Genomic DNA, 143964 nt, shown 5'->3' with positions numbered 1-143964 from the left:
CGTGAATTTCACGCGGGTCGCATGGACCTATACAAGTCTATGGGGCAGTGCAGACAGTCCGTGAGTTTTGCGCAGCATGAGTCCGCTGCGTAAAACTCACAACATGTTCTATATTTTGCCGTTTTTCGCGCATCACGCACCCATTGAAGTCAATGGGTGCGTGAAACCACGCATGCCGCACGGAAGCACTTCCTTGTGAACTGCGTGATTCGCGCAACAGCTGTCAAACTCTGAATGTAAACAGAAAAGCACCACGTGCTTTTCTGTTTACAAACATCCAAATGGAGTGTCATAATGATGGCGGCTGCGCGAAAATCACGCAGCCGCGCATCATAAACTGATGACACACGCAGCTGTTAAGTGCCTTTTGCGCACGCAAAACGCACACGCTCGTGTAAATCACGCCTTATCTAGGTGAAACAAGTTCTTTCAACTTGTTTCACCTGGTAGAAGCCATGCAACCAAAATCCGTATTGCAAAATCGCAGCAAACTGCAAAGCGAGAGTTAGCCGCATTGCAAAAAGATGGTGGCATTCGGCACATGTGAAGTTACCCTAAATACTATCCCAATTAATATGTAGTTATGACATTTGCGCTCTAATTTTGTTAACTACACAATCGGCACCAGTGGTAGCAGGGGAAACTAAAAGTTAACACTGGGAAGCCCCTGCCATCAGCTACACAATGTCAAGCAATGGCATATTGAAAGGTAAGGTCCAAAATGAACAGCAGCAAAAATGTGTAAAATAATCAAATACAAATAGTTTTCACAAAAATGTTCTGAATCATTTGTTGCACTTTATTTCCAGCAGGTGGCAGTCTGGTAACACTGAAGTGGAATGTAATTGGTGGATCAGAGTGATAGCAGGTCCGTCAGATAAATCAATCACCATCCTGCATCTAGGCCACTGACATCAGTAAGGACTCAGGTCACCTCTATGGAGCTAATTAATCAGGGACAATATATACACTCTAGTTAAAAGGTAACCGGAACTAGGAACACATCTAATTACCAAGGGGTTAACATTCAACTATCACACGATAAGTCAGTGGTCACATTGTGCATATATTTTGCTCTTTCAAATGCAGTTAAAATGAAACGCATCTAAATGTTTCAGCTGTAATCTGGTTTTGAATTGAATGGTCATAGATTTACAGCTGCGGCACTTTGCAGAAACGCCTGGGTATTTAAAAAATTCATGCATGCGTTTTTTAGATGCATTTTTTTGGCAGCGCTTTAAAATGCATTAAAGGGGAACATAAAAGAGATGAACATTCGGTAACACTTGTTACTAATATTTAAAGGAGCACTCCCACAAATGTTTTATTCTCTGGCCCGTTATTCCTGTCCACACATGAGACGCTGTGGCACTTGGAGGGTCCTATTACTGATCACATGACACAGTGGAGGACCAGAAGGGAGGGGATAACTCACAAATACAGGCACCTGTAAGAAGATTACCCTCAACGCAATTTACATAATGTGCCTTTCTAATGGGCCAGAGAATAAGAACATTTTGTGGGGGTGCTCCTTTAATAAATTAAATAAAATGGAAATTCAGAGAGCTTCCACAAGGCTGATCTAAGGGCGACAACATTAAAGAGGTTGTATTAGATCAGAAAAACGTGGCTGCTTTCTTCCAGAAACAGTGCCACTCTTGTCTATGGGTTTTGCCTGGTATTGCAGCTCATCCCCATTCACTTATGAAACAGCTTCCTCAGGTGAGATATTGAAGAATTTAACTTACCAAATTACTGAATACAATAAACCACATCCTATACTTCCAGCAGATTATGTAATGCAGAATACTCTTAGGCCTCGTGCACACGACAGTATTTTTGCGGCCGCTATTTATCCGAATTTTTGCGGACCCATTCTTTAGTATGGCCCTATGCACATGTCCGTGATTTACATGGATAGGTGCGTGGGCTGCAAATCCGGACCGCCAAAACTCATGACAAGTCATTTTTTTGATTTGCGGATTCACCAATATTAGTGAATTGTTGTGGGTCCGTGAGCCCTGATGGCACACGGATGCACAAGGGTTTTTTGCGGTCCGACAGACAACAAAACCAATACAGTCACGTGCATGAGGCCTTAGTGATCTAATTATTCACAAACAGCAATGTGTATACAATAAATGGGGGGGGGGGGGCATTTATTAAGACTGCGGTTTCATATGCCAGTCTTAATCTAAAGTACACTCTAAAATCTTAAATTTAAAGTGCACCTCCTGATAAATTAGCACACAAGGGCTTTGAAGAAAATATAGGTAGACGGCGCTCCTCCGAAATCTTTGTTGTTCCGTGTGAAAGCCGCCTGCCACCCACTGCGTTCCCTGGGAAGACGAATCTTCCTTGAGGGAGTCAAGTAGTATAGGAAGATAAAAGAATATGTGCAGTTATTTACAGTATCGGCGCAATACATTAGGCGCATCTTTGCTGTCCGTGCGCCAGAATGTCAAATATATGGCAACTATGAGCTGGCGTAGATTTTCTCTATAATTTACACCACTTTCTGGTATAAATGATAGTAAATTTATCGGCTCGCGGAAGTACAGCGAAGCGGAAAAACAAATTTTAGCACAAATAAGATGTGCACCACAATTGTAGACATTTTTTCACAATTCTGGTGCACAGCCCTTAATAAATTTACCACATTGTTTAAGAATTAAGAGAAATATTTTTTGCAGGGAATAAGATAACGGGACCCGGTCCCTTTCTTCTTAAAGAGGCTCTGTCACCAGATTTTGCAACCCCTATCTGCTATTGCAGCAGATAGGCGCTGCAATGTAGATTACAGTAACGTTTTTATTTTTAAAAAACGAGCATTTTTGGCCAAGTTATGACCATTTTTGTAATTATGCAAATGAGGCTTGCAAAAGTCCAAGTGGGTGTGTTTAAAAGTAAAAGTCCAAGTGGGCGTGTATTAGGTGCGTACATCGGGGCGTTTTTAATACTTTTACTAGCTGGGCGCTGTGAAGAGAAGTAACATCCTCTTCTCTTCAGAACGCCCAGCTTCTGACAGTGCAGATCTGTGACGTCACTCACAGGTCCTGCATCGTGACGGCCACATCGGCAGCAGAGGCTACAGTTGATTCTGCAGCAGCATCAGCGTTTGCAGGTAAGATCGACTTACCTGCAAACGCTGATGCTGCTGCAGAATCAACTGTAGCCTCTGCTGCCGATGTGGCCGTCACGATGCAGGACCTGTGAGTGACGTCACAGATCTGCACTGTCACAAGCTGGGCGTTCTGAAGAGAAGAGGATGTTACTTCTCATCAGAGCGCCCAGCTAGTGAAAGTATTAAAAACGCCCCGATGTACGCACCTAATACACGCCCACTTGGACTTTTACTTTTAAACACACCCACTTGGACTTTTGCAAGCCTCATTTGCATAACTACAAAAATGGTCATAACTTGGCCAAAAATGCTCGTTTTTTAAAAATAAAAACGTTACTGTAATCTACATTGCAGCGCCTATCTGCTGCAATAGCAGATAGGGGTTGCAAAATCTGGTGACAGAGCCTCTTTAAGTTTTGGCATATCCTAATGTTATTTATTCATTTCCCGCAGAGCCAACATATTCTGCAGTGATGTACAGAGATTGTCACCAAATCAGTCCCTAGGGCTCACAGTCTGAATCCCCTATCTCAGAGACGTACACTAGGGTCTTTTTCATAGGTAAAGCTGGGACAAATAGACACAATCTCAGGAGGCCGGAAAGTGAGATGATGTAGTTTTGCCCCATGTGACCGGTGCATCTAATCACAGGCTGCAGAAGTCACATGGGACAAAACAACGTCATCTCAGGAGACAGGGAGCGATGCGGCGCTACGGAAGACCATGGGGGATTGAGTATGGTAATTTTTCATTTTTGGGGTGGAATCGCAAGTGCCCCGATTGCCCTGTCTGATGTCTTCTAGGACTGTAACCAACTTGGAAACAGTCCTAGAAGACATCAGAAAGTCAGACAGGGCAATCGGGGCACTTGCGATTTGTGAAACAAATTCACTCATCTTTATTTAGGACACAATTGAGGCAACAAACATTATCATGTACTTCTCAGTTCTTGGGAAATTAATAGATTCTGAGGTCTGCCAGTAAGGCCTGGTTTACACGAGCGTGTGCGTTTTGCGCACGCAAAAAACACTGCGTTTTGCATGCGCAAAAGGCACTTAACAGCTTCGTGTGTCATCAGCGTATGATGCGCGGCTGCGAGATTTTCGCGCAGCCGCCATCATTATGACACTCCGTTTGGATGTTTGTAAACAGAAAAGCACGTGGTGCTTTTCTGTTTACATTCATAGTTTGACAGCTGTTGCGCGAATCACGCAGTTCGCACGGAATTCAATGGGCGCGAACAACGCACAAATATAGGACATGTCGTGAGTTTTTTCAGCGGACTCACGCTGAGAAAAACTCACGGACTGTCTGCATGCCCCCATAGACTTACATAGGTCCGTACGACACGCGTGAAAAGCACGCGCGTCGCACGGACGTATATCACGCTCGTGTAAACGAGGCCTAATAATAGCTAAAGATAGCGATACTCATGTATGGTGATATGTTCAGTATTAGGCTGGGTTCACACGACCTATTTTCAGACGTAAAGGAGGCGTTTTACGCCTCGAATTACGTCTGAAAAAACGGCTCCAATACTTCGGCAAACATCTGCCCATTACTTTCAATGGGCTTTACGATTTACTGTGCCGATGACCTGTCATTTTACGCATCGCTGTCAAAAGACGGCGCGTAAAATTCCAGCCTCGTCAAAACAAGTGCAGGACACTTCTTGGGACGTAATTGGAGCCGTTTTTCATTGTCTCCAATGAAGAACAGCTCCAAATTACGGCCGTAAAAGATGCCCCGCAAAACGCGAGTACATGCAATTACGTCTGAAATTCAGGAGCTGTTTTCTCCTGAAAACAGCTCCGTAATTTCAGACATTATTGCAGTTATCGTGTGCACATACCCTTAGGGTATGTTCACACGGCCTATTTTCAGCCGTTTTTCGGGCCGACGTGCCGTTTTTTTTACACGGCTGTTATGAAAAACGGCCGCGTAAAAAAACGGCCGCGAAAATTCATAGACTTTATTGAAAACAGCTCCAAAAACGGCCGTAAAATACGCAGTGAAAATGGCTTAAAAAACTTCTGAAAATCAGGGGCTGTTTTCCCTTGAAAACAGCTCTGTATTTTCAGAAGTTTTTGAGTTTGTGTGTGAACATACCCTTAGAGTCGACTGCATTAATTTCACGTTTAACCACATCACTGCCGTATGGTTCATAAGCATTGGCATAATTTGATGCTTCTGGATCTTGACACAACATCTGTACCGGGGTCACCCCAACCATTGAGCACCATTAAAGAAAATCTGGCAGCAGTCTTTGGGCCCCAAAACTGCCGACAGCGCTATACAGGGGAAGGGGAGGGCATTTTAAAAATACCTGTTGCCTCAGTCTTGCAATTTACGTGACCGAGAAATGGACGTTTTATTCCCCCGATGCCGCCAAAAACGCCCCTCGGCTCTAGTGGTCTAATTGGACGCAAGCCAAACGCCATCACTCAGAGCAAAGAGTGGCAAATGCGACTACGGCGCCAGGGGAATTATATGTCGGTTCCTTTGTCCTGTAACTTGCATGACAGAGACAATAAATATCACTCCAATACCCTCCCTCTCCCCTCAAAACTGCTGACTGGATTCCTTTGGTAACATCGTTGTCTTCTAATGTGGCAGAGGGGCAATTGACAATCACCAGGGCCTGGGTGCAACTTCAACCTTTGCCCCCTTACCCCATAGACTTCCATATAATTATTGACCAGGCTGCTGCATTTGGAATCTATAATGTGATTTATAAATAATCTGCTTTTTAATAGAAGGATAAGTCATATAACAGAGTAATTTATTAGTAAGACTGCAGTCGGCGTTGTCTAGTGTCATTCCTTACTGTAAATGTTTGGATGAGTCAGGTTCTTTTGCTGATGTAGCAGCTCCGGGATGTAAAGGTTTCTAGTCTGCAGAGTGTTTATTTGGCATGAGAAAAATTTCCATATATTCGGATCTAAAAGTGAAATCCTTATTTAAAATCTCTATTTATGCCCCCATGGTGGTCCCAATTAATATGTTTTTTGTTGTTCACCAAACAGTTGGGATTCTTTGGTCAGTAATTTAATTGGTGGTTTATTGGTTAGTGCATTCAAATGAGGGGACAGTGTCGCATATTTTGACACTGGGTTCTCTGGTGTCAGGTAGCGATGTTTAAAAAAAATAAAATATGAAAATGAATTGCACAACTGATCGCCGCCACCCCTTCATTCTAGACGAGGCAGACAACCTCTGACCATAAGAAAAAAGAAGAAGGATGATCCAGCGCTGTGTCAGGTTTAAAAAGGAAGTATAATTCCCAATTTTATTGAAGGTAAAATTAAAAAGCAGAATGGAGACGCAGTCTCAAGGTGGGTGTAGTAGCGGGCTGATAGCCTGAGCCTACGCGTTTCAAGCACAGACGGTGCTCTTAGTCATGGCAAAAGAATGCTCCGTATTTTCAGACGTATTTTGTTAATCGTGTGAACATACCCTTACTGTATGGAGACCTGCAGGTCCTAGAACAGCAGCAAGAGAGAAGAATGAGCTGCTATGTGAGTATAAGGGGAAGGATTGGTTTAAGGGGGTCTGTATTCAGGGGGCTTGCATTTAGTGGGTCATCACTTGTGAGTCACTGGATCTGTCCCCTCTCCTGACATGTCTGTTGTAGGAAAGCCTTGTATTCCACATAAAGTCTTTGCATAGTCGAGGACTAGTAGACAGATGCGTGTTACCATTCTCATTGTCAAGAGGATGTGTCCCTATATGTAGGGACACAGCCCTTTGACAAGGGGAATCGTAACACCCATTTGTCAATGCTCAAACAGAAAGGTGGTGGTTACTATAGGCACGGAAGAGAGACGGTGGGAAAGCGGGACCTAAGTTTGGTGAGCTTCCCAGTGCCTATGGTCTACTTAACCCGCCACTGACTGTATGTATCACTAAAGATGCTAGAAATGTGTTACCGGTTGACGAAACATCAAACTACCCATTTCAGAGTTGATTATAGTCCAATAATTGGACAGGTGTTAACTCTGAAGCTGCTGGTGGAGCTGTTATGACCTACATTACTTAACAAAAAAAAAATGAACAAGTTCACACTGTGATTCAGCTGTAAATTAATTTCCATGGATGCTTTTATGCCAACTCATGTGTTTTTATAACAGCTTACTCTAATGTGCTATATATCAAGTGCACAAAGTTTTACCATTTTAAAGAATTTACAATCATGGGAAACAAGCAGAGGTGTGAGGTTAATAGAACAGGTTCGCAAATATTTCACAGCTACTGTTTATTTACAGCCAAAGTGTTAATCACTAAATAATCACCACTAATTAGTACAGTTGAGATTTATAGCAAACAATGGGTTATTTTCTCGACATTCTCATGGACACCAGTGACAAGGTCATCATATGGCGAATTGCAAAATCTCCTGCTTGTGCCCTTTTATTATATGTTAACAGTAGCTAATCAATCTTCACAATATATATTTACTTGAGAGGCAGGGCATGCCACTGCAATAAGGCCTGGGAACTTTGTGGGAGGGGAGAACCTGTGGTTGACGCCCCCGCTTACTCTGTTGAAGATCTGGAGTGCTGTAAATCCTAGGTGACAGACAAAAAAATGTACAGCACTACAGATTTGTTAGGGAGAATGTATTCCCTTGGGGCCACTGTAGGTATACAACAGGATGAGGGCCCAATTTTATCTTTGTTAGGGTATGTTCACACCTAGCTTAAACACTGCGGATTTTCCGCAACTGATTTCATTGCAGAAATCCGCCGTTTAATACAGCAGCAGCAGAGTGGATGAGATTTGTGTAAGAAAAAACTTTTATAAATTGATCGGCGGTGCGGTCTGCAGCATGTCAATATATGTTTCGGAATCGCTGCTTTTCTTTTGCCGGTTTTCTCCATTGAATTTAATGGGGAGGTAAAACCTGCAACAAATCACAAATGTTGCGAGTTTTGCGGTGGAAAAGCTGTGATTCTGCCGCAAAGATCGCAACGCAGAAAATATATTTTTTTTGTGTAAAGTGAATAAAAAAGTTTATACTCACAGCCCAGTTGTTGTCATAGTGACAATTTCTCCTATTTTCTGTGCAGCCCGGCCTCCTAGGATGACGTTTCATCCCTTGGGACTTAGGCAGCCAATCACAGGCAGCAGCGGTCACCTGGGCTGCAGCGTCATCCCAGGAAGCCGGTTAGGGCATGCCCCCACGTGGCGGTTTTCCTCCGCAACTGTCCGCATCAATGCCGCACAGAATCTGCGTTGCAGATTCTGTGGCGGATCTGCCCAAAATGTGCAGTAAATTGTGCGGACTAGCTGCTGCGTATTGCGGTGAAAGTACTTCCCTTCTCTCTATCAGTGCAGGATAGAGAGAAGGGACAGCACTTTCCCTAGTGAAAGTAAACTAATTTCATACTTACCGGCCGTTGTCTTGTGACGCGTCCCTCTTTCGGCATCCAGCCCGACCTCCCTGGATGACGCGGCAGTCCATGTGACCGCTGCAGCCTGTGATTGGCTGCAGCCGTCACTTAGACTGAAACGTCATCCTGTGAAGCCGTACTGGAGAAAGAAGCAGGGAGTTCTCGGTAAGTATGAACTTCTATTGTTTTTACAGGTTGCTGTATATTGGGATCGGTAGTCACTGTCCAGGGTGCTGAAACAGTTACTGCCGATCGCTTAACTCTTTCTGCACCCTGGACAGTGACTATTTACTGACATCGCCTAGCAACGCTCCCGTAATTACGGGTGCACACACACGTAGTCACCCATGATTACGGGTGCACACACACATAGTCACCCGTAATTACGGGAGCCCCATTGACTTCCTCAGTCTGGCTGTAGACCTAGAAATACATAGGTCCAGCCAGAATGAAGAAATGTCATGTTAAAAAAGCAATACGCATCCGCAGCACACATAACATGTGCATGACAGCTGCGGACTTCATTGCGGAATTTAGAATCTCCATTGAAGTCAATGGAGAACTTCCGCAATGAGTCCGCAACCAGTCCGCCACTGGTCCGCAACATCTATTGTATGCTGCGGACACCAAATTCCGCACCGCAGCCTATGCTCCGCAGCGGAATTTTCAGCCTCGTCTAAACGAAGCCTACTAAAAAGAAGTGGAAGGCAATGGAGAAACGGGTCCGCTGCGGATTAACGCTGCGGAGTGTCCGCAGCGGAATTCAAGAGCAATTCCGCCACGTGGGGCTTTGCCCTTAGGATGAAAACAGAAGAAAGTGTCACTACAACAACGGAGACCCAGGTAAGTATAAATGTTTATTTTTATTTAGGCACTGTTTTCCACAGTGGAGACTCCGCCCGAAAAACTGTACCACAATTTGGTGTGTTTTTTTTTACGGAATTCCCTGCAGGTTCCAGGATAAGTACATTTTACATCGTGTATCCACCCTGTGTGAACACGGCCTTATGGTGCCATCCATCTTTAGTACATATCCCTGCAGAAACAGAATAGGAGGGACAGATAACAGCATAGAGCAATTTGGACACGTCAAATATGACTATAATGCAGAATTTTCCAGTGTGCACTCCACAAAGAAAGACAAAAAATATTACAAAATTATATATAAGAAAGTATTTCAGAAAACCACACACCTACATATGATACTGCATTTAATATATTTTACAATATATTCATATTACAGATATTCTCAGATAGGGTGAAAGAGAATTTGCAGTACACAGTTACTGCCAACGTTTGAAGTCATTTTCAAAGTAATGCTTGCTGTAAGGCGAAAAACATGAAAGGTTTAGAAAACACTCAGGGTAGAATAACCTATAGAAAAAAAAAGATCAAATAGCAAACATATTAGAGCAGGGTAAATAATGAAAAGTAAATTTGGTTGTGGGAAAATATGAAGTTACATTAGGCTGGATTTAGATGGTAGGAATACAGGGTCATTTTAGTGTCTGTATTAGGAACTTAGATCATCATAGGGTTCTATAGTGATGTAAATTTGGGGTGTCTGGGTCTTGTGACTGTAATATAGACATTAAATTGCATCCCTGGTACTACCCTTTAAAACCAGCCATCCTATTCACATAAGCATAGAACCATAGGAGGACCATACCTGAATTACGTATAGCTAAACACCGGTCCAATACGTCCGCCTGAATGACGCCTTACGCTCGCCATATATAGGAAGATCAGGCCCTCCACCCTGCTGGCAAAAAGTAGACAGAGGTGGTCAATCCACTACCGGTTTTGCATAGATATATCATATAGATAGATTTCAGAGAGCATATAGACATGTATACATAGGCATGCGACAACACAGCCGTGCCGTACTTGTATATGTGTACACGATTAGATAAAAGTTTAAAAAAAGGGACGCCCACCGCTGCCTGGTCACCAGGACATCAATCTTGTCGTTACAGTTGGAGGATTTGACCACATAACCCCCTCACTTCTGTATGCCGCTGGAAAGTACCAATCTCTATAGACTATTGAGGACAAATCATTTCAGTAAATGTGCTGTATGTTTGTTTTGTTTCCCATAGGAATGATTACATTTCAGATTACATACCAGTTCAGCGACTAGACATATACATTAGAAGAATATGTTTGGAACGCAATAGATTGACCTGAATATATTGTTACTATTTGCTGTTTTAGTGCCGTCCTATTACGAATATCTTGATATACTTCTCCACGTCCACTGTATGTTGTCGGTGCTGTATATATTATAGAGAATGTATAGACAGCATGTCAAATCATTACAGTTATTTACATAGATCTGATTACTGCTATGTGAGAGGTTAATATCATACAGGCTGGATTGTTTTTTTTAGCCCAACCTGGTGCAAAAAATTATTATTTCAGCTGGGTTATGGAAGGTATTTGATAGGTTATAGCTCTTCATGATAGATCCGTGCCAGAAGGCTTGCTGAACCTAAGCCAATCTAGATTTAATGCCTATGAATGCAGCAGTTAGTGAGGGGTTTACGCCACATAAAAACCAAGAGAGCCTTCCAGAAGAAGATAAATCATCCTGCGGTCAGCACTTTATCTCCTTTCCATGTCTTATGCATGCCAATAACCCTGGCTAGTTTGTGATTTGTTCATCACCATTGCAGATCTACAATACTGGTGACATATGCAATTTAAAGTGGCTGCCGCCGAGAGATCGATAAACTGCACCGGAGCTCCGTAATAAGCCCCATGGAAAGGTCATAGAATAAGGATTGGAGTTAAAAGCGTTGAGTAGGATTAGAAAAATGGCTGTTTTCTTCCAAAAACAGTGCCACACCTGTCTACAGATTGTGAGTGGCATTGTATCTAATTCTTCTTCATTTAAAGTGGCCTGAGATGCAGTACCAAGTACAACCAATGGACAGGTGTGGTGCTGTTTCTGGAAGAAAGTAGTCATGTTTTTCTAATCCTGTATGATCCCTTTTAAACATGTGAATGAAAGGAAATAGTAAAAGAGCCTTTGTAAATAAAAATATTCTTTCCGCTAGTTTATTGGCTATAAATGATAGTGGTCATTTAAGATATTGTCTTGAACAGCTTCCTATTTCCTGATGGAGGCAAAACTGAAATACATGTGGGATCTCTATATATTGACTATTAACTCTATTAAATATGAATATGTGGAGCTTCAGATTATAACGCACCTGCTATGTTTAGTATAATTGATAGGGAGAAACATCTGCACGGAGCTCTGTTACCACCAATGAAATGGTAAGTGTGAACCATGGGAGCATAGCATGCTAGGGGTATAGCACTACAGGGGATACTATATCCCATGTTTCATTCACCAATAATAATTATTTTAATTTATATATCAGCCATATTAAAGTTATGGAACTCACCAAGATAATAAAACCTCTACAACACAACCGACTTGGCACTGACTAACCGGGTCGTGGAGTTTAAGGAGCCCTCCAATATTTCCCCCTAATCCCTTCGTGGAAGTATGGACTTTCCCAGTTGGATCCGAAGGTTGCAGCCCCCGAAGTAGTCACTGATTGGCGGTAGGTGTGCTGCACTGTATGTCAAGTTGGATTAGCCAATGGTCAAAAAACAAGATGACAGTCAAAATCAGGTGGAACACCAGGGGAGATTAAGTCTCCAGAACTGGAGCGGATGTCAATAAGGAGTACAATAGTAAGGTACCATGTGTGATTTCGGAAGGGCAAGGCTGTAGCAAGTTTCGCAACAGAAACCCTGATCTAAGGTTCAGATAAGATCTGGATAGCTTTGTCTGAACCTCAGACAAGACTTGAGGTAACATCATCGGCCTTCCCCAATTGCCATGGTTTCTTGATGCAGCTAGAATGCAGATCCGGGGGGCGCCGATGGAAAGAAGCATAGCAGTGCCAGTGTACAGGAGCAGCAGGAAGCTGCCATTAACCCCTTCCCGCCGCAGCCATTTTTCAGATTTTAATTTTATTTTTTTCCTCCCCACCTTTCAAAAGCCATAACTTTTTAATTTTTCGGTCGATATAGTCCTATAAGGGCTTGATTTTTGCGGGACGAGTTGTAGTTTTCACCATTTATTGTGCCATATAATGAACTAGGAAACGGGAAAATAATTATTTGTGGGGTAAAAAATGAAAAAAACAGCGATTCCTCCATTGTTTTTTTCTCTTCGTTTTTACGGAATTCACTGTGCAATTAAAACAACATGTTAACTTTATTCTGTGGGCAAATACGATTACGGCGATACCAAATATATATAGTTTTTTCTATATTTTACTACTTTTACAAGTAAAAAAAAGTGTAAAAACTAACATTTATTTTCGTTGCCAAATTCTGAGAGCCATAACTTTTTTATTTTTTCGTTGATTAAGTGGTATGAGAGCTTATGTTTTGCGGGATAAGCTGTCGTTTTTAATGATAAAATTTTGGGGTAAATGCGATGTTTTGATCACCTTTTATTTCATTTTTTGTGGGAGATTAGGTGACCGAAAAATAGGCGATTCTAGCGTTTACATTATTATTTTTTTACGGCGTACACCGTGCGGGTTAAATAATTACATATTGTAATAGTTCAGACTTTTACGGATGCAGCAACATCAATTATGTTTGTTTATTTATTTTTTTACTATTCTCTAGGGGGGAAATGGGAAAAGGTTTTTTTTTTTAACTTTTAATTTTCATTATTATTTAAAAAAAAAAAAAAAAAAGACTTTATTTTACAAATTGTAACTTTTTTTTATTAGTCTCCTTAGCGGACTTCAACCAGCGATCGTTAGATCACTTGGACTATATACTGCAATACCAATGTATTGCAGTATATCGTGATTCTGACAGGCCTCTATTAAGCCCTGATGGAGGCAGCGCTTGATGGGAGTACAAAGATGGCGGACCTGGGGGCCTTCATTAGGCCCCCAGGCAGCCATAGCAACCATCGCCATCCCACGATTGCATTGCGGGGGGTGCGATGAGCTGTTAGAGGGGGTCGCCTTCCTCTTCCTAACGATTTAAATGTCGCAGTCGCTATTGACCGCGGCATTTAACGAGTTAAATAAGCGGGAACGCGCTCGAGCGCGACTCTGTAGTGTCGGCTGTAACATACAGCCTTGTATGAAGCAGGTTCACTCCGTGAGCCCGTTCAATACTTCCCCTACCCGACTTTGGCGTATGGATACGTCAAATGTCGGGAAGGGGTTTAAGAGTATCTCTCACCACTACTGACATGTCTATTTTAGTAAATACTTGTGTTCCCCATAAAATAACAATTCTGGAACATATTTTCTTAGAACTCTGTGTTGTGCCCTTTTATCTGTTATTCTATAAATGTATGAATAAAATGACTACTGGATATTAACATTCCTCTTATCAAAGGGGCGTGTTCCTACACAGTGTCACGATGGGTGTGTGGACCCACTGGGCCGTACAGCCATAGCGGGATAGTAGCTGGCCAAACAGGATACCAAGGCAATGTCAATAGTTCGCATAATGGTACCTGTGGCAATACAGACAGTAGCGATGGCAGGCTCAGATGGGACCTTGGCAGCAGGCAGGAAGCAGGCAGACATCAGGCGTGGTAAAATACCGCAGGCGTAGTATACGACACAACACGACTCCAACTCTCTACGGCACAGGAACAAGGTAGCACGGGATACAGGATACAGGTAGCAGGAACGGAAACACTGGGAACTGTAAAACAAAGGGACCATTTGCAAAGACTAACACGGGTAAACCCAACAACGCTCAGGCAATGAAGGAAGGAGCAGGGCCTTTCTTATAGTCCAGGGTGATCATGGGAGCATTCAGTCAATCTAAAACATGTGTGTGCTCTGGCCCATTAAGGCCGGGAATGAGCTAGAGCGCGCACCCTAGTGGTCACTGCAAGACAGGGCGGCCGCATGTGCTGGCATCTCTGGGGAGGAAGACGTCTGCAGGATGATAGGAGTCTGCAGTCTGCGACTGCGGACGTTACACACAGTCTCACTCTGTCAGCACTGATTGGACAGTTTCAGTCTGTCAATTTATTCATACATTTCTAGGAGGAATAACAGAGGAACAGCACAATGCAGAGGTCTATGAATTGTTATGTTATTTCATGGGGAATACAAGCATTTACTAAAACTGACATGTCAGAAGAGGTCCTTTTAAAGGAGCATGGGGCTACGTCGATGGGAGGTGAGTAACAATTAAGCAAATTATCTTAATTTTTCTACCCAGCTTTAGGACCATGTCTGTATGTTAAGCAGGTTATTTCAGAATTTGATGATCAGAGTAATCCCAGTCATCAGTATAATGATTATATACAGGGACCATCTCTTTTAACATAAAACTTGCAAACCATTCATAACTTCAGGGAGAACTTTTTCTTTAAACATCCGCCGTACCTTCTTGTAATGAATATTATTTTTAACGTCAACTCTGCATTGGCCAGGAATAGCTGTGTTTTCTCTGGCAGCGGCAGAAAGAGGGAATTGAAAAGTGATAACAGGAATGCTTCAGAATTATGCTGATATAATTAAAAAAACAAGAACAGAGCAACTTCATATGGCAATCCACCCACAATCATATCCTGCAAAGTAAGAAGATTTTAGCTGAGGTCTCTAAAAGTTAAAAATAATTCCTAAAATTGAAACAATTACAGCCTTATAAGGGAAGAGAAAACCAAACTTCTAACCATAAGTCCAAAACTATGGCACTAGCCTAAAATATAAATCTGCTGTTTCACCACTGTCATCACAATCCATGTTAACTCTTGAGGTCCATTGGTATTCTATGTATTTACCCCATCTAGCCCCATGACGTAACAGTACATCGCGGTGAAGGTCATTCCCACAAATTTCCATACTATTACGTTATGGTGATGGTACAGGCACAGGATGGCACAGGCACACACAGTACTGCCAACAACCTGCAGTAACGGATGGGATTGGAGATAACCAGAGCTTAATGGGTTGCCTGTCAATATTATAGTAACGGGCAATAATATACTGCAATAAAGAAGTATTGCAGTGTATTAAGTGCTCAAAGGATCGCAGAGTCAAGTTCCTTAGCGGGACTAAAAAAAAAAAAAAAAAAAAAAAAAGGTTAAAGTTTCTATGAAAAAAAAAAACAAAAACATTATTTACATTAAAAATACATGTAGTGCAAAACAAATAAAACGTAAAAAAAATATAAATATTTGGTAAAAAGAACTATACATATCTGGTATCGGCATAAACTTTTTTTTTTCTGCAGGACACATGGGACTTTCTTATTTTTCCAAATTTGAGCGCATATGTAATGTTTGAGCTTTCTGTTGGAGCTATATGTTTGGAGCATTTCCTGACATATTCCGCCTTTGGAAGGCTGTGATGTATGCCACTGTGTTGCCTGCCATTGTTAAAAAAAATTATAAATACAGCGCAGTATACATTTTTTTTATTGTAACCCACTATATAGAATAGCCAATGCATACCTAATGAATGCCAATGTATACCCGGCTCGGTGTATGCTAAAAGCACACACTTTTGACATCCACCAGGTAACTGAGGCTCTATGTATACGTTCAGCGTACTGCCGTAGTTCAGAAATGTGATGTGAACAGAGGGGAAAATTACATCTTTTTCATTCCTGTTCCACGTTCATTCTTTTCAATGGATATTTTTACCACCAAAACATATCCTCTAATTCTTCTGTGAGCATCGATGCCAAATATGTGAACAACGTGTCATGTATGACGTCTGTCACGATCTGTGGGTATGTGGACCCACTGGGCCGTACCGCCGTAGCGGGATAGCAGCTGGCCACACAGTGTACCAAGTAAAGTCTTTAGTCCGAGTAATGGTAACTGTGGTAGTTCAGACAGTAGCGATGGTTAGGCTCGGATGGGATCTGGGCCGCAGACATCAGGCGTGGTGTAACACAGCAGACGTGATCAGTGGCACAACACGACTCCAACACTCTAAGGTACAGGAACAAGTTAGCACAGAATACAGGTAGCAGGAACGGAAACACTGGGAACTGGAAAACACTAAGGGACCATTTGCAAGACTAACACGGGTAAACACAACAATGAGTGAAGGGGCAGGGCCCTTCTTATAGTCCAGGGTGATTAGACAATTCTATACATGTGTGCGCACTGGCCCTTTAAGGCCCAGCATGAGCTTGCGTGCGCATGTGCTGGCATCTCCGGGAAGGAAGGTGTCGGCAGGATGAGAGGAGTCTGCGGTCTCTGGTTTCCGTTCCTGTCAGTTTGTTTCTGTTCTGGGTCCCGTTCTGATGGAAAACTCGGACGGAACGTCAGAACGGGACCCCAACGCAGATGTGAATGAAGCCTAATACGGATACAAGCACATTGACTCTGACAATAGAGATACCTGACTCATTGCTGGGATTGTAGATCAGTTACTGTAATCCTCATATAGATATAATTGTTCCTCCGTGATCATGGCCAGAAAAGAAACGGTTTATGGAGCCATTCAGCGACTATTTCCTCATTTTATTCCTAGTTAATCATTGTTGTCAGTGGTCACATCTTGTTTTTATTATGAATCACACATGTAATTTGCATTAACCCTTTTTAAAACTTCAGCAGCGGAGCAGAATTGATTGATGGTTAAGGAATAAATGGAAGGGAAGGGGAGGTTGCATTTAAAGTCTAATCATTGTTGATTCGGGGAAGTAAAACCATGTACATTGTGTTGTGCAGATAGCAGAAAAGCCAGACTCGCTTTCAAGGTTTGTTTTGAGAAGTGAAAGTTGTTGGTCTTGGCAGGCTAGCCTGTTACACTTTCATACCCTTTATATGGAATCGTAAGGATGGCAAGATCTGCAAATCACGCTTTATAGACCAATCAAAATAAATTAGATAAGGTTTCACTGAATGATTGATTAGGATTTAAAGGGACATTAAACCAAGAAATGAAAGAGTGAAAAAAAACAAAACGAAAAAACACTTGTCAATCTACAAGATTCTCTATAAACTCCTGAAGCAAACAGTCTTGCAGAAATTTTGTTTTAGAGTATGTTATTTGCCCCCTGGTTTTATCCATCTTTGTACAATGAAAGATCCTTCCACTGTGTTGTCCATATGCCCTAATAGAGCATGTGGAAAGGGGTGATCTAGATGGGACAACCTCTTTAGCTATAGAGGTAGGCTTTACCCTGCCTGTTCCCCATTGTAGACAGAGCAGTAGAGCAACGTAATGCTTCAACGTGGACTAGTACCGGAGTACAATAAGGTGGAGAAGACAAAATTGAAAAGTGTTACATCTATTTTTTTTTAGAATATTATTTTTCCTCATATTCCTGTAACACTTGTATTGGGATAGAAAGGGCCAGTACTTGCTCAGCCCACTGTCAAGTACCCATCCCTTCTGATACACAAGGGCACTTTGACCATCAGACCAGTTCTCTCCTCCATTTTTGGTTGATGTGTTATTTCTAGAGGGGGGACCTCTGGATGGGTTCAGAGTGAACATGTGGAAGGTGGATGGGACCGACCTGAGCTAGGGTCTCCTCCAGGGGTCCTATAGCAGCTGTGTGGGCCGCCTCTATGGTGCAGAATTCCTTGGTATTGCCCCTCTAATATTGATTAATCAGATACTGGAAGGTCTCACCACAAAGCTGTACCTTCATCGACACTGGTAAAAGTGTTTTTGTTTGTTGAACTCTTAAGGAAAAGTTAAAACTCAGGCTGATGCTAATATTTAGGATATGAAGTAGCCAGAAATAAATCTAATCTTGGCCTTTCAAGCATTTGTCAGTTTATACCACTTAAGGAAATAACGGCATGGGAATGTACTAAACACATAATGAAAGTAATGTAGTGTAAATATTCACTATTGACCTGCCCAAACTTTTGGCCGAGTCTCCAGTAAGGAAGCCAAAAGCATTAAATGCAAATTTAGACACATGTGTGCCTTTTGCTCTATATCCAGTTACATATTACAGGAGGATAGGGACAGAATGACTAATAGTCTTGATAGTCCATGATCACAAGAAAACGCCCCTTTTATACAACACTTCACATTTACATAAAAAGTTGATACTTCCCTGTACTTCTCTTGTACTTATTTGAGCCTCATAAGATTTTCTTCTCCATTAACAACCATGACACTAGTGTGAACAGAGTTTTATCTGCACTGTTTTGCTGTATTATTATTATTATTATTATTTTTTTCTATGTAAATGCAAAAACGGATTTTGTCTCGGTTTTTGCTGTGACTTTCCCCCTATTTATTGCAAAAGGTCAAAGCCAAAGTGAAAATCCACTTCATTTCTACGTCAACATCACTGGTTTCTTCAGGCACGCCGTACAAAAAGGTTGCCTACCTCTGCACTAGGTGTTTAAAACGTTTTTTTTTAGGAATATTGGCCGATGTGGACAGGGTGGCTTCTCGATCAGTTGTTGCTACAGTGTCCTTCTGCCATAGGGTAAACAGCTGCCATGAATGGATGTACCTCGTCGGCCACAATGCTTAGGTGACATCTACGGTTCAATTGTCCATTGTCCATCCATCAGAGGACGCAGGGTGTGCCAAGGAAAAAATCCTTACACTATTACTCCACCTCCAGCAGCCTGAATTGTTGACACAGGACAGGCAGGGTTCATTGAATCATTCTGCTTGTGACAAATTCTGATCCTCCAATCAGCATGGTGCACAAGAAATATAAATTCAATTGATCAGGCGATGGTTTTCCACTGCTTAGTAATTCAATTTTTGTTTTCTTTTGCCCACTGGAGGGTTGCCTTTCTGTTTAACTTAGACAGCAATGGCACTTAAACTTGTCATCTGCTGTTATAGTCCATCCGTGCTAAGAAACGACGTGTTCTGTGATCGGACGCGTTAGTTGGAGCACCAGCGTTGTATTCAACTGCAATTTGCTTGACTGTGCACTGCGTGTTCATCAGAATGATTCTTGACATCTTCCTCGGACCCCTTTCATCGATGAGTTGTTGACATCCACATGATCCCTTTTCGCTGGATTTTTTTCCTCGATCACAATATTCTCGTTATACTCTCGACACAATTGCATGAGAGAACCCCACAAGGTTTGCAATTTTTGAAATACTCGCACTGGCTAGTCTACCACCGATGACCATGCCTTGTTTGAAGTCATTCAGCTTGCTCAATTTTCAAATTCTTATATGGATTCACACTGACACTGGTCTACAGAAAACTTGCTCACTAGGTTTTCTGCTGCAATCCGGGGTCACGTGTCTAATTTCCATACAGGGAAACTGTAAGGGCAGGTGTCTCTAATGCCATTCAGTGTATATACCCAGTTGAGTCACATTATGATGACCACCTCCTACTTTCAACGTCAGCAGCGCGTAGCACATGAAGGAAGTGATGTGACGTGGGCTGGCTTGGTGGGTATATAAGGTGTGGGATAGGCTGTCTGAACACATATCACTCGTTGTTTCTATGGGTAAAAGCGGCGATTTATCAGAGTTGCAAAAAGGGCTGATTATTGACTTTTGGGCCGAGGGTGGCAGTATTTCTCAAACAGCGCAATTTGTGAACTGTTCGCGTGCTGCCGTGGTGACAGTGTATGGTGAGCGGACAAATGGCACCATTGGGAATAACTGATGTGGAAACTGCGGAGCACCATGTGCCATTTATGTAAGATGTGAACGTCGGCTACTAAGGTGCCGAGGGTCAAACAACATGCTACAGTGGAGCAGCTCACCGTGAAAATCAACCTTGGGGCTACGAGACATGTGTGTCTAAAACAACAGCTCAGCGAACCCTACTGGGGCTCCGAAGCAGACGGATGGTCACTGCTCCTATGCTAACACAGATGCATCAGGAAAAAAAGGCTACAATTTGCACGGCAGTATCGGAATTGGACCACCGATCATTGCGAAAGGGTGAGTCACGTTTTCTGCTTCATCAAACAGATGGACGTTGGAGTGTCAGACGAGAAACATCAGAGAACAAACAACCTGCAACCATTGCTGGAAGTACACAAGCTGGTGGTGGCAGAATTATCATCTGGGGAATTTTTTCATGGCATTCTCTGGGCCCACTCATTCATGTGTAAGGCATTCTGAACTGATTTGGGTATGAATCCATCGTTGCAGATCACGTCCACCCATACATGCTGTTTGTCTTCCCTGGGGAAGATGGAATCTTCCAGCAAGACAATGCGGCATGTCACATGACTCGAAATGTCCGACAGTGGTTGGAAGAGAATGACCAAGACTTCCAAGTACTACCCTGGACCCTAATTCGCCAGACTTGAACCCAACTGAGCATCTGTGGGACCACCTCGATCGCCTTGTTCGCTCTATGGATCCTCCCCCATATGGGATGCACTTCAGTAAGCATGGCTCCAGATACCTGAGACAACCCACCAGCACCTTATTGAGTCACTCCCAGCCCGTCTAGCTGCTCTCCATGCTGCACATGGTGGTTACTCTGGACATTAGCTGGTGGTCATAATAATGTGACTTGACTGCGTATGTAGTGTACTATAGATGATAATATAAATTTTGCTATTCTTTCTCCATTGCTAGTTTTTTAACTAGCAATGTTGTTTTTACTCTACACAAGTCTAAAATTCATAAAAATATTCTTATAGGGGTCAGAGCTTGGATTTTTGTTCCAAATCCCTTGGATCCCTTCACACAGACATAGAGTTAAAGCATATCTGTCATCAGACAGGTCCACTCTCCTATTATCCAAAACGGCACAAAAAAAATATTGTGCCGTTGACTAATAGGAGCATACAAAGAATATACTGGACTGCTAGCTATGAGTCCGAGGTCTTTCGTGCGCCACAGTATCAAATTTATTTCAGCTGTGAGCTGCTCATGTAAAGCGCAGCATAATCTAATGACTGATCTGCTTTAAATAATCTTAGGAGCTTACTGCATATGGATTTATTATTGAGTTTAATGCCAGCTGTATAAAAATGTCTTCAGAATGTTCCCCCTAGTGGCAAGTGAAGGCAAACAGAATTTTATCATTTATCATATGACTGTATGAAAAGATGCAGGGTATTTGGAGCTCTGTAACAGAAAATCGGAGCTCCAATTTCTAAAACAATATATTACATAATTATTCAGTGCAGACTTTTTGGCTTTTTTAGGTAGACTTTAAATGTCATACACAGGAGGTATCTTATTATAGAACTTAATATGTGACTTATGCTCTAAATATATCTCCGGTAAAGGGCTGGTTCAGTGAATGGCTGTTTACTTTTGATAAGTTTAGTATATAATTGAATGTCAGGAACACTCCTACAGGTATACGCACAGATAGTTTGCTTGTCGTCACCTATTTCTTTAAATAGAGCATAGGTAACATTTCCTGAATTCCACAAAAGCAGATTATACAGAATTCAATGCCTGTCCAAGCCCTGCTTAAGAAAGTGACCGATTGGACATTGTGAAGAAGTCAGTAACTGTTTTATTATGTGTGTGAAACACAGATGAAGCACAAAAGATGGCACAGACTGGTAACTGGCATATCGTGCCAGCATTGCATAAGCAAACAATAGCAATATCACTGGATAATCTTCATATCACTAAGAGATAATGGAATAAGTTACCTCACATAGCTGCACGGCTACTACCGGACGGTAACTCTTCAGAAGACTTATCCTGACTCTGTTGGGTTGTATTTACAGGTGGCACCATACGCTATAAATGAATAGTACTGCTCTTTAATGCCCTCTAGTGGTGGCGCAGGTCGTCAGCATGTTATCATTTAAATCTTTAAGGGAATTTATTAACCTTTCTACGCCAGTTTTCTGTTGTAGAATAGTTGCAAAAAAGCCCAATAGTCACAATTTGCATTGAAAGTTGAGACTTTTGACACTTTTTTTTAAAAGGGGGCGTGGTTTACAAAAGGAGCAAGGCCACCATAGTCTATCAAATTGATTATAATGTATGCCAGAAAAATTGCGTTAATTATAGTGGGAATTTACGCCAGTTCCTTGCTGACTTAGATTTCACTCTGTAGTCGTAGCAAGGTAGAGGCCCTGTACCTTGCCTTCCCAGGTAGGACTAACCCCCCCCTGACGGATATATAAAGATATATTAAGAAATTAATCAGCACAGAATGTTGGACCTAAAAATAACATGATGTTAGATAAAGGTGGAAATTTATATGAAGACAAACCCTGTCCATATGCCCTTTATGAGCCAGAATGGAGAGCGGTTCTCTAAAAGCGGCTTCGGCTCTTTCGGACTCGGCCTAACCATGCATTGTTTGGACAGCCATTCATTTGATGTCTACTGTGTGACATCACCAACCGCAGTCATCAAAAATCATCATACAAAAAATGCATAAATGACCATATGAAGAGGTTACATTGTATATTAAGTCAAACATTTATGACCATAAAATGCAAAGTTCAGTATCGAGCTTCTCATACATTAAGATGTGAACATTTGACAATCGTAACCTGAACTTTAATGCCTTCTTCCAATTCGGTGATACGCATTTGATTAAAACGGACAGACGCTGCTGTTTTAGCTGAAAACTACACACGCGGTTTACATTTATGACCAGTTTATGCCTTGCGGTACGATCTCCAAGCAGTCATGATGACTTTTCTGTGATTTGAAGGAGGCAGCAATAAGAAAGTTGACATAGAAGGAGTGGAATCAATGAGGACAGGTCATCACACAGCAAAAGGAACAAAACCAGAAGGCAAAACAGACGTCAATCTGTTTTATTTACCTTTCTAAATGTAAAATGTATCCTTGTTATTATGGATCTATGTCTTTTGTTTGTCAAGTTGCCTTTTGGTCGGAAACTTGTGCAGTTGTAATAAATTTGCAGATGTTTATTAACCCGGTCCTGCCACAGCCGTTTTTCGGGTTTTCATTTTCACTTTTTCCTCCCCACCTTCCAAAAGCCATTACATTTTTCTATTGATAAAGCTGCATGAAGGCTTATTTTCTGCGTGGCAAGTTGTCGTTTTTCCTGGCACCATTTATTGTACCATATAATGTACTGGGAAACTGCACCTCAATCCCAACCGAGGGAAGTGGGGGGAGGCGGTAATGTTATATTGTGATAGCTAGATTTACAGATGCAGCGATACCATTTATCTTTATAATCTTGTATTGCTTTAGAGGGAAATCATATATATATATTTATTTTTTTATTTATTTTTTATTTTATTTTTTTAACTTTTAATTTTTTAAATACATTTTTTATTTAAATTTGTTTTCTATTCAACAGTTTTTTTTCTTTTATTTTTATTAGTCCCCCTAGGGAACTTGAGGCAGCTATCGATGGATCGCTTGAACGATATACTGCAATACTAATGTATTGCAGTATCTTGTGTCTCTCACTGACTCCTATGAAGCACTGCCAGAGGCACCCCGCAATTGCGTCTAACAGCTAAGGGGTTAAGCGAGCAGGATCCCGCTCTTTACAGTGAAGTGTCGGCTGTATCATACAGCTGACACCCACATAGTATGGAGCGGGCTCAGCCCATGAGCCTGCTCCATACTCCTACTTCCCAGCTATGACCTAAGTATATATCAAATGTCGGGAAGGGGTTAAAAATAAAGAAGTGTCTAGCAGTGAAAGAATAGTCAGTGTTTAGAAAGGGTCAGCATGATGGTTCTGTGGTTAGCGTTGTTGCCTTGCAGTAATGAGGGCTTGGGTTTGAATCAAACCAAGAACAACATCTGCTTGGAGTTTGTATGTTCTCCCTGCATCGGTTTTCTCCCGCATTCCAAAAGACTTGCTGATAGGTCAATAGGCTTCCTATGATAATGGCCCAAGTGTATGTGTGATATAGGGAAACTAGATTGTGAGTCCCACTGGGGATAGGGACTGATATGAGTGATGACAATCAGCGCTGCAGAATATGTTGGATCTATATAAGCAACAGGAAATAAATGAATCAAGGCAGACGTTCATTGTTTGCATGTGCTCGTTTAAGGCTGGGTTCTCATGACGAGGTCAAAATGCATTTTTTTTGTCAGGAATCGTCGTGGCAAAACCACACCATATGGCCACGATTTTACGAAAATCCCCGCAAAATGGTGCAGTTTTGCAGCAAAAATTACATTTTGACCGCGGCCTGAGAACCAGGCCGAGGACTGATTGTCCTATCCACACAGGGTAGACTGAGAACCTCTTTAAAGAGACTCTGTCACCACATTATAAGTGCCGTATCACCTACATAAGGAGATCGGCGCTGTAATGTAGGTGACAGCAGTGCTTTTTATTTAATAAAACTATCTATTTTCACCACTTTATTAGCGATTTTAGATTTATCCTAATGAGTTACTTAATGCCCAAGTGGGCGCATTTTTACTTTAGACCAAGTGGGCGTTGTACAGGGGAGTGTATGACGCTGACCAATCAGTGTCATGCACTCCTCTCCATTCATTTAGGCAGCGCATGGGGATCCTTTTAGATCACTATGTGCTGTCTTATACTAACACATTAACAATACTGAAGTGTTTAGACAGTGAATAGACATTCCACGGGATGTCTATTCACAATCTCTGCACTTCGTTACTCTGTCTTTGGTAGTTATAGCAGAGGAAGCGTAATCTCGCGAGATTACGCGGTTAATGACAGGTTACAACGAGATTACTCGTCCTCTGCTGTAACTACCACAGACAGAGTAACGAAGTGCAGAGATTGTGAATAGACATCCCGTGGAATGTCTATTCACTGTCTAAACACTTCAGTATTGTTAATGTGTTAGTATAAGGCTTTATTCAGACGAACGGGAAAACGGTCCGTGCAACGCGCGTGATTTACACGTGCGTTGCACAGAGCTATATTAGTCTATGGGGCCATGCCGACATGTCCGTGATTTTTACTCAGCATAAGTCCGCTGAAAAAAAATCACGACATGTCCGTTCTTTGGGCGTTTTGCGCGAATCACGCACCCATTGAAGTCAATGGGTGTGTGAAAACCACGCATGCCGCACGGAAGAAATTCCGTGCAAACTGCGTGAATCGCGCAACAGCTGTGAAAAGGATGAATGTAAACAGAAAAGCACCACGTGCTTTTCTGTTTACAAACATCCAAATGGAGCGTCATAATGATGGCGGCTGCGCGAGAAGCACACAGCCGCCATCATATGCTGCTGCCCCATGGAGCTGTTAAGTGGCTTTTGCGCACGCAAAACGAAGAGTTTTTGTGTGCGCAAAAACGCCACACTCGTGTGAATCCAGCCTTAGACAGCACATAAGGATCTAGCAGGATCCCTATGCGCTGAGTAAATGATTGGAGAGGAGTGAATGATGCTGATTGGTCAACGGACTTGGTCTAAAGTAAAAACACGCCCACTTGTGCATTAAGCAACTCATTAGCATAAATCTAAAATCGCTAATAAAGTGGTGAAAACAGATTGTTTTATTAAATAAAAAGCACTGCTGTCACCTACATTATAGCGCCGATCTCCTTATGTAGGAGATAGGGAACTTATAATGTGGTGACAGAGTCTCTTTAAGTTAGTAGTGCCGTTGGGAAGTCAATGCGTTTCTAAATAATATTTTAAAAGATAAATAACAAAACGTTTACAGGCAGTGTTTAATTGAATGCAACGTTCTTTGTTCAAGCCATTTGTGTATCCGATATGTTCTGTAGCTGAAATGATCTTCTTGCATCAATGACTTTGTTGCTGCAATGGGGACCCCACGTTTCTATAAAAGTAATAGCGTACGGTTTTTATCATCTCTTGGGCTGGGTTCACACAGAGTATTTTGCCGAGTTTTTTGACGCGGAAACCGTGTCGCAAAACTCGGCAAAAACGGGCCGAAAATGCCTCCCATTGATTTCAATGGGAGGCGTCAGCGTCTTTTTCCCGCGAGCAGTAAAACTGCCTCGCGGGAAAAAGAAGCGACATGCCCTATCTTCGGGCGTTTCCGCCTCTGACCTCCCATTGACTTCAATGGGAGGCAGAGAAAGCATATTTGACTGTGTTTTATGCCCGCGGCGCTCAACGGCCGCGGGAGAAAAACGCAGCGAAAAACTCTGCGAAAATCAGCGTGCAGGGAGAGGAATATCTGCCTCAAACTTCTAAACTGAATTTTGAGGCAGATATTCCTCCTGCAAAATACTCCGTGTGAACATAGCCTTATACTTCTGCTCTCTTCTTTCTGCAGTGAGTCACCAGGGTGTTGTCCTTTGAACAGCTCTGGATGCTGTTGGCAAGATCTTTTCTCTGATTCCGTGGACTGAAATGCCAGTACGTCTGTCTGTGTAGGGCGATAGATTAGCCTTCCGGAGGGGAAGTTAAGTTCTATGTACATATACTGTACTCCAGGCAATCACACCTCAGTATGTACAGGGAGACAATAATCCAGTGTCTGGGGCTCTCCGGAGCACACGTGTGAGCTTATTGTTTAGGTCCGATGCAGCTGTTAGGCAAAAAATGTCTCATCACATGCAAATATTAATTCTTATTCCAGATGGTCTCTTTGAAAATAAGGACCTGTGCCAAAAAGTGAGCGCTTCTCTTTGAACGTATATGTAACTACTTAAAAATTTGAATAATCTTCTTTGGCTTGAATGGGGATGGTGTGAAATAAAACTTCCTTTCTCCACACTGAATGTATTGCTTAGTATCTCTTTGAAGCTCACCGCTATGTCTACAAAACATAAAAAGAAAAATCAGCAGTGTAAGGGTGCATGTCCTTAATGAGTCTCTGTCACCAGTTTATAACTTGCCTATCTCCTACCTAATCTAATAGACACTTTGTTGTAGATAACTACTCTTTAAAAAAATAAATGTTTTTTATTGAGCAAGTTATGAAAACTTATGCTAATTTTTTGTAAATGCCCAACTGGACGCTTTTTTTCTATTCACCAAGTGGGCATTGTATAGAAAAGTGTATGACCCTGACCAATCGGCATCATACACTTCTCTTTATTCCAGCCCAGCTTGATTCACAGCACAGTGTGATCTCGCGAGATCACGCTGTGATGTGACTTCCTCCCGCATGTTCTTCACCGGAGTGACGGAAGACTAAACAGACATCGTCTCCAGCTGTGCCAGGATGCTTATCCGAATCTGCAATTTTTTATATAATATTGTTTTTATTTTTCAATTAAAAAATCACAGATTATTAATCAATATGACAACAATACCTGACAATATACAGCATACAAAAAATACCCCAACCCCCTTACTGATCCACTTCAGCAGCCAGGCAAAAAAAACAAAAAACGAAACCTTAAATTTCACTATTTAACTATTTATATATTTTAATAATGGTGTTGTCCAAATCTTCCATTGATTGTTGAAGAGCTCAGGTTCACGGAGCTTAACAACAATAACAAACTTATTCATAATATATTTCCAGGAAGAAACCAACGGTTTTTAGCCAGAAGACCCAATAAGATGATTTTCTTCTGCTCGACCTGCCCGCTCAAACTTACATCTGATCCTAGAATACAGAGAATCGGATCTGCAGCAACATTAATACAGTCAATGTAATCAAACTGCTGGGAAGCCTTGTCTGAGGCCATCATTGCTTATATCATTTTTGTGATGCTTTCCATATACACCTTTAAACTCATGTTAGATTCCAGCGTGCCTAAGCTCTACAGTTATTTCCAAAAATCATTGTCTGTCCCCTTTAAGCATGAATTTGAAATAGAGAACGTTACGCAATATCTGGCCGGTGTAAACAATCCAGCTGCATGATCACACATGTTCATTGCATAATGCAGAATAAAAACATTGGATCAAGACACAACATCCACTGAACTGAGAACTACCACTGAATTCCTTAAAGGGGTTTTCCAACCGATAAAATTGCTGGCCTATCCTCAGGATAGGCCATCAATAGCTGATGGATCGAGGTCTAACTCCCGGAACCCACGCCGATTAGCTGTTTTGAAGGGGCCGCAGTGCTCATATGAGCGCTGCTTCTCCTTAATTTCTTCTTGCTCACTGTAAATTGTCGACACGCCTTTTCTCCCATTGAAGTGAATGGGATAAGAAGGCTGCAATACCTGTGAATCGCAGCTAAACGCGTGTCGGCAATTTACAGTGAGCAAGTAGAAAAGAAGAGGAAGCAGCGCTCATATGAGCACTGTAGTCCCTTCAAAACAGCTGACCCATCAGCTATTGATGGCCTTTCCTGAGGATTGGCCATCAGTTTTTATCCGCTGGAAACCCCTTTAAAGGCTAATCTTATTGGAGTAAATGCATACACATAGTTGAAATAGTATTACATACATTGACAAGATATAAGTTTATTTAATTTTCTTCAGCAAACCCTCATAAAGTGCATTCTTAAGGCTGAGTTCACACATTGAGGATTTCACGCAGATTTTCAGCGCAGATTTTACGCTTTGCAATGCAAAAGGGTGAGCTCTGCGTCAAAACCGCAACGTGTGAACTCAGCCTTATAGTGAGTAAGCTCATGTTGAACAGCAAACATTTGTCTAAAAAAGGTTTTCCAGGATTGGAGGAACATGACTGCTTTCTTCGGGCATGCCCACACGTGGCGGATTTCCTCCGCAACTGTCCGCATCAATGCCGCACAGAATCTGCGTTGCAGATTCTGCGGCGGATCTGCCCAAAATGTGCAGTAAATTGATGCGGACTAGCTGCTGCGGACTGCGGTAAAAGTGCTTCCCTTCTCTCTATCAGTGCAGGATAGAGAGAAGGGCCAGCACTTTCCCTAGTGAAAGTAAACAAAATTTCATACTTACCGGCCGTTGTCTTGGTGACGCGTCCCACTTTCGGCATCCAGCCCGACCTCCCTGGATGACGTGGCAGTCCATGTGACCGCTGCAACCTGTGATTGGCTGCAGCCGTCACTTAGACTGAAACGTCATCCTGGGAAGCCGGACTGGAGACAGAAGCAGGGAGTTCTTGGTAAGTATGAACTTCTATTTTTTTGACAGGTTGCTGTATATTGGGATCGGTAGTCACTGTCCAGGGTGCAGAAACAGTTACTGCCGATCGCTTAACTCTTTCAGCACCCTGGACAGTGACTATTTACTGACGTCTCCTAGCAACGCTCCCGTAATTACGGGAGCCCCATTGACTTCCTCAGTCTGGCTGTAGACCTAGAAATACATAGGTCCAGCCAGAATGAAGAAATGTCATGTCAAAAAAGCAAGACGCATCCGCAGCACATATAACATGTGCATGACAGCTGCGGACTTCATTGCGGAATTTAGAATCTCCATTGAAGTCAATGGAGAAATTCCGGCATGAGTCCGCAACCAGTCCGCCACAACTCCGCAACATCCATTGCATGCTGCGGACACCAAATTCCGCACCGCAGCCTATGCTCCGCAGCGGAATTTTCAGCCTCGTCTAAACGAACACTGCTAAATAAAAGTGGAAGTCAATGGAGAAACGGCTCCGCTGCGGATTAACGCTGCGGAGTGTCCGCTGCGGAATTCAAGAGGAAATCCGCCACGTCTGGCCATGCCCTTCCAAAAACAGCGCCACACCTGTCTATGGGTTGTCTCTAATATTGCATCTCAGCTCAATTGAAGTGAATGGGGTTGAACTGCAATATCACATATAACGTGGACAGGTGCAGTGGTGTTTTTGAAATAAAGTAACCATGAGGTTCTTTCTACTTCTTTTGACATACAGTACTTATTTTAGGTCCATCAGCTATCAGGCACCACAAAGCATAGGGAGATCGCATAAGTCATGCAACTTCAGCTTAAAGACAAAAAGTAATGGGAAAAATATGCAGGATTTGTTATCTGCCATGGACTGAAAAGGAAGAACATTGTGTAGTGAAAGAAGATATACTTTTATGAAAGGTTTTGTTTAAAGGCTATGTACACCTTTGAATGGTTTATCTAGGATGTAGGCACGAGGTCACTGCAGAATTAGTAGAAACGTTGGTTATCTGAATATGGCCATAAACGAAGATACCAGAGTAGTCTGATCAGTATCGCGTTCTCTTAGGTGTAAGGACTGCAATGAACTACGATTTAGGTACAAGTAAATTCCAATACAACTGAAGTGCAAGTTTTGACATAGGAGTAAAATTAGCCTTTACAAAGCATCAAAAGTATGTTCAAATGTACAAAAAAAAGTGGCTGAAAATTACAGAGCTGTTTTTAAAGGAAAACATCCTTTGATTTCAAGGCGTTTTTTTAAACTGAAAATGAAGTTTTTTTTAAATTAAAGCGTCTTTTGAGGCGTGTAAAAAAAACGCCTCGCAAAAAGAAGTACATGTCACTTCTTGAGCCATTTTGGAGCCGTTTGTCATTGACTCAATAGAAAAACAGCTCCAAAAACTGCCGTAAAAAACGGCTGAAAATCAGGGGCTGTTTTCGCTTGAAAACTGCTCCATATTTTACGGCCGTTTTTGGTTTGCCGTGTGAACATACCCTAAAAATACACCTCATGTGAACCGCACGGTATATTTCTCATTGAAATCAATGGGAAGTTGTTTGTAGACGTTTTGCTAGTGTTTTCCAGGCGTAGACACTTGAAAAAAAAGTACATGTGAACATACCCTTAGGATTCATAGAAGCAGGTTTATGAGAACTTCATGAATAAGTGACGGTTTACATAGACAACTGCATTCCAAGATGTCATCTCTACACACCTACTATTTCGTTTACCACCCTCACATGGAATGTAGGCAGATATTCTAATTATCAGTTCTGCCTGAAGAAAGAGGAAAATCTTGCCCGATGGAATAATACTTCATAGATGGGCTGTGCCATGTCATATCACTACATGCCTTGTATCAATATATATATATAACATTTAAAGTAGAGCAGACTTTCTGATATAGCTTACATTACATTGGAAAAAAAAATCACGCAATTAAATATAACAAGAACATACTTGCTAGCATTTGAATCCCGAATCGTGAAAAAGTCCCACTTCTATTCCCCCGAGGAACACCCCCAACTGTCAGAAAAAATAGGGAGTCATGTAGAGATTGTCGATATGGCTCCTTTCCATTGGCCAAAATGGTGCAAATGTTATCATCTCTGTAGAATATTCTAAAAAATGTCCCATGGACATTTGAGAATTCGCCACAAGTACTAGTATATAGTGGTATACACCCATAAATCTTTTATTGCAAGTTCTGGTTACGTAACATGGCAGATAGATTGAAAAGATGTAAGAAGCCCGGTCGAGAAGCAGTGGATTGCAATTCTTGTTTTTATTAAAGAGGAGGCGGTGCGTGTTCAGGTTAAATTTCTTTGGAGGGCTCTCACTTGCAGGTTTCTTTAGGGAAATTGGTGCACAGTAGCAGATAGTTCTCTGCTTAAGGGCTAGTTCACACAGAGGTTTTTTTGCGCTGTTTTTGATGCAGAAACCGCACCAAAAAACATCTAAAATCGCCTCCCATTTATTACAATGGGAGGCGAAAAAAACACTCGCGGGAAAAAAAAGCGACATGCTCTTTCTTCCTGCAGTTCCGTCTCTGACCTCCCATTGAATCAATGGGAGGCAGAAAAAGCATTTTTCACTGCATTTTTTGCCCGCTGCGCTCAATGTCCATGGCCGAAAAACGTGGCAAAGAAAGTGAAGGCAGTGCAAAATCGGCCTCAAAATTCCTGAAGGAATTTTGAGGAGAATTTTTCTGCCTGCAAATAACTCAGTGCAAACATACCCCAAATCAGTGGCATCGTTTTACTGTTGAAGGGGTTCTTCTGGACTCATTGATCGGTAGGGTCTGGCTCCCGTGACCTTCGCCAATCAGTACAATAAACGGGTCGCGATGCTCACAGCTGCAAAGTGGTTGTGTCTGGCACTGTAACTCAGACCTATTCACTTGAATGTGGCCTGGCTGCTTCATTGCGCTGATCAGTGGGGTTCCCTGGGGTCGTACACATCATACATTGATACCCTATTGTAAGGATAAACCATCAATGCTAAAGTCCCTTTAACATTGAGGGTGAATCAAACTGTGACATATCAAAAAATGTCTGTAATCCCTTTAAGTCTAATGACATTCCCAGTATATAACATAGCATATAATTGGGCATATTTACTATTGTTGTTGTACTTGAATTCTGGCCTAAGTTGCGTATTTTTTTGGGCACAAATTAATTTAGACAAATTTATTGTTGATTTGTGCCAAAAAGAACAGATGTTTGTGCTTCACTAGACGCTGTTCAAACGTTTCTAGAAAAGGGGTCATGCCTTAGTGAAAGGGTGTGGCTTAAAATGCACCATGTGCAAAAATGGGACCAAAATGTTAGTGCAAAATACTGCCGTATGCTTAGCCAATCAGGAGGTGGCATGAGGAAGGGAACAGTGTCTAAGTTGTCCAGCAAGATACGCCAAATTTATCATACATCATGCAACACTTTGATAAATTTGGCGCATCTTTTGACTGTCTAGTATAAGTTTACCCTGTTTAAATAGTAGACATTATTAGTAAAACTGCCCCCTTTGCCTTCAGCATGTATTTCCTATAGTCTAAGCACACACAGACTATTTTTTGTCATAGTTTAAACAATCGGCCATCCCAATAAAATCAATTAATTGCAAATTCTGTATTATTTTTATTATTATTATACAACTCCATATACTTCACCACATTATGTTAGTTTACAGTAAAGTTATCTGATCTGGAATAAATATAAGGAGAAAATCCAGACTTTATATACGAAGATTTCTTAGTAAACTTGGAATTTTGTTTAGACTGTTTGAAATACCAGAGAACATCTTCAAAAAAAAGACAAAACTTCAGGATTTTCACAGTACCAAGCCCTTTGATTTTACAGTATATAAAACTTGGGTCCCAACTGCTTGAGTCAACTTACATAAACATGACTGTTGGATTGCTTCCTTATTGTTGTGCTCGCGGTCTCTGACCGCCGGCATGTCCTACTTACCAGCAACCGCGAACGCAGGACACCCGCTTCATGCCGGCATAAGGATGCCCACTGATTCCTGTAGGGAATGCAAAGTTTAGTAGCCAATCCCTATACACCCTGGACTTTAAAAAGGGCTCTACCTTTCCTCTCTTTACCTGAGCGTTGTTGTGTCTGCCCATGTACGTCATTGCAAATGGTCCCTTAGTTGTATCCTGCATCCAGTGTTCCCATTTCCTGTATCCCATATCTTGAATCCAATATTTCTATTTGTTCCAGCGCGAAATCTAGTGTCGGAGTCAAGAGTGTCATCTGTGCCAAGTGTAATCTGTACCAAGTGTCTGCTACGCCATTTGTTGCTACGCCACATGTCTGGGCGCCAAGTGTCTGCTATACCGAGTGTTTGCCAGGTCTTCTACCCAGGTACTCTTGTCCTAAAGACTATCTTTGATTATTGTTTGGCCAGTTGGTACTCCACTACGGCGGAGCGGCCTAGTAGGTCCACATAGCCGTGACACTTATTTGAGGAAGTTGAAGATTAATTATGATAGAACAATACTGTTGTGGAAGTCTTATGGAAGTCTTAGTAAGGGAATATTATCACACCGGTACCGGTATATGTGAACATATCCTAAGAGGAACCCGAGAAGGAAGAACAAAAGAGAAGTTATTACTGCACAGGGAAATTTCTATTAATTATATTTATATTCTAGTCATTTGAGATAATCTAAAATTATATTAAACAGTTGTTCCTTTTATCATCTAACTCAACGATGCACAACTGGTTGTCCAGGGGCCAAATGGAGTCCTTGGGGGTTACTGTGCGGCCCCATATGCCCCCTGGACCTCAGGGGATCGCAGGAATATGGATCTTATTACCTTCTCTTTCAGGCAGGACTGTTGTTGTATTACAAGTGCCAAGGGTTATCTGCCTCTTTGCTTTTCGAGTATTGTATTATAATTTCCACCTCCAAAACTTGTGAGGTATGGGAATATTAATGCATGTGTGTGTGTACGTTTATAAATATGTGTATCTATGTATGAGCTGCTTATATGGTCGTATTTTGAGCCTATGTTCCGTCCATATGTATTGTGCCAAAAACAGGTCTCGGACGATTGTTTTTTTTAAAGGGTTTATTTTTAACTCTGCTAGATCCAAACCCATTTTTGACAAAATAAAGCAATAGGGGACACAGAAAGTATGAGCAACTCATATTTGTTATGGCCTAGCCTGGTATGGACTCCATAACTGGACTATATTTAAAGACACATATACAGGGTCAGATCTACTGTGGTGCTCGTAAAAAGTCATCAAATATTACTACAAAAAATAATAGCAGATCAGGATATACCAGGGCAGTATAATATGTAGCAGCAAAAGGCTGACGTTATCAATGGCACAATATGGAAGAAATCCGCAGTAGCCAAGCAGGTTCATATCAGCAGCAACACACATTTTAATCACACTACATTCTCTTGTCTCTTCCTGTCAGACCATAAAAAATATATTACCTCCTGGAACATGTGTTGGGATGAAACCATGGAGGAGTTTGCTTTGTACAATGAGGGCAGCTGTAATGTCTTATCTGGCTGAGGATGTATGTGCTGTATGCCCACTATATAGCAGATATGCACACCTGTTGGTCATAATTGTACATTGTATTTATTTATGGAGGAGGGACGGTATTTTATCATAGCTCCTACATTTTGTAGAGAACAGAATTGGAAAAAGTCCCATATACACAATGCAACTTTGACATGATAGACTTTTTATTGCACATTTTTTGGTGGTTTTCTATGATTCATTTCCAGTTCAAAACTATGGCATAGAAAGTCTCATGTAAAAAAAATGGCGGCTTACCATAGAAGCAGTGATTGGAACATTACCTAGAACTGTTTCTTTAATAGTCATACAACCATGGTAAAACTGCCTGTATTCAACACGCAGCTTTGTAAATGTGGTAGTAGAGTGATTGCAGTAGAACCTTATGGTGATATAAGTCCGTTTCAAGAACCATGGAGGGTCCGAGTCTTCTGGTCATAATATGGATTCTAAAATGCAGCCGAATTAAAGTCTTCTAAATGACACCTTACAAATTAGTCTGAAGATAGTCAATGTTGTCTCTGGATGCGTGGCCACACAGCTCAGAGATTATCCTAGCTTGGAGAAAGTCTGAACCCACGTAGACTCTGTGATCTCCCCTCTTAAAGGTTTTTTTTTCATCTTGGACATTTATGGCATATCCACCTCTGGGGTTGCTATCTACAGGGAGTTAGAGAGATGTTGGGTGCTCCCTCTAAGAGGAAAATCTCCGGCCAGAGTGCTGGCCGGGGATTCCCTGCCTTAGGTGGCGCTATCTACATGGTGTTGTGTGTGGCGCCTACTACAGTGGTGGTTGTTTTCCAGGGCTGTCAGTGCCCCCGCAGACATGAGAGTGCAGCACAGCTTACACTGAAGCAGCACTGCACTCTTTAAACCCCGTTCCAGTCTGCCAACCTTTATATACGTGAAAACTGCACAGGGCATCAGTAATTGGAACATATATAGCTGGATGTAGTCGTGAAGGGATTAAATAAACACACCTATCTTCATGAATGCCATAAATATTTGACTCCAGGAAAACCCCTTTATAATATAATAATCTTTATTTATATAGTGCTGTAAGATATATATATATATTCCACAGCACATTACAATTCAGAGGGAACATGTACAGACAATATCAGACATTACATTGTGACAAAACGAATTAACAATTCAAACAAGGGGAGTGAGGACCCTGCTCGCAGGAGCTTACAATCTATGAGGAAATAAGGGAGACACAAAATGTAAAAAGTGCTTGTTTAGTACAATGGTCCAGCCATCTTTTATACATATGGGGTAGTAACATAAAGCTGCATGAGCCGGTCACCAGCCAGTGTCTGTGTATGACAGACATGAAGTGCATTAGGGTGCAAGGAGTGTGGGGGATATTGATGAATGAGGGGGTCATGTTCTGATGACTAATGTAAAAGGGGGGCCAAGGAAAGGAGTCCCATTCGGGAATTCTATAGGGCTATCTAAAAAGACGTATTTTTAGGACATGCTCAAATCTGTGGATGCTGGGAATTAATCGGATTGTCTGGGATAGCGCATTCCAGAGGTTCGGATTATGAAGGATTTTAATCTAAGGTCGTTGGCAGAACGTAGAGCACGGGTAGGGTGGTAGACGAGGAAGAAAATGTAAGGAGGTGCAGCACTGTGGAGAGCTTTGTGGGTGAGAGTAATAAGTATGAATTTAATTTAACCCCTTTAACTCCACATGGAAAAACGTGGGCAACACTCCTGTCTTTCTTTGTGCTCCTTTTCAGACGTAATATATCTAGAATTGACGGCCGTCTCCCTCCTCTAAACTTTACCGCCTTACACAATCCCCCAGTTTGTCTAATAGTTGCACTGGCTCTGAGCCATTGTAAAATATGCACAGTATATTCTAATTGTGACTACTGGGGAATATGAGGTCAGGTCAAAAAGCAAAATTGTAAAATGCAAGCTGTAACATTTGCGAAATGCCCACGCAGAGGATCATTAAACAGCCCAAAGACTTCAAAGTTAGATCATCAGAGTTTATAAAAAGCACAAAGGCAGCTATGAAAGGGAGCTTTGCTTCTTCCACAATATCCCACTTCTATTTCCTGAATAATTCTGCGGGGTGACATTTACAGATAGAAATTTGGCTGCGGAGGAAAACTTCCTGAATGCCATCTCTTTAAAAAAAAACATTTTGATGTCTGGCTGGTTGGATCTACTGGAATAAGATAAGTCCTGAACAATCATTCACAGAGATAATAAAAATAAAGTGAAGAAAACATGTTCTCCCTATAGTGAAAAAGTCACATAAATAAGACGCAATCTGACGACACTACCTCTGTCGCTGCGATGGCAGGAAATACATTTAGAAACCTTAATTGCTTATTCAGACGAACGTGATATACGTCCGTGTGAGGCACGTGATTTTCACGCGCCTCGCACGGACCTATGTTAGTCTATGGGGCCGTGCAGACTGTCCGTGACTTTCACTCAGCGTGTGTCCGCTGCGTAAAACTCACGACATGTCCGTTATTTGTGCGTTGTTCGCGCATCACGCACCCATTGAAGTCAATGGGTGCGTGAAAATCACATGCAGCACACGGAAGCACTTCCTTGTGACGTGCGTGATTCGCGCAACAGCAGTAAAAACTATGAATGAAAACAGAAAAGCACCACGTGCTTTTCTGTTTACAAACATACAAACAGAGTGTCATATTGATGGCGGCTGCGCGAAAATCACACAGCCACGCATCATACGGGGCTGACACACGGAGCTGTTAAGTACCTTTTGCACGTGCAAAACGCACACGCTCGTGTAAATCCGGCCTAAGTAAAACAATATTACAAAGTGTAGGTCAACCTGCACAATTATATTAGTGATATAAAATATTGGATAAATTATAATTTCCTAATATTATTAATATAATTTTTTTTTTTTAATAAAACAGTGTACCAGTGTGTTTGGTTCAACTTTCTAATTACTTTTTATAAAAAATTATTTTAACTTTTTCAGATACAGCTGCTTTGTATTCTATATACAGAGCAGCTGTATTGTGCGCTGAGACCTCAATCCGTTAGGTCCGCGGGACTGATGGGTTCAGTGACCACAGGTCCTACGTGTCTCTGACATGTTGGATCGAGCTGTTGTCTATTACATCTAAGTTCATGATAGTTAATTGCTAATGTCACGCTATAAAGAGTCACATGTACATGCAACTTGCAACTTGCCACAATGCAACCTCAATGTTCCCCCTGGTATAAAAGATACAAGTAACCCAACAATTGTTAAAAAAGAAAAACATCGAATTGTGCTGCAACTTCAAACAATCCCTTAATTTTACCCCAACTCGCTGAGCTCGAGCCTTAGAAAGACCAAAGAAGCAGGTCATTTGGGGGAAATGAAATACTACCAGGGTTTCCCAGTGAACGTATAAACTGCAGTACTAACAGATTTTCTTGCCTATTACTAGGAATTTGAGATTTCTTAATTGTCTTGATTAAAATGTCTAATCTTTATGCTTTTATTAATTTATCTTTCATATACGTAAAGTTCTATTTTCCCTCGTTATAGAGCAACATTTGGTCTTGGAATACATGGATCTCCCAAAACTAGAGCTTCACATAATTTTCCCAATAGACTGCCCCCTGCTGTCTAGTGAAGCACATCTTCTTACATGGACATTATGACGAGAGCTATCAGTGGTTCCAAACTCACGTACATGATAATCAATTTCAGTCTGCCAAACATCATGTTTTGCAAAGTACTTCATACTTTTTCAACCGATGCTTCACCAAGGGGAATATCTCTGTCTAGTGTGACGAAAGGCCTGCCACTTAGGATTTTCAGCAGTCCCTTCAGTAGTAGGCAACACTCAATCAGGTTCCCTGTACTCAGCACAATAGAAAAAGTTAACTGTCATACTTTAATTTGTTGAGCCAATTAATTTGTTGACTCACTTCTAATAAATGTGAAGCTGTTACTGCTTTTCGCCCTACAAACAGTTCTACGGGAGTGCGTGTTGTGGTGGTGGAGAATGCGGGTAAGAAGTGTCTGTATTCATAGCATGGAGATTGCTTGTGGACTGCATCAACACATGTGGTCATGTGAAGTGAAACATATATATATATATATATATACATACACGCACATATGTATATACATATATATATATATATATATATATATGTCACGATCTGTGGGTGTGTGGACCCACTGGGCCATACCGCAGTAGCGGTATAGTCCAAGCACAAGGGTACCTGTAATAGTCCAGACAGTAGCAACGGCTAGGCACAGATGGGTTCTTGACGGCAGGTGATGCAGACGAGACAGATGATACCAGACGTGGTGTAACACTGCAGACGTGGCCGATGGCAGAATTCGACTCCAACAGTATAGCGGTCAGAGGAACTACTAGAACCCGGGATACAGAATACAGGTAGCAGGGCACAGGAACAATGGGAACAGGATAACATGAAGGGACCATTTGCAAGACTAACAGAGGAATACGAACAACGCTCAGGCAAGGAGTAAAAGGGCAGGGCCTTTCTTATAGTCCTTTAAGGCTGGGCGCGAGCGTGTGCACGCACCCTACTGGACACAGCAGAGTGGAGCGGAAGTGAGCGCTGGCATCTCCTGGGGAGGAGATGGGGACCAGCGCTTACAAGGCCATGGCTGCGGCCGTCGAGGGGTAAGTAATCCCAACGGTCCGCGGCCATGGATGTAACAATATATATATAAACCCGTATATACTATATGCTGGGTTATACCACAGATGATGACACTAAAAAGACACTAAAAAGGCTTACTTAAAAGCAGGACTTACTACCATGTGGATATAGACTGCAAGTATAGTAAGTATTTCATATAGAAACACTGCATAAGACACTATAATAATACACTATAGAAAAGTCGAAGTAATAGCATACGCCTAGGGATTTTATGAGTATCCACTATATCTACTATACTGGATATAGTGCATAGTCATAAAACTATAGAACTAATAGAACTATAATGAATGTTATAGTTTATTATATCTAAGAATGAGGTGGCGGGACAGAGCAGAGCTATGCATTCACAAAAGGTGCATCAGTCATCCCTTCTGAAGGGAGCACCATCAATGGCCTGGCACTTGAGGTTTGTGACCTCCAAAAATCTCAATATTAATTGTATATCAGTATTATTCAGACATTTTATAGTGGTGTTATTAGTTTACTTTATTTTTGTAGCTTTTGTTTGGTTCCTGTATTTTGTTTTTGTACAGTAAGTGGCATTGTGTGGCCCCATCCAACCTAAGGTCGGTCCTGTATACAGTATATTCTATAGAAGCAGCACATATAGTTGGCATGGTACCTTTGAAGAAAATGGGACCCTAGATTATGTATGACCTACCGCTCTTGTGTGTTGTGATGCTGCGCAGGGCTCCCCTTCTTTACAAACAGTGCAACATTTGCAAACAGGTGAGAGGGTAATCTTGCTCCGGGTAGGAGGAAACTAGGAGAAAAAAAAAATCAGACCCTTCGTCCCTGGCATGAACTAGCACCAGAAGGGGTCCACTTTGATTATTGCTCCTCCCTCTATTTATGCCCTGTTTGACCGCTTTATCAAAATGGAAAATTAAAAAGTAATAGATGCATAAAAAAAGATACAATATATCAAAATACATTTCTAATCTGCTACTTTGTATTTTTTTCCTATTCACTTATACTGTATAATAAATACTATCAGTATCAGGAAGATCTTGCCTTCTGCCATCATCAATGAGGATATAAATATACGCCAACAAATTTCTTCTAACCACGCGACATTACCTTCCAAAATAAGTCAACATTATCATTACTCTACTATAAGGATTCATGCCCAGTGGCACACGGAGGTCAACAAGGTCTATGCAACTCGGAGCCGCTGTACAGCCATGCATATGTGGCCTCTGATATTAGATATAAAATATTACGCCATAAACTTTCTTTGCTGAGAATAAACAGTAGTTCAATTATTATAAAACCTCCTATATATATATCAGGTGTGCCTTTTTCAGGATTGAACATTTAGGTGCCTGAGTAAGTAAATTTACATACCAAGTCACGGTGCATAGAGCTAGTTAGAATAATAATAGTAATAATAATAAGTGTCTCCTGCCATGGGACTTTGTATTGCTTTCTCTCTACAATGAGCACATTCTAGATAACTGGGTCATTTCCATGCAATTATTTCTGTTATTTTTCTTAAACAAAAGAGCAAATCAGTTCTTGTTTGGATGCCAATAATAATAATAGACAAAGCATTGTGAAACGCGCATAGGCCAGTTGTTGTAAGTCTCAGCTGTGTGCCTGGAAAAGGCCATTCTATATCTGGAGATCTGGAAGACTACAATTATGAACGCTTTGGAGGATTGTCATTAAGTTTGTCTGTGCTGGGGCTTCAAAGACTAGCAGCTGACGTCTCCATGTGACCATCATCTGCTCAACTTTGGAAACAATGCCCACATTTTATGTAGGACTGTGCCTGGTATATGGTGTATTTGTGGGTTTTTTAACTCCACTACTTTCATTGCCAACTTTCTATGCAAGGTCATAAATCGAGCAAGTTACCACTTACAGGAATAGTACAGACAGACCTGACTATTCTTCCCATGGATTGATTTTAGTTCTAGGAACTTTTTGAAGAGGTAGCAATTGAAGTTTTGCAAATTTCTGCCTTTGATGTGTGTATTTCTTTCTAACACAAATGTGTTTCCATATACACGTGTGCACTATAATAATCCTGATCAAAAGGATAACCCAGATCTTTATACAGGATTACAGAAATAGCCTCCTGTGTACTATATGTACATGGGGTCTATAGGGATATAATACACGCCAGTGGAACTGTATTCCTACACAACGTGACCCGTACTGACAGAACGTGTTGGGACGCACCTTATTGACAAGGGGAATGGTAACGCCTAGGACCCTATTTGGAGTTGGTGCTGCCCTAGGCACTTTTAGTGCTGATGCCCCCTATAAGTTTTTTGCAGGCGGAAAATCTGCCTCAAAATTCCGTTTGGAATTTTGAGGCAGATTTTCCTCTGTCTGCACGACGATTTTTGTGGCGTTTTCACCCGTGGCCATTGAGCACCGCGGGCAAAAAAATGCAGCGAAATGCGCTTTCTCTGCCTCTCATTGATGTCAAAGAGAGGTCAGAGGCGTAAACGCCCTAAAATACGGCATGTCCCTTCTTTTTCCCGAGAGGCGGTTTTTCTGCTCGCGGGAAAAAAACGCCTCCGTCTCCCATTGAAACCTCCCGCGGTTTCCGCATCAAAAAATGTATCAAAGAACTCCATGTGAACTCCCCCTAACGCAGCTTTTCCGCCGCAAAAATCGCACATGTGCTAATTGTTGTGGGTTTTACCTCCCCAATGAATTCAATGGGGAAAACCTGCAACAGAAAACCAGCAATCCCGCAGCATAAATTGACATGCTGCGGATTAAAAAAAACGCACCGCAGGTCAATTTATGAAAGTTTTTTGGTGTGTTTTTTATGCATCGTGTGTGTTTTGCTGCTACTGTGTTACACTGCAGATTTTTCTAAATTAAATCCTTGCGGAAAATCCGCAGTGTTTTCGGACGTTTTACGCCTCAATTAGCCTGAAAAACCGCCCCTAATACGCCTACAAACATCTGCCCATTGCTTTCAATGGGAATTACGATGTTATGTTCCCACTAGCCCTTATTTTACGCGTTGCTGTCAAAATATGGCGCGTAATATGACGCAATGGTATAAATATGACGCAATGGTATAATTTAATTAGTTATGGAACACATATGATGCTAGGTAGATGATTTGTAACATTTTGACCAATTTGTTCGGTGAAAAATCTTCACATTTTATTTTTATAAACAACCTTAGCATATATGCCCCTTTCATGACCACTATGCCAATAGTCAAAGTAATTATCAGATCAGCCAAACATGAATGGCTAGCTCTTTAATGATCAGGGCTTTGTCAGATATTGCAGCTCAGCTTTATTCACTTAAATTGGGTCTGAACTGCAATACCAGACGCGGCCTGTGCACAAGAGTGGTGCTGTTCGTAAAAAAAAATTCTAAAACTTTTTGTCTAATCTTGTACAACAACTTTAAATAATTGTGACCGTGGTCTAAAAAAATAAAACTAGCCAAACAAGTGGCACCAAATATGTGACATCATCTTTAAATAACAATGTTTTTTTACGTAGATTAACTCCAATAAAAGAACTCATCACAAACACAACAAAGCATTTTACTATAAAGCTTCTTTAGCAACTGGTTCACTGAGCAGATTATTATACAGACAATGGATAGTTGCGTATAGTGACATTCCAGGAACTCCGGGAACGTACAAACACTAAATGTCTTTTATCTATTATTTTAGAGGAAATAGGAACCGCGCTCCTAATATATTTGCCAAACCATATAAAGTGGTTAAAAACAAGAGAGGGAAAAAAAAGACAATTATTTTCTAGTAGTTTATCAGTCATATGACTTCAGTGAAATTCGGGAGAGAGACTGCGTGACCTTGCCCGGAGACATTGCCTTACAAATTTATCAGACATAGCAGACATGAATTGAGATGATTATTCAGGGGAATCATTAGATATGGGTATTTCACAACACAAAATAATCCGAAACTGCATGTGACAAACAACAAAGAAGTTGTTTTTTTTATGTGTGATTCATTGGGTAATGTGACATGACTCATGATGGACAGTCTATCACAAAAATACTTTGATTTAATTTTCCTTTGACATAGAAAGTGTTTAAACATTATAATGCACCCGCCATGTTAAGGCTGGGTTCACACGACCTATTTTCAGATGTAAACGAGGCGTATTATGCCTCGTTTTACGTCTGAAAATAGGGCTACAATACGTCGGCAAACATCTGCCCATTCATTTGAATGGGTTTGCCGACGTACTGTGCAGACGACCTGTTATTTACGCGTCGTCGTTTGACAGCTGTCAAACGACGATGCGTAAAAATACAGCCTCGTCAAAAGAAGTGCAGGACACTTCTTTGGACGTTTTTGGAGCTGTTTTCTCATAGACTCCAATGAAAACAGCTCCAAAAACAGACGTAAAAAACGCCGCGAAAACGGCGCGAAAAACGCTGCGAAAAATGCGAGTTGGTAAAAAAACGTCTGAAAAACAGGGTCTGTTTTCCCTTGAAAACAGCTCTGGATTTTCAGACGTTTTTGGTCACTACGTGTGCACATACCCTAAGGGTATGTTCACACGCACTGTTTTCAGACGTAATTCGGGCGTTTTAAGCCTCGAATTACGCCTGAAAAAACGCCCCTAATACATCTACAAACATCTGCCCATTGCTTGCAATGGGTCTTAGGGTATGTTCACACGGCAGCGTCCGTAACGGCTGAAATTACGGGGATGTTTTCAGGAGAAAATATCCCCGTAATTTCAGCCGTAGCGGCATGTGCAGGCGCTTGAACGCCGCGTCCATTACGGACATAATTGGCGCTGCTTTTCATTGGAGTCAATGAATAACGGCTCCACTTACGCCACAAGAAGTGACAGGTCACTTCTTTGACGCGGGCGTCTATTTACGCGCCGTCTTTTGACAGCGGCGCGTAAATATACGCCTCGTGTGAACAGACAAACGTCAGCCCATTGCTTTCAATGGGCAGATGTTTGTCAACGCATTCAAGCCGTAATTTCGGACGTAATTCGGGGGTTTATACGCCCGATTTACGTCCGTAATTAGTGTGTGTGAACATACCCTTATTACGGTGTTCTGTGCAGACGAGGTGTAATTTCCGTTGGAGGAACCCATCAATGTAAAAGGCAAACTAAAACCATAGCTTCTGTTTGCATTATCATTGATTTCAATGTTAATTCTACCATTGCTAATGGTTTCCGTTTGTCTCCGTTCTGTAAATGTTCCGTTGTTTTGACGGAATCAATAGCGCATTGAAATCAATGGTAATGCAAACGAAAGCTATGGTTTCCGTTGGCTTTTCCGTTGATGGATTCCTCTGACGGAAAGCTCAGACGGAACCAATCAACGGAAAATGAACGCCGATGTGAACGAGCCCTAAGTCAGAGTTATTATCAGTAACTCTAGCTCTGCTCCATACCCAATTGCATAGTAGGATCTTAGATCGTATGAAATCTACCTCCCGCACTACAGAGGCTCAGGCCCCTGCTCTGTCCTTATTTTATACTGGAGATCTGTTTCTTCAGATTGGTTGCTGAGTATTCGCACAATCCCTTCGCTATCTCAAAGTAAGCCAGTGTATAGAGTGTTGTTTTTAGGAACTGAATAAAGTTAACATGTTTTTTTCCCACTGGATTGGTCCCCTTAATACTAGGTCATCTATAACATGCAAATGAAAGCTAAACTAATACATAAATTTTACACCTCTTTGTCGCGTCCTGTCTCAACAGAGGACACAAGAAAATGGCGACAGCACACTGCGAACTGTCTCAACAGAGGGACATACTTTGACGAGCAGAGGTGTAACGTGAAGCTCCCGATCCTCAGTTCAAAATCTGTTACAGGCCCCCAATCATCATGTGCCATTTACAATACTAATGTGACAGAGGGGCCATTGAGCAGGGCACCCAGGTCCAACTACTACCACTGCACTCCCTATACCTAGGCCCGGGGGACAAGTTAGCCCTCATTTCACTGATGAATGGCTGAGGTAACTCAAATAGATTCCACATGTCTTCATTAGCACATATGACAAGCCATTTTTTGCCTCCATCCAGTGCACTCACACGTTGCCTATTTGCTTAGTATTTTCTACTAGAATGTATGTATATCTATGGAAAAATGTTCTGCAACGCAGAACTCACACAGATTTCTCTAGTTCTTGTGTTGCGGAATATTTTTCCCCATAGGAATACAATGTAAAGTTTTCCAGAAGCTTGCAGTTACATTACTGGTTGTGGGGATGTTTTGAGGGAATTGCGCCAATTAATTTAGTTTTTATTACAGATGCTCTAATTTATAGGGGCCTATCCTAGAGACACTTCAAATAAGTCTCTAATTATTATGACTTTGTTTCGGGCATTCATTTTCTCAAGGTCAATGACTGTTTGCATTTACATTTTGGAAGAAGACAACTTATTTGCTTCATTTGAATGCAGTATCTCGTATTAATCGTTGAACAGAATAAAAGGGGTTTTCCCATCAGAGATATTTATGACATATCCACAGGATATGTCACGAATGTCAGATAGATGCAGGTCCCACCTCTGGGACCAGCACCTATCTCTAGAACGGGGACCCTAAACCTCGTTCTACTGCTCTGTGTTGTGGCTGGATCGTGTGATTTCCGATCATGAATTACGGAAACAGTGTAACTCGCTGAGCTACGCTGTTTCCCTTAAGTCCCAAAGAACTGAAAGGTAGTTACAGAGACAGGGTAGTAGCTCGCATGCTACGCTGCTTCCGTAACTGCCATTCACTACTATGGGGGTTACAGACACAGCGTAGCTCAGCGCGTTACACTGTTCCCGTAATTCATGATCGGAAATCACACGATCCAGCCACAACACAGAGCAGTAGAGCGGGGTTTAGGGACCCATTCTAGAGATAGAGACAGAGTTGGGACCCACATCTATCTGACATTTATGACATATTCTGTGGATATGTCATAAATGTCTCTGATGGGAAAACCTCTTTATTTGGTGGATTAATTAATGCCTCTGTTCTCACCTATAAGCAGATTGAGTTATTAATTAATACATAACAAGCAATGCCCCAGACTCAAAACAAGTTACAGATCTACAGTCTTTTCTATTCACTGCACATTCTATGGTGGTGACACTTATGATTAAAAAAAATAATGGCAATTATTGCACAAATTTTGAGGGTCATATTGAAGAACACTATAATGGAAATGTATGTTTAAACAAGGTCAAGGTCCTAGTATGTTCCAGATGGTTAAAGTTTAGTATACACTTTATTGGACTAAGCATCCATGCATACGCAAAGGCACGTACACCGATGCTGTGAAAACTCTAAGGGTATGTTCACACGCACTATTTACGGACGTAATTCAGGCATTTTACGCCTGGAATTACGGCCAAAAATACTGCTTGAAAGCGTCGGCAAACATCTGCCCATTCATTTGAGCTCCAAAAACAAGCGGTAAGCCACCATACTGACAACAGCGCCTAACAACAGGATACACCAACACCCAGTGGGATCAAGTGCCTGACGAAGGTCTCCTGACCGAAACGTTGCACGCTCTCAGCCCCTGGCATCGAATACAATAAAACGAAAGAATTTAAAACCCACATTTTGTGTGCCGAATACTTCATTAAATTTATTTGAATGGGTTTTACGATGTACTGTGCAGACGGTCATTTTTTTTACGCGCCGCTGTCAAAAGACGGCACATAAAAAAGATGCCCGCGTCAAAGAAGTGCCTGTCACTTCTTGGGACGTAATTGGAGCCGTTTTCCATGGACTCCATAGAAAAACAGCTCCAATTACGTCCGTAATGGACGCTGCGAAAAACGCCTGCACATGCCATTACGTCTGAAATTCAGGAGCTGTTTTCGCTTGAAAACAGCTCCGTATTTTCAGCTGTAATGGACGTGCACGTGTGAACATATCCTAAGGGTTTCACTGTAATTTTATTTAACTGAATTTTTTTTTTTACAAGCAAAACATAAAAAATTGTGGAAAACCACTGCAAAAAATGCAGAAAAATGGCACATATGAATACAGCCTAAGATAGTTTTCCCTCTGTTAGGCACACCCCTGTACAATCATATGGCATCCTATGGAGGTATGGAAAGCTGTCATATTACAACTCCACGCAACATGAAGCTTGTATGGAGCTATAAAACGGCGGTGTGCATGAGGCCTTAATCGTAGTGGAAAATTAATTTCATTGAAGTAAATAAACGTTTTCGAAATCCAAAAAATACTCAAAAAGTTTTTAAGGCATGGTACTGTATGATTTTAAACCACAGCATGCCCTATTCATCGTGCTTTCCCAATTGACTTTAATGAGGTAATGTAGCATAAAAACAGTATAAGAACACAGTTTTCTATAGAAGAAAGAATTCATGTCAAAACCACATGCAGTTTTTAGTTCCTGCAGCAATGTCCATGCATGTAAACCCAGCCTGGGCGAAATGTTTTAAATTGTACATAAAGCGATATTAATCATAGTTGCCATGAATACTTACATTTCTATATTGCTGAATAATGATACCAGCTGCTTTCCATACTCCATACTGCTTAAAAGATCTCTGTAGTTTATTTATGTCCTATTTTATCCAGTTTAATATGATCTGGCACACCAACATGAAAAACAGTTCAGCCTTTCTCATTTCTGGATGATGTGTAATGGTCTGCTTCCATTCATTGGTTTGGAGGAATGTTTTTGTAAGTCTAGACAAGCCCAATTTTTGTCATAAGGGCACTTGAAACCAAAGAGTCCTCAAAGAACAAGATGTGACACTTCTCATGTTCTAAGTTGTAGAATTTTATATACACACTTTGAGACTGCAAGAAAAAAAGAAATGCAAATCATAAAAACATTTTATTCGATACGTGAGAGCTTCATTCAGGTCTCATTAACTCATGAGAAACAAAAACTTTCTGAATGCTTCTCAATGACACCTAGTCTCTGGAGCTTCAATTTGCTAATAGATCTATTCAGTAATACATTTAGGCTATGTTCACACTGTGTTTGGAAATTCCGTTTGTCGGGAACATTTGAAAAATGTTGCTGAACATTTGCCCCAGACACATGTAACTGTTTACTTATATAGTTGAATATGTCTGCCATTGACTCTCTATGAAAAAAGAACAATGCATATTTTTTGTATATAGTATTGAAAAGCCTACTTGACTACTAGTGAGGCAAAGGTATAGTGACATATAACTGCCAAACGTATTCTGAAAGGACACAATTCTGGAATATATTTGCCATATTTTTCCCATTGTAAACCCCAAACGTAGAACCCAAACGTAGTGTGAACTAGGCCTAATCTGTCAATTGCAACCCTATCCTCCGATTTTATTCTTGTTGGTTCTGCCCTTTCCTATTTTTTTTTTTTAAATATACTGTATTAATTATTGAGGGGCAAAGAAGGGATAAAGATTGGTAAAACCTGAACTACCCTTTCCCTCACTGCCATATTAAACATTACTTGTAAAATAACTTTGGTGGAGAATCTCTTTATAGTCACTAAATCTAGGAATGAATGAGAAAAAAAAAATTAAAAAAATGGCTCACTATTTGTAAGTCTGTAAATCTTCCTGCAATCTATAGAAGCTGTGATGCCGAAATCTTGCATCCCGGTTTGGTTCCCTCATCATTTTTTTGAATGAGATCAGAGCGTCACTTTTCCAGTATCCACTGCAGACAAAGGAGCTGAGGAGATTTCTGCTGCAGCAACCTGCCTTACATAAGTTGACAAAAAGTTTAAACCCCATCCCTTTCAGTATGATGAAGTACTTCTTTTTCTATCTACAATCCCTTCCAATCTTTCAATATTGTTTTTCTAAAACATGTAATTTGATATATACTTTTTGGAGCGTGATCTGTTTCGGAGAATGGTGCAACAGTTGAAACATATCCACTTAACTGCATTCCTGTGGTTCAAAGCAGCATCTTGATGCAAGGCCTTGAAGCGAAAAACACAGACAAGTGAGCCAAACTTAGTCAAACAGCAATTACACCGCATAAATCTTTTAGTGCTCTAATGACTGGACTAAATAGATACTTAGGCAAAGAAAGGCTAGTGCATCGCACTTTTCACACATACCACTCCCTTTATCTTTAGTTATTTTCAGTGGTACTTTGCTGGCCCCAAGACTTTAATGCGAAATCATTTCCACAAAGTTTATTTCCTGAATAATTAGGGCTAGAGACCAGAGCAAAAATTCCACTCACACGAGCAAATGATTGCCCATAGCAGCAAGGACCATCAACTGGTGGTCACCCACAGTACAGAATGGACAATACGAGATGTAGTGGTTTTTCAGGCAATAGGTCAGCACTGGAAAAGTCATGAGTGAATAGGATCCAGGCAGAGATTCAGCAACGAGTGTGACTGCAGACAGACCTATGCTAGATCATGGCCAGGTAAGTTTATTAGAAGCACTCAGAGAAAAAGTGTATATATACATATTGCAAAGTTTCTAAATTTTCATGTACGACACACATGCTCAACCAATCGCCCAACATTCCCAGCTAGGTCAGTGTGTGCACAGAACTTGCTTTGGTGAATTGCATTCTGGGAAATGAGGCCTTACGCTAGGTACTATTGAATAATCAGGTGTAGAAAAACTCATGGGGCTTTTTATATGCCAGGCTTAATCTAAAAAAAGTTAGAGTGAGATGCGCCTAATTAATTAAGAGACGCTTGCTATGAGCTGGAGTGAAATTGCACTATAATTGAAGCCAGTTTTCGGGTGTAAATGTTAGTTAAATTTATCGCCCGTGGTGGTCCCCTGCTAATAAGCTGTTAGGATCCCCAGTAATTAGCTATAATCTGTGAGGGAACCTAGTAAGAAGTGTTCAATTCCAATGGAGCGCCACCACAGGGGAATTGAAGCATTACACAGACATGCTGGATCCTCCAGGGCAATTGATACTCTTTGTAATAGATGCGGATCTTGAGTGGGTGTTCTTAACTCTATTAAAATGGGGTTACTAAACCGGACAATCCCTTTAAACTTTGCTTTTTTATTTATTTATTTTTAAATAAATAAATGTTTTATTTGATTCTAAACATGTTTTTATCAATGACAATATGATCGATATTATGGAGATCATGTGTGTTAGGCACACACACAGGCCCCACTCTGGAGCCGGGCTATCAGTTCACCTGAACTGATGGAATTGGCTCATAGCGAACAATACAGCTTCTACTGTATGTATAGAGAATACATAGAAGCTGTATCAGAAAAACTAATCAAAATCTGTAATAAAAGTCAATTTAAAACATGTTTAGAATCACATAAAACATTGTTTTAAATTAAAAAAAAAAAAACATTTAAAGGTGTACATAGCTTTTAAAAATTAACATTAGGTTTGAGTATGATACAGTCCTGTTTTATTGGAACTTATTTCACTGCTTTTTTCTTTATAACGATTGCCCTATTTCTTTAAATTGTGAAATATTTTTTAGTTTAAAAAAATATAGTAGGACAGCACAGCACAGCTCATAACAAATGTCTAGAATACTAAAAATACTTACAACTGTATAGAAACAGGTACAAACCCAGCATGCTATACATGAGCTTTACAATTGTGTCATTAGACATTTGGTGCAAATTCTCTTTTTGATGTTTATTAAATCCCTGTGTCATGCACCACCCCAGAGGCCATGCACTAGGCATATCACAGTACATCCGTTTTGCACAAAGTGTTCCTTTTAAGTAATAGCAGTAAAACAAACAGCAGTAAAATAATAGAAGTAAAACAAACTGCTAAAATGTGAAATGTAAACAATGTATGAGTAGGGCTTGGAGATCCCAAAAATTTAGAAAAACTGTTTGACAATCTCATTTATTCAAAGGTATTCTTCAAAGGTTTTTTCATGTCGCTAGAATCACTAGAGATGACAGCTGAAGGGTCAGTTCATGGAAATAAATGGTGAGTAAGATAAAGGGGTCAACACCTGCCCCTGGCTGGAGACAGAAGTGCAATGACATCTGGGTTCTAAGGTTACCACCCTGGTACAGCTGTTGTATGTCACTTAGTGACTAAACTAAAGAATGACATATATGCAGGTCACCTGCTGCAGACATCAGTGGTTTGTGGTTTGCAGATACACTAGAAATTTTTAGAACGTGATAGAAATTAATCTCTTCGAGCATTGATTATTAAACTGTTAAAGCAAACCTCCGGTTCTTTATAAACAGTTTACATAATATGGGGAATGTATAGTTAAAAGAGAATCTTTCACCTGCCCATACATGAGCAGCTGAGTGCACCATGCAATAGGCAGAGCTGCACAAATCCTGGGACACTTTAATAATTTTACTATCCTCCTCCGTTATTTAGATATGGGTGCCGTTATATTTGGCGCCTGATATTTAGATAACCCCCTGAACCGTCAATGAGGCGTGTTATTGGCAAGGGGCTGTGTTACTATTGCTGTGACAGTGTGCAATCAATCAGCTACGGACAGTGTCACAGCAAGAGCTGGGGGGGGAGAGCGTGTGCGCGTGCACTCGCAGCTCCGCCGCCACCACTGAACAGAAGAGGAGAAGAAGAATGTGAATTCTTCTGTTGCGTGGCGGCGGGAGTATCATCATCAGCGGCGTTGGAGCTGTTCGTGCCTCACTCCTCAGCTCTCGGTATAAAATGGCGACTAGGCTGTGTGATCTCTAGCTAGAGATCACACAGTCTGAAGGGTGAGAGCATGCACGCATGAGCGCACAGCTCCGACGCCGCTGCTGACGATACTCCCGCCGCCACGGAATAGAAGAAGAAGAATTCACATTCTTCTTCTCCTCTTCTGTTCTTTTCAATGGGGGCGGCAGAGCTGCGCGTGGGCGTGCACACACGCTCTCCTCTCTCCATCTCTTGCTGCGACACTGTAGCTGATTGGACACTGTCACAGTGATAGTAACACGCCCCCTTGCCAAGTACACGCCCCATTGATAGTTCAGGGAGTTATTTAAATATCGGGCGCCAAATATAACGGCACCGATATCTATATAACGGAAGAGGATAGGATTTTTTTTTTAAAGTGCCCCAGGATTTGTGCAGCCCTGCCTATTACATGGTGCACTCAGCTGCACAAGTATGGGCAGGTGAAAGGTTCTCTTTAAAGGAGTTTACCGAAATCAGAAAAAAATCTAGCCAAAAGGGGGTAAAAGCCATAAAACAATTAAAGACCCATTACTCACCTGATAAATCCCCTGGTGCATCAGCGCAGCCACTCTGGTGCTACCCGCTCTCTGTTTACTGTGTTACAACGATGACGTGCCTGTATACCCATGCGATTGCTGCAGCCAATCAGTTGCCTCAGTGGTCTTGTGCCGTATACCACTAAGGCCAGTAATTGGCTACAGCGATCATGAGGGTTTACAGGCCCGTCATCGCTGCAGCACAGTAAACAAAGAACCACAGGGAGCACCGGATTGACCGACCCTCACATAAAGGCAATTACTCAACTAAGGGGCCTATATAAAAATGATTCCTAGCTTACCCCATGGACATGCAGGCTCCTGTTCAGACACCACAGTGGGTCATACTATCCATGATCTGGTGCGGTAGAGAGTGGTGGAAGGAACCAGTCCAGGAGTTTGGACAAAATTATGATTTCTGCTATGATCCCGTTTGTAAGGAGGTGGACTATAATTTATTATAGATTAAAACTTGCTTAAAACTGTAAGGGCAGAAAGAAGCAGAAATTCAGCAGCGGAAAAAACGCACCATTTCCTGCATTTTTTTACTGCAGAAAATGGTGCGTCTTTTGCTGCGTTTTTCTCAATGTTGGGAGATGGTGATATCTCCTCTGAAAAACGCAGCAATTCAGTCCACTCTCCGCAGCAGGAATTGGCATGTTGCAGTACGAAATATGCACTGCAGGTCAATTTCTGGTTGGAAATGTGGATGAGATTTGTTAAATTATATCAGCACTGATTTATTCCTGCCATGGTTAATATGAGAATTGTTGATATTTACCTAATCATATGGAATAGTATATCACCGTCATAGTATCCCGATGCAACTTGAAAACGTTTTAATCTAATAAGTATGAATCATATATTTGATGCAAAACCCCTTTCTGTTTCCAATTACAAGAGCTATTTCCAATGCAGCAATAGCCATCATAGGGACGTTTTGTGATATATGTCAATAATTTTAAAGAAATGATTTGTGTCAAGACTTTCCATGTGTACTGTACATTATTTCCTGCCAAGGTATCTCTGATGTTCAAGTTGTAATGCTTCCAGGTAGATGCACTATATGGGCAAAAGTATTGGGGCACACCTCTTAATCACTGAATTCAGGTGTTTCATTCAGTCCCATTGCCGCAGGTGTATAAAATCCTGCACCTCGCCATGCAGTCTCCTCTACAAACATTTGTGAAAGAATGGGCCCTACTAGAGAGCTCACTGAATTCCAGCATGGTCCTGTAATAGGACACCACCATTATAACATGTCAGTTCATTACATTTCTTCTCTCCTAGATATTCCACGATCAACTGTGAGTGATATTACTGCAAAGCGGAAGAGTTTAGGAACCACAGAAACTCAGCCACGCAGTGCAGACCACGCAAAGTTACAGAGTACAAAGTTACGTTGAGGGCTAAGGCGACTACTACATAAAAAACGCCGATGCTCTGCTGGCTCAATAACGGCAGAGTTACAAACCTCCTCTGGCATTAACATCCGCACAAAAACTGTGCCCCGGGAACTTCATGACATGGGTTTCCATGGCCGAGCAGCTGCGTGCCAGACGTACATCACCAAGCAGAGTGCCAAGCGTCGGATGTAGTGGTGTAAAGCTGCCGCCACTGGACTCTGGAGCAGTGGAAACGTGTTGTGTGGGGTGATGATTCACACTTCTCTATCTGGCAGTCTGATGGACGAGTCTGGGTTTGGCGAATGCCAGGAGAACGTTACCTGCCTGACTGCATTGTGCCAACTGTAAAGTTTCCTGGAGGAGGGATAACGCTATGGGGTTGTTTTTCAGGTGTTGGCCTAAGTCCCTTTGTTTCAGTGAAGAGAAATCTTAATGCTTCAGCATACTAAGACATTTAGGACAATTGTAGCTTCCAACGTTGTGGAAACAGTTTGGGGAAGACCCTTTTCTGGTCCAGCATGAGTTTGGTGTTGAAGAGCTTGACTGGCCGAACATAGTCTTGACCTCAACCCTGTCGAACACCTTTGGGATGAACTAGAACGGAGATTGCGAGCCAAGCCCTCTCCTCCATCATAAGTGCCTGACCTCAAAAAATGTTCTTTTGGATGAATGGGTAAAAATTTCCACAGACACAATCCGAAATCTTGTAAAAAGCCTTCCCAGAAGAGTGCAAGCTGTTTTAGCTGCAAAGGGGAACCAACTCCATGTTAATGCGTATCGGATGTCATAAAAACTCCTGTAGGTGTAACGTTTAGGTGTCGAAGTACTTTTTATCCATAGAGTGTATCTTACTACTGATAATATGGTTAACTATTGACTGGTCACTCTTTAGGGGGTTTTACACTAGGCGATTATCAGGCAGACAAGCGTTCATAGAACACTCGTAACCGATAATTGCCCTGTATAAACAGGGAAGGGATCATCAGATGAACGAGCAAACGTTAGGTCATCTGCTGATCGTATCGTTTTAAAAAAGTAAAATATTATCGTTGTCGGCAGCACATCTCTCTGTATAAACAGGAAGACGCGCTGCCGACATGAGTGATCGGAGTAACAACCGCTCGTCCCCATCCATAGATCTGTGTGACAGGAGCAAACGAGCGCCGATCAACGATGTCTCGATGATCGGCGCTCGCTGCACCGGCCGATTATCAGCAGGTGTAATTGGGCCTTTAGGTCTAGTAGGATAGTCAATCCTAAAGCTTATCATCAGTGAGTTAGCTGTAGAGGAGCAATGACCACCAGGCCACTATCCTGGGAAGCCTATAGCCCAGTAACCACCTAAGAGCAGTATCATGAAGGGCAGAGGCGTAACATGACATATTATACAATGATAGAATTATATGAATGAATAGATCCGATACTATGCCATATCATCATATATGGTGCACAATGAAATCATAGGCAGTTAGGTTAAGGGCTCATGTATCGATTTTGTCCCAGGTCAAAGGTTATTGTTGCTATCTTGTATATTTATGTTGTTCTATAAGGACCAGTCGGTACACATGTGTTGTATGCATTCCCTTGAGCCAGTCATAAATTCATGCCTTCTAGGCATCCTAATGACTGCTGCTCTGTCTGTCTACACTAACCACGTCTACAACATCAACAGCTGTACAAACAGTACATGTAGTAGTATGGGGTTTCAATAAAAACATAGCAAGTCATCGTGTTAGGAATAGGAAGGTTAATCTAAGGGACCACTAATGTGTAGCATAGCAGAAGACCCAATATTTTCGCTGTTTACACACTTTCCTTCTGTTTCCTATGTTATACTTCATTATCATGTTGGTCTATGTTATTGTATACAATCAAGAAATTCTGCCTCCAAGGAGGTTCGAACTAATGAATAAAATGTGTGGTCATATTTAGAAAACTAAAGGAATCTCTGATCATAAATCTCTATTCTAGGATTCGAGTGGAAATGTGACTCCATACAAAATACGGAAGTTCTCTATTACTTTGATTAACTTAAATTTACCAGTGCAGCCATTTTTCTGGGCTATCTGCAGGAAGTAGCGGTTATTTACTGAAATACCCAACACATCAGGTGTAATGTCCGTGGCTACGGGCTGTCAGCTCCAACCTCCCCCTGACAGCCGCAGCCACGAGTCGGCAAGTGCTGGCCCCAGCCACCTCCTCAGGAGACGCCAGCGCTGACGTCCACTCACCTCTGCCGTATCCCGTAGTGTGCGCGGGCACGCTCGTGCCCGCTCCTAAAGGGGCAGCGTGCGCACCGGACCTCATGGACGAACTTTGACCCATGAGAACCCTGGACTATAAGAGGGGTCCAGCCCCCTAGTTCTGTGCATGAGTGTTGTTGTGTTCCCTATAGTTTGTCTATGTGATGGCCTCCTAGTACGTTTCCTGTTCCAGTCCCTGTTCCAGTCCCTGTCCCTGCACCTATACTTGTTTCCAGTTCCTGTTCCCAGCAATCTATACCTTCCTGGTCTAGCACGGAGCTGTGCCAAAGTCGTGCCGTGCTGCATCCACGTCTGAGCTGCTTCACCTCTTCTGACGTCCGCCTGCTACCTAAATCCCAGCCGAGCCTGCCCTGCTGCTGTCTGAGCTGCCACAGGTACCTATAGAACGATAGACTATCACCTGCTCCCTGTTGGCCAGCTGCCTTACCGCCACGGCGGTACGGCCCAGTGGGTCCACAGACCCTTCGTGACAGCAGGGTTCTCATTTATTCCGTCTTGTCCATGTTTAAGTTCTAGCTCAAAAATATAATGTACGTATGGCTCTTGGTGTGGGATTATTATTGGGATGGGTGTAAGGCACATGGTATATTTTGCCTACAGGCTCAAGGTATGTAAAGCTAGTACTGGTCAGAGGTATACCTATAGGAGTGAAAACAATATAATAAAAATCTAAATGGTGCAGCTGTCCTGGTCCTCCGAACACCATCATAATTGCCAGTCGCCAATCCTGAAACAGAAGGGCCCAGAGATTGTATCCCCACCTTCATTCCCTTATAGGATAGAATGGTAGCATTGACTGACAGTGGGGCTTTTCCTTGTGTGGATCTGCTGTACACCCACAGCACATCAACGGCAGAAATTCCTCGGATTAAAGCATTGGATCATTTAGTAATTACATGTCAGATTTATAATATGCAAATCCGAAACATGTGAACATACCCTAATCTTTGGGTTAGTATCCTTGCCGTTTCTTAGGTGCAGTTGCACACGACCGAGTGGCACTCGGGCCGTTTTTCACAGCATCCGAGTGGCACCGATAGAATTCATGGACCCATTCACTTTAGTGGGTGAATCGACCCGACTTTCCGATCCGTGGAATGATAGGACATGTCCTATCTTTCCACGAATCACAGACGGAACCAGGTCGTGTGCATGAGGCATAACACTGTGCTGCTTTTGCCAAGGGAGATTCCTACAGAGATTCACGCTCCTAAAAGGAGGGAATACCCGACTAACCTGAACTATTTTGGCCACCACAGGGGCTGCCTCTATGGTAAGTACAGCATTAAGCTCAGGTGGAAAACCGACAATTTTGGTTGATGTTGGCAGTCACCATCTAGTCCAAGTGTGCCATCATACATTTTAGAAAGGGGGCATTCCTCCGAAATGTCATCCTGCGTCATTCTGAGGCAGATATACCTGTACTTCCTTTGCTGAAAAATTTTGGAAATAAAAAAGCGATGATGAAAACTTCAGCAGGAATTTGACAAAGCTTAAACTGAATTTCTTCAATAATTTACACATGGCATGTTGATGTAATGACGGGAGTTGGGAAACAGACAAGTGAGCCCTAATCTACCCGTCACTCAGTCCCTGCCTACTTGCAATAACCCGCACTAGGCGACGGGGTACAACTGGGCGACGGTCCCTACCCTCAATAAGTGCACGACAGACAAACAGACAAGGGTACACAGAAGCAAAGGGAAATGGGGCAGTTGCCCACGGCAACACCGTGAGCAACAAGGGTGGTGAACGAGCCGAGTCAAACCAGGAGTGTACGAGGTACCAAACGCAGAGCAGGAGAGTAGTGAACAAGCCGAGTCAAACCAGGAGTGTACGAGGTACCAAACGCAGAGCAGGAGAGTAGTTCATTAAGCCAGGGTCAATATGAAGCAGGGTCAAATAGTTCAGAAGCTGCAGCAGGGCCAGGAAACCAAACGAGAAGAATCACAAGCAAGGAGGAACAGGAAAGGCAGCTATAAATAGACAGAGGGCGGGAGCTAGCTCCGTCTGGCCAGGCTGTGATAGGCTCTCCCACTCCTAAGCCTGCCATCCTGAGTGGTGGAAGATGGAGTCAGTCTCACAGACATAGAAGCAGGTGCAGACTGATTACCTATGGGCGTTGACACAGAAGCTGTGCCTGGCAGATCCTTTACAGTTGATTTTTATGGCTTACAATACGTGGAAGGTAAAGGAACCGCGTGGCCATGTGGATGTTTGTGCTGCTGTAGATATTATTATGGATAGTAATTCTAAAGTTGCAATTCCTAACATGCCGAAAATGACCTTCAGGACGATTATAAGGTGAGGATCACTTAAAAAGGCTCTGTCACCACATTATAACTGCTCTATCGGCGCTGTAATGTAGATTACAACAGTGTTTTTTATTTAGAAAAACGATCTATTTTCACCAAGTTATGAGCGATTTTAGCTTTATGCTAATGCCTTTCTTAATGCCCAACTGGGCGTGTTATTACTTTTGACCAAGTGGGTGCTGTGGAGAGAAGTGTTTGACGCTGACCAATGAGTGAGCAATCAGCGTCATACACTTCTCTCCATTCATGTATTCATCACATAGTGATCTTGCTAGATCATGATGTGCTGTCACATACTCAGACATTAACGTTACTGAAGTATCTTGAGAGTTAATAGACATCACCTCCAGCCAGGACGGGATGTCTATTCACAATTCCGACACTTCGGTAACGTTTGTGTGTGACTTACAGCACAGTAAGCGTGATCTCGCTGTAAACTGTCGTTTACAGCGTGATCTCGCAAGATTACGCTTGCTGTGCTGTAAGTCCCACACAAACGTTACCGAAGTGTCGGGATTGTGAATAGACATCCCGTCCTGGCTGGAGGTGATGTCTATTCACTGTCAAGACACTTCAGTAACATTAATGTGGGTGTATGTGACAGCACATAGTGAACAACGCAGGATCACTATGTGCTGAATGCATGAATTGAGAGAAGTGTATGACGCTGATTGGTCACTGATTGGTCAGCATCATACACTTCTCTCTACAATGCCCACTTGGTCAAAAGTAAAAACATGCCCAGTTGGGTGTTAAGAAAATCATTAGCATAAAGCTAAAATCGCTCATAACTTGGTGAAAATAGATCGTTTTTCTAAATAAAAAGCACTGCTGCCACCTACATTACAGCGCCGATCTCATTACGTAAGAGATACGGCACTGATAATGTGGTGACAGAGCCTCTTTAACATGCATGGGCCAATGATGGCTGCAATATCGAATAATTCAGGTTGTACAAAATCTAAACATCTGCAGATGTAAAAAGATCAAGATGAAGTCGCAAATAAATGAATATTGTAATCAGTAACAACACCAACGTTTTATCTTGATTAGGCACAATTGTGTTTATTACAGTCATAGGACGGAAGTGTGAGACTTTACAATATTAATGTGCCATCATTATAGAATTTTGCAATGATAAAAAATACTCTGTCCTGATTTCATGGTTATTAAAAACGACTCATATCGCACATGACAGCAATTACTTGTCTATGACCAGAGTCACAGAGTCCCGGGAAGTTTATCTCCCTAGTGTAGACCATGGCAAGCAGCATGTGTTCTTCAGCTCTCACTAAACAGCTGCTTCATTACAACTGAAAAGGGACAGCAGAGAACGTCTCCTGCTTGACATTATTCAGCCCTTCATAGCTGAATAAACAATATAGATCAACCTGAGCTGATAAGTATTGCATTAGGAAGGAACAGGATATATAAAGTAAGCACGAGATACAGAGAACATCCACAGGCAAAGCAGATTTGCCACCAGAAACGATCTTCTGAACCACTGGCAGAATATGGTTATTGGGTATGTTCACGTGGCTTATTTTATGGCGTATTTCAGAGCGCAAGGGTGCGCTCACACGTGGCGTACTTGCATTGTTTTTACGCAACGTAAAAATACTCTGAGAAAAATTACAACGTACGCCTATGGGAAAAATATTCTGCAACGCAAGATCTAAAGAAATCTGTCTGCGTTGCAGAATATTTTTCCCATAGGCATACAGTATAGTTTGCCGCAGCGCATTTTTGTGGAAATACAATGCAAGTATGCCACGTGTCAGCGCTCCCTTGAAGGGGTTATGTGGGGACCAAAAAGTATTAGCAGTGTATTCACTGCAGTATGTGAGTACACTCGCTAATATACATTCCTGTCCCCCGACGCGTTGATTCTGAGATTTTAATATAATTTTTCAGTGCTGGCGGGGGACTGGAAGTCTAGTTGCACAGTCTTCCTTCATGACGACACAACTCTTCATCATGTGACCGGCCCCGCTGTATTCTATGTACAAGCAGTAGCAGTGCAGCAATTACATAGAGTACAGCGCAGGCAGTGAGTATACCGCTAATACCCACATAACCCCTTTAAACGCTGAATTTTGCTCCGAAATACACCTCAAAAACGGCTGAAAAAATGCCTGCAAACAGCTTTCCATTGTTTCCAACAGTAAAAAGCTGTGTAGTTTAAACGAGGCGTAAATTTAACAAACCCCATTCAAATAAAGCCTGGATTACACGGGCAGATTTCTTCCAATAACCAGCGCCGATTGATGACATAACAAGTCGACCGGTGCTCGTTAAGGCTGGGTTCACACGACCTATTTTCAGGCGTAAACGAGGCGTATTATGCCTCGATTTACGCCTGAAAATACGGCTACAATACGTCGGCAAACATTTGCTCATTCATTTGAATGGGTTTGCCCACCTACTGTGCCGACGACCAGTAAAATGACTGCCTCGCCAAAGAAGTGCAGGACACTTCTTTGCAACGTAATTTGAGACGTTTTTCATTGAATTCAATGAAGGACAGCTCAAGATTATGGGCGTCAATGACGCCTCGCATAATGCGAGGAGGAGCATTTACGTCTGAAACGACGCAGCTGTTTTCTCCTGAAAACAGTCTGTCTTTTCAGACGTAAAAGCGTGTGAACATACCCTAACAGGCCCTTTTGCATGGGGCGATACTTTCTGTATGGGGATGAATTATCGTTAATACAATTGTTGCGTGCTCATCAGTTTGTATCCGTGTTTACACGGGGAGATCTGCTGCCGACAAGGGTGATTTTACAGGCTGCAGAAACTATGTGATCAGCCGACGAACAAGCCTTTGTTCATTTGCCGGCTGATCGCTGCCCTGTTTACACAGCCAATAATTGTGAACGAGCATTCAAAAGAACACTCGTTCAGCCAATTATTGACCTGTGTGAATGGGCCCTCAGGCCAAATGCACACGATGCGTATTACATGCGGATTTGGCACGCATATTTTCGTGTGGTAAATCCGCAGCGTAGCACAGTACCAGCCCAGTAAATGAGATTTCAAGAAATCTCATCTACACATTTTTTTTCTGCACATAAATTGACCTGCGGTGCATATTTTAACCCCTTAACGACCCAGACATTTTCCGATATTTATGTTTCGTTTTTCACTCCCCGTCTTCCAAGAGCCATAACTTTTTTATTTTTCCGTCAATAGAGCGGTCTGAGGGCTTATTTTTTGCAGGAGAAGCTGTCGTTTCTATTCGCCCCTTTTAAAGTACCATATAACGCACTGAGAAAAAGGAAATAAAAAAATCTTCGTGGGGTGGAATTGGATAAAAATGAAATTCCTCCATAGTTCCTCCATAACTTTATTCTGCGTCTCAATACGATTACGGTGATACCAAATTTATATAGTTTTTTTTATATTTTACTACTTTTACAAAGAAAAAAAACATTTGTTGAAAAGAAATTGTTCCATTTCACCACATTTTGAGAGCCATAACTTTTATATTTTTTCATCGATTGAGTGGTGTGAAGGCTTATTTTTTGCGGGACGAGCTGTAGCTTTAATTGGCACCATTTTTTGCTACATACAATTGATCAAGTTTTAGAATTGGATAATTGATACAATTATCAATTGATACAATTTTTGATCACTTTGTATTTAATTTTTTTTTTTGTGGTAAGGTGACCAAAAAACAACGATTCGGGTGTTTTCATGTTTTTTTTTACACCATTCACCGTGCGAGTTAAAGAAAGGTATATTGTAATAGTTCAGCCTTTTATTACGAACGTGGCGTTACCAATTTTTTTGAATTCTTTTTTACATTGTGCTTGGGGAAAAATGGGAATAGGAGTGTTTTTTGAACTTTTAATATTTTTGTACTTTTTTTACACTTCTAAAAAATGTATTTAACTTTTTTTTTTTTACATACTTTATTAGTCCTCCTAGGGGACTTTAACCAGCGATCGTTAGATCGCTGATACAATATACTGCAATACAAATGTATTGTAGTATATTGTCATTTTTACAGGCTTCTGGAGGCATGGCTTAGAAGGGGCAGACCGAAGGCAGACCTAAGGGTCTTTATTAGGCCCACGGGCTGCATGACAACCATCGGCGCCCCCGATCAAGCTGCATGGGGGCTATTGGGCTGTCGGAGGGGGCCGCCCCCTTCTTCTAACAGTTTAAATGCCGCGGTTGCAGTTGACCTTTAACTAACTAAGCAGCCAGGAACAGCTGACAGCTGCGGTGTAAGAAGAGGGCTCAGTGCGTGAGTCCGCTCCAAACATCACCCCCCCCCAAGCTCCATGACGTGTATATTTGTCATCGGTTGGTAAGGGGTTAAAAACTGCGCGAAAAACGCTCCGATTTTTCGGCCATTTTTCGGGCGTTTACGGGACGAAAAATGGCCAAAAATAGGCCGTGTGAACATACCCTAACAAGTAGAACCTTCTGGTCTCATTCAAACATAAAAAAACGCTGTGCAGTTTATTTTAAAATAATAATTGGAAATATGTATTAATACTGGCCCACATTTATCAAAAGTGGCTTCATTTTAGCCACCTTCTAATTTAAGCTAGACTACATTATTAACACATGTTGTGACAAATGAATGACTGCATCTGCCCCTTTAAAAAATCGCTCATAACAAACATTATTGCCATCAACTTTCACACTGGCAAGGTTGTTTCTGTAACTCCCATAGAACAGAATGGAAAGAGACGCCGTCTGGAATCTGCGGACAGGGGACGGCTCAACGGGAGAAACGGGGGTCAGATGATAAAGGTGCGGGTCCCAGAGTTAAGACCTGTATCTATCAGACATTTATGGCATATCCTGTAGATATGCCCTAAATGTCTAAGTTGAGAACATCTATAAATAGAGAAAAAATCCGGCACTGATGGGGATAACATTTCCTTTATTGCTTATTATAAATGCATTAAAATCATATATAATGGTCTACACAGCACAGCCACGGATTAACGGCTTACATGTTTCAGAAATGCTTCCCTTACTCATGGCCGAGAGCAAGGTGGATTGGGACTACTCAAGTCATGTTCAATCTTGTAGGTAAAAAAAACCTGAGATTTTTGTAAAAATAAATGTAAAAGGAATGAACGGTGAGAACAAACTTATCTACTCTAAAACTATAAATAGCACTTCTATAGATGGCGATTTTCTAAAGATCATTACATTCTGGTAATATTTTTTCTCTTCTTAGGTAGCCTTCCTTTATAAGAAAATAATATAGATTGTTGGACATGGACAAATAAATGTGAAGAAAGAAAGACAAGTACTTCATAGAAATGTACTCTCTGTATTAACAAAAAAGAATATCAGAGAAAACTTGTAGATAGATGTATGCTGACCTGAGTAGGATGTGCAAAAAGAAGGCAATGTGCTGAGGCTTGTTGGGCGCAGCAGACCTCAACCCAGCAGACCTGTCAGCTCTCCTGTGTGGTGCAGTAAAGAGGACGTGTCAGCTCTCCTGTGTGGTGTAGTATAGAGGATCTGTCAGCTCTCCTGTGTGGTGTAGTATAGAGGATCTGTCAGCTCTCCTGTGGGGTGTAGTATAGAGGATCTGTCAGGTCTCCTGTGTGGTGTAGTATAGAGGATCTGTCAGCTCTACTGTCTGGTGTAGTATAGAGGATCTGTCAGTTCTCCTGTGTGATGTAGTATAGAGGAGCGGTCAGCTCTCTTGTGTGGTGTAGTATAGAGGATCTGTCAGCTCTCCTGTGTGGTGTAGTATAGAGGATCTGTCAGCTCTCCTGTGTGGTGTAGTATAGAGGATATGTCAGTTCTCCTGTGTGGTGCAGTAAAGAGGACGTGTCAGCTCTCCTGTGTGGTGCAGTAAAGAGGACGTGTCAGCTCTCCTGAGTGGTGCAGTAAAGAGGATGTGTCAGCTCTACTGTGTGGTGTAGTATAGAGGAGCTGTCAGCTCTCCTGTGTGGTGTAGTATAGAGGATCTATCAGCTCTCCTGTGTGGTGCAGTAAGGAGGACATGTCAGCTCTCCTGTGTGGTGCAGTATATAGGAGCTGTCAGCTCTCTTGTGTGGTGCAGTAAAGAGGATGTGTCAGCTCTCCTGTGTGGTGCAGTAAAGAGGACCTGTCAGCTCTCCTGCGTGGTATAATATAGAGGATCTGTCAGCTCTCCTGTGTGGTGCAGGAAAGACGACATGTCAGCTCTCCTGTGTAGTGCAGTAAAGAGGACGCGTCAGCTCTCCTGTGTGGTGCAGTATAGAGGACATGTCAGCTCTCCTGTGTGGTGCAGCATAGAGGATCTGTCAGCTTTCTCCTGTGTGGTGTAGTGTAGAGGACATGTTAGCTCTCCTGTGTGGTGCATCATAGAGGATCTGTCAGCTCTCCTGTGTGGTGTAGTATAGAGGATCTGTCAGCTCTCCTGTGTGGTGTAGTATGGAGCATATGTCAGCTCTCCTGTGTGGTGTAGTATAGAGGATCTGGCAGCTCTCCTGTGTGGTGTAGTATAGAGAATCTGTCAGCTCTCCTGTGGGGTGTAGTATAGAGGATCTGTCAGGTCTCCTGTGTGGTGTAGTATAGAGGATCTGGCAGCTCTCCTGTGTGGTGTAGTATAGAGAATCTGTCAGCTCTCCTGTGGGGTGTAGTATAGAGGATCTGTCAGCTCTCCTGTCTGGTGTAGTATAGAGGATCTGTCAGTTCTCCTGTGTAGTGTAGTATAGAGGAGTGGTCAGCTCTCCTGTGTGGTGTGGTGTAGTATAGAGGAGTTGTCAGCTCTCCTGTGTGGCGTAGTATAGAGGATCTATCAGCTCTCCTGTGTGGTGCAGTAAGGAGGACGTGTCAGCTCTCCTGTGTGGTGCAGTGAAGAGGACCTGTCAGCTCTCCTGTGTGGTGCAGGAAAGAGAACATGCCAGCTCTCCTGTGTAGTGCAGTAAAGAGGACGTGTCAGCTCTCCAGTGTGGTGCAGTATAGAGGACCTGTCAGCTCTCCTGTGTGGTGCAGCATAGAGGATCTGTCAGCTCTCTCCTGTGTGGTGTGGTGTAGTGTAGAGGATCTGTCAGCTCTCCTGTGTGGTGTAGTATAGAGGACCTGTCAGCTCTCCTGTGTGGTGCAGTAAAGAGGACCTGTCCGCTCTCCTCTATGGTGCCGTAAAGAGGACCTGTCAGCTCTCCTGTGTGGTGTAGTATAGAGGACATGTCAGTTCTCCTGTGTGGTGTAGTATGGAGGATCTGTCAGTTCTTCTGTGTGGTGTAGTATAGAGGAGCTGTCAGTTCTCCCGTGTGGTGTAACATAGAGGATCTGTCTGCTCTCCTGTGTGGTGCAGTAAAGAGGACCTGTCAGCTCTCCTGTATGGTGTAGTATAGAGGATATGTCAGCTCTCTTGTGTGGTGCAGTAAAGAGGACGTGTCAGCTCTCCTGTGTGGTGCAGTAAAGAGGACTTGTCAGCTCTCCTGTGTGGTGCAGTAAAGAGGACGTGTCAGCTCTCCTGTGTGGTGCAGTAAAGAGCACGTGTCAGCTCTCTTGTGTGGTGCAGTAAGGAGGACATGTCAGCTCTCCTGTGTCATGCAGTAAAGAGGGTAACTAGTAAATATTTGCATTCCTCATAAAATAAAAATTCTGGAGCGTAATTTCTTAGAACTCTGTATTGTGCCATTCCTCTGGTATGCCTCCCGGAATTGTATGAATAAAATAACAACCTTGTGTTACATTCCCCCAGTTAATAGGGTGGGAGTCTACATACTATAACATTGTCCAATCAATGGGGTGTGCAACTTTTGCAGTTGCACAGGGTGCATAAACCACCCCTGCTGTCGGGTGCATCAGAGGTGACCTGGCACCCGAGGCTTGTGAACACTACATATCTTAATAATAATTTTACACCATTTTTTTTAGATATGTCGATTTTTTTTAAGTATAGAGCAATCGGTCACTGCATGGTGGTATTTACTTGCATTGTGTGACACAGTATATAATTTATGCAGGTCATGGTGGTGGTGATGGCGGCATGTATAGTACTGTTATTTGAGCAAGTGCATGCAATTATTTGGCCAACTTGGGAATAGCCTATTGATAAGGAGAATGGTAACACCCAGTTGTCACTTTATCCATACCAGGAGAAATAACAGAGGAACGGCACAACGCAGAGTTCTAAGAAAAGATGCTGCAGAATTATTATTATAGGCAGCATTTAGTATTTACTAAAATAGACCTGTCAGGAGATCTGCCATGTTCTCTTTTACAATCCTTACTGTATGTTGTTTTTTTACATTTTCACATTAAGGCAATGAATGATGATGTTTGGATGATGAAATAGTGTACATGAAGAATTATTAACTAGCCTTCTCTTATTCAGGTATCTCATATTCTTTTTCCAGTATCATTCCAAAAAAGCAGAACATCCCAAGATAATAAACACGTCCTCTTTAGAACGAGTGGTTTTATTTGATTTACAGACGTATCACTTCTGTACTCCCCAACAAAAAAGGGAAGAAGTGGAAAACAATCGTTTATTCTTCAAATAACAAAAGTAAAACATTACATATTATAGATTTCCTTTCCCTGGTATATTAGGGAGCAGCAATGCCGTAATATAATTCTATTACCTTATTCCCTCCATTGATTATATTGTTTACTGGTCGGATAATCTGGATCTGAGCACCACATAACTCTTGTGTATCTCCTGTTCCATTTACTTTCAATAAATCTGCATGTATGATTATGAGAATCTATTAAAATATATTTATTAGCCTATGGTGCTCTAGCCATCAGCTCCACTGACTATGGCTCCTAGTCAGCACAGGAGGCTCCGCTGCATATGAAGTGGAGGAAGCAACCACATGGATTTTGACAAGCTGTATTGAAGAGTCCATAGCCCACATTAGGATGGAGTAAACCAGGCAGTTGCCTAAGGTCTTGGATGATTCACCAGTCACTCTAATTGGATATAATCAAATCAATCTGAGGGTATGTGCACACGGCCTATTTTCAGACGTAATTCGGGCGTTTTACGCCTCGAATTACGCCTGAAAAAACGTCTCCTTTACGCCTACAAACATCTGCCCATTGCTTTCAATGGGAATTACTAGCCTTTATTTTATGCGTCGCTGTCAAAATACGGTGCGTAAAATGATGGCTCGCCAAAAGAAATGCAGGACACTTCTCGGGATGTTTTTGGAGCAGTTTTCCCTTGAAAACAGCTCTGTAATTTCAGACGTATTTTGCGTTTGCATGTTTAAATGTTTATTATTTTTGGAAACACAGGAATGTTCCTATAGTCAAGAATGAAAAAGGCAATTAATAGTTTGAAGAACATAGATATTCGGTCACATAAGCACAGAGCTGTGGAAAAACTCAGCAGCAAGTGTTCAATTTCCCTGCAGCACCACCACAGGTGAAATTAAGTATTACACAGTTCCCATTGAAATCAAAGACAAAAAGATGCTCTTTGTAGCTGCTCTCTACTATGACTAATAGACGAGGATCCTGAATGGATGACCCACTCTATGAATCTCCTAATAAGGTATTTTAACATGGGTTTTCCAAACTAGACAGTCCCTTGAAGCAATCCACTACTGATTTAATCAATGCACTGTCTGAGGCTCCAAAAGAAGTATACAGTACATTACATAATCACACATAGTAATTCTATACTCATACAAACAGACTATAGTCAAGAATAAAAAAGGCAAATAATAGTTTGAAGAACATAGATACTCCATCACATAAACACAGAGCTTATATACGCTGCATTTACATAGACGCAGGTAAACCTATATCCAATTGAAAAGCTGTCCGCACAACCAGTGGCCTTGCCTGGACAATGCATGATCCTTATTGACGAGCTCCCCTCCTGGGTATATCCTGGAAGTCGACAATCTAGATAATATGCTGCGGTCACTGATGTTTCCAGGAACAGTAAAATAGAGCTTTGACATAAATCAATATGCAAAATAAATACCCTGATCTTCAGTCTTGCTTCAGTTTGCATTGACATAAGTTATTTATGCAGCAACAAATACAGGCTTGAGACCTAGACATAGGGGTATATAATGTAACCATAGCAAATGGCCATTGTGGCGGATTGCAAGCCACAGTCCTGCTTTACAAGTGTTTCCATTGAATTTGGAAGAACTAGGAGCTATATGTTTGTAATAAATTAACACGCACACACGCACACACGCACACACGCACACACACACGCACACACACACACACGCACACACACACACACGCACACACACACACACACACACACACACACACACACACACACACACGCACACACACACACACGCACACACACACACACGCACACACACACTCTTCATTGATTTTCAGTTTATTTATTTGCTGAATCAAGTGTGTTATCCCTTCAATCTGGAACGCACGTCTTTAAATTAACTGACTGTAAATTACCTTGACTTAATTACATACTATAACCTAGACCTGCAGTGATATAGAAAAGTATATACCCCTCCAGCTGTCAGCTATTGTTGCATATCTGCTACACTGAAATGTGTTAGGGTATGGTCACACGTACACGTCCGGTACGCCTGAAATTATGGAGCTGTTTTCAGGAGAAAACAGCTCCTGAATTTCAGACGTAATGGCATGTTGCAGGCGTTTTTCGCTGCGTCCATTACGGACGTAATTGGAGCTGTTTTTCTATGGAGTCAATGGAAGACGGCTCCAATTACGTCCCAAGAAGTGACAGGCACTTCTTTGACGCGGGCGTGTTTTTTACGCACCGTCTTTTGACAGAGGCGCGTAAAAAAAATGACCGTCGGCACAGAACATCGTAAAACCCATTCAAATGAATGGCCAGATGTTTGCCGGCGCTTTGGAGCCGTATTTTCGGACGTAATTCGAGGTTAAAACTCCCGAATTACGTCCGTAAATAGGGTGTGTGAACCCAGCCTTACAATCATTGATTCTAAAACTGTATTTTACAGACACGGATAGCCAAATAAATCAATGGACATCTTTGCCATTCATGTGAATTGGGCATATTTGCGAGTCGCATGTGGAAAGAGCTAATCTGATTGTAGTTTTTAGATACCATCCTGCATTATGCCAGTCTCTTTGTCTGATACACAGTACTTACATTGAAAGAAACATTACGTTGAAGGTTTGTGAGTGATGTCAGAGGTGACATGGTTAGGGTACAATTGTAAAATAAGGGTGAATTGCTACATTCATTGTGGTGTGCACCAGCGGTCGACTGATAGTAGTCTGTCCGCCATTACCATAGTTAGGATACACTTGAGGGTAACACAATGCTTTTTCACGGCATTTCATAGAATGATATATGACTCGGGGGATGTGAGCACCTTCTTGCCAGAGGCCCTTAGGCACTTCCCTTATACACAAATAGTCAGTGCAAACTACCGCTCACTGTGGTCAATGCACTCACCATCTATCATATTGTTTCCTCTCAGATGGATTGGCCTGTAGTTCAACACTGGTATTTTTGTCCCAATACTATCCCACTTCTTGCTGTTACTGATGCTTTGCAGGGATCTCTCTGCTATTTTCACCACATACTAATACAATCCAATAAAAATACTTGCATTTAGCAAAACATTTTCCATATATATATTTATGCTCTAATGTGCCCAGAACTAGATGGCGCAAAATCAATTTCCCTACTAGGGTGATATCTATTTATAAAGAAATGACTCAATAGTTTGCAACATACGAGACATCGATTAAGAATGAATGAATTTGTTTTCTTGACTCATGTCTTGACTATTGTATTATTCTTTCCTGTAAAATGGAAAAATGTAATATATGTGTGGAAAAGAAAAGAATTGAGATCTCTCTTGACTAAACACTAGATAAACATCAATAAGAATTGCTTAATGGAGCCTTGAATGTGCAGCAATATATGGCTATAAGTCGTGTGTTTGGGCCAATGAACCTCTAATAAGTTACATGCACTTTTCTGAGTCTACCGCATTAAAAGAAAATGCAGGCATATGATTTACCATGCTGGATCCCCCCTTATATCATGAGAGTTTTGAGGTCTGTCGTGCTTCCAGCCGGCCCTGCTGCTTAGAAAAATGTTGTCATTACAGTAGAGTTTCCCAATAAAGTGATTGTATAGTCTAGAGCGCCCCTATACAGTGAACCTATAACAGCAGTCTGCTGTGTGGTCTAGAGCGCCCCTATAACAGCAGTCTGCTGTGTGGTCTAGAGCGGCCCTATAACAGCAGTCTGACTGTGTGGTCTAGAGCGGCCCTATAACAGCAGTCTGACTGTGTGGTCTAGAGCGCCCCTATAACAGCAGTCTGTTGTGTGGTCTAGAGCGCCCCTATAACAGCAGTCTGCTGTGTGGTCTAGAGCGGCCCTGTAACAGCAGTCTGACTGTGTGGTCTAGAGCGCCCCTATAACAGCAGTCTGTTGTGTGGTCTAGAGCGCCCCTATAACAGCAGTCTGTTGTGTGGTCTAGAGCGCCCATATAACAGCAGTCTGAATGTGTGGTCTAGAGCGCCCCTATAACAGCAGTCTGTTGTGTGGTCTAGAGCGCCCCTATAACAGCAGTCTGTTGTGTGGTCTAGAGCGCCCCTATAACAGCAGTCTGAATGTGTGGTCTAGAGTGCCCCTATAACTGCAGTCTGGTTGCTACATTAGTATCCAGTTTAGACAACCCTGCTAACTACAGTGTATCAGTGTGTGAAATGTATCGGCCTGGAGTTCATCCAGATGTTTAGATCACAGAGACAATTGCAGCAAAATCTTAGGCCCCATGCACACGAATGTGCTTTTCCTCCGAAAATCCACGGGAGAATTGCGGTCCTATTCATTCCTATGGGGCCATGCACATGACTGTGGTTTCCACGGTCCGTGGATGGCCCAGGAGCCCGGACCGCAGAAAGAACGGGCAAGTCTTATTATGGCCGTGTTCTGCGGTCCAGGTTCATAGCAAATAATAGCCGCGTCCATGTGCATGGCCCGCGATTTGTGGGCGGCTCACGGGTGACACTCCGCCCCTGGCCGACCCGAAAATCACGGCCTCTCGAGGCAGAGACTCCTAGCGTCCTACATAAGGCCTCATGCACACGACCGTAAAAACTCCCGTTATTACGGGTCGTAATTACGACCCGTAATAACGGGCTCATAGACTTCTATTGGCCACGGGTACCTTCCCGTTTTCCGACGGGAAGGTGCCCGTGCCATTGAAAAAGATAGAACATGTCCTATTTCAGGCCGTGATAACGGCACGGACAGTCCATAGAAGTCTATGGAGCTCCCGTAATGACGGGTGGCTACATGTGTGCACCCGTCATTACGGCAGCATTGCTAAGCGACGTCAGTAAATAGTCACTGTTCAGGGAGCTGAAAGAGTTAACTGATCGGCAGTAACTCTTTCAGCACCCTGGACAGTGACTACCGATCAGAATAAAGAGCAACCTGTAAAAAAATAAAAATAAAAGACGTTCGTACTTACCGAGAACTTCCTGCTTCCTCCAGTCCGGTCTCCCGGCCGTTGCCTTGGTGACGCGTCCCTCTCGACATCCGGCCCGACATCCTGGCCGTCCCTGGATGACGTTTCAGCCCATGTGACCGCTGCAGCCAATCACAGGTCAATCACAGGCTGCAGCGGTCACATGGACTGCCGCGTCATCCAGGGATGTCGGGCTGGATGTGAAGAGAGGGACGCGTCACCAAGACAACGGCCGGGTAAGTATGAATTTCTTTAACTTTTATTACAGAAAGGGCTGTCCCTTCTCTCTATCCTGCACTGATAGAGAGAAGGGGCTGCCGATTAGTGCAGTGCTATTTTGCCGCCAAAAACGTGCCTGTAAATACTGGTGCAAAACGGGTCGAATACGTGTGACACCGGACCTGTATTTACGCCAGTATTTACGGGTGGGAAAAAATACGGTCGTGTGCATGAGGCCTAACTATGATGCTAGGAACCCGGCTCCCTGCAGTGTGTTCGGTCCGGGACTTGCGGCCGAAATATGTCCGTCCATTACGGACTGAACATGCTCGTGTGAATCCAGCCTTAGGCCTTATTCAGACAAACGTGTATTACGTCCGTGCTACGCGCGTCGCACGGATTTATGTAAGTGAATGGGGCCGTTCTGACAGGTCGTGATTTTCACGCAGCGTATGTGCGCTGTGTAAAACTCACAACATGTCCTATACTAGCCCGTGTTTCGCGCAGCACTCACCCATTGAAGTCAATGGGTGCGTGCAAGTCGCGCTCGGCACACGGAAGCACTTCCGGGTGCCGCGCGTGATTCGCGCTACAGAAGTAAAAAAAATGAATGAAAACAGAAAACCACCTCCTGCTTTTCTGTTTGTAAACATAAAACCAGAGTGTCATAATGACGCAGCCACGCACCATATACAGATGCCACAGTGAACTTTTGCGCGCGCAAAATGGACACGTTCGTGTGAATAAGGCCTTAGGGTATGTTCACACGCAGTGACCAAAAACGTCTGAAAATACGGAGCTGTTTTCAGGCGAAAACAGCTCCTGATTATCAGACGTTTTTTAACAACTCGCGTTTTCCGCGGTGTATTTTACGGCCGTTTTTGGAGCTGTTTTCTAGAGTCAATGAAAAACGCCTCCAAAAACGTCCCAAGAAGTGACATGCACTTTTTTCGCGGGCGTCTTTTTACGCCCCGTATTTTAACAGCGACGCGTAAAATAACACCTCATGGGAACAGAACACCGTAAAACCCATTGAAAGCAATGGGCAGATGTTTGTAGGCGTAATGGAGCCGTTTTTTAAGGCGTAAAATGCCTGAATTACGTCTGAAAACAGTGCGTGTGAACATACCCTTAGAGTAGATGCAAACGCAGCGGAAAAAATATCTACCACAAAGTCTGCACATGTAACGTGTATTTTTCTGCGGAATTAAACCACTGATCGAAAGGGGTCAAAATTCCCAACAGAAATTGACATATGGAATTCAAAATCCGCGCCGCAGGTCAATTTCTGTGCGGAAAAATGTGAATATTTTCTGTCTGCCCTGTTCTGTCCCTTTATGAAATAAAAAGTATATTTTTATTTTTTTCCCCATTTTTCACTTTTGCAAATTGTCTTTTTTTTTTTGCTCTTAAAAGTGTTTTAAAATAATAATTCCTCAATCTGTGCAAATATAATAGAATGCAATGTTACAATGGTTACATATTAGAGGGAAGTTACTATGAAGTCAGGACTACTTGTCTGACGAGTCTGCCTCATGAATAGTAGACACGGGTGACCTCTATATTAGCGCAGGTTATAACCTACGTGAGGTGACCCGGACAGCACCCGCCTCCGTACATCAACTATCACAATCTACGAGAAACTTCCCGTCTCACAAACACTACAAGACACATTCAGCTCACAGCCGCCACCCTGCAGAAACTGTCCAATTATCGGCAGCAGAAAGGCGGATTGACAGCTTGAGAGGCCAATCAGGGCGCTGAGTTAATAGAGCTAGCGGCCAGTGGCGGCTGGGGGGCGGGGCTAGCAGTGCTGGGAGCCTGTCTGGAGCTGTGCTGGGCTGTGTGCGCTGAGCTGGCTGTGGGGAGAGGAGGTGAAGGCTGGAGACAGGGTGCTGGCTGGAGGTGGACACCTGGGACTGGAGGCAAAGGGAGGACACGCTTTCTGTAAGTCAGACCTTCTTAGTTTTACTTGCAGGGGTGGCTGGACGTGATCAAGTCTGTGAGTTGCTGCTTTTACATCTGCCATTGATCCTAAGAGAGTCTGCGTGGTGTCCTCACTTATGCAGATACCTATAGGTGCAATGCATCAGATGCTTAGGGGAACAGTCACGTGATTTCCAAAAATTACAATTTCAAGTTCTGCAGAGTTAATAGTAAGGACCATAAAACTGCATGTGGATAGACGCTACACTCTCGTAGACCACTATTAGGGCGTGTTCACACGTGCAGGTTTTGATCAGGTTTTTTTTTTAAAACCAGAGGTGAATTGAAACAAGAGAAGTCGTATCTGTCCTCTATACTTTTTCAACCTTCATGATCCACACCTGGTTTTGGCTTCAAAAACTGCAAACCGAAACCTGAACAAAACCTGCATGTGTGAATACACCCAATGATATGTGTTGTGTTAATGATGTTTGTATATGATTGGGCATGTTTTACATTACTCATCAAAATTGTGGATGTATTTGTCAACCTAATGCTTTGTGCGCAGTAATTCTCTGATTCATGCCTGATCAGTGGTCAAAGGAGTGACTAAAGTAGTAGTTAAAAAAAAATAAAGTACAATTGTAATAGCCTTGAAGCCCCTGGACCGCATGTTGTATATTGTAGGGTTGGTTAAATGCCAGGTAGCCAACACGTCTTGAAACGTGCCAGTGGTGCCGTCCTTATTTACACAGTTTTTCAATTGATCTCTGACAGTTCTTGTTGCCAGGTCACTAATATAATGGCAGATTGGCTCCGGCATTGGACGATCTGGCTCCTATAGTCGACCGTGTAACGTCTGCTCCTGCTCTGTTGTGACCTATATTGTGCAATGGCTTCTATGAGCTTGAAATAATATGGGAAACTAAGTAAAGATCTCTTTGTCTGCGGCCCCTGATCTGGAGCGCACATGAGTTAGCATTTTATCTTCCTGGCGTTTGTTAAAACTTGAGCTGTAGCTGGTTGAAGGTTAATAAATCCCAAATGTCCCATTACCACCCGTAGCTGTAAACTGGCTGGGACACACAGGCTTAGGTTATGTACAGATCAGCGTTTTAACTTTTACCGGCTTTGAATGAAGCTAAACTATGTAGATGAATGACTGCAGTTATGATATATATATATATATATATATATATAAGGCCCTGGTTATATGTCGACTAAAGTAGCGCAACGTGCGGGATTATAGAAATGTATTTAGATGCAAAATGAAAGTTGTAGCGGACGCCAGGATTTAGCTCATGCGCCTGTGGCGTCACCAAAGCAGTCAATGAAAATTGCCGTTATCGCTGCCGAGTTTTGGGTCAGTACCACAACTTTCCAAGTTGCATTGTGTGACCTGCTAACCCTGGGCCTCGACATAGAAAGCAGAATTCACTTCTGGCAATCGGTATTGTAATAAAAACCGACCGCCATCAATGTGAATTCTTCACGCTTTATATTTGCGCCTGTCAATCTCATTCTGTCGTGGACTGAGCTACGGTTTGTTAATGTGTAACCCGTGTGTAATGTGTAAGTGAGGTATTTACGAGCGATGTGAATGCTAAGTGGTCAATATACTCGGTGGGATTGGTGGCACCTATCTAATGGGCACGTTCTGCACGCAGACCAATGGAGGGTCCAAACTGGACAAATACGGCTCTAGTTCAATGGTGAAAGACAAGTCCTACATTTTATAGAGTAATATATGAGCTTTTCTCATCTCCCTGTAGACCTCCAGTGTTGGGAACTGGGCAGGTTGTAGTGCTTGACATTGACTACTATAGGTATTGAGTGGCCGTCTAGTGCGGGTGTTGAGTGGCCGTCTAGTGCGGGTGTTGAGTGGCCGTCTAGTGCAGGGGGCGTCATGGTTTCAATCCTCTATATTACCTGGGCTGGATACGTACATCAATCCCTACGGTGTATTTTGTGGCAGCCATGATTAATATTGTCTGTTTACACCCCTATCATCTATCTAATCACCAACAGTACTTTTACCTTCCCTTAGACCAGAGGATGTAGAATGTGAAAGGCCAGATTGACCATATGCAGCGTTATTCCAAATATTCCTCTCTTATTGAAGTTGTTACATTAATAAAGCTGGGAAGTGGCAGGAAATCATTGCCTCCTCTGTAGTCTGCTGACAGATGCGTGCTGTTTACTGCAGCCTGCCCCTGACAGAATACAGGCTGCAATAAATGGCTGAAGAATAATGGTGGGGAATCTGATTTCCCTGCCGCTACCCTAGCTGTATTACTTGTACCAAGAGTTATTCCATTGATGGTTTATTAGGCACTTAGTATTCAAGGGGAGCTCTGAAGGTGAACCTTTGCTTTAAAATACATCAATATAGGAAAAACTTCAAGGAGTTCTCTCGACAAATAATTGGTAAGATATTCCATAAGTGTCTGATAGGTCACCTCCGACGATCACTAGGATGAAGTGGCTTTGCATTCTCGGTGTCGTACCACTTTGTCTACGGTTAGCTCCGCTTGGTTTTTCTTTTGGCATAGTAGGTCATTGAATATGATGGACTGACCATCGACCTCTGGTAAAAGCCAAGCACGACCATCAGTAGCCGCAGTTAGCAGGGCGGTTTCCTAGCCCAGCTTTATTGCAGGGGTCACATGGATTGGCCCCTCACTGATCGGACATTATGATATATCATGGCGACAACCTATCTTTTATTTCTGTATATATCCATTAGCTCTTTTATTATGAGCGGCTTTAATAAGATTAGTGGCCGTTAACAGGAAGCTGATCACTGCATATTAATATCATCCCAGTCGTAACGTAAACACCTCCTATAACCGGCATCGTATTTTGCGCTCTTCATCAATCCCCTTTCGTTTGCAAGTCACGTTTTTTGTTAAAGAACCAGAGCAGAGTTTTTTGTTATCATGGGATTTCTTTACTCTTGGCGTTTTCTCCATATATCCGCCCACTGAGTGACATTGTGGTGGCTTCGTGTGAGCTGAAGGTGAGGTGGTGTCAGATGATTGTGTCAGCATCAAATTCCTGTCTTATCGCCGACACGTTTAATACTTTACCTTTTAAAATGTTTAAAATGCTTTTGTATTGTTAATTTATAACTACAACCGTAGCCCTTCCTTCCTTGACTCATGTGGTAGATAAAAGGGTTGTCCCATAAATAACTGCTATGACTTGTCAGGAAGAAAAGTCCCTTCAGTGTGGTCCCGCAACTAGGACTGCCATTTTTCCCAAGAAGAGGGCCCCAATGGCGGTCAATCTCCATGGACGTTGTCATAAAGGACTATTTTAAAGAATTGTGGTGTCCCAATGTACATGATCAGCTGTGTACTCTCGAAGACTCATAAACTCTGTTTAACGCATGGTGAATGCCATTGAACCAGATCCAACTACAAGGTTCAGTGAACCTGCGAGAAACAGATCAGCAGTACACATGAACTCTATGCTTAGTGGATTTTGAACGGAGCTTGAACTTTCTCCATCTATTAGTTATTTCGGATGAACACTCAAGGGTTATTACCAGTTTGCTTCAACCACTACCCTTTGGTCCATTCTTGTGTATATACTTATAGAATGGGCAGCACGGTGACCCGGAGGTTAGCACCGGAGTCCTGGATTAAAATCCAGCCACAGTCGACAACCTCATTGTATGTTCTACACTTTCCTCCCTCACTCCCAAAAACATATTAAAAAGGTAATTGGTTTTCTATAAAATAATTTGAAAAGGGTTTAACCTCCTGAATGTGGTTACATTTGTAATGCACTTATTGTATCTAAATTGGCCCCGTTTCTTGATGCTCTTTGCCCCCTCTCTTTACGAGCCGTATACCGATCACGTGATCAAACTGTTAAAAGTATCTGCCTGGTAGACGGCACGTCACTAGTGTATGGGCTGTCCTGTTATATAGCCAGGAATGTGCATGTGCATCTCGCTTGTCCGTTCCGGGCTGTATAACAGAACAGCCCATACACTTTACATCACTAGTGACGTGCCGTCTAACAGGCAGATACTTTTTAAAAGTTTGATCACGTGATAGGTATACGGTTCGTAAAAAGAGAAGGCAGAGAGTGACGTCACCAGTCATATGCCCCATGGCGGCATCGGGAAACGGGGCCAATTTAGATACAATAAGTGCATTACAAATGTAATCGCATTCGGAGGTTAAAAGAACGGACACATAAAAGTGTTAACTCGGAAAACACCTTAAAGTCGTCCAAAGGGACACGTTTTTAAAGAAGGTCGAATTTTTTTGTGTTTTATACTCTAATGTAAATTTTGATTTGAAAGATATTTGCTAAAGTCCCACAGTTGTTCTGTCTTTACTATTGTTCCATTGACTTTTCATGGCCTCTCAAAGACAATTCGAGGATTGCCAACGGCTTATTTGTTACTTTATACGATATTGCACGTCTGGTTATTAAAATAAAAAAAGAGGAAAATGTTGCTAGTGGAGGACTAGACCATGTCACATACTCTCGGGGGCACCTGGCAAACACTCTTGCTCTCCTTTCTTATCGTAAATAATGTGAGACGTTTCCCCAGGTCGTACATGAATATTTTTTTCCAGCACCATAAAAAATGCACTCCATGCTGTGATTGCATGGCAGCGTGTGCGGTGAAGTTGCAGAATTGTGGGACAGTCTATGGGGCTAGGCTGTACTGTATGATTCCAATTTGTGACCAAAGTCAATGCCATAAATAATGATGTAAGGTTTAATATCTATGTATTGTTTGGTTTGATCTTTGTGTCCACTGCTCCGCTACCGCCACTTACACCAGCAAACAATAATCCTTGTCTGCTAATGCAGTTCTGTAAGGGGCGTTACATAATCCCCCTGGAATGTGTGCCGGGCTTCCTGTTTGCTGCTGGAGGAAGGCAGGAATGAGGACTGTCTGGTACATGGTGTATGGACGCTAAGGTGTTAGCTGCCCGCTGTAGTCTGGAAGTATTTAGCTAGAGATTTCCAACCAGCAGAAAAATCTGCACACAAAAAAAATAAAGCGATAAATTTATTCTCTGGCTCTAATAATCATTATAGGAGGACTATAGTCGAATTCGGAATTTACGTTTGAAGGATTTGCTCCGTACCATTCAGATCACCCTTTTTACCATCTTACACCACAGGCGAAGCTTTATTATTCCCCCCATTTATTGCAGGAAACGATGCAGCACCAAAGGCTGCTCTTATAATGTAAGAATGACGGATCCATCTTTTCTTTTCCAAACTTTATGTATCTAATTTAATGTGCAAGTCGTGCAAATGTTGTGGCAATATCTTATGTTCTCTTCTATTGGCCCATGTCTTAAGAAAAAATAACTTATAATGCCTATGTTTGGCACTATATTCTACCCTGAAAGCCTTGGGTATGTCCACACGATTAACAAAATACGTCTGAAAATATGGAGCTGTTTTCAAGGGAACACCGCTCCTGATTTTCAGACGTTTTTTGAGCAACTCGCGTTTTTTGCTGTGTTTTTTTACGGCCATTTTTGGAACTGTTTTTAATAGTCTATGAGAAAACGCCTCCAAAAACGTCCCAAGAAGTGTCCTGCACTTCTTTTGACGAGCTGTCATTTTACGCGCCGTGTAAAATGACAGCTCGTCTGCACAGAACATCGTAAGACCCATTGCAAGCAATGGGCAGATGTTTGCCGACGTATTGGAGACGTCTTTTCAGGCGTGATTCGAGGCATAAAACGCCTCCATTCCGTCTGAAAAGAGGTTGTGTGCACATACCCTAAGGGAGAATATGTCCATAATTCTTGCCATGGAAGATGCCATGATTTTAATTTATTTTTTTCCAGAAATTCCTTAGAAATGTGAGAGAAACCTGCACGATATTGGAGGCATACAAAGGTGTATGTAGACGTCTATGGGCGCATTTTTATGGATTGCTATGTTGTTGTGTGAAAAGTACTAATTAAGGGGCTGTTCACATGTGCAGTGGAGGCGCCTTTAGTGGCCTCTGTTGCAGATCCGGTAGAGATTACCAGAAACAATGTTTCTTGTAAAACCACGGACACCTGACGGAACCTATTAAAGAACCATCACTTCCGGTTTTCCCTTGTTCTGCACCTCTGACGGAGCAGAACGGAAACCCACAACGCAGGTGTGAACCGAGCCTTACTCTGTTACATTAGACCCTATTACACTAGATTGTATAATAGCACAAGAAGCCCTGATGTCACTGCATTGATTGACCCTCCACTTAATGGGGTACACCACCGTGGTAATGGGGAGGAGGTGATGGGTAAATTTAGATAATAATAATAAAAAAACAAACAATAAGGATGTGTCTATTAATAATACTAATAAAAAAAAATTGAGAAGCAACAACAGAGAAATATTGGAAGGTAATGTCTATCCTGGACCTCCTGCCCCTTCTCCTTGCTTGATGGTGGATGTCCCTAAACTGCTCTATTCATTAAATTGAGAAACCTACAGGAACATGAAAGAGTCTATTTATTAAGAAAAAGTAAAATTTTATCCTTCGCCCCCCCCCCTCCCCTCCTTTTCACTGCCAACCTGATACTTTCGGAAAATCTACAGGCACTGTTCAATTGTGCGTTCGACGACTCTGTCAGGGGTTTCTGTCAGCAAGAATGGCGCAGCATGCAGCGCTAGTCTAGAGGTCAAAATAACCTAAACCTCGACATAACCCCATTATAAGCCAATAGAGTCTAACGCAGGACGGATCCAGCACACAGCTATGGCTTCCATTATGAACCGGGTTCCCTCTAAGCTGTGCGCTCTGGAAAGGATAGAGTTAAAGCGGCGTACTAATGCGGTCAAAAAGCCAAATAAAAGCTCTCCCTGTCTGCAAGATGCAGAATTTTTAAGTATCATTTCCAGAGCGCACAGTTTAGAGGGAACATACAGAATAAAAGCTGTACACTGAGGTGGTCGGGGAACATTGTGATTGCACAACTCTATAATGTGTTTACTATGAAGAACGGAAACCTAATAATCTAGAGGGTTTTTGTGCATTTGGGGAGTTTGAAGTTAACCAAATTCTTCTTGCTTTGTGCCTCGGGCCGTTCTCCCTTCTGACTTTGTGCTCCCTCGACGTGATCCGGTTACAGGATGGTGTCTGATTACTAATGTTGCTGCATTTTTGTAATTCCTGTCCTGCTCACTATTATTCTGACCAGAGATGGTTCTGTCCCTCATGGATTCAAATCCTTGCCTGTGGGTAAAGAATGGGGGAAAATAAAGTCCTACACTCCATCTCATGGCGTTCTAACTTGTTTGCAAATCATAAAGACAGTTCATAGAATTACTGTGATGGTGGGGGATGGTGAGTTATGATGAACCCACCACGTAGGCGTTCTGGGGATAAGGTGTAGATCATGATATGTGGAGAACTTACGTAATACGCTAACATACTCCATGGTTCCTGTAAAGATCAAGTGGGATCCATCTCGGTGACCAATTCTCTTGGACTTGTGCAGAAAACCAGACTACTTTTGATTGATTTGCCAGGCATGAAGGCTACATTATAGACTTTTTCTATTGATGTGTTCTGAACTTTGGTTAGAAATGCTGCAATATCCAACAGCATCCAAAATAATGGTTGACCTCCAATGATGCCATTTTGGTATTCCTGCCCGGACTACATGGGGCAAAGTCTGCTAAATTAGTCATTGCCTGAAGTATATGCACGTATCTTGGCATTATTTCCTTGTAGCTATGAAATGCTTTCCCCATTGCAACCTATATCTTTCCTTTTCATTGATTTTACTTCTAGCTTCCTGGTATTTACGGACCAGAGTTATGCTGAAGGACACCAGGAAGTTTAAAGAATAGTTTTCCCATATTCAGATGTGGGATTTTGTAAGATGACCTTGAGAAATGTCATAAAATATTTCTGGGTTCTTGGCTGATCTGCCTTTAAGCGCAGCGATCTTGCGGGCAAAGCTTGGACAGAATAACTCTGTAGTACGGTATGCGTTGGACCATGCTGTGTTTTTTTTTTTTGTTTATGAAATTCCACCATATTCGGGATCTTTGTGTGTGCATGACGCCTAACCGGGAGTAAATAATGGAATTATAGCACATCTAGCGCAGTTCTATTAGCCGCATTTTATTCCCTAGCATCATGTAATACTGTTTGGGATGGTAATGTAGGTAGTAAAGCCTCATTACTACGCCGGCAAAACATTTAAGTGTGTTTTTAGTCGTCTTTGGCTTGTTAAAATACATGCTGTCGAATTCGTTTTTCCTCTTCTCCCCAAAATTGAAATTGGGGGACTGTGTGGCTATGCCTATAAACATATATTTGCTGGATCCCATTGCATATGGCAACAATGAAAAAAATGTGCAAAAAAAACAAACCTATATATATCCACCATGGCTATTTCATATCGTAGATATTGGGTTGGCTTTTTCCGATGGATTATATAAAACATAATAGACCGATGTATTGGCACACGTTGACGCTTATACTGACCGTCCCAGCGTCTTGTTACAAATCAGCACTGTGCCGCCTAAGCAAATGTTAGGAACCGGTGGCCAATGATGTTTATTGTGTTGTACCTCCAAGTAAGATCTGGTCAAAACATTCCTTAGGTTGTATATGGAGTTTATGGACTATATATGCTAGTGGGTATTTTATAGCAAGGACCATATGTGTGTTTATCTGTACCTCATTTTTTAGATACCTGCACAGTTTTAGAATTCTATACAGTACCTGAATATATGGGAAAATGATAGTTGCTATATAAAACCTAGGCTACATGACATCATCGGTCAGATCTAATGACTCAACTGCCTGCCTGTTTAGGTTGTTCCAGTTGGGATATTACACATCATGGAGGCTTCCCCTTGCTGCCATTTGGGCTATACATGACTATGCAATGGGGATACTTCAATTCCTGCATTAAGAGATGCGTGCATTTTCATTATGGAGCCATATTTGCTACATGTAAGACAATAGAGGCAGAAATACAGATCCGTTCTCCGGTATTTCAGCCTCCATTGATTTTAATGGCTCGGTAATGGAAAATTCAATTGATGACTAAAAGTAATATAATATTTTTATCAAAACAATAGGTAGGATGTGCCCTCCAAGACAATTTGCTGTTCCCCAGAGTGTTACTAATGGGCTAACTGGCTGGACGTGGACTAATTCTAGGACCAAGAGGACCTATGCATCTAGAATTTTACTGCTAGCAAGTTCATCTACTCCAAACTATTCATTAGCTCTTGAAGTCCACAACAAATTGTCCAACCATGATATAGGTGTATTGTTCACAAAATTGACAAGCGGGGAGGAGATGGCACCAGGAGTGTCTGTGACCAGGTGACAGTATCATACTCTCCACTGCTTTAAAAATGCAGATTAACTGGACTTTCCTGTCTTAATAGGAAGAGCAGCTCTAAAGCACAAACTTCTGCTCAAGAGTGAAATATTGTGCCGAGAACAGGATTCATGTGCACGTGTTTCTTGGATATGAAATAGTCTTGTCTGATTTGGTACAAGCGGTGATGGTGCTTAGTAACAGAAAAGGCAAAATGACAGAAATATAATAGAAGTGCGTCTTTCCAGATAAAACTATCTTCTCAGCAATAGCATCAATGTATTTAAAATATTTGTGATGGCAAATGAAAATGTATTTGGCCATCACCTAAAGCTTTATATGCGGTTTTGCATTTTTTATAAGTACCTGGCTGACTGTTTACACAGCTACTGTTGTCCGTGTCTCCACTGAGCAGATTTGCACACCTGTCGTCATGCACGCTGACTACTCTACATAGATGTCATGATGTCACCGGGGAATGGATTATGAGACTGGGTAGAATGTAGGTGGCTGACTGGTTATCATTAACATGACACTGACAGTATTTTTATTTTTGTCAGTTCCTTATGTTTTCACACACTGGATCTCTCCTCCCACCAACATGGAGGTGAAGGTCTTAATAGGGTAGGCTCATAATGTTTCTTGAAATGAAGCTGGCCTGGAGATCATCTGATCACTGCTGGTCTGGCCTCTGTGGAAGTTGCAGCCAACCATACATATCACCGGCAGCTACGTACAAATGAATGGTTGTCCATGTCATATTTGAATGGGCCAGATCAGCCATTGCGGGAGCCGTTGATGTCCATACCCTAATAGGGCTGATTTTAATGGTGTGGGTTTACGGAGACCACCCCTTTTAAGGGGTGTAGTAATGCATTTTAACACTTCCTAGGGGGGAGCACCTTTTATACAAACAAGCACCATTACTAGTTCTCCCAAATACGAATGATGTGTTCTTCCTAAGGACCTAAAACGGTCTTTCAGGATACATGGGACAGTGATCTCGGTGGGCGCCATTTCTTTGTATTATGTCCTACCTTAAGGGGTTGCCTCACGACAAGAATCCTTATCCTAATACCCTATTAGGGCATATAGACCTCCTAGAGGGGCGTCCCCTAATGTAAGAACCGCTCCTATTCTGGTGGACCTGCCGAGTCCATGCGTTTATAATATTGCTTTATTTTGGGGAAATGTGTCTGACCACGGCCCCCCCCCCCCTGTCTATTTAATAAAATTCTAGTATTGTGCCATTTGTCTTTAGCACATTTCTACCTCCGCTGGTACCGATGTAAAGACCTGCGTGGAAGCAGACACTTTATAAAGGCTTGACCTAGCATCTAGACCAAAGTCATGTATGCTGAACTGGGAAGTCACTTTCTTGCAGGTCTCTGCTCCCTCCAGGGCAGGCAGTCTGTGCAGCTGCCCAGGATCAAGTAGTTGTGTAATGTATACTTGACGTCAGCTCAGGCCATGTGTTCCTGTCACCGGTTGAGCTACAAAACGGAGCATTCATTATCTTGTACAGCTGTTTTCCTGTAGGTGTATATATATAGTGGCACCGGCTGCTCGTCATGAAGGGAGCAATACATTTTGAGATTTTTTTTGTTTTATGTTGCAAATAAAGTATAGGACTAACCCTCCAAAGATTAAGGCACTTCAAAACAAAATTGCTCTTCTAACTCGTATTTAGAGTTTACCACCCTATATTTTTACTCCATAAGGCCTTTTTCACACTCAGCGTTTTCAGATTTTTTTTTTTTTAGGCCTTTCTTTTTTTTTTTTTATGTTTGTTTGGCCAGATGTTACATTAAGGTCTGTAGTGCAATAGAAGATGCACTTCATACAATGCGTTTTCTTTTGTGGCATTTTTAGGGTAGTGGCTTTAGTCTCTGTTCACACTAAGGAAAATTCACATGGATTTCTCGCAAATTCCACTTGTAAAATGCCTCCTATTGTTTTTCACGTGACTAGTGTCGGGTAGCCATATGCCGATTAGCTACATTAGACCCTAATCTATGGCATTTTTTTTTACTTCTACACCATGGCAGAAAGTCAAGGGTCAGCCTTGGATTTCTGTCGAATCTAGGCCTATCCACGTCTGATTTCTTTCACGTGAAAAATCCTCCATGTGAACATGGCCTAAGTGAGAGAGATTTAAACACATTGGTCCTACCAACCCAAATATGAAAGGTTAACAAGAAACCATCTTCCATTTTCCTCATTAATTTATCTGTATTAGGCACTTCTGTATAGCTGGTGCCGTTTGGATAACCTTTTTACGTGTTTATAGAGAATATCCGTGATCGTTCCAGTTTAACTCATAGACTTCATTCAGAACACACAATAACAGGTTAAACATTAGTCACGTCAGAAAGCAAGGAGTTTACAAGTTTTTCCACATCGGCTCCAAGCAGCTCAAGATAAATCTGTAAAAATAGACTACAGGTGCGCCATTGTTAGTCAGCAAACCGGAAGGTAAGGGAGTACAGGATGGTTAAATATAGGATCACGGGCAAAAATTACACCATTAAAAAAAAAAGCGGATCATCTTATGAGGGTAGGATAGATATAAATGCAGACAACTTTTTTTTTTTTCTTTCTTTAGCCTTCACGCTTCAGATGATACATAACAATTTTAATAGTTTTTCCAAAAAAGGTATTTCCGGAAGGGTTTAGTCTAGTGTGGAATTAAATGTCTCTGAATATGATTCCTAAAAATAGCTAAATGTTACCCTGTACATGAAGAAGAGAAATACCATCCTACAAATAACAAGGTGTATTCTTGGCCCTTCCGTTTCAGTCTACCGGTAAACTTTGTATTCACCTACGGCCTTGTTCATGGTTTAGTCTGACTTTAGATTGCATGATGAACGTTATGTCTGGCCGCAATTGTTTCAGGAAACCGTTTTTGTTGTCAAATAAAGAGTAAAGTTTACGTAGTGCGGCCGTAATGACGAACGATGGCTTCATGTACTAGATCAGCGTAGGCTAAACTCATCTATTTTGGTGGGATCAACCAACAATCTAACGTGTATGGGGACACAAGCATTTTGTATTTCATGCTAAATCCTCTGGTTTTTAAAGAAAAGTTGCTACCAGAGGGATCTAACAGTGGCTTATTTCCATCTTATTGAAGTAAGCGTGCACCCTTGGCCAAGCGTGCGTATTTATGGGAAGGTACGGGGCAGTTGCATGAGGCCCAAGGAGCTATCAAAGCCTTTTTACACGGGCCAATGATCATTTGAACAAGTGATTTGGAACGAGCATTCGTACAATCATTGCCCTGTGCAGACTGGGTAGCGATCTGCTGATGAACGAGCAAACGTATCTTTTATGTGAACCAAAAAATAGTCGCTAGTTGGAAGCACATCTCCCTGTATAAACAGGGACATGTGCTGCTGACATGATGCAAATGCATGGGGACGAACGATCGTACTAGCAATTATTCGTCCCAATACGTTACCGACTATTTTCTTCTTGTGAATGGAGTTAACGAGCGCTGATCGATGTGCTTTAGTTTCCGGCAAGTATGGGCCGTCTTAAAAAACAAAAAAAAAACAACAAAAAAAAAAGCCCCTTGATGCGCATGGCCAACTTTATAGAAATGTTATCATTCTTACAAAGTAGATTTGAGCCCAGTTGGATACATTTGTTTGTACACGGAGATATCTGCCTGGATAGGGGCAGACTAAAGTTGCCTAAGCACATATATGCAGATAGCCTGACTGTCCCATGCCACCTAATGTCGCGGGTAACAAGGGTTGGACATGTTGGATTTCAGCATGCCCAATGCCTTATCCAGCTGGGTAAGAGTCTCTGGTAGCGGCTCGTCTCCCTCTTGTAAGGCATAAATGCTAGGCAGAGATGAGCGTGCATTTTTGTGTGGGAAGTCCACCAAATGTTTTGTATGGCCAGCATTAAATTGTCCCCAGAGATTAGATTAATATCTGCTATAAATCAGTCAATCTTTTTTTGGCGGATACAACAAATGCATTTTGGTTTATTCATTGGTTAACGGTCTATTGGGCTTGCTAGCAAGAATGAATGATTATTTAAGGATGGACACTTTTTTTTAGTGTGTACTCCTTTCTGAACGACCCATTATGCCAACGTCAACAGGCCATACAGTCCGATATATGGTTGTTGGCTAAATAAATGGTAGCGCTTGAGCCGGCAGACTTCCCTCGCTCTATGACCCGATTTATAATGATTGATATATTCTGGAAACAAGAAAGACGCTGTGTGGTCATACAGAAGGCAGTATCTTCCCGAGCAGAACAAGGTGCAGCATCTGCTTCCATTAAGTCAATTAGCCCTGAGGATATTATTGATCAGTCCATGTAGTAATAAAGGAGGTAATGCTTTCATGAGCCTTTTATGTATGTTCCCACGCATAAAAAAAAGTTTGATAATACGGCTTCTGATTTTTAGTTGTTTTTTAAGCAAACTCGTTTTTCATGGGCGTTTTTGGAGCTGTTTTTATATAGAGTCGATGAAAAACGGCTCAAGAAATGACATGCCCTTTGTTTTTGCAGACGTTTTTTTTAACGCGGACGTTTTTCAAAACGGCCGTGTAAAAAAAACGGCCCGATGGAACAGACCGCCGTTTTTCCCATTGAATTCAATGAGCAGATGTTTGGAGGCGTTCTACTTCCAATTTTACGGCCCAAAAAACAGCCGAAAATAAGCCGTGTGAACATACTCTAAGCGTGAGAACATACGGAGCAGTAACCGCAAGCGACTAATACCTGGAACAGTGGTATTTCTGGGAAAATTGTGTGGCCATTTGAGACTAGGTGTGTGGTTTTGGCCATGTGCAGATGCTGCTCCGTGTGTCCTCAGCCTACGGATATATATATATATATATATATATATATATATATATATATATATATATATATAAGAGAAAAACACATAGACCACAGCAACGGCACCAGGACTTCAGAGTAGATGAAAGCAAAAAGTGGATTTATTCACCTCCAATAAAGCAACGTTTCGGTTCAACAGGAACCTTTCTCAAGCCATGGCTTGAGAAAGGTTCCTGTTGAACCGAAACGTTGCTGTATTGAGGTGAATAAATCCACTTTTTGCTTTCATCTACTCTGAAGTCCTGGTGCCGTTGCTGTGGTCTGTGTTTTTTTCTATTCTATTGGGGAATTGATTCACCCCCAGGTAACGAGCACATGGCCTGATTTTTTGGAAACCATTGGAGTGCTGTGTTCATCTACCATTGGACTGTGTGTGTATATATATATATATATATATATATATATATATATATATACACACACACAGAAGGTGCGGTCAAATCGTGGCTGTTTACGGTGATTCTGCTCCATTTTGCTGCTACTTCACAGTAATTGTGGTAATAAACCACTATTTGAGTGAACCTTTTGTTCAAAAACAGTATAGCAAAACATGCATTTTAAGGGCAATTTGCCGCAATTCAGCAATGTGGTAATAGGCTGCTTGGTTTTTACATGTAAAACACACATAAATATATATATATATATATATTAAAATGCATGTTTTGCTATACTGTTTTTGAACAAAAGGTTCACTCAAATAGTGGTTTATTACCACAATTACTGTGAAGTAGCAGCAAAATGGAGCAGAATCACCGTAAACAGCCACGATTTGACCGCACCTTCTGTATGTATAAATATATATATATATATATATATATATATATATATATTTTTTTTTTTTAACCTGTTCTAAGTCGCCAATTAACATTGCAGAACCATGGCAATTTGTGGTAAGAGGCATGTGTATTTTGGCTATTCGACAGCAACAACCTAATAAACACAGATTAATTCCCATCTACTGTTTGCTGAACATCAACCAAGAAAATTAAACGGTTTCTTATAAGGGTTTGTTCACACAACCTATTTACGGATGTAATTCGGGCGTTTTACGCCTCGAATTACGTCCGAAAATACGTCTCCAAACCGCCGGCAAACATCTGCCCATTGAAATCAATGGGGTTACGATGTTCTGTGCACGCGGGCTTTTTTTTTTTTACGCCCGCGTCAAAGAAGTGCATGTCACTTCTTGAGACGTAATTGGAGCTGGTTTTCATTGACTCCATTGAAAAACCGCTCCAATTACGTCCTTAATTGACGCCGAGAAAACGCGAGTACTTGCAAAAACGTCTGAAATTCAGGAGCTGTTTTCGCCTGAAAACAGCTCCGTAATTTCAGGCGTATTGGACGCTGCCGTGTGAACATACCCTCAGTCTGCAAACTACCAGGTGTGGTCACTGCTATTAGTCAGACAGGTTTGATAATAAGGTGGCTCCGCTTATCCTTTATTTGAATGTGTAATTATTCTCTCCCACGTGCAGCCATATAATGTCACGCAATGTCAAGTGTCGAAATATAGAACATCCGTATACAAGCTATCGATTTCTGGGGGCTGTTTATTAAGACTGGTATTTCATACGCCAGCGTTAATGTGCCTAATAAGATGCATCTTAATAAATGAGGTGCATCTCTGACGGTTCTTGTGCCAGAAATGAGCAGGAGTGGATTTGCGCTGTTACGCCAGTTTTCTGGTATAAATTATAGTAAAAGTTGCAAATGTTTTTGCGCTTATTACGACTTTTCCACGCCAGAAAACTGGCTCCGCTATCTCCGGCAGTCTAATAGAAAATAAATGTAGTGGCAAAGCGCATGCGTGACCGCGGCTCCGTTTGTTGGAAGGACTCGGGACTCCAGTTTTTTTTGATCGGTTAGGGTCCCAGTGATCAAATGTTTATCACCTATCCTATGTAAATTTGACAAATTGATGTGGTGATATAACCCCTTCAAAGCGACCCTCCGGTCTCAGGACAAAATTATAAATGTGACGGGGTATATGGAGCAATGTTACCTGTTGCCACCCTCTGCCTTGGATCCGCCATTTTTGGGTCCCCGCTGCCCTTTCTCAAAATGGCCACAGCGCTTCACGGACTTCGTCTAAGACACTCCCTCTGTTAATGGATTGGGCAGGACTTTCCACATGAGCTGCTCTGGCCAATCCGAGACGAGTGGGAGTATCTTTGACTCGTAGTCTAAGAAGCGCTGCGGTGAGGGAGCAAATCTCAATTTGTTCCCTGATTTTTAATCTTTGTGCGAATTTGCAATTAGAGTGCTCGAGTTTATCTTCACTGTAGAGTCGTGTTCATTGCGGACATGATTTTATTTAGTGAAGCCTGAAATCTCTAGAAATGTAACATAAACCACTGCCTTAAAATGCAGAGCAATAATCTCCGTCTAGACTGGTGTATTGTTAGTGATATCAGGACTCCATGATCTGCAGTTTGCCCATGAGCTGAATCATCTGCTGATTTTCTAGAATATTCTGGTTTTCCCGGCAGTACATGAGTTGGCGGGCAGCAGGGACGGCTGCTAAGTTTTTTTTCGTTCAGTGTTGAGGGTCATTGTTATCATGGTTTTCATGCTAGTGTTTGCTTTGCACATGCTCTCGTGAGGAGAGTCGACCATTGGTCCAGTGTGCCCTTTATGTATGAGAGGCTTGCACTATTCACACAGGTTATTCACCACGCCCTGTCTGCAATGCAAAGTGCATGTAAAGCAACCTAGAGAGCATAGAAAATAATATATTGAATATGTAATGTACAAGTGTCTCAAGCAGCACTGTATTTACTGCCTGCAGGCATAAGGTATTGGCAAAATTTCTTAGGGCTCATGCACACGTGTGCACGGCCCGTGATTTGCAGCTTGGACGGCCGCGGAGTGTCACCCGCGGGCCGGCCGCAAATCATGGGCCGTGCACATGGCAGTGTGCATTCATTTCAATGAACCTGGACCGCAAAATGTTGCTATAATAAGACTATCGTTTTGCGGTCCAGACTCCCGTGCAATGTACAGACTGTGGAAGCCACGGTTGTGTGCATGGGCCCATAGAAATGAATGGGGCCGCAATTCACACGCAGATTGGAGGGGGGGGGGGGGGATTGCGGCCACAAAAACATGTTCGTGTGCATGAGACCTTATACAGCTTTTTTTTTCTAGGACTGAATAGAATATAGTGAAGTTATGGATCTGTCACTTGACGGGACACCAACGATTTTATTGGTTTTGGTCGTTTTCTTGGACAAGAAAGTGATGCAAGCTGGGCAGAGCATCAGTTGCCACTCTGGCCGGGGACTTCGGCGCTGCTCGTGATGCATGGTCCATATATGGACAGTGGCGTCAGGAGCGTTGTAAAGCAGGAGTCCCCGGCCCAAGAATTGGCAGCGGTCTTGCCGGAGATTCCGAGCCTGAAAACTCCCTGATGTCGAGAGCTCCCCAAAGGATATGTTTAACGTGAACTGTGACGGATGCCATACAGTGGCGTATGTCACCCATAGGCTCCCATGTTTAAAAAAAAAAAAATCCCTTTCAGTATACTTTCTTTGTGGGATCCCTCAGGAGGGAATGGCAGTGTCGATAACGCGATTATATCCCTAAAAAAAAGGCGAAGTATAGCAGCCCAACGCAGACCAAAATAACACACTCTTCGTCTACATCGGGATAATGGAGACCTAAGAACATGTTTATAGTGTACGTCAGCTTTTCCGAGATTCAAGATAAACCTAGGGCAATAGCGTGATGTGAATGGGGCCTTCGGAAGGCACAGGTGCATAGCTGCACTGATTAGTATGGATACCTATTCGCTAGTGCACGCTAAGGGTATGCTCACATGTGGCATGTTTTGTGCCTTATTTGGCGGCCTTTTTTAAAATTAAAATAACAGGGAATTATTTACCTGTAGTTTTTAAACATACACAGTTGAAATGTTAAAAAAATAAATAAAATGCCATGTAGACATATACCCTAAGTCCTAACTTGTGCCTTGTTCAGTGTCCTAAAGGTAATTTGCAACAACTGTTATTTTATCGCTGGTTTTTACATTTTATTTTTCAGAAGTTTGTATTGTTGCTGTTCTCCTATTAAGTGATAAATTGTATCCTAGCTGGCTATGTTTTTTTTTCATGATGGCACAACTGTACATTGATGGGCCTGATCAGTTATACGCAGGATGTTCTTTTTATGTCCTATTAAAGAAAACAAAGTGAGTGGGCAAGGCATACAGAGTAATGAGAATCTTATAGCAAGAGGACACATGGAAGTGATTAATTGTAATATACAGGTCACCCATAAGTTTATACTGTACACTTGATTTATATGTGGTGATTAAGTGTTTTTGTTTTTTTTGGACAAATCAATCTTAAAATAACTCCATGTAATTTAAACAGGAAGATGAGAAGTTTTCTCACCCCCCCCCCCCCAGGCTTCCAATTAAACTTGAACATCTTCTGAGATTCTTTGTTGCGCTGAATTCATCCTGTTGGTAGCCGTCCGGTAATGATAGGGTTTAAACAGCACTCCCACAAGATGTTTTATTCTCTCTGGTCTATTAGAGAAGCACATTATGTAATTGTAGTGAAGTCAGTTTCTCTATTGTCATGTGTGGACAGGAAGTCCGTTTCTCTATTGCCATGTGTGGACAGGAAGTCCGTTTCTCTTGTCATGTGTGGACAGGAAGTCCGTTTCTCTTGTCATGTGTGGACAGGAAGTCCGTTTCTCTTGTCATGTGTGGACAGGAAGTCCGTTTCTCTATTGTCATGTGTGGACAGGAAGTCCGTTTCTCTATTGTCATGTGTGGACAGGAAGTCCGTTTCTCTATTGTCATGTGTGGACAGGAAGTCCGTTTCTCTATTGTCATGTGTGGACAGGAAGTCCGTTTCTCTATTGTCATGTGTGGACAGGAAGTCCGTTTCTCTATTGTCATGTGTGGACAGGAAGTCCGTTTCTCTATTGTCATGTGTGGACAGGAAGTCCGTTTCTCTATTGTCATGTGTGGACAGGAAGTCCGTTTCTCTATTGTCATGTGTGGACAGGAAGTCCGTTTCTCTATTGTCATATGTGGACAGGAAGTCCGTTTCTCTATTGTCATGTGTGGACAGGAAGTCCGTTTCGCCATTCATTACTGTCACAGCCTCGATGTGAGTCTTATAGGAATGAATGGAGAAACTGACTTCCTGTCCACACATGAGCTGCTGTGGCACTTGGAGAGTCCTATTACTGGTCACATGACACAGCTGAGGACCAGAAGGGAGTGGATATCTCATAAATACAGGCACCTGTAGGAAGATTACCCTCACCACAATTTACATAATGCGCCTTTTCTAATGGGCCAGAGAATAAAAACATTTTGTGGGAGGGCTCCTTTAAAAAGTTTCGATAGTTGACAGTCCTAGCAATGTATCCAAATCTTCGCTGTAGTTCTATTCATGAACCAGAAAGCACAGGATGAATAGTCTTTTAGGTCTCAAGGTTCGGAGAGTATTTGACACTGGTTTACATTGTATTGGACGTTAGAAGTAGTGCGTTTCAATTGGCACTTGGGCCACCATCCGAGCAGTACAGAAATGGTACTGCTGTCTGGAGCCCAGCCAAATATGAACCCAATTGATAGATGGTTGATGGACATAATAATGGCGGCTTTAATTGGGACTTCGATTTTTTGAGAATTTTTTTTGTTTATATAAATTATACATTAATGAGTTGGATTAGGAAGTTGAATAGTTTTATTTAGGAAGTGTCAAACTGGGTGAGTTGTGGTTCTTGCACTTGCAGCGTCTTGGCACTAGTGGTACACGTGTCGTTGGACCATTGGACGTGACCTCACTTGGAGCAATCGCCCACGGCTAATTTGTTGCAGAATTTCAGTGCGAATTTCACAACTCATTTACTCACTGCGAAAAACAATCTGCGGATTGTAGGCATGCTGCGGATTTTCAAAACTGTTGTGGAAATGTTGCAGGTTACAAGGAATGAAAATCCGTGGTTTAACTTCCGCACCAAAATCAACAACGACAGAATTGAAGATCTCATTTGGGGCAAATATATATATATATATAAATATATATATATATATATATATATATAGCCTATTGATAAGTTACTTTTTGTTTACCAATTCCAGTACATTAATGGATGAATTCTACTAATATGAAAGAAAATAGAGACCCCTTCAACTGCTTTTCTGGGAGAAATGATAGATGATCGGGCCGTGCCCTGAAGTGATAATATATAATGCGGAGGGGAGGTTGTGTTTTAATCGGTGGCTTTCATTCTGCTGTACAATGTACGGTCTGTTTCACAGCAGAGATGGTGAACGCCTTGTGTTTCCTGATCTATTTTTAATGACTTCTTCCTCTCTATAATACAGTTCAGGAAAGATTATCAGTAACTACAGATGTATCCAGCTACAGCAATTATTGAAAGAGCTCTGTTCCTGGAAGCCGCTGGATTCATTTGGCCTAAATGCGGTTTTATTCACTTCATATTAAACATGTAGAAACGTATTAAATGAAAGTATCTACAGATTCATAAGTCTGCATGAAAAGCTGTCTGCCCTGCGTGTTAGAAGTTGTTCTGAAAGAAATTTGAAATTTAAATGGGTCCTGTGTCTCATAGAGACTTGTAAAAAGATGACGTTGCTGGTGGTCCTGGCACTGGGACGTTCACAGACTGCTAGAATAAAGGTGCCGTGGCATTTCGAGATCTGATCATGTCTGAGCCATGAGTGTCTGTAATGTTACGGATTTCTAGAATGATGCGACTGTGGTACTTGACAAAATGTGGTAATTTTTTAACTATGTACCCAAGGGGCACGGTGCGTTGCCAAAGCTGCAGACCATTTGTATCCCGGTCTATTGCCGACGCTCTGGCTGGGGATTCCGCTTCTGGAGGAGCCCCTGGCATTACTATGCATATATGTACAGTGACATTAGGGGCTCCCTCTATGAGCGGAGTCCCCGGCCAGAAAGTTGCCGACGGTCTGGCCGAAGATTCCGCTCCTAGAGGGAGCCTCTGATGTCACTGGGACGTCAGGGGCTCTTCCAGGATTGAAGTATCCGGCCAGAGCGTCAGCCCTGGCTGGGGATTCTTTTCCTAGAAGGAGCCCCAAAGGCCCGATCTACAGGGGGCTGTGTATGGCGCTATCTCTACAGGGGGGGGGGGGGGGGGGGTGTGTGGCATTTTTCGGCCAGAATTCCCTGCAAGTTCTAGGTACTTTTTGCCAACCTATCCGGCCTGTGGGAGCATACCCTTCATTGATCTACAGTTGCTCTGTTATTGGCAGATTTTATTTAGATTTACATGGAGGTTCCCTTTTAAATTGCTGCTAAATCTTAGTGCAATGCTTTTTAACCCCTCTTAACAAATGAGTTTTATTCCCATTTTATTGTGTAATACGTTGATACATGACTACATCTGCAGCTTCTAATCTGGATAAGTGAATAAGCAGTAAAGACACTTCTAGAGGGAATAACACACAATTTTCCACTGACTGTTACTGGCGCTTAACGTTAAATGATAGGATGTTCAGTTATAGATATCTGATAATCCCTTAGCTTCTTGCAGGGGGATGTGATTTCACCATGTTCTTTGCTTGTTACATGCTCTCGTATTAATGACTGGGAAAAATCATCCGTCATGTAAATTCTTCTGCCGGTGTTTTGCTAATGACTGTTGTCACATTTGTAAGTCAGATTTTTAGGCTTCGCTTGTGACATGATGTGCAAATAGGGGATTTAAAATGTCATGGATCCTACATCACATACACACTGAAAGCCCCCATAAGTTTCAGCTACAGACACCGCATTGCCTACAGATGATGATTTTGGGCATATTTAGTTGCAAAACACCAGTGGGCGTTGTAATGAATACCATTTTTGGTTGTTACCCATTTAGATGTCAAATATAACTCCAAAATAGCTCAAAAGGCTATTAGACAAGCTTTCACAAAAATAAAGTGTGTCTCAATTCAAGTCCATGGGAGTTATAAAAATGGTGACGCAAGCTTTCTTGGCAGACTCTGTTACTCTTAATGCCATGTTCACACATGTACTGAGGCGTGGACAGAATCTGCAGCAATTTGGCTGGCAATGCATGTGAATAGGGTTTTTTTTTTATGCCCCATTCAGATAGAGGAAAATCCTCTCGTAATAATTATTTAGGCAGATTCCATGTTAAAAAAAAGCTGTGGCTTAATCCGTGTGCGAATTCACAGCTCAAATCCAAGTTTCAGCTGCCTATTTCTGCCACGGATTACCTTGAAAATCCAGCGTGGATTTGCCTAGTGCAAATCCTGAACGTGTGAACATTAGCCTGAGGCCTCCTCCTGCACATGGCTGTTACTGTGTGCACGGTTCGTTATTACGGGACAAACGGGCAGCGGAGTGTCATCCACGGCCCCCCCCCCCCAATAACGGGCCGTGCACACATAAGATGTGCATTCAATTCAATGAGCCCGGACCGTAATTGTGGACCGTATAATGACCTGTCCAATGCAAGAATTTTGGAAACCGCGGTCATGTGCATTGGCCCATAGGTTAGCATGTGTTTTATACTATCCGCAAAACTATGGTTGTGTTCATGACGCCTAATATGCTTGAATGGAGAAAGCCGCACACATGGACAGCCAAGTGTTTATTCATTCTCTGCCTGGATGTCAGCTACTATACCTGGTGGTACAGGGGTCAGCTGTCCCCCGTTCTTCTGATGGGAGTAGTAGAGGGGGAACCCCCACCTATCAGACATATAAGGCATAGTTTTTAATCACAGTATGTGTTGACACTTTTTTTTTTTTTTTCTTTATAAATCTTTTATCGGTATGGTCTACAAGACCAGCAAATTGAATGTCAAGTCTAGCATATTTGTAATATATCTTCAATGTTGCGGTGTTAAAGGGGTTTTTACGCCATAAACATAATTGAGCGTTTTGATTGGGATCTGACCATTAGGACCCCCCACCGATTTTAGAGGGGGTGTCAGTTGTTCCCCATTAGCAGACAAGAGGACGACGCTTATGAACCTAACATTATTTTCTATTAATGTAGGTGGCTCAACAGCTACTACTGATCTCCAGAACTTGCTCACGTGGCTGTTTCTGTATTTCCAATAAAGAATAAGGGAGAGTTCCTGCGTACTGTTGATACGTGTTTTTGGTGGGAACACTTCTTTAAGGCCGAAGTCTACATGCAAAACCACTTTTTTGTAGTCTGAGAACAATTAAATGCCTGCATGCCCTCATGTTCCCCAGGTGTTAATGGCTTCCTTTATTGATGATGCCCCTCTATATATATATATATATATTTAATAGATGCAATAACTGTGGTCACCAGTAGTTATTTTGTGATTCATCATGGATCTACCGATTATAGAGTAAGTATTACTCTACCTGGTCATTCCATAGACTTGGAGAGAAAGTTCGCAAGATGGGTACAGGAAGGGTCAAATGAAAAAAATAAACACGGATACGTGGTATATCACAATATGATATACACAGACATAGGGTATATACAGACATAGGGTATATCACAATATGATATACACAGACATAGGGTATATCACAATATGGTATACACAGACATATGGTATATACAGACATAGGGTATATCACAATATGGTATACACAGACATAGGGTATATCACAATGTGGTATATTGTCGTTGGGCTTTTTAACAAAGGTGGGATATTACTCTAAATAAATTCAGACTTTATCTATGTCTACTGATGTCCAATTCTTCTTTATGTCCCATAAAACTGTAATTAAGGTTTTGTTCATATCTGCGTCGGGGTTCCCTTAGACCTTTCCGTCAGGGGAACCCATGAACGGAAAGGCAAATGGAAACCATAGCATCAGTTTAAATTACCATTTGTTTTTCAATGTTTCCGTTGCAAATGGTTTCAGTTTGCCTTTCCGTTTATGGGTTTCCAAGACGGAAAGGTCTAACGGAACCCATGAATGGAAGTGTGACGCTGATGTGGACCGGCCGTAACCGTCATATGTAATCTGCCTTATAATATGTTGGTGATGCATCCCGATTGGTCTCCATAAGAAGTAGTTCATAATCATCAGGATATCTTAAATTTACGAACCAGTTCTTAGTTTGTCCGCACTTACTGGCTTAAATATACTTTCTGCAAGCTCAGAGGATGCATGGCTTTGGGAAATACTAAAAATGTTATTAATTGTAGAGTCAGCAAAAAAATAATAGCTCCTCAGAGCATAAATCATAACGCCTGTGTGTGAGGCATGGAAGGGAAGGCTGCCTTGTTCTTCTGAAGCTCTAGTACATTCTTCCAATACTTCATGTGACACTTACAAAGGTGTGGATGTTTACAGTTATTATATATGCTGGTTAATCTTTACTCATCTGCTGACGAGCGAGATCTATGGGGGATCTGTGAGTTAAAACCTTACTGATCAGAGCTTCATGCCCCTTTTGTTACAACGCAGAGATTTGTTTGTCATCTCCAGTTTTGTTGCAAGGTTTCATGTACATGTGCAATATAGTCCCTCTGATTTCAAGGGGAGTGGTAATTCCCAGTTGTCCATTTATTCACACATTTCTCGGAGGAATAGCCTAATTCAGAGTTCTAAGAAAAGATGCTCCAGAATTGGTCCTTTTTCAAGGGTAACTAAACGTTTAGGACTTTCTGTTGAGCCTGTACACCGCTCGCTCGGCTTTCCAAGGAAAGACGATCAGAAATAAAGCGGCACATTGCTCACCCGAGTGCTTCTGCTGCTTCGTTTTAGCGATCGGAGGGGGTTTTCCCTGCTCGGGCCCCCACCGATCAAATCTTCTGACATGTCGCTATGACATGTCAAAGTTTTTTTTTTTTCAATTCGTTACCCTTTAAGTTTTTTGTGGCACAGATTAGTGTCTATTCCAAAACATGACCACGCCAATAGACAATTGGACAGAAGGGGTAGTTTGCCTAAATCACTCTATATGACCGTACACCAACATTGTCGCCTACAGACCTTAAGCTTAACATGATGATCTGTATTTCCAGTTCAGTTTGTTTAGTGTAGTGATCTCCCATACGGCACGCCCTGTGCTAACCATATGGGGTTTTGCTAAATACGTCATTTGCTTCTATCCTTTCTGTTGAAGGTGGAGAAGCAGCTGCTCCCCGTCTCCCATTCAGGTATTCTTGTTATTACTTGGTTGGCATAGAACCAACAGTATAGTGGTTATAATTGGTCAGTGTATAAGAAGCAACATTAGATTTTTAATTGTGGTAAAATAAACTTTCTGTAATTGCCCTCTTACACTGGGCAAATTATCGGGCAAACGAGCGTTTAAAAAAACACTCATTTCTGATAATTGCCATGTGTAAACAGGGCAGCAATCGGCAGATAACGAGCAAGCACTCGTTCGTCTGCTAATCGTATCGTTTTAAATGTGTAAAATGTTATCGTTGTCGGCAGCACATCTCCATGTGCCGACATAGTACAAATGTATGGGGACGAGTGATCCGAGTAACGATCGCTCATCTGCATACTAGCTCCTTGTGAAAGGAGCAAACGAGCGTCGATCAACGAGCTGTGTCGTTGATCGTTGCACCGGCCAAAGTATCTTTACGTTTTATTTCGGTCTTGAGAAGGTCTTGCTGTAAATGGATACAGTCTGAGGCTACGTTCACATGCTTAACAAAAAACGGCTGAAAATACGGAGCGGTTTTCAAGGGTTTTTTTGCAGCATTTTTACGGACGTTTTTGGAGCTGTTTTTCTATTGAGACAATGAAAAACGACTCAAGAAGTGACATGCACTTCTTTTTACGCAGCAGTTTTTAATAACTTCCGCGTAAAAATCGCCCCATGGGAACAGAACACAGTTTTTCCCTTTCATCCCCCGAAGTTTTATCCGTTTTTCGGCCCGAAAAACGTCTGAAAATAGCCCGTGTGAACATACCCTTACATTTAAGTATGGTGTGCTGTTTGGCATAGTAAGCAGGGTAGCCCGCTCTATGAATTATCAAGGCGTCACAAATAGGCTTCTACCTGGATATACACGCTGCGCCTCATGACTTACACACTATCCCTCCATGTTTCACACACTGGTACCCCATTATTCATTTATTTTTATTTATGCTCTTTACTCATTACTGCCCCCTATATTTCACCCCTATTATTATCACTCGCACATACACCATTCATTTATTATTTTTCACTACACATCCCATGCACCACACGCCACTCCCCTCAAGACTAGTGGGAGTGGCTATTATTATTTAAAGCACCTGTTTCACTCCCTTCATCATCGTTTCTGACCTGGCTGTGTCCATTTGTAAGTATGGCCTTTTTTCTGTGTTTTTGTGGTATATGTCCCCTTGTTTTTATCTGTTTTATACCCTTACATTAATTTCAATAGGATCTTGCCTGTGTGCTGCATTATAGGGCATCTGTCACCAGATGGATTCTTTTTATTTTAAGGGCATCTGCACCCACTAATAGATCAAGATTGCAAATGCTTTACGTAAATGAGCGCTTGAGTACGTTTAGTGCCTCTAATTATGAGATCGAAGCAATTTGGCAGGTGCCAAAGTATCAAAAAGCTTCTCTCTCGTAGCAGCAGGTCGTCTTCTAGGTATCTGTCAAAATGTCTGCCAGTAGACAGATACCCTTTAAACAAGTTGTCTTAGAACAACACCTGTCAATATACCCTATCAGGGCATATAGATATCATACAGGGGAGTCCTCCACTTGGGACCCCACTCTGTGCCAGAATGGACAGCTGCTCTATCAGAACTGTCGTGTCCTTGTATTACATGAATGACCATTCATTTGAATGGCTTCCGTGTAATGCTAAATTTTTCCCTGCGGTAGTCGTTACAGGGGAAGTGTTTTCTTAGACCAGACATCCTACGGCAATAACTGATTGCCAGGGGTAAGAGTAGCCCAACCCGCGGCGACTGCTTGTATGTTGGACTGATTATTGGACATGTTATATGCACTGTAGTTTAAACATGATTAGTGCAGTTAATAATTATATATCAATTGGGAAATTAGATAATTTCATGGATCCGGGAAAAAAATGGAAACCAGTGTAAGAACTTTAGATAGATGGCATGTTTATCTAATCTAGGATTGAAATAGTTAATGTTTTTTCATTTATTTTTTCCCCATCATTTGACTGCCACTATTTTACGGTTTGCCAGTTGGGGCCGACCGGTGACCTCCACAAGGAATTGTAAAACTTTATACACCTTGTGCCATAATTACTGTATATTTATACATGTATAATGCAGGAAATCTTGCTTGGAGCAGACCTCACGTTGTAGTTAGGCTTCATTCACATCTACAGTCTGATTTTCTGTTATGCTCCGTCATAGGAGCAGAATAACGAAGAAACGGAAAGTGCCGGATGCGTAGCATAAAGGACACCAACGGCGCTTTACAGAACCCATTGACTTTACTCTGACACACATGTAGACAAAGCCTTATAACGCATTATACTTGTACGCTCTTCTATTTTATGCTAGAAATAAAACAAATGAGGATAAAAATAGCGAAATTGAAGCATCCTTAAGAAACAGCGCTGCAGTAAATCCAACGCTATTTTTGTGGCAACTTCTCCTATATTATATACGTGAGGAGAAAGTTGGGGAGTTTCAATATATGCTTGTATGGATATTGGTGACCGGGAGACTAAAAATAGCACTACATTTCTTCAAAATGGCCGAATATGGTTTAACATCTTTCCTCTATTTAAATGATGTTTCCCATCACAGCAAGTGGCGGAATATCGCAGGATATGCTTTTACTTTAGGAACGCTGAAGGTCAGACTACTGCCACCCCCACTGAGCCTGAGAATGAATGGGACGCAGCGTTGGTTTAACGCTGCTGCCCCTTCACAATTTTTCCCTGCACAGAGGCGCTCCCAGGTGCCCACTTTGCTGTTTTATTCAAGTGAAGCCTGGGCTGTGGCTCCTTCGTTCTCAAGATAGGTGGTGGTGCCGGCAGGCGGACCCCCACGGCATATCCTATCTATATGCCATGACATTATGTGATGGGGAAAATGGTGTCTGGGTATATTACACATGACCATGTTTCTTGAGCATTGTCACAGCTTTTAACTATGACTTTGTCTGAAGAAAAAGGTGTTTCACTGAGCAGCCTTCAAATTTCCAATTTTTCTCAACGGTCATGTAACTTCATGACTGAAATTTTACTTTTGAGGTGTGTTTTGACTTTTACATACAGTTCTTTCTCACTCGATGTGTGGAATGTGGATTGTGTAAGCCTAAACGTGAAGATACATGTTTTGAGATGTAGGGAGCGTCTGCTTGTTTTTGTAGATTGTTGATCTCCTGAGATCTTCTAATCTTCTGGCGATCTCTTGCCTTTTCTGGTCGCGGCTATAATCGTGTCCTAAATTGATAGTTACTGTATGGAGTTAGAGCTATAATAAGATATAAATGGGAGATACTGCATAATTACTGTCCAATGCCTGAAATAAGCACTGAGAATTTGCTTGGTTGCGTCTTAATGGTTTGGCAGGTAGACAATGCCTATCCTCCCTTTTTGGTAAATCTGTGTTTGTGCGGTTGGGATTTTCTGATGCAGACTGTTTTTGTATAAGCTTTATTTATTTTTTCTTCCTCCTACTTGTCTTGTTCTTGTGTACTGCTGTGGATTAAGAAGAATGACTACTTACAAGTTGGGTGAACTCTGTGGGTGAACACATGGGTGTGACCGATGTCTAAGGTAAAATTGACATTGAAGGGGTTGCCTCGCCAAATACAACCCTTCTGATATAAGGGCTGCCGGCAGTCCGGATCCTGAGCTGAGCAGTTGATGTTGCCGGCTGCTCGTTTGATATGGCTTCCTTTTAGATGTAATACATGGATGGACTAAGTCTGCCAGAACGAGTGCCGCTATTTGTTAGCAGCTCTTCTCTGGATATTACCCTCTATAATATCCAAGTACCCTATTAGGGCGTGCGGACACGGGTTGTCCTGATGTGATCAGCCCTTTTTTAAATGTCTAGTTCCCACTTCCTTTTTGTAATTGCACTTGAATACAGTATAAGAATGTAAAGCTGTATGTATTATGTAGACTTCTGTAAAGTATCTGGTTACAATCGAGTTGTTAATATATTTTGTTATTGCTTCTAGGTGTAAAGCTAATCTGAAGGGAACGTTTTTACAAGACGACTTTGCACGCAGGTATGTTTATTTTTCCATTTATTACAGTTAATTGTAGGTTGTATTTGTATGGGAAATAGTTTTCCACTAATATCCCATTATTGTTTGTTCCCTAGTGATTCCCTCAATCGCTGCCTCCTTTATCCGTTGCCTTGCCTTTTATTTAGTTTACTATAGACCTGTCCGAGAATGACCTTGGTGAATGTTGGACAACCATCCATTGATAAAACAAAAGGGGTTTAGCATCCCTGAGACTCTTCTGCTCTGCCAACACCTCTTGATAACTGGAAATCTCTCGCACAACATTTCAAATCCTTGTTTCTCAAAGTTTCCACGCGAAGTAACACTTATTCAGATAAATTTCATCAAAGTACCCCCAGGGCTATGCTCGGACACTGCACCTACCGTATTAAAAGCACATCATGAGGACTGTAGGAGTAACCCTTCCAGACCTGACATGTACCCTCAGAGGTTGAGAACCTAGGTTCTAGACTGTGCACCACTGAAATTATCCGGATATAGCTCCAATGCATTTTAATATCTGTTCACCTGTTATCAATGTATGCATGCTATCACATTACGCTCTTATTTATTTTTTAAAGGGGAGGTTAAATTTGCACAGTTTGGACCCCGACTTAGTAGCAGCGCCATCCTTGACTATAGTCTGTGTCTGGTATTGCAGCTCAGCTTTTCTAATTGCCAACACCATGCACAATCCATGGTCAAGAGTGGTGCTGTTATAGGGAAATAAAAATAGATCCCTGTTTCCAGTCTCATACAGCCCCTTTGATTGGAAGTTTAGGCCCTTTTACACAGGGTGATTATCGGGCAGACGAGTGTTCATATAATGCTCGTTGCCGTTAATTGCGCTGTGAAAACAGGGCAACGGTCAGCAGATGAACCAACAAACGCTCGATCAGCTGGTCGTATCGTTTTAAAAAAAACCTGAAAGATTATAATTGTCTGCAGCACATCTCGCTGTGTAAACAGGGACACAGCTGCTGACATGATGATAATGGATGGGGACGAGCGATCAGAGGAACGACCACTCATCCCCATCCATAGCTCTGTGTGACAGGAGCAAATGAACGCCGATCAACTATGTCTCATTGATCGGCGCTCGCTGCAGCGGCCTATTGTTGGCTGGTGTAAAAGGCCCTTTACTACCAGATTTTGAGACTTGTTTGTCTTTCAGGTAACTGCAGCCGCCAACAATGGCACACACGACACAGATCTCCAAAGATGAACTGGAAGATTTAAGGGAAGCATTTGCTAAAGTTGGTAAGTAGTTTGTTCCAGTTTTTATCTTCTATTGTTGATGTTTTCTAATGCAGGGTTTGTTCTCAAGACATTTCCTCATGTAATTCAGAAAGCAGATCGATAGGCTCTTCACGTCTGATAGATTTCCAAAATGGAACGTTCCGTGACACTGAGATTCTTAGGATGAAGAAAGGATGGCAGTGTCTAAACTTCTATCTATGTCTATTACAACCTGCTTTATCTGTGTTCCTTTTTAGATGACACTTGTAACTTTTTATACTATTTTGCATCGAGAGGAGCGCTTCTCGCAAGTTCCTCCAGACCTGCACTGGATGAGTGGATGATGGGGCAGTTTCAGATTTAGATTTTTTTTTTTAGCAGCAGTCGTCCGGCCGTGTTGCATTTATGATGTCACTCGAATGGGGGATTTAAACCTCCACTTTTCCTTACGATACCAGTCGTAGTCTCTTGTGACTGCCTATGGTCCTGATTCCTGATATTCCCAATTATTTCTTACTATGAACCTTTGCGCCATTCCTGGGTTGTTTCCTGTTTTGCCATTTCTCTTTGGTTGTAATGTTTTGGTTGCTGGCCTCCTATTCTGACCTTCTGGCTACATATGTGAATTCGTTATTTGCCTTCTCCCTCGTATCGATGCCGTCTGGCCATCATATTAACCTCTGTAACGTCCCAACAGCCCCCCCTGCATCGAGATCGGGGGGAGCCGTTGGTTGGCACAGCTGCCTGGGGGCCTGACGAAGTCCCCCAGGTCCGCCATTTTTGTACTCCTATGAAGCTCTGCCTCCGGAATCGCAATATGCTGCAATACATTAGTATTGCAGTATATCGTGCAAGCCATCTAACGATCACTGGTTAAAATCCCCTAGGGGGACAAGTTAAAAAAAAAAAAATATGTAAAAAAAAACCAGTAAAATAAAGTTGTGTTTTTTTTAACAAAGAAAAAAAAGAAAAAATTAAAAGCTCAAAAAATCCCCCTTTTTCCCATTTTACCACAAGTACAATGTAAAAAAATGAAAAAGCTAACCGGTATTGACGCGTCCGTAAAAGTCTCAACTATTACAATATATCATTATTTAGTCCGCACGGTGAACGCCGCAAAAATAAATAAATAATTAAAACCTCAGAATTGCAGTTTTTTTGGTTCCTTCTCCCACCAAAAATGAAATAAAAAGTGATCAAAAAGTCTCACGTACCCCAAAATGGTACCAATATAAACTGCAGCTCACCCGCAAAAAATAAGCCCTCACACGGCTAAATTGACAGAAAAATAAAAACGTTATGGCTCTCAGAATGTGGCGACAAAACTCAAATTTTATTTTTAACAATCAGTTTTTTCCTTGTAAAAGTAGTAAAACATAAAGAAAACTATATAAATTTGGTATCACTGTAATCGTATTGACCCGCAGAATGTTAACATGCCGTTTTTACCGTACGGTGAACGCCGTAAAAACAAAACCACCCAAAAGGTTGAGGAATCTGTTTTTTTTTCCTAGACCACCCCACATCTATTTTTTTTTTCTAGTTTCCCACTACATTATATCGTACAAAAAATGGTCCTGTGAAAAGCTAGAAATCGTCCCACAAAAAACATTCCCTTGTACGCTAATATTGATGGAAAAATTAAGAGTTATGGCTTTTGGAAGGTGGGGAGGAAAAAACCAAAAGTGAAAATCCAAAAAATGGCTGCGCCGGGAAGGGGTTGAAGAACATCTGTCTCCGGTTTATCAATTCCCTATCTCCTAACTTATCTAATAGGCGTTATGATGCTGATAACTATAGTGTGGTTTTTGTTTTTTTCAAAAACGTTTATTATTTGCAAAGTTCTGAACATTTTTCTAACTACGCTAATTTGGCTATACTTGCTAAATGGGAGGTTACTTTTTCTTTTCACTCTGGGTGGTGTAATGTTTTCTGTATGATGCTGTCCAATCACTGTTGTCACTTCCGGCCGCAGGTCCTTCAACACAGCGACTCAGCGCTCCTTCAGGAAGATGAAGGAACTGCGGCCGAAAGTGACAACACAGTGTGATTGAAGCTGAGATCACAATGGGCTGTGAAGAGAAGTTTATGACGCTGATTGGACAGGGTCATACAGAAAACATTACACTGCCCAGGGTGAAAAGAACGAGTAACCTCCCATTTGGCAACTATAGCCAAATTAGCATATTTAGAAAAATTCTCATAACTTTGCAAATAGTTTTTGAAAAGGAATTCACACTAGTTATCGGCATCATAGCGCCTATTGGATTAGTTAGGAGATAGGGAATTAATAAACTAGTGACAGATCCTCTTTAAATTGATTTTGCCCCATTATGGTCCTGATCAGACAATTCCCTTCTTGGACACATGAAATTGCATCCGAATCTTTTTCATATGTAGGCATCATAACTAAAACTTTATTGATTGGGGGATATGTTGGTAATTTATGTCCTCAAACCTTACCTTGTATGGAAATCTGACTTTTAAATTCCCCTTTTGTGAAAAAACAAACACCTGGTGGCTTCATTGCCTTTCATTCTTTATATGACCATAACTTCTATTCTGAGCAGGTTTTCGGCAGATTTGTCCTTTCGGGTGAGTCACTTAGTAACAATTCTGTAATTTCCTGTATATAAAGTCAATGAAGGAATCAAAGTTGCTGTAGCATGCTTGTGTATAGGAAACCCCTTTACTGCACAAACAATATTTAGGCTGCCTCATTGTCCTCAGACAAAGTAAGGGTGTAATGCGAGACAAATACAATATAAACGAAAACATATGCAAGCGGTTTCATGGTCTATGACTCAAAAAGGAATAAAGAACAGCAAGTATCTGTCCTATCAAGGCACCAAAATACTCAGTTTATTTTTGGCAGAATGTTAATTCAATAGTTCCACCACAATTCTTGCTAGCGTTCATTGGGATCCATCAAGAATGTTCCCTTATATAGAAATGTCACTTCTATTTATTTCTAACATTTGAAATCCATATCCTGCAAACATCTAAAAATGTCATTTTCTTGACTGGTCACTGAAGATTACCCTCCCCTCCCTCAATAGCTCCCGATTTCAGAAACTAGAGACACCCCTGCAAAGAAGGCCGTTGTTCAGCCAATACGGAGTATTAACATATTGATCCACGACTACTTCACTTAAAGAGGACCTGTCGCCTCCCCTGACTTGTCTGTTTTAGTACATACTTGTATTCTCCAAAATAAAACAATTTTGGAGCATCTTTTCTTAGAACTCTGCATTGTGCCGTTCCTCTGTTATTCCTCATAGAAATGTATTCATACATTGACAACTGGGTGTTACCAGTTAAAGGTGTGTCCCTACACTGTCCAATTAGTGCTGACCTTGGCAGTGTGGAGTGACACACCCCTTAAATAAAGGGAATTGTAACACCCAGTTGTCAATTTACTCATACATTTCTAGGAGGAATAAAAAGAGGAGACACAACTCAGAGGTCTAAGAAAAGATGCTCAAGAATTGTCCGTTTTAGTAAATACTTGTATTTATCATAAAATACCATGTCTAGAGAACTGACCGCTCCTCTTTAAAGGGGATGTCTTACGGAGACACCCCTGTCCATATGTCCTACTAGGGCTTACGGATTTCATACTCTGGATTCCTTGTTCTGGTCTCCTCTCTGAGACAGGATGGGGAGCCGCTCTGTATTACATGTATGGCCTTTCATCTGAATGGCCATCCTGTAATACTAAGTTTATATGTCTGGCCTGAGAAGGCTTCCTCTGGCAAAATCGGCTGTTTGCCTGATGAGACAACCCCTTTAACTAAAATGATTCTTTAACTTTAACTTCCAAAGATCTGGCACTACTAAAGGTCATTAGATTATTGAAGTCATATTCTAGGCATAAAACATAATGTAAAGGGTTGTCATGTCCCGGAAACTTACCTATTAGTCACAGCAAAGATTGGTTACAAAGAGCGTCCCTCGCTCTAAGTCCTTTTCTGTTAGAATGCTTTTCTAATGATAAGCTGATCAGTGTCCTACTGCTAGGACCCCCAGCAAATCAGCTGTAAACTGTGGGAGAATCCTGTGTATAAGAAGGACATAGCTGAACTAGATCGGGTCCAGAGGAGTGCAACCAAGGTAATCTAGGGAATGGGTTTATTGCCGTACCAAGAAAGGTTATCGAAAATTTGGGTTATTGAGTTTAAAAAAAAAAAGACGACATAGGGGTGATCTAATTACAAAGTCCATATATACAGTACAGAAATATTTCTAATGCGCTTTATAAACAAAGGTCTGAAACCATATCCAGTCGGGATTCTTTACTGTAAGAGCTGGAAGACTATGGAACTCTCTGCCACAGGATTTTGTGATTTATGATTCACTGAACCAGTTCAAGAGGGACCTGGATGCCTTTCTTGAAAGATAGAATATTACAAGTTATGAGTACCAGATTCTAGACATGGGATGTTGAACCAGAGGTTTAATTTGCCAGATTTGGAGTCTGGAAGCAATTGGCATATGTCTCATACGAGTTCTAGCCTTCCTCTTATTCAACACGGCAGGATTATAGTTTGGACTTGCTTGATCTGTCTTTTTTTTTTTTTAAACCCGATCAACTATGTAATTTGGCAGCAAGTGTCTAATTCCCCTGTATAGCAATCACAGGAAAAATGGAGCATTACACAGTTTGCATTGATCAATGGATTTTCCTTATAATGCACAGATGCGCTGGGTCCTCCAGGGCGAGAGATGCTCTTGTAACCACTCTTCACTCGGGCTGATAGATGAGGGTAGACCCCCTTCCTTTTATTAACCCAGAATTCCTTATTAGGGTGTCTCAAAATGAGATTTCTAAATTTGACAACCCCTTTTAAGAGTTTCAGAGCCTAAGGCATCTAGTATTTACCTGTTGCTGAGTTCTATTTCTCTTAAATCCTCATGTTCATGGTGTCTTTTAATGTTTTACCGTGAAGGACTGAGCCGGTTTCCATGCGAAATATGACTGCAGAATCCAATGTCTGAATAATCTTCAGCGGTCAAGCCCTTTCATAGTTTAAGAGCCACTTTTTGTCTTTTCTTGGCAATATTCATCTGTTCATTGCGGAAGCTATAAATTATTATACAATATTACTATATCCTGCCCCCTCAACAACCCCAATTAATACTGATGTATCTGGTTCTCACTTTTTAGAGATCATGAAGGATTCAGTAAACTGAGCAACACTTGTGTCTCAAAGTACAAACGTTCCCTCCCTGAGCAATGAAGAATTTCAGTGATCATCCAAGTGCTTCTGTTCAGTTCCTGCCATCTGGATTAGCGCTCTAGTGGTCTGTTAGCAATCCTCAAAATGGCACCGTGCCTTTAAGAAACAGGAGTGTTCCAAGAACGACTGAAGGAAGGAACTCTGCAGCTGCAGGAATTTTCTGTCCTATATCTATGTGGCATCTCCTAAACCTTTATAGTTTCTGGATTTTACTGGAACTTTTTTTCTGCTGGAAGACGTTAATATTTTATTCCTTACAAGGCTGTGTTCAAAAGTTTTTGGATTTTTTAAATGAATTTTTCCTTTTCCTCCTCCATGGGAAGAAATATCTTTTTAGAAGGGTACCCCACAGGGCATGGCTGCAGTGGGGTGTTTTTTATTTCATTTTTAAAAAAAATTTCCCCCTTGAATCTTATTCTTGGATGTGTACGTAGATTGTATAATAAATCCATTGCTATGAGTAAGAGCCCAGGGTCTCAAAAGTTGGGCTCTTTATTTCGAGGCTGGATTCACCCTGGACCGAAATGCTGCAGATTTTCCATGACTAATTTCCATGCAGCACACAGATGTCGTCCTTGTGCTGTCCGTGTTTTTCACTCATCCAAAAAAACGGGCCAGAATAGGATATTCAGTGAATTTCTCGCAACGGACACACGCTGTTATGTGAATAGCGCCATTGAATTGCATTGGTCAGTGTGTTGTCCTTTTATTTAAATAGACAACACACGGACGTGAAATACGTTTGTGTGAATAGGGCCTTATCGTGTTAACTTTTCAGTGTCGATAGGCAATGATGTACATGTCCAAAATGATTTCTTAACGCAGTTTAGTTAAAGTTGTCACGTAATTGTTGACAAATCTATAATGGGAAAGATGTTCTACTGGGGATTTTGCATTACATATGTAGTATTTGCAAACAAGGATAGCGCAGTCGGAGACCTATGTGATTATTTTGCATTGGAGACCATAAATGTTTAATGCTTTGAGTGTTCACGGCAGGTTGAACATCCAGACCTCTAATGAGAACATCACCTTCGCTAAATAACCATTTAACAAAGACGTTTGTAGGGCCAGTGACTCATTCCCTGGAAAATACATTACTACATTTTTGTAATCTTATTTATTTACATAATGTGTTCTGCACATTGCGGATTGAGCCACAGGAGGAACATCTTTTTATGGAACTTTTTCTCACATCCTGTTGTTTCAGCCTATTTCTAGTACATATTTGGAGGAAGCGGAGCCATGGCACCGTTTTCCTCTAATACCACCTGTAACTGGATTGTGTAGTCGAAGTCACAGTCCCCTTCAGGCTAGTTTGACTTTTCTTTAACCCTGTCTGTTCTAAAAGATGTAATCACATGAGCACAGTGCCCAGTATTTGACACTGAGGATAGACTGGGCGTCTCGATTATTTCCACTGTAAAGGATGAGATTTTTCCAGACGAAGAACATGTGTTTGCATTCAGGAAGGTACATGAGTGACCCCGTGTAATCCCTCCATCCTCCAAGACGTTCGGGGGTCTTGAGAAATATTTAGTTACGGAGTATTGAAGAGATTAGTATAAACAAACTATCGTGGACCCATTCACAGGCTTCAGATTAAATTTTGTTTTTGTCTATAAATATTCTCTACACACACACGGCAAAATACTTTAGACTTTTGGAGCCCATTCAACCCCCCTCCAGTTGCCAATTTGTTTCTTTTTCTCCTTATTTTTGGCCGATCAGTTACAAATTTCATAGATATCCATAGAAAACCGCTAAATGTAGGCGCCAGTAGCAAATTTCCGACCAAGTGAAGATCGTGTCCCCCTATTTCCTCAGTGACATTGGGGGAGATTCATCACACGGCTCTTATAGTAAGAATGTCCTTTGTTGCCCATAGCAACCCCACAGATTAAATATATATATATATATATATATATATATATATATATATATATACACACACACACCCCCCCCCCCCCCTCAGGTAAAATGAAAGCTGAGCTCTGATTGGTTGCTATTGGCAACAAAGGACGTTCATACTATGAGAGCTTGATCAATCTCCCCAGTAATTGCAATTTTTTTTTGTTGCCCTTAAATTAAAATGGATCAACATTTCTTCTTTGAGAAGACGCTCCAGCCTATTAAATCTGGTAGTAATAAAACCGATGTCATCGGATTAATGAAACCGCGCTAATTACTGCAAACAATCAGGTCTGTGAAAACTGCCATCACTCTCTGCGTTGGATCGCCCATCACCAATGTTCTTGTGGATATTCTCGGAAGTGTATTTACAACAACTGTGAGTCGTGGGTGTCCACCAGAAAGGGCTCTATGTTGGAAAAGTCGCACGGCTCTCTGAAAAACTGGCAGCGCATTACTTATCTTGCGTGTTTAGAAACCTCTGAAAAACAAGCTGCACAATCGACTGGAACATACGAACGCGTGGGCAGAAACTGCACAACTGACTGAAATATCCGAATGCACCTTAGTCGACATTTTTGACTTTTATTGTGAATTATGTAGTCTATTTTTGTACTAACCCAGTTTTGCTCGGTGGTCCCAGTCACTATGTTCAAGTTGACGAGTCTTGTTTTTGTCATAAAATACCATTGCGGTCGCACCCCGGATCGTAAAATATGGTTCTTTGGGATTGTGGACGCGGCAACAATGCCAGCTATTGTGTATATATGGAAGTTGCTCACGGTAGAAGTGCTGTAACCCTCCTTTCTATTCGACGTGTGGTGCGCCCAGGAAAACCATTAACAGGGGACGTATACTTCATTTGTGTTTAAAAACATTTGTGTCAAGTTTGTCCTAGAGGGACATAATCTTCACTTGATCCTGGGTCTCTTGGTGCATTAGCTGTGTCCACCTTTGGTGTATATGTATAGTTTGAATTGCTAGTTTATCAGCATATGGCTTCATTCAGATGGCTGTGTTCGGTCCGTGATATATGGACTGTGTCTCGGCAGTATTTTCCGGACCGGCCACAGTTCAGGGAGTCGGGCTCCTAGAATAATTATCTATGATGCTGTGAGTCCCTGCCTCCCCACGGGAATACTGTCCCGTACTGAAAACATGATACAGTATGGGACAGTATTCCCGTGGGGAGGCAGGGACTCCAAGCATCATAGATCATTATGATGCTAGGAGCCCAACTCCCTGAACTGTGGTCGGTCTGAGAAATACCGCCAAACACAGTCTGTATAACACGGACCAAATACGGCAGCCTGAAGGAGGCCTAACTGATATACACGTAGTTCCTATACAGATGACAACTGTACCATGCAAGTGTGTTACGGCTCAGAAATTCAGATTTATAGTAGCCCATCATAAACGTGTGACATTATCAGGTGTGCAAAGAAAGTAGATATGAGCAGTACAACCAACAGCCAGACCATATGGATCATATATGTATCCCAACTTCAGGGGGGTGCTCGCAGTAAGTAAACTGGTCGAAGGGAAATAGCAAATCCAAAGAAGAGAAGGAAACCGCAGCACTCCAGTAGAAAAGTTCTTATTTTAGTCACCGAAACATCACCTGCAACGTTTTAACCCTCACAAGTTCTTTATCAAGCATGATAAAGACCCTGTGAGGGTTGAAACGTTGCAGTTGATGTTTTGGCGAATAAAAGAAAAACTTTTCTACTGGAGTGCTGCGGTTTCCTTCTCTTCTTTGGAATTACCAGGTGTGCAGTCACAGCCACATTACAGTGTTGTGTGCCAGCCGTCACAGCGACTAATGACGTTGTGTAGCCTGGGCCTAAGGTTAGAGCATGACGTGTCCTCTTGCGACAACTTCTGCAATAGGAGCAATTTCTAGGCTGATAAGTGGGACACACGTCAAATACAGGTGAAATGTATATGATTGTTTGCATGAGGTTTATCATGGAGGTTGTTGCGCCCCCAAAAGTTACTTCCGATTTGTAAGTTGCATTATATGCTTAGGTTCGACTACATACTCTTTCCATTATCAGTTGTGGGTCGTTTGGCAATAGTTACGACTGACCGCAATCTTTTTTGTGACGTGCGGCTGTTACGTGACCGTTGTATCCGATACACTTTTAAGCGAAATGGACATAGTTGCAGGACAGTAAGAGAATTTAGAAACCAGAACAAGTTGCCTCCCACAACAAAACTCCCGGACTGGGCGTTGCAAAACATAAGTTGGTTCGACTAATATCTTCACAATTATCTGATAATTGACATTGTTTTCATATATATATATATATATATATATATATATATATATATGTATATATATATATCCACAATTTTGTGTATGTTTTTGGGACCGTAACGCTATTGGCTTGTACCTTTCAGTCACGGAGTGTCTTTTTTTTTTTAAATTTATTTTTTTTAAATCCTCATGTATTGTTTGTTCCGGTTGTAGATCTGGACAGCAGTGGATGCATATCAGATTATGAGCTCCATGATCTATTTAAGGAAGCCAACCTTCCTCTTCCCGGATACAAGGTTCGAGAGATCATCCAGAAGTTGATGAATGAAGGCGATAAGAATAAAGATGGGAAGATCTGCTTTGAAGAATTTGTTTTTGTGAGTATGGCGGATTACATACATTGTATTCTCATTGTCACCTGCTGTTTTTCCCGGTGTTTTTGAAGACTTGCTTGAAAACAGAGCATTGTTTGCTCTGCATCTTCCTTCTATTTATTTGACCAAGGATGGAGGTCTCTGCTGCTTTATCCTACAGTGTTTGTGGGATTTGTTTGCTAGCCGTGCATTTGTCGGACTACAAAGGGTCCAGGCAACAAATCATGGTCAACCACCACCATCAATAACCGCATGTGTTACCTAAGAAGATCTCTAAAATGAAGTTTGCCATTGTTATGTGAGGAATTGTCGACCTATGTTGTGGTTACCGTTGACCTGTGTTAGTAATGTGTACTCCGGTAATCTTAGTACATCCTGGAGTTTATTTTCTGGGTTAGTAAACCTTGCAGGAGATCTCTCTGATGGCCAAGTATTTAGGTTTGTGCTGGGAAATTGTTCACTCAAAGCTTTAACTCTTTCTATATTCGAACAGGGCCAATGCCAAGTAGTTAAAGGGGATGTCCAGGATTAGAAAAACATAGCTGCCTCTTGCAGAAACAGTGCCACACCAGTCTATGGGTTGTCCGGTATTGCAGCTAAGCTTCCGTGAAGTGTATGGGGTTAAGCTGCAATATCCCACACAACCAGAGGCAGCCATGTTTTTCTAATCCTGGCCAGCCCCTTTAATGGTCCAGATCAGACTTCTCGTTGTGTGAATCGTATAAGTGATTGCAAATACTGTTACTGCCTGTCATGAATCATCTTTTATTGCTTTTCAATTGAGTTTTAGCATTTCTATCTGACCCTATGAAGATCATGTTTGCAATAGACCTACTAATACACACATCCGGCACAGCTTTTGGCTTAATGGAGATCTCATAAGTGATCGCACCATCCTGCTGGTAAAGATACCTAAAAGTGCATCTGTGAGGGAGCGCTGCAATGCTGTCGGATTGCACAAAATTTGCAGTGTGCTTGCTTCTACTCTTGTCCGGTGCCTAGTCCTTAGACCCATTGAGCCCACCTGCATTTTTGGGCTGTGTCACTATGTAGCATTAGGTGGAGTTCCGCACCGCAAATTCACTGCAATTTAAAGTACAATGCATAGGGATGGAGTTTCAAAATCTTTATCCAGCAAAAGCCATAGACCATGCTTTAACAAGGAGTTGCAAGAGTTATGAATCTTACAAATAAATGGGTTCAACAGTAGGGTTATAGACTTTAGATAATATGTTGTGATCATAGCATTGTTTATACATTATTTTTTTTTGATTACCCCCCCCCCTTCCCCCCTATTTGTTTTTCTGCTTTTTTTTTTTTTTTTTTTTATTTTTTTATTTCTTGCAGCTTCATTTTTATTTTATTTTTAATGTTCTTTGGATGTTTGTTCCGTTTGGGTTTGAGTTCTTGGTTGCCCCGTAAGTTATGGGACTCCCGTATAGTAATCACTTTCACCTTTTTGTGTTATTTTGCACATTGAGCACTTATTTCTGTTGTACATTTTGTGTCTGTCATTTACGGATGTGTCCGCTGCAGTGCGCATAACTGAACTCCTAGTATAACATTATAATAATAATAATAATTTTTGTTCGATTTTTATATAGTGGCAGGTAAGTAGGAGTAATTTTAATACCTGTTGGGCGAAGCAGAAAAAGTACTGCGCAGTTTTTGGAAAGCAGTATAGACCTGTTACTTCTAACCTATAAAGGTCAATGCACTCTTGTTTCTCGTGATCCTACATTATTTTAAAGAACCTTTTAAGAGATCCCTTTAAAAACCCAGTGACTAGGTGTCCCATGTACTTAGAAGTTTGTTACTGGTGACTACATTTTGGAGTTTTTCCTTTAGATTGATAACTATGGGTGATCAGCAACAAGATGAATGGATATTATCAAGGACCTCATGATCACACCAAGCCATAGACGGCACACCTTGGAAAAACTGTTTATATAGTCGTCAAGAGTCAAATTGACATTGACAAAAATTAATAACCAGTACAGTGCATCTAAATGATCAAAATGCAAAGCTTTTTGCCCTGGTAAATAGGGTAATTGTTTTATTCTGGGTCATTTTAATGTTAACAACCATCCTCTCTTTTATAACCGTGAATAAAAGTTTGTTCTCATCCCTGTTCCCGGCATCATATAATGGCAATATAATCATGTCCTGGCGTGTAACAATGTATGTGTAATAAAATAAACTCTGAGGGTGGAATTGTTTTTTCAAGTACATTTCTACCCAGAATGTATTTATACAGGATGAGAATCACTAAAGTGAAGTCACTTAAATTATCACATCAGGGCTTTGAATAAATGGCTATTTCCTAATATATCTTAGTTCTTGTCCTCTTTATCCAATGAACATAAAGTGTAAAATGAAGCAAAATTTACAATCCTCTTAATTAATAACATCCTACTGTTTTTTAGCTCTACAGTTCCTCTGCTGACCTATGTGTCTCTATGGTAACAGACTACAAACACACCCTGTGTAGTCTGATCCTACAGTGCTGCTCCTTTCCATACAGACATTGTTTGTAGTCTTTACTATGGAGGCACATAGGTTGGCATAAGAGCTGTAGGCATAAACGATGGATTAAATGAGACTATTTTTTAATTTATATGCACTGGAACAACAAAAAAAGGTGGACCTCCCCTTTTACTGTTCCTTCAAGATCCTGGGATAAATCACGTTTTTCGTCTTCAAGGAACGTCGGAAAGAGAACAATCGCTACAAAGTATCTGCTTGAGGAACCCAGTCCGATTTTTTTGTTTATTATTATTTTTTTTTTGTTTCATCATATACATTTTTACCATATTTAGTCCTGGGTGGAATATCCCATTTTACATTCATTTAAAGCTACCCGGGCCCTGGGACAAAAAAAACCCCAAACACCTGTGGTATTGTCTGTAGCCCTTGTCTTGTGAGTTTTGTCACGGAGCATGTGAAATTGCATGTGATGTGAAGACTTGCTTATAGACCTCAGTGACTGAATGGAGGGTTTGTCCGCCGCATTGTCTTCACTATTGTGTGTCACAATGGATTTCTTCACTGCTTCGCACCGTTTGTTGTGCGCACACAAAGCTAGGATAAAGTGGTACTTTATTAAAAAGGACCTATCAGAGGAGCGTTTTACAAATGCCCTTTTAGTGTACACTAAAAATAGGAAATCCATATTCTAATACCTAACTTTTATGCTGATATGATCAATTTTTCCTTACAGGCCCAAAAGCCTGAGGCTGCACTACTGAGAAATTGCGATGGCAACATTATGATTTGTCAGGTGCAATGTTGTCGTGGAAAACCTAGTGTGGATGCAAATACAACTATATACATCCTTTGATGTTTGCAGTTATATAGTTTGTACCATTGAAGACACATGTCCAAGTTAAACCAGGGGAGGGGAGGGGTAAATATAAGAACTTTGTTTCCCCCTATTGATCCAGAAGAAGGCAAAAATAAAAGAAAAACAATACAGCATGAGCCAGACTACCCTAAGGCCAGGAACAGGCACGGACGTTTAGCCAGAGTCAGAAGTGGATCCAAAAGGAAGGAGAGTTCTAAAGAAAAGACTGATGTATCTCCTTTTTATTTTTTTTATTTTGGCTCAAAAACTGTGTGTGATCCTCGCGGAAGGGTGCTTTCACACACAGCTAATATCTGGAGCAAAAAAAAACAAACACGGAGTCTATAGTGCATTTTATATTTCACTATAATGTTTTTTTGTTTGGTGTTTTGCTGGCCTTCTGGTGCATTTTGGTCACTGGCTTCTTTTCAAAACGCAGTATGGCCTTTATTTCAGGGGAAAAACAGCGTGTTCTACACAAGTATGCACCCTTTTAATTTTTCTTGAATTTTGTGAAGTTCTACAACTTATGATTCAATACAATCTCCTGCCATCCAGTAAAAAAAGCATATGTTAAATGTATACTTTTATTAAATGGAAGTCTATGGGTGACGAATTGCATCTGCCGGAGGTATGTGTTTTTTTGTTTTGTTTTGTTTTGTTTTTTACATGTCGCACCATACATCTCGGGTTATGTTGGATTTAGCGAGAAAGTAAGAGAGCACGCATCTGTAAATGCAGTGATTAGTAAAAACACCTAAAGAAATGCATGTACCATTAAAAGAAAGGGGCATCTAAAAAAAACACGTGAGCGCTGCATTTTGAATAGGAGATGTGCCAATACCAGACACCCCTCCTAATACAGACGAGTCGCTGTGCTCATGTACCCAGCGGCTCAGTCATTGTGCTGATTAGTAATGGTCACGGAGGTCGAACCCCCCCCCCCCCTCTGCCAATAAAATATTGGTTGCCTATTGTAAGGACAGTCCCGAAGAACCCCTTTAATGTGAAATTGGGGTGAAAAATAATTGCAAGTTTTTTTTTAAATGAATCTGTAGAGAAAAACACGTCTCTGGAGCCCCGTGAATACTAACTTATAGTCATTCACGAATAAGCTCCTACGTGTGGCGCTGTCCCCCAATACAACCTTTTGTGTGAAGCTTTAATAAAAGGGAAGTCTGGTCCCTTTTGTTACAGGTGGTAAATGTAGCCTGCGGAATTAGTTTTTCAGAACATATGGCATGTAAACTAATCCATCGTGTTCAGCCTCCTGGGATCAAAGACTTTGGACACGAGCAACAAAAGTGCTCAGAGGGTTTGTTGCCGCTTTCCGCCATCGGTGATATTTGGCTGGTATTGTATTTTTGCTGACCGCAGTATGGGCTTTGCCTGCGATGCTTATGGAATGAGCTACTTGTTGTCTCCGGTTAAGCCTAGAGTGAAAGCAAACACCGAACACGCTGGTTTTCAGAGAGGAATATATTGCTGTATACTTTAATTGTAGTCTTCAGGGAAGCATAAGGAAAAAAAAATTAAAATATACTCCTGTTTACGTGTTCGCTATGGCTTCCGTTTGTAATGGAAGTAATAGTGTGCCTGATCAAATCCGTTATCTTACAATGGGGTCGATCAGGTTCTGAAGAGGCTTCTGACTTTTTGATGGCAACTGTAACCATAGGCACCCATTCACCCAGCGTAACCATATGCACCCGTTCACCCACCGTAACCATAGGCACCTATTCACCCAGCGTATGCCAAGTGTGTCCTTTCTGACACTAAATGTTTAGCCTGTCCATTTATTGCGGGAACATCTACGCCTTCAGACTTACTTGACAATCGCACTCCTGCATGATGTCCCAGCCGTCATCCTATTCTTTTTGTGCCAAAGTTAAAGTGCTGTACCGTTACCTGTTGCTTTACCTTCAAAGCGGTATTCCATTTTGAATTATGTATAGTGTTTGTGTATATAAGTACAGATGTAGTGGAGCTGGCTTTACCTAAATTCATTGTAATAAGCATGTACCGTATATCTATTGTTGGAAGATAAATCTTTGTTTAATGACGTGCACATCGCATTTCTGGATTGTCGTCTTGTTTTTACTTTTTGTCTTTTACTAATGTTTCTGGAGTTTATAGGGTAAGTAACGGTCATGCTGGGGATTGTACGCTTTGGGCTTTTCTCTTGCTGCAGAGTTTATACAGCCATGAATTTCATTTTGGATGATATAAGTAGTGGGGCCTTAAGTCATACAGTGGTTTGTTTAATATCCATTAGTCCACACTATCATGCTACACTGCTTTCCTTTTAAAACTTCAAGTACAGTCCTTTTCATCTATTATTATTTTTTTTTCCCTGCAGCTTGTACAAGAGTTGAAGAGCAGTGACATTGCCAAAACCTTTCGGAAAGCAATCAACCGCAAAGAGGGAATTTGTGCCATCGGAGGCACCTCCGAGCTGTCTAGTGAAGGCACCCAGCACTCCTATTCTGGTATGTTTGTGGAAAGAGAATGGTCTGATTCGCAAACCAAAATCTCTCTGAATTGCCACTAAAATATATACAGGCTGGGAAAATTAATCGTATACTCTTAAAACCCTCAAGCTGAACCCAAGCCTATGTGTAATTCTGATTTCATGAGCTGCCGCAATGAAGATCAGTGGTTCAGTTTCCTTATTTATAAGAAATCCTTTAAAATCCCTTTATAAATAATTTCTGTAAGTGCCGTGTATGTAGGCAGAAAACAAATTGTGACCCTGGGTAGTCGGCAGGTACAGTAAATATCATCAATAGAAGGAATTCCTGCAGGCAAACAGAACCCTTTTTCCCGACCACCCAATCGTAGTAAGGAATAATTATTTTAATTTACAATTTTTATTAAGCTACGTGTAGCAAAAAACAGACCCCATATATAGGTTTAAAACTATCACTGCCTAAAGCCAAAGTGGAAGTAATTCGCTGGAGGAATCAGCAGAGTGTTAAAATAACCAGAAGTAAATGCTGACCGACATACAAAGAGTCAGTTACAACCAGTAAATACCATATGGCTTGTTGAGGAATAAATTCGGCTAAGGCAGGAAATTAAAACACATAGAGCCCCCCCCGACATGTTTCGCTAACTAGTAGCGTCCTCAGGGGTACACAGGGCTAATTGTGTATGTAGGCAGCACCAGAATAATTGTGTAGTTGCCTAGCAACATGATCCACTGCTGGTGGGTGACTCGGCTTGATCGCCATGTTCTAGAGAAATCAAACTGTACAACCCAGCAGGGCGCAGAGGGGCTTGTATGGATACGTGACGTCCGCACCTCATTCTACCCCCTACATGAGAACATGCCTGCTTGTCCCCAGCTTCAGTTGGGTACAAGGTAAAGACTAGAACTTTTCCTTACATTCAATTCTTTTGTAAATTATGGCCAAGAGTGCATTTTTTATGATGCCTTGTTCCAATGAGCATTTTAACTTTAACCCCTTTATGCATTGTTCGGACTGTGTGCATAAATTGTCAATAAATATATAAACTCACAAGCTTGTGTTAATTTTTTTTTTTACATTTTTTTCTGTTTTAGAGGAGGAAAAATACGCCTTTGTCAACTGGATAAATAAAGCCTTGGAGAACGACCCAGACTGCAAACACGTGCTGCCCATGAATCCAAACACCAACGACTTGTTCCGGGCTTTACGAGATGGCATTGTGCTGTGGTAAGTAGGGCTGAAGAACGAGGGCGCCCCCTGGTCTCCTCTTCCTGGCAGGTGGCTGCACATGCTCACGCAGCTTTTTCTGTATTACATATAGGCTACTGGACAGTGACGGCTGCCATTCTAGTTGCCCCCTCTTATTTGTGCTATGTATAAGTTGAGTGAAAAATGCTTGACGTGTAAATAGTGATTAAACGCATGGGTGGGATGTAGTCAAACAGGAAAAGAAAGTGTTACTCGCTCCATAGATATTTATATTTCCGCAAAGTTCAATTGAATATTTTTTTTTATGAATATCTGATAATCCTGCATCTACCACCTCCCGTTGATGCCGGAGTAACGATGTTTTACTGTACAACATATAAGTGAGCAAGGATACAGGTTTCTGTGTATAGTGCCTGGTCATCTAAACTGTATTACATGTAGAAAACCAGTCTTAGGCCTCATGCACACGACCGTAAAATCACCGATATGTACGGACCCATTCATTTCTATGGCTGACTGACGTATACTTACGGGAAGTTGTCCATGCCGTAGAGACTTTTTGTAAAAAAAAGACATGTCCTATTTTTCTACTTTACGGACCATGCTCCCATACTTTATAATTGGAGCATGGCCCGTAAATGTGGGCGGCTGTCCCCCGCCGGCCCGTAACCGTAATTACGGGCCTTAAGCCCCATGCACACGGACGTAAAAATTGTCCGCAATTGCAGACCGGAATTATGGCCCAGAATTATGGACGCATTCACTTCTATCGTCCACGGACACCTTCCCGTTTATTTACGGGGAGGTGTCTGAGCCATAGAAGTGTACCGCAAAAGATAGGACATGTCCTATCTTTTGCGTTTTTACGGGCTGTGCTTCCATACTTTGTATGCGAGCACGGGCCTAGACTGCGGCCGGCCGTGACTGCACTCGTGGGCAGTGAATCCGGGCACGGCCGTGTGCATAAGGTCTTAGGGGGATGATCACGTCTTGAGGTTTCTGAGAATAGTTTTAAGGCTTCATAATATAATTATTATTATTTTCCAGTAAAATGATTAACCTGTCTGTACCGGACACCATTGATGAAAGAGCAATAAACAAGAAGAAGCTGACTCCCTTCACCATCCAGGTGAGTCACATAGAGGATTAGCTTGCTGGAAGGTGTGCTCCATATTATATTGGAAATGCTTGTGTCATGCTCTGAGTCAGAAGCTTTCCTGTACCGCACATGAGCACGACTCACAAAGCCCTCACCCTCCAGCCATTTGTACACAGCAAGTCCCTGTTCTTTGGATCCGATAGAGCTATATATATACTGTACAATATTTGCATGTGTTTTGGTTTTGTATTTGAGTAGGGCTGTCTTTTTGCTTTTACTGTAATGTTCGCGTTTCTTCTAATTTTGGCGTGGACTTAACTGTACATATTGTCTTACATTGTGAACGTAATGCTGTAATATAATATAGGGGAAATAATTGGCTGCGCATTGTATTAAATACTGTAGGTAAATTCTGCATAGTTTATTTTATTCATTTATGTTTATGGTGGTCAGAGCGCCATTTGTCTTATACAGAACTCAACTTTTAATTAGACCTAAAATAAAAAAATAAAACTCTCGGCCTGCAGCCACCACTAGGGGGAGCTTACTGCATACTATTTTATTATGTTCAATGTATAATGCAGAAAGCTCCCCCTAGTGGTGGCTGCAGGCATTACATGAATGAAGTGCATTAGTGCAGAAACAAGTGTCTACCTACGTTTTAAACGTAGACGTTTCTTCTCCTATCCATGCCAACAGAACATTTTTATGGAGATATATAAAAATGCAAACAAAAAAAAAACACCACCTCCTTCTTAAAAATATTGAATAGTATGGGAGGAACTTCTGGATTAGTTGGGAATTTCGCTCTCATTATATTGACTATATCTGTTAATAGGAAAATCTGAACTTGGCACTAAACTCTGCCTCTGCCATTGGCTGCCATGTCGTTAACATTGGCGCAGAAGATCTCAAAGCTGGGAAACCTCACCTGGTGTTGGGGCTCCTGTGGCAGATTATAAAGATCGGTTTGTTTGCAGACATTGAGCTCAGCCGGAATGAAGGTAAGAAGTGTCAACGAAGGCTATGTTCACAATTACATCGGGTCTTTCCCTTGTTCTGCTCCGTCAAGGGAGCAGAACAAGGGAAAAGCGGAAGCAACTGTTCCGTTGTACTGTTTAATTTCTGTAGTGGTCACACTTTATGTTATAGACACTGAATATTTCTTTTAAGTGTCTTTCATTTGTAACTTTAAATGGTCGGATGTTTCCAAGAGCTAAAAGTAAACCCCTGTGGTTCCATTAATCTCGACATTTGACTGATGTGTTCCAGCCTTGGCTGCATTACTTCGTGATGGAGAAACGCTGGAAGATCTGATGAAATTGTCCCCAGAAGAGCTGCTCCTGAGATGGGCCAACTTCCATCTGGAGAACGCTGGCTGGCAGAAAATCAATAACTTCAGCTGCGATATTAAGGTACTGGTGTAGATCAATTGCCGACATCGCTAACTGACATAAATGACGGCATCTCTTTAATGATGTATCATGTGACCTCTTTCTGTCTCCTGGGGAAAGCTAGCGTTACACGGGGTTGTTATTGAAGACTCATTACTGATCTTTCATTCATTTTTGTATTTTTCTCTCAAGGTCACAAAATCTATTCTCGCATTCTCAACCTCTTCCTTTTTTAATCTTTTTATTACCAAAAATCAATTATTCTATACATGCTAAATCCAAATTATACAGGACGGGGGATAGTCGCTGAGTTCCCGTTGACTTTTTCCCATCTCTAGTAACGTCGTTCTTCCCTTATACTGTTTTGCGCTCCATAGGGCCTGTAATATGACTCATAAATCACAAAGCATTATAATGTAATTATTTCATTGATATGCAGTAGTCTTTTGATGATGATTTCTAATACTCTTTACTTTATCTGTACACCGTGTCTGTTCGCATAATGCAGTCTGATGTCAATGGACTCCTAGACCCAAGTTATTGTGCAGATCTGTAGGACAAGGATGGGGAATGGATGGCTCCTCATTATAACATATTAGCCAATTGCATAAGTAGGATAATACTTGGCATATAATTAAAAATATCTCACTTTAATATTACATATATAGCAGAACTCACGTTTTTCTTAGTCCAGCAGTACAATGTTGTACTAATGTAAAACGCGTTGTGATATCTATATTAGGACGCATGTATACATTGACTCAATATTTTCTGCATTCTGTTACTACTGGCATGGCTCAGATAACCAGGTGATTATGGTTGTATAGATGTTGTCTAATGAATTGCATCCGTCTCTCCCTGAATGCTTCATATGGATTCTTCTGCTCCTCTATCTTCAGCTAACTGACTTTGGTAACTCTGTGAAGGTACATTGTTCACATGATGTATATGATTGATGAAAAAGGGGTACCAAGCGCCCATATAGTGCTCTAGTAACCTACAGTAAACGTACCTGTCTATGAAAAATTAAACCGTGCATTAGGAACCCCTTCAGATTTTGTACGGACTGGCGTATTGTAAGAAACGGCAATTGAGGCAGATTGATGGCAGAAAATGTGTTGGGTTCCTAATGAAGAATCTCATGTAATAAGGGGTTGACCAGAATTAAAAAGAAACCAATAACATGGCTGCTTTCTTTAACAAAAAACAAAAACGCACCAAACATGTCGTCAGGTTGTGTGTGGTAATGCAGCTCAGCCCCATCCCCTTTAATAGAGATGGGCTGCTATACCATGCACAACCCATGAAAAGATGTGGCACTGTTTTTGGAAGAAAACAGCCATCTTTTTCAAACCTCGTTAACCCATATAATCTGGCGGGGGGCATTAGCTGTTGTGTATATTTTAGTAATGTGTTTGATAAGTAAAATAAATAGCAGAAATATCGCCACCTATCCATGAATGAGTGCCAAGTGGCTAAAATTATAATTTGGCATGATTTCTGCTGCATAAAAATGTCATACACACTTCAGAGTTGTTGTGCCGTCTACTTTTTTTTGTTTGACATAAGCGAAGGGGAAATGAAGTCACCTAATGAGTAAAAATTTAGTTTTACTATATTAGAGGGGGAGATATTTATCAAAATTAGTTCACAAGGGGAAGGGGTAGTATTTTTCAGAGGGATGTTGGAAAATTAGCGTTGGGTAGACTTTGTGGGTATAGGCAACTCCCCAACTTTTCTCTTGCACTAATTTTAATAACCCTACTTGATTTTTCACGGCCATTTTTTTTTCCCAATTTGCATACCGTGTCTGCAAGACCCTGATCCACTGCGGTTCTCCTGAAGCTAACTTCACTGTAGAACCCTATGGTGTTGGGTTTAGTAGAACAGTGAGTGGTCTGAGGCTTGCAGTGGTAATATGGCTGTTAAAATGAGTCTCCAATACGGCCGTCTGAAACCAGCTTTGGGCCTCCGGCAAGCGTGCAAAAGGCTGTATGGCGGCACATGGAGTGTCGTCTTGCCACTATCTGTTGATTCAGTTAGTGCGTATGTCGGAGACTTTCTCCTTTAGAAACATTGCTTCTAGGAGAGAATGCCTCCATAATACGGCATGGGATTGAGCATGCCATGCTTTTCTGTATAGCTTTGCATGAAAGCGAAGATATACAGAGGGTAGAGTAAAGCCCCGTGCACCTCGGAGTCTGTTAGGGGTCGGTACAACACGGAACTGTAATATGGCCATGTACTTATGGGGCCTTAGTGTTTTTAAAGTTCAAATGCTCCTACTAAATTTATACGTGGAAGCCACTCTGCTATTAGGCAGGGACATCTTTGAGATCATCAGGGTCTCCATTTCCTGCACTCCTGGGTACAATAAGCAGAATATAGCAGTTTTTGTTCCGTATTGCCTAAATGAAGAAAGATGAGCTGTGATGATGGTGAGAACTGCTGCAAGGAATTTAATTCCCCTGTGGCTGCCCTCCCCTATTACCTGAATCGCTTTACTCGTAAGGGGACTATTTCAGATGAATTTCGATATTCAGAATTACTGGTTAGTGCAACGTCTTAATCTTCTGAATGAAAGCTCAGCGGTGCTGAATCTTTAACTACTCATGTGGAGAAGGTGATGGTATTTTTGTCTAATTCTTTATTATACCGTGATTTTCCTCTTAACTAAGAGATTTCTCGTCTTCTAAACCGCAGGACTCCAGAGCCTATTTCCATCTGCTGAACCAGATTGCACCTAAAGGGCAGAAGGAGGGTGAAGAGCGAATAGATATTAACATGTCTGGATTCAGTGTAAGTTCACCCCTGCAGTATATGCAGCACATGCCATGCCGCGTGCCAGTTTTAGGTGCATAATAATATTTTAGGCCTCTGATTCAACAGTCACCAATAAAAATCGCTTAATGCATTTTAACCGGTCAGGAGGTTTGAAAAGAAACCAGATTTCCCCTTTACTTTGGGGGAAAAAAGGGGTCAGGCATGTAACCTGCAAATAGTCTACTAGGTAATATTTGTCGCACTTCCTAAAAAAAACAAACTGAAAAACTCACCAGTGAATATAGCGCTGTCCTCAACGGACAATTCATCAATTTATTATTATATATGCGTATATTTACTAGGATTTGTTTTGATTCTGTGAGAAATGCTTTTTAGGGTCAGTGTGGGTTTTACACTCGGGTAGGACGTATGATGGTAGTATTAAAATAAGTTGGTCCATGGTTTGCAAATACTATACACTTATGATCCTGTTTTTATGTCTGTTTAATCAAAGTATTTCTGGATACATCTTTGACATTGGAAACTTTTTTTTGTCGTGCTTGTTCCAACAGGAGAAGGATGATCTGAAGAGGGCAGAGAACATGCTCCAGCAAGCAGATAGGCTTGGCTGCAGACAGTTTGTTACTCCTGCCGACGTTGTCAGCGGAAATCCTAAATTAAACTTGGCATTTGTGGCAAACTTGTTCAATAAATACCCAGCACTTACGAAGCCTGAGAACCAGGACATTGACTGGTCACTCCTGGAAGGTGAGCAATGCCATGTGTTATCAGAATGAAAAGTCTTAAAGGGAATGTGTCGCTAGAAATGTATTATTATTTTTTATTTTTTTCAGTTAAACAGCTAGTATTTGAGTGATTACACATAGTTACATAGTTACATAGTTACATAGTTAGTACGGCTGAAAAAAGACACATGTCCATCAAGTTCAACCAAGGGAAGGGAAAAGGGAAGGAAAAATTTCTACACATAGGAGCTAATATTTTTTTGTTCTAGGAAATTATCTAACCCTTTTTTAAAGCCATCTACTGTCCCTGCTGTGACCAGCTCCTGCGGTAGGCTATTCCATAAATTCACAGTTCTCACAGTAAAGAAGGCTTGTCGCCTCTGCAGCTTGAACCTTTTTTTCTCCAGACGGAGGGAGTGCCCCCTTGTTTTTTGAGGGGGTTTTAATTTTTTCACAAGTCAGGAAATATTATAAATTAGATTCTAATTTATAAAATTTCCATGTGCTGGTCACTAGAGGGAGCAGTTTCCAAAATTGCAGCATGGTCACTGTGTTAAAGCAACCTCATTGATGTATGCTGCAAATTTGGGGTGGACACACTCTCCTCTAGTGTCCTCACACAATCCCCCCTCCCTTCTTCTGGCTAGTGCCAGGAGAAAGAAGGGATTGAATCTTCAAACCTCCTACACTGTGTGAGGCCATTTTCTGAGCGACTGCACAGTGTAGGAGGATTAGATACAGGGCTCAGCAGACAGTATCACACACACATAATACTCACATCACATACACAAACCTAAATTACCTGCTGGCTCCTTGTGCCTTCGCTTCGTTGAACATATGGCCTGAAGTCGTCATCTTACTGTCTGGCAGCGGCTTCCGGTCCACATGAAAATGGCGCCGGATTTTGCTCTACGAATGAGCTTAGTTTTGGTCTGTGTGGGAGCGGCGCATGCACCGTTCCCACACAGACGGCGTACACTTTTGAGAACGGAACGCCCCCGTTCGCGCACACTATGGGGTTGTATGTGCCGTATTCCATCTCTGTATGTGTCGTTAATCGACACATACTGAGATGGAAAAAAAGAAGTAAAAGTAAGAACACAGTAAAAAGTTTAAAGTCACGACACTAATAAATAAAAATGTTTGTTTTGTTTTATATTTTATTAAAAGCAATCTAATAATAATAAAAAAAAAAAATTCATGACACCTTCTCTTTAACATAATTCTCACTGGATTTATTCCTACAATCAGAATTTTTTTTTTTAAATTAATTAAATATGCAAATAATACTCAACCCCACAATTCTTTTTCATACTTTGTGCTTTTCACTCACCTGCATGAATAGGAATTCCCCAATATGATGTTGCTACAGTATTCAAATTGCTTTCATAGTAATCTGTAGTAACAGCGTTTGCGGTTCTTTGACGGCATTTGTTGAACACCCCCCTCACTACCACCTTCCATACTCTTGCCAATCAGCCGTAATGATTTTTCGGCAGATCCTTCACTGAAGTCTCTGGCACATCTATACCCATATGAGTGCAGCTCATATGGCCGCACTGCTCCAGCAAGCGCCGTTTTGGCTACCTTTTTGTTTGGGGTTGCCGATTTAAAATCTCAGAAAACCATTTAAAGTTGAAATATGCATACCAATAACAGACTTGTATGTATTCATTCTTCAAAAATGCCTTCATTATTCGTTGGTGTATTGCTGTGAAAAAGAAACAAAAGATATGAAGGGTTAAAGTGCGTCTTCAAATATACTTATCTTCTAATGCCATCTATTGGAAGTTTGTTGTATTGCATTTTGATCTGATAGAGACTAAGGCTCTATTCACACTACGCGTGAGCCTTCCGGTAAAGGTGGTAGTTCATGACGTATACCTCCAACAGATGCCACTGTATAGGCATACAGTGGCATATTTCATCCATAGGGTCCCATTGTAAAAGAAAATGTATATTGAATGTTTTTTTATCTTTACTGGATGCCTCCATACAGAAATAGGTATGCCAACGCGTTCCTTCACTACGTATGCAACGTAAGTACGCTCTTTTGGCATCTGTCAGGTCAATGGGGTCCGATGGATACGTTCAGTGTATGTGCCGGGAGCTTTCCTGGTGTGAATAAACCCCTAAGAACCGTATTAATGATAACGCATATACTGCACATTGTTTATACCATAGCTTAGATCAATGTCATCATAAAGTAACTGAAAAGTTTGTTTTCAATATTGAAATGTTCATTATTAATTTTATTGTCAAGCTACATGATCTGTAAATGGTCAAATGAGCTAAAAAAAAAAACAACTAAAATATACGAACAGGGAATGTATTTTATTCTTTTTCAGGAGAAACCAGAGAGGAAAGAACGTTCCGTAACTGGATGAACTCCCTTGGTGTGAATCCCCATGTTAATCACATGTACAAGTAAGTATCTATTATCTCCATGTGTTCAAATACTAGAAGCATAAGTGTAACACGGGGGGCAACAAGAGCAGGCACGTGTTTCTTGCGTTGCAGATTTAGACACTTCTGCAAATTGAGACAATGTTTACTTAATGCAGTTTCTTGCAGTACACCATGGGGGAGATATATCAAAACTGGTGCAAATGAAAAGTGGAGTTGTTGACCATGGCAGCTATTTAGGTGGCTGCTATCATTTTCTAAGGGCCCGTTAAAAATGAGATGTGGAATCCACTTGCTGTGTGCAGAAATACCTACCGAGCCGTGCATCATGTGGTTTTCCGGTCCAGTGCCGCCCATGTGATCTTCATTCTGACCTGGGTCGGGAATCACTGTACTTTTGAGAAAACCGGATCTCGGGCTCCCAATGCATCTATTGACTAGGGACCATTTTATTGGCCATATAAATGATCCAATCAAGCGATGGAATAAGCGTTTGCACATTCATCGGCCAATACGTTGCCCTGTTTACAGAGGGCAATGATCGGGAACAAGCATTGAATCATTGGGCCGTGTAAAAGGGTCTTTACTCTTCTTGATTTGGGTGAATATGTCTCTCAGTAGGTCTCAAAACAGGCAGTCTTTTTTTCCGCAGGAGACACTAATACAGGGCTGGCATGCACAGCCCACACCAGCAATGGCTTCCCAAAGGTCTCCCTCTTTGAGGATACTCGTTCTACTTGGGCCTAGTCCTTACTAAGGCCTGGAGCAGGCTACCATGGCAACACACATGACCTCCATGCCTAATTCAGCTTTTCGCCGTTCTGCACTGCCACCTGCTGCTCAGTCACAAGCACAACATACACAGGAGAGACACAGAACACACAGGGGACAACGCAAACCATGAAACACCACAAAGGAAAAACAAACCTACCAGGTCCTACATGGTATACACATGTTTAACTGATCAATATGTGACCTGACATTCCAGATTTGGTTTTCCAAATTAATTGTCCTACATTTCAGCAGTTGCAAATCTAAGTTTACATTATTTCTTCAAGTTCCTATATTAAAGAGAATTTACTGAACTTTGTGGAATTCAGGAGACGGTCAGTCCAGGAAAGTGGGCATCCGCATGCACCAGTAGAGATGACCCCCAAAAGTAAGGCATGTTTCATCGCATGCTCTCTGTGGGAGATTATAATGCTCCACCACACTATACGTCACACACGGTGCCTACATCTCAGTGGCACAGAATCATGGCTGCTCCGAGCGCCACTGTACAGGATCTGGGCAAGTGAGGCCTAAAGCAGAATAAAGTGTCAAAGAAGCGTGAGGCCACGCAACTGGTGTACTACAACCATATAAAGGACAGAAAATGTATTTTTGTATGGGCAAATAAGAGTACAGTATTTCAAGGCTATGCAGGTTAAGATTTTTCGCCCTTACATGTCTGTTTTAGGCCTCATGCACACGACCGTAAAAACACCCGTTATTGCGCGTCGTAATTACGTCCCGCAATAACGGGCCCATAGACTTCTGTTAGTCACGGGTACCTTTCCGTTTTCTCACGGGAAGGTGCCCGTGCCGTTAAAAAAAAAAAATAGAACATGTTCTATTTTTTCATTTTACGGGCCGTGCTGCTATACTTTATAATGGCAGCACGGCTCGCAAAAGCGGACGGCCGGCCGTGATCGTAATTACGAGTCGTAATTACGAGCACGGTCGTGTGCATGAGGCCTAAGTAAATACTTGTATTCCCCATGAAGTAATGTTCCTCTGATATTCATCCTAGAATTGAATGAATAAATTGACTTCTTGATGTCACCATTCCACCTGTCAGTCATTCCACACCGTCTGATATCATCCAATCACACCCTATGGAGGTCAATGGTGACGCCAACTTGTCAAGTTATTCTTACATTTTCAGGAGGAATAATAGAGGAATGGCACAATGCAAAGTTATAAAAAATTGTGCCCCAGAATTGTTTTTTAGTGGGGTATGCAAGTATGTCCTGAAACGGACATGTCTGAGCTGAAAGATTTCTCTTTAATATAACCTAATACGTTTTAAATGACTTAGTCAGTGAAAGGCTATGTTCACAGCGATACTTTGTCCGGTAAAATGACGGAAGCCCCACGGAACCCATTATAGTAAATGGGTTCCGTTGGGCGCAATTGGTTTCTTTCTGTTGATCAGGCGCATCCCAAATAAGAGTGTAGATGTGAACAGAGCCTAAAACATAATTGTAGAATAATTTTGTAATGTGTAATTTTTTTAAAACTTTTTTTTTTTCCCAGTGACTTGCAGGATGCCCTGGTAATTCTTCAGCTATATGAAAAGATTAAAGTGCCAGTTGATTGGAGTAAAGTAAACAAGCCCCCATACCCTAAACTTGGTGCAAACATGAAAAAAGTAAGTCCGAGCAGAATGTTAGATTACATTTATGATGAGCCATCCACCAATACTATTTATCTTTATACAACTGACTTTCTTTTTTCATCTAGCTTGAGAACTGTAATTATGCAGTGGACTTGGGTAAAAACACTGCCAAGTTCTCCCTGGTTGGTATTGGTGGGCAGGACCTGAACGATGGCAATTCAACACTGACCCTTGCAGTAGTCTGGCAACTCATGAGAAGGTCAGTGTCCGCTTTAAAGGGGTTGTCTGGTTTATAAACCCCATTTTCAAATGACCTGTGTAGGGCTTAATTTCCCCTGTGGTGGCGCTGTTGGGAAATGGAATACTTTCTGCGAGATTCCCCTGCAGATTTTAGCTAATCGCTTGGGTTCTAGCTAGGGGACACCCTGTGATCATATTAACGTCTGGTGAATGTTTTAAATGGAATGGATTGTACGAAGTGGACAACCACTTTTTAAGATTTCCACTTTTGGAGGTAGATTTATTTTCCCTGAAACCTTTAAACAAAACATTTAATAAGTTTTTCAAACTATCCTGATCTATGTTTAAGAGTGGTTTTAAGTGGGCAGATTTTCTGCAGGGCAATGAGCGCCAATCGACCATACAACACGTCGATCGGTGGTCGTTTGCTCCATTTACATGGAGCAATGATCGGGAGTATGGGGGGGGTGAACGATTGCTTAATGCGATCGTTCGTCCCAATACAGTTTGCATATTGTCAGCAGAACATCTACCTGTTTAAAAGGGGAGATACGTTGCCGATTTTTTTTTTTTTTTTTTATGGTGGCTCAAAAGGTGCAATCGGCTGACAAACGAGCGTTTGCTCATTAGCCGGCTGATCGCTGCCATGTTTACACAAGCTAATGATCAGAAACGAGTGCTTGTACGAGTGTTCATTCGCTCTGTAAATAGGCCTGAAGAGATTTCATATTTCAATGATGTTTTACTAGGTATACACTCAATGTCCTGGAGGACCTCGGAGATGGGCAGAAAGTTAATGATGACATAATTGTTAATTGGGTGAACAAAACTTTGGCAGAAGCTGGCAAGTCCTCCTCCATTCACAGTTTTAAGGTAATGCCATTTTATTTATACTGTCTGATTAAAAGGCAGATGTGCTTTCAGATCAGCCCTAGTCCCGTACCCTCTTAGATTTGTCTAATAGGGGATAATTTGCTCAACCTCACCTCTGTTCTCTAAAGCACGGCACTGGTGGGTCCAAGCAACACCCTGGTTAGTAATTGTTACCGATTTCAGTCGACATTGTCAGGAGTCACACGTCAAGAAAAATATTAAAGGGGTCTTCCGGTTTAATGTAAATAAAGCTAAATCACTGTACAGTTCTACAACTTTTTAATATAATTTGTTTCAAATCCTCACCATTTACAAGATATTTGGGAGGATGTTGATCTGTAAATCTGACCTCAAAACTTTATCTTGTTTGCAGATCAGCTGCTTATCACAATTTTTTATTTTTTTATTTATTTTTTTAGGACAAAGGGATCAGCACTAGTCTCCCTGTAGTGGATCTAATTGATGCCATCCAACCTGGCAGTATTAATTATGACCTGGTAAAGTCTGGTACGCTTTCGGATGCCGACAAACACGAGAATGCCACGTAAGTCTTGGCTATTAGTAGTGTTTTTTTGTCTTTTTTTTTTTTCACTTCCATTATTCTTGAATATATTTGGAACTACTTCCAATTCCATAATATATAATTTGTGCAATATGGAATTATGGTACAGATGTCTCCTCTAGCAGCTAATAGGGTTTCTCAGACTTACAATGCTTAAAAATATAGGCTCCGTTGTATACCTTTAAAGCGGTTGGCCAGGAATACCTTATTTCATTTATGTTTTATGCTTAATATTTTATTCATGTTTTAACTTAATGTGCCATTCATAATAAATTTTCTAATATACAATGTGTTTAATTGTGCCACCGTTACTTATTTCTACATTGTGGTCACGTGAGCGCAGTTAGTGTCAATTTTTTTATTTCCTGTGATGTTTCTTGTATTTGCTCGGCCAGCACTTCCGGCTGAGCAGCAGCACCTCACGTCATCAACAACGTTTACAGGCTGTGGGCCGGGCGGATGTTTCGTGAGCTCTTCAGTGCTGCGCCTCTGGTCCTACAGCCTGTAAACTTAGTCGATGACGCCCCACACCTCTGCTCAGCCGGAAGTCCTGGCTGAGCAAAGACACGGAGTCATCTCTCCTAGTACACACCCCCTCATCCTACTACTTTCCCTGCGTTCATGTTATGCCTCAATCCCTGCAGGCCCCAATGGTTACAACATAATTGCCAACTTTGCCGGGACTTGCCCGAATTTACCGAGACCGTCCTGGCAACTGCTACATTCAATTGTATCTGCTTCCTCAGGACGCAGATACAATTGAATACTATGGCGGAGCAGGAAACTATCCACTTCCTGCTCTGCCATTCACTCCTCCTAGAGCGGAATCCCCGGCCAAAGCATTTCCAACAACTTGGCTGGGGATTCCGCTGCAGGAGGTGCCCCTGTTGTCACTGCCTTTACATGGACAGTGAAGTCAGGTGCTCACTCTGAGCGGAGTTCCTGGCCATGGCGTCGGAACGTTTTGGCCGGGGGCTCCGGCGCTCCAGGAATAGCCCTGGTCTTCACTGTCCTTTATAAGGGCAGTGACGTCAGGGGCACCTCCTGCAGCGGAATCCCCGGCCAGAGCATTTAAGACACTCTGGCCGGGGATTCTGCTCTGTCAGAGGGAGCCACTGACGACGAGACTGTTCATATATGCTGTGTGGCGTTGTCTACAGGGGGTGGGCCGTGTGGGGCGTCGCCTACAGGATTAGTGGGTGTTTGTGACCGTGTGCAGGGAGGGAGCTGTGAGACTGTAATTACAGCAGGGAATGACCTGTGAACATAGAGGGGTGTGGCAGTATGCAAATAGCTGAGATGCTGTGGATGGAGGGGGGTGTAAGCTGTCTCTGGACCGGAAGCAAGGGATGTAAACAAACAGAGCAGCAGTGACGATTGAGATCAAACAGAAACTGGTTAGAAGGTATGTAGGGGGTTTAGGGAAGGCAAACCATGGCTGGGGGACACATTTTAGAAAATGTTTTTTTTCCCTGGCCAACCCCTTTAAATTTGTAGTTTTAGCCTGGCAGGTGCAGTAGAGACATTTTTATATTTTTTTTCTGTTGCATTACTAGCGGGGAACTAAATGCAAAGAAAGGCAGGCGGTGTCTCTCCTGCACCCTTGATGTGAAGTAATAGGGGTCAGTCACTCACATAATATTGTACTCCTTGACACCCACAATGCACAACCTAAATCCACATAATTCTTGTGGCCTCTTCTTGCCTTACAACTACATTAATGTAAATTATTTTATTCTTCTCTAGCTATGCGGTGTCTATGGCCAGACGAATTGGAGCAAGAGTATATGCCTTGCCAGATGACCTTGTGGAAGTGAAGCCCAAAATGGTTATGACTGTGTTTGCCTGCTTGATGGGTCGAGGAATGAAGAAGGTGTAAATGTCAATTGTGGAGGGGTGTGACATCCACCGAGGATGTGTGGCTTACAAATCCTGACAGTTCGGGGCCTTTTCACACTGTTAAGAACTTTTTGACGGTGGCAAGATTTGCTTTGCAACATTAGAAACCTCCCAATCCTCAGGAAGAAGCGCTGTACGCCTCAAGTGCTCTTTCCACGCTGAACTGCCAAGATCACACCAAAATGCATTCATACTTGGACCACTTGTGACCTCCTTTTTACTTTTTTCATCCTCCATAGTAATTCCAAGCAATACTTATCAAGCTTTTCAAATATGATTGATATTTTTTATTTTTTTGGTCTCGCCATGACCTAACACATGCAGTCTTAACCATGTATACTTAAACATTGGACATCACACTATGTTTTGTGCCGCTATAAGGCCTGTTTGCTGTAGTATAGAAGACCAATGCCCAATATGGCGGTCATATTGTGCCCAATGGGCATAACTTCATTCCATACAAAAACTGCACAAATCGCACCTGTGATGCTTGAGATGTTACGTCAAAAGACACACTAGAAATAACATGCTATGAAAGCCCTTTCACTCTTAGAACCTGCCTACGGCAGAAACATAAGACACTCTCATCCTATGGTTGTAGTACACGTTTCTATCTTCATCTCAACCGTCATCTCCTTCTGTAATTCCTGGTTAATATTGAATGCATTTTTGTCTGCATCTTGGTTCAAACTTCAAGCATTACCATAAAGAATATTTTTTTCCCTTTTTGTATAAGGCCTGCATGAACATTTATTTTTTGTAACAATTTTTATTTAAAATTCTATCTGCTATAAAACCGACTTGTTTTATCTGCAAATGCTGGGTTCATTTGTGCCAGAGACCACACGCTGCACATAAGCAGTATGTTTGACATGCTTGCATCCGGGAAAGTGGAACGTAGGGCCAAAGAATTAACATCTACATTAACATCTATATATACATCTATTTATGATATCGCTTTGGCAACCTGCTGCTAGACTTTTAAGATCATGCTGCTGTTTTATGCTGTTGATAATGATATGGAGGTAAAGCAGAATTCAAATAAAAAAAAAAAATGTTTCCGCACCTCGCTTCTGTTTTTTTTTTGTTTTTTTTTTTCTTCCACCACCAATTAGGACTTATTGGAGTCCCCCGTCCCCCCCCCCCAATCTCTCGTAGATAAATGTTATTGGTCTCGAACACCTATACAAAGAGACAACATTTATTTTTAATACCAAGAACGAAACGTGTAAATGTCCCCAATATAATATTACGATCACAGTAAATTAGTTCATCATATTAAAAGCCAGTAAAAGGTAACTCAATATCTACGGTACATAATATACAGCGTTCTATTGCTAGATAAACACTATTAACTGGCTGCATGCAGAGGACTTCCCCACCAATGCATGTTGTAACCTGCTTATAACATACATAGACTTTTTTACGCTAGAGGATTGTATGTTGATCTTTCCATTTTATATCTTTAACGCTGTCTTTCTGTTACAGAGCTCCAAAACCCCTGCGTCCCTTCAGTCATAAAGTTAAATGGGTATTCCCAGAAATCTGTTATACTGCTTAAAGACTATGGAAACCTTTTGAATGTTTGTTTAGTTATTAATTAAAAAATGTTTTGTTTTAGCACTTTTTTAATTGACTTTTACAAAAAAAGTTTACAGTTTTTCAGATACAGCTTCTATGTGTCCTGTGTACATAGAAGCTGTATTGTTCTCTCTCAGCCGATTCCATCAGTTCAGCTTTCTTCAGTGTCTCTGATCCAGGATCCACCTAAGGCCTTATTCACACGAACGTGTATTACGTCCATGATACGCGCATGAAAATCACGCACATCTCACAGACCTATGTTAGTCAGTAGGGCCGTTCAGACAGTCCGTGATTTTCACGCAGCGTCTGCCCGCTTTGTAAAACTCACGACATGTCCTATACTTGGCCGTTTTTGGCGCATTACGCACCCGTTGAAGTCAATGGGTGCGTGAAAATCGCGCACGGCACACGTGATTCGCGCTACAGTTGTAAAATAAATGAATGAATACAAACACAAAAGCAGGAGGTGCTTTTATGTTTGTAAACATAAAAACAGTGTCATAAGCATGGCATATGCGTGAAAATCACGCAGCACATACTGACCACGCACGCAACTGCAACGCGAAAAAAACGCAGCATTTTTTGTGTGCGCAAAACGCACACGTTCGTGTGAATAAGGCTTAATATCAATCACCTCTACGTTCTTTAACATTCATTTAAAAAAATTCAGACTGCAAAGCTTCTAAATGTAAAGATTTTAATAGGATTTAATTCAAAATATTGCTGCATTTCACAGTTCTCCGCATACTTGCTCTATGTTTGTAGTCTCATTTGTATCTGTTGCTTTTGGAGAGCTGTTGCATTTATGGTGGCACATATACAGATGCTCACTATAGATTCTGCTTGTGACCGGCTTCCCCTCTTGAGGATGCGCTTTTTTCAGCGCATACGCAGTTTCACGTACCTGGCTTAAGCCCACTGGAAAGGCTGAGCATGCTGAGTAGAAGAAAGCAGACTCCAGATCGTCGGCAAACTCCAATCCTGCCTGAATCCTCCAATGCTGTTTTCATCTCTGACACCATATTCTGCACACTTCACTGGGATTGCTATAGGCAGAGATCGGGAGCCCCCTCTGCAGACTGGACTTCTGGGACGTGTAGTCTGCAGAGCATTTGATCTATGCCCGCCCACAGTATGTAATTTTGCAGCGAGTAGGAGCGGCCCCGCTGGGGGACCAGATAGCATAAATAACAAAGATTTCTTATGTAAAGTGGGCAACTAAAAATTATATTTTTCAACTGAGAAATGTTTGTACTTTATGAATTTTACATTGAGGTTTGTGGGTAACTCCTTTTAAATTATAATCTTTTGGCTGTCTCCAGACATCCACTAGGGGGAGCTGTGTAAATTTGTCTTCAGTAGGCTCCCAAGCTCTTCCTAGTGGTGGCTGCAGGCAGCAAGAATTTTAGCATTTTAAGGGGTTCTCTTATTAGGATGAAACCTCTGTCCAGGTGACCTATTAGCCAGGAGGACTCCGCATGTCAACGTATTACACGGACACTATTAATTTGAATGGGTGCCAAGTAACCCCACATTGAGACAGCTGTTGCAGAAGAAGTGATCAAGTTTCCACAGCAGTCACTTGATAACCAACAATTTTTCATTTCCGGTATAGTCACACGTGGTGCAGAAATTTCTGCTACTGAAAAGCCTTTCCATACATGTGAATAGGGTTATTTTTTTGCAAAGCCCATTCAGATTAATGAGACAGTCAACGACATTTCTGCAAACAATCTGCCTCATGTGAACCTTTAGAGATGGTTGTCCAGTTAGACACTCTATGGTTGTGTGACGGGAAGCAGGGGATTTGCAGGTCTGTAACAGAAAAATCGAACTCAAACCATTACAAAGATGTATGTATTATGTAAATTAATCGGGACACAATTTTGGACCTATTTCGCCCCAAAAAAAACCAAACAAGGCAAATGGCAGGTACACTGTAAGTTCGCTATCTGATTCGGGTCAGAGATGGCTTTGAGTGATCTATCCCAGAATACAAAAAAATGATCTAATTATTCCCACCATCCATGCTTAATCATCATTCTGTGGCCTAGATGTAGTTAGCGATGTTTATCAAAGGGAAATTAACACAAGTGGCTGTATTAGTACTTAAAGGGGTTCTCCGCTTTGAACAATCCCTACTTGTTACAAGGGAACTTTGATAATAAGATGAGCACAAAGTTCCCCCCTACTGGAAACCCCAGCGATCAGCTGTAATCTGTGGGGAAACCTGGCCGCAAGAGTTAAATTTCCCTGCGGTGCCACCACAGGGGACATTGAGTATTACACAGTGTCCATTCAAATGAACTGATTCTCTGTAAACGCAGGACCTGACATGTCCTGAGTAAGAGATGCTCTTTGTAATTGCGCTCCACTAAGGTCTAGAGATCAGGGTCCTGAACAGAGGACCCCCCTCTATTACCGCAGAAATCAATATTAAGGTATGTATGAAAATAGGTTCTCTAAACTGGACAACCCCCTTAAGCCAAGAGATGTCCTAGGACATATCAATATTTGCTATATGTTTTTACCTTTCTTCTGCTGTTTTCTGTATATGTATGTTTTTTTTGGGGGGGTTTTTCTTTTCTGGGTGTGAAGTAAGACCCCCTCCCCAATGAGTTTACACAAGTATTTATTTTATTCTATTGTTTCAGGAAAGAATCTAGGTCGATAATAACAATAGCCTTGTGTTTTTCTTGTTTTTTTTTTTTTTTCTTGGAGGGGGGGGGGGGGGGGGGTCTGCAATGACCATCAAAACGTCCTTCGTGCCCTTTGACAGAATTTCCAATCCATACGGTCATTTTCCATATTTGGGTTTTTAAAGTTACAGTGAAGGAAATAAGTATTTGATCCCTTGCTGATTTTGTACGTTTGCCCACTGTCAAAGTCATGAACAGTCTAGAATTTTTAGGCTAGGTTAATTTTACCAGTGAGAGATAGATTATATATATATATAAAAAACAAAACAGAAAATCACAGTCAAAATTATATATATATTTATTTGCATTGTGCACAGAGAAATAAGTATTTGATCCCCTACCAACCATTAAGAGTTCAGCCTCCTCCAGACCAGTTACACGCTCCAAATCAACTTGGTGCCTGCATTAAAGACAGCTGTCTTAAATGGTCACCTGTATAAAAGACTCCTGTCCACAGACTCAATTAATCAGTCTGACTCTAACCTCTACAACATGGGCAAGACCAAAGAGCTTTCTAAGGATGTCAGGGACAAGATCATAGACCTGCACAAGGCTGGAATGGGCTACAAAACCATAAGTAAGACGCTGGGTGAGAAGGAGACAACTGTTGGTGCAATAGTAAGAAAATGGAAGACATACAAAATGACTGTCAATCGACATCGATCTGGGGCTCCATGCAAAATCTCACCTCGTGGGGTATCCTTGATCCTGAGGAAGGTGAGAGCTCAGCCGAAAACTACACGGGGGGAACTTGTTAATGATCTCAAGGCAGCTGGGACCACAGTCACCAAGAAAACCATTGGTAACACATTACGCTGTAATGGATTAAAATCCTGCAGTGCCAGCAAGGTCCCCCCCCCCCCCCTGCAAATGAACATCTGGATGATTCTGAGAGTGATTGGGAGAAGGTGCTGTGGTCAGTTGAGACTAAAATTGAGCTCTTTGGCATTAACTCAACTCGCCGTGTTTGGAGGAAGAGAAATGCTGCCTATGACCCAAAGAACACTGTCCCCACTGTCAAGCATGGAGGTGGAAACATGTTTTGGGGGTGTTTCTCTGCTAAGGGCACAGGACTACTTCACCGCATCGATGGGAGAATGGATGGAGCCATGTACAGTCAAATCCTGAGTGACAACCTCCTTCCCTCCACCAGGACATCAAAAATGGCTCGTGGCTGGCTCTTCCAGCACGGCAATGACCCGAAACATACAGCCAAGGCAACAAAGGAGTGGCTCAAAAAGAAGCACATTAAGGTCATGGAGTGGCCTAGCCAGTCTCCAGACCTTAATCCCATCGAAAACTTATGGAGGGAGCTGAAGATCCGAGTTGCCAAGCGACAGCCTCGAAATCTTAATGATTTACAGATGATCTGCAAAGAGGAGTGGACCAAAATTCCATCTAACATGTGTGCAAACCTCATCATCAACTACAAAAAAACGTCTGACTGCTGTGCTTGCCAACAAGGGTTTTGCCACCAAGTATTAAGTCTTGTTTGCCAAAGGGATCAAATACTTATTTCTCTGTGCACAATGCAAATAAATATATATAATTTTGACAATGTGATTCTTTTTTTTTTTTTTATATATAATCTATGTCTCATTGGTAAAATTAACCTAGCCTAAAAATTCTAGACTGTTCATGTTTTTGACAGTGGGCAAACTTACAAAATCAGCAAGGGATCAAATACTTATTTCCTTCACTGTATGTTGTTTGTTTTTTTTGTGTTTTTTTGTTTTTATTAAGACTGCTGGGTTTGTATTCACCCCTGGGTTAGGATTTCTTCCCGTTAGTATGTAGTCATGGAAAAGTTTTATTCATTCTGTTGCCAACTTTTATTGCTTCATGTTGCTTAAACGAAGGCTTGAGGGAGATGGGCTCTGAGGCAATAAATAAAAAATCCAAGAAAGCATCCCTGTGTGCCGACCCTCTAGGCATAACCGTTTTTCTTGGAAAGCTCCTTTTAATTTAGTTAGGCTTAGTTTAAAAAAATAGTTATGACACTGCAATTAAGGCTCTGCTGACATTTGGGCTGATTACTTCACGACCACTAGATGGCAGCAGTTCATGGTATTATACATCATACCAGTGCATGATGTATCACTGAGTTTACTGTGCACAACATACAATTTAGTAGTAACACTACCACTGTGTGATCTCCACTACCACTGTGTGATCTCCACTACCACTGTGTGATCTCCACTACCGCCACCATAGCCAGAGGCTACACAAGGGCAGTTTACAGCAGAACTACTGTATGACTTCATGTCATGATAGTACAATGTGTCATTTCATTATCTCCATCTCAATGCAGTGTATATTATGGTGTCCTAAATAAGCAGCAACTATGATTAATATTATTCACTGTGTAATGTACACACAAGACAATTGATTTTACAAGTTTGTCATCAAAAACCATAGATGCTGAATGTAATGATAAGATTTGTAATAAAGGTCCGATTTTGCATATTTTAAGAAGCCTTTTCAGGAATCTTTTCTAACAACGAATATATTTATTTATTTATTTATTTTTTTTTTTTTACTGCTCCGCTCCTCCTGCTCTATAATATGCTGCCTCCAGATAGAACAGCATATTTGATGGGATAGGTTCCTTTTAATGCACAGGCAATGGGATAATATACAAAGTGATGTCACAGCATAGGGATAATACACAGTGATGTCACAGCATAGGGATAATAAACAGTGATGTCACAGCATAGGGATAATAAACAGTGAAGAGATAATCATTTAGATAAAGTTACAGTCCAGGAATCTTGTGAATTATGCCATAGGATAATGCATAAAGTGATGTCACAGAAAAATTATAGTCTACGCAGCGAAGTTACAGCAAAGGAATTCTGCAAACGGTGATGTCACATTACAGGGATAATGCACAAAGTGATGTAACAACATAAGAATAACGTGCACAATGATCTCACAGCACAGGAATAAGCTATACAAAAATATTACCATGTACGCTGTGACATCACCGCACAGGAAAATAGTCACAAAATATGAATAATTCTTAGTGATATCACAGTACAGAAAGTGATGCCGTTGTAGAGGGATAAGGGCAAAACAAACTTTCCACCTTAACTCTGAATAGAGATGGCTGCTATTATCAGTCACGCATATGTTGTTTCTGGAGGGTCCCAGAACTGCAAATATGTGACATAAAGTAGTCATTATAATCCCATTAATGAATACCTTAATCCGCCTTATCCCTGCCTGAAATACTAGATTACCTGGAGCAATAGTTTGTCTTCATTCATAAAATAGACTCTATAGATATGCATCGCGACTTTTACTACAGGATTTGCGGATTTGCAATTTAAGGATTAGGAAAAGACTTTACCTCCCCATGTGAACCACTTGTCTCGTGACTCATCTGAGTTGGCTCCTTACGTTGCGCCATCTGGGGATGTTCAGTGTGTAATCCGGCCTATGTTTAGTATTCTCCCCTCACGTTGTTTACTGCACACGATGTTCCCTGTCTCTTCATATCGGTAAAATGGCTCTGAACTGTCTTGCTCTCTAGAGGTTTCTCTTAAATAAAAATTTTAGTAGCATTGCTGGACTCTGCTGATGCAGAACTTAGTACCGGCTCTCAAGGCGACAGTGAAACTATAGTAATTCCCCCAGTTCTCTGTTCTGTCTGCGTAAATATC

At 41.7% G+C, this 143964-nt stretch overlaps 1 protein-coding gene across 2 annotated transcripts; it reads left to right on the top strand.

Moving 5' to 3' along the window:
* Positions 1-74153: 74153 nt before the first annotated feature.
* Positions 74154-137081, top strand: PLS3 (plastin 3). Of its 2 annotated transcripts, XM_075835974.1 has the most exons (18): positions 74154-74276; positions 103557-103607; positions 104782-104867; positions 114471-114634; positions 120334-120463; positions 121540-121672; positions 122702-122783; positions 123592-123757; positions 124026-124168; positions 125047-125073; positions 126851-126946; positions 127483-127678; positions 130005-130083; positions 132361-132475; positions 132568-132701; positions 133432-133555; positions 133975-134099; positions 135864-137081. In XM_075835974.1, the coding sequence occupies exons 3-18, from the start codon at positions 104801-104803 to the stop codon at positions 135994-135996; spliced, it is 1914 nt and encodes a 637-aa protein (XP_075692089.1). In that variant the 5' UTR covers positions 74154-74276; positions 103557-103607; positions 104782-104800; the 3' UTR covers positions 135997-137081. The 2 variants fall into 2 exon arrangements, with proteins under 2 accessions (XP_075692089.1, XP_075692091.1); XM_075835976.1 differs by lacking the exon at positions 125047-125073 and having other exon boundaries at positions 74156-74276.
* Positions 137082-143964: the final 6883 nt, after the last annotated feature.

The sequence above is a fragment of the Rhinoderma darwinii genome, chromosome 8 (genome assembly GCF_050947455.1).
Source record: "Rhinoderma darwinii isolate aRhiDar2 chromosome 8, aRhiDar2.hap1, whole genome shotgun sequence".
Taxonomy (NCBI): domain Eukaryota; kingdom Metazoa; phylum Chordata; class Amphibia; order Anura; family Rhinodermatidae; genus Rhinoderma; species Rhinoderma darwinii.
The sequence above is the reverse complement of the archived record's forward strand: the minus strand, read 5'-3'. Positions and strand labels throughout refer to the sequence as shown.

What these genes read in the sequence shown, in the direction of transcription:
- PLS3 (XM_075835974.1), top strand. Translation starts at nt 104,801, where the DNA reads ATGGCACACACGACACAGATCTCCAAAGATGAACTGGAAGATTTAAGG. An exon ending in CACCCAGCACTCCTATTCTG is followed by an intron (nt 120,464 to 121,539) that starts GTATGTTTGTGG and finishes TTTCTGTTTTAG; the next exon opens with AGGAGGAAAAATACGCCTTT. An exon ending in CCTCCATTCACAGTTTTAAG is followed by an intron (nt 133,556 to 133,974) that starts GTAATGCCATTT and finishes TTATTTTTTTAG; the next exon opens with GACAAAGGGATCAGCACTAG.